This window comes from Myotis daubentonii, chromosome 1, assembly GCF_963259705.1.
Source record: "Myotis daubentonii chromosome 1, mMyoDau2.1, whole genome shotgun sequence".
In the NCBI taxonomy this organism is placed as follows: domain Eukaryota; kingdom Metazoa; phylum Chordata; class Mammalia; order Chiroptera; family Vespertilionidae; genus Myotis; species Myotis daubentonii.
The window spans coordinates 41,912,367-42,056,545 of NC_081840.1; the positions used below are offsets into that span (position 1 = coordinate 41,912,367).

The 144,179-nt window shown below is 40.5% G+C and overlaps 1 protein-coding gene and 1 non-coding gene across 4 annotated transcripts; one reads left to right on the top strand and one right to left on the bottom strand.

The window, feature by feature from the left end:
* Positions 1–4,046: 4,046 nt before the first annotated feature.
* GLCE (glucuronic acid epimerase) lies at positions 4,047–110,955 on the bottom strand. Of its 3 annotated transcripts, XM_059697020.1 has the most exons (5): positions 110,755–110,955; positions 65,678–65,769; positions 15,773–16,368; positions 13,032–13,277; positions 4,047–7,830 (listed from the first exon to the last, which is right to left on the bottom strand). In XM_059697020.1, the coding sequence occupies exons 3-5, from the start codon at positions 16,353–16,355 to the stop codon at positions 6,806–6,808; spliced, it is 1,854 nt and encodes a 617-aa protein (XP_059553003.1). In that variant the 5' UTR covers positions 16,356–16,368; positions 65,678–65,769; positions 110,755–110,955; the 3' UTR covers positions 4,047–6,805. The 3 variants fall into 3 exon arrangements, with proteins under 3 accessions (XP_059553003.1, XP_059553014.1, XP_059553022.1); XM_059697031.1 differs by lacking the exon at positions 65,678–65,769; XM_059697039.1 differs by lacking the exons at positions 65,678–65,769; positions 110,755–110,955 and adding an exon at positions 58,373–58,488.
* LOC132223554 (U6 spliceosomal RNA) lies at positions 97,612–97,718 on the top strand. Its single transcript, XR_009450490.1, has one exon. It is a non-coding gene; the product is annotated as a U6 spliceosomal RNA (small nuclear RNA).
* Positions 110,956–144,179: the final 33,224 nt, after the last annotated feature.

Below are 144,179 nucleotides of genomic sequence, written 5' to 3' on the forward strand. Positions count from 1 at the left end.
CTGGTCTCCGGAGTCGTGCGTGCAAGCGCCCTAGCGGGTTGGGCTCCGTCGTCCTCACCCCCGAGGGACCCCCTGTTCCCACATCACATTTCCAAAATTAGAAAGAGCTCATGTGGAGTCCTTTTGCAAGAGCTTGACCGTGGGCACCCGGCCATATTGCTGTAATAACACCATTGCATGGCCTTTGATTTTGGAAAGGGAAGGCTACCCAAAGCCTACCAGAGGAAGAGCACTCCAGGCTGTGACTGGAGCAAGAAGGGGGTTTTCTCACCTTTTCTGTCTTGTAGGTAGCACGTGACTGGTGCTCAAGAAGTATTTAGTGAAAAGAATTGCATGACCTGGAGCAAGTTACTTAAACAGTGTTTCCATTTCTACCTCCAGAGTCTGGATTCGAGGTGTGAGTTGTAAATGAGATTTAGTTCGGGGAGCGCCTTGTTCCCTCTCCCTATTCCTGAAGAAAGCAGCCCAATCCAGAACCATAGTGTGCTCTACCCAGACACTAAATTCTGAATATTTATTCAAGCTCATAGGAAGTTGCCGGGTGATATCTTGCGGTGGATATCTGCAGATGAAGCGAGTGCCTCTCTGGGTTACCTGCAGGAGTTGAGAAGATACACTCGTCCTGATTACCTTGCCACACCATGGATGGGATTTGAGAATTAGTTTGAGGCCGCCCACTCTATATTCAATTGAAGTGCACAGATTTAATTTCACTGGTGTTGAAAAGGAAAGAGAATAACAGGCATCAACATAAAATCAGGCCCTTTTGCCAAGACTCCCCACCCACCCCACCTCACCCACATTTACTGCCTTCTCTAGTCTCCAGGGACTAACACCCTTTACTAGGTTTTCTAAACGGAAGGGGGCCGGCCATGCTTATCTCGGAGATTTCACTAGGTGCTGAGGAGAACAGCGCAAAGTCCAGGTGGTAACCTTAGCTGCAGTGAACTTGGGGTTGCTTGGTAATATCCAGTCTAAACTACGTTTACCATTGTTCCTGGGCTGCTCCATTTCTGATCCTTCACAGGGCCTTTTTCTGCCCCTTTTGCTGTCTCTTTGCTACTGCTCCTCAATGGTTTGCTTTGCAGTCCTGCCATTTTACAAAATCCTTCTATTCCTGGAAAAGGATAAGCAGAATTACACGGTGTTGCTGCTGCTTACCATTCAGGAAGTGCAGCGCGCACACACACCAGTTACCAATCATGCTTACCAGATGGTAAATGTATCTCATTTCATCAGAAAGTGAGCAGCAAACAATTTCACCACCAATGCAACATCTAAACTCACATCCATTTTCAACCTGGCATCCTTAATGAGTTGGCCTGATGAAAATCAATCTTTTATCCCTCTATTATTAAGTGTCTGTAAGTTACAATAATGCAGACTTGAGACTTTAAAAATTGTCATTAAACAAATCTCACAACTTGCTATTTTTATATGCTTTGTATCTCTCTACATTTTTAACACCTCAAGTTCTCTATTCAGAATGGACTCACGGAAATGGCACATGGTAGGAAGAATAAAAATCTAGTGGCTAATGTTGGTGCTTTTATATAATTTTAACACCACTGCTTAAGTTTAAAGGTTACCTTTTGTCAGTTTATAAAGAAAAGTTTGCCGAGGCCGATTTGGCTCAGTGGATGGAGCGTCGGCCTGCGGACTGAAGGGTCCCAGGTTCGATTCCGGTCAAGGGCATGTACCTGGGTTGCCGGCACATCCCCCATGGGGGGCGTGCAGGAGGCAGCTGATCGATGTTTCTAACTCTCTATCTCCCCTTCCTCTCTGTAAAAAATCAATAAAATATATATATATATATATATACATATATATATATATATATATATATATATATATATATATATATATATATATAAAAAGTTTAAGACCCATTGTTCTCTCCTACTGGACTGTGTGACGAGGCAAGGGAAGCCCATGGAGTGGAGAAAGGTCCTGACGCTACAATGGCAGAGCCAGGGAGCCCTGGCTCCTGAGTCCCAAGTTTATTTTTTATTTTTTAAAAATATATTTCTTTATTGATTTCAGAGAGGAAGGAAGAGGGGGAGATAGAAACATCACTGATGAGAGAGAATCATTGATTGGCTGCCTCCTGCACGCCCCCCACTGGGGATCGAACCTGAAACCCAGGTATGTGCCCTTGGCTGGAATCGAACCTAGGACCCTTCAGTCCGAAGGCTGACACTCTATCCACTGAGCCAAACCGGCTAGGGCCTGAGTCCCGAGTCTAGATCTCTGCCCACCCAATGGTCCCCAAAGAGCTCTGACTTTTGGCCTTAACTGGTTATCAACAAGTTTCTGTGTACTTGAGTGACTAGTGGCTGATGGGCTGAATTGTGTCCCCCCAAATCCATGTTGAAACCCCAACTCCTACGATCTCAGACTGTGACTATATTTAGAGACAGGACCTTTACGAGGTAATGAAGGTAAAATGAGGCCCTACTTCAGTATGACTGATGTCCTTCTAAGAAGAGTTTAGGACAAAGACAACATAGAGAGGACACAGGAAGACGGTGGCCATCTGCAACCCAAGGGAAGAGGCCTCGAAGAAACCAAACCTGCTGACACCTTGATTTTGGACTTTCAGCCTCCGGAATGGTGAGAAAATAAATTTCCATGGCTTAAGCCACCCAGTCTGTGGTATGTTGTTATGGCAGCCCTAGCAAATACAGTGGGTCCAGACTGGAGGAATATATAGAACTTACATTATATTTTTCTCTATAATGGAGACAGTTATTAGTTAGGGTTCATTAGTTATAAACAACAGAAATCCAATCAAGCCAACTTAGCACACAGAGGAATGTGTCCTAAAGGGACAGTATCTCACGGAACCAGAGGAAATGCTGCTGGCCTCTGAAATGCACTGGGCCCAGGGCCTGCAGCACTGCCAAGATTCCCTACTTTTTCACTGTGTATCTTCTTCAGTTATCCATTCCAACTCCGGACTCCTGGGGAAGAGACTCACTGGCCCACCGTGAGTGAGGGACTCACTCGGGTCTAACGGTCATGCCCAGAAGAGGCAGGTCACATAGCACACAGTGGCCACCAGAGCCCCACGGATACGAAGAAGGCGTTCTCAGGAAAGGAGAGCTCAACAGACTGGAATAAGTCCTCCGTGGCACGGAGGGTCTGTCCCCTCTCAAGGGCAATGGGGAGACAAATAAGTGGCGTTCGGGGTGCTACAGAAGAATGGCTAATACATTAACCGTTTAGCTACAAAGAGCAAAATCAAAGCAAGAGCAGCCTGAGACCTCATCCAGACCAAGAACTACTTGCCCCCTTATGACTGTTTCCCAGCTGAGGATGACAGAGAAGGAAGAGAGGCCAAGAATGTGGATTAGCAGCCTGTCAAAATCTGTGCATCCATCAGCTGGAGAAAGTTGACTGGTGATCAATTGGAATTCCATTATATAAATGCAGCGTTTCTAACAAAAAAAGTAATGTGCATTGAAACATAACATGAAGCCAGACTAGTCTATGATTTTGTATGTATTTGGGAGCCTAGATCACTTATTACTCTCTAAGAAGGGAAGGACTAAGTAATGCTTATTGTTCTGCAGGAGGCACAACTACAGAAAACATAGGAAGGGCCAACTTCCCAGTAAATCTAATCAGATAGAAACAGTCATCAGCTGACTTAGCTTGGAAGGGCATCCTCACAGCCAGCATGGCACTCTGGTTTTGATCGTGTGACTCGATCCTCTTCTTCCACCTGGTAGCCGGGCCCTGCTTAGGCTCTATCTCCCCCATAAGGGCCTTTTTTGACTGACCACACAGTTCAGCTTTTTTTTTTCTTTCTCTGAAACTGATTTGTGGATATTGTGTACTCCCTATAGACTAACCCTCCTGGTTAAGGCCCATGTGATATTCTCATCCCCATATTGTCTTAAAGGGCCTGATATACCTTATAATGAGCATTTGCTGCCTGACTAGTTGCCACAGGCTGAACAGAAAATGATGGTCAGAAATCTGCTTGCTGGGATAAAATAATCTTAGAATAATTAGAGATGAAAGAGAAATATCCAGGTACATTCCTTTTAGGATAAAAACTTTATTTTACAATTTTATAAAGCAGCTTTACATTCAGCACAATCCATTTACTTTGTATAGAAACAAAATACCTTTCCATCTGCAAAAAATCAAGTTTTGCTGTATATAAAACTAACATGTGCACATTGTGCTTAAACTGCAAAGTCTGTACAGCTTTACAAAGGACTACCCTTCAGAAGGGCATCCAGTAAACACTTTATTGCATATTTAACACATGGTATATAACCCACATGTACGATGGAGGAAAAACAAGAAAAACAATTACAAGGAGGATGCGGATAGCAGCTTTCAGTGGAAGTTTGTACAGCGACAAAGAAAAAGGACTGCCACATCTCGAGAGTTGTGCTTGTGTGTCGTTTTTGTTGTATTTGCTCACATACACTGGATGGTTTTTGGATGAAGCCTTTATGTACAGTAACTGCTAAAGGGTCAAACTTGACCTTTATCTGAAACTTTTGACTGGTTTCAAAACTGAAGTGGCAATAGATTTAACTTAACATCAAAGCTAACTCAAGATAAGTGTAAACTAAAACCCATAATCTTGAAACAAAGACAAATTTAAAGAAAAATAAAACTTCAAAACACCTTCCCCATTCTCTCTAAGCACAGAGTAAGTAAACATTTTTCATGATTAAAAACCCTAGAAAACTCCATAGGTGTTTAGGAACAAAAGTGCAATGGATGGTCTTGGGCAGTGTTCCTCCACGTATGCCCCCAGATCACCTGCACAGAATCACCTGAATGCTTGTTAAAAATGCAGGTGACCATGGTTCACAGGCAGATTTACTGAATATCTGAATCTGTATTTCAGTGGGTTCCCAGGTGGTTCTGAGACATCGTGAAGTTTGAGAACCAATAGTTTGTACTGATGGTGCTGCTATAGGTTCAACTCACTCTCTTAGAAAATTCTGGGATCACAAGAAAAATCCAGTTGCTGTTGCAATGTGGAAGGCAGTGTGAAACCAACAGCAATGACATAGCAATGCCATTTCTAGATCAAAATGCCTTTCCTTTTTCAGTGGAAAAGGACAGACACATTGTTAAGGCACTGATATTAGTCACAGAAGCAGTACCATACTGTTTTTGTTGATTCCCTTAATCTGAAGTACCAGTATGCAAACACAAGGCAGTCTGGACTGTTCTAATATAATAACAAATACAATGAAGTAAAAAGGGTTCCCGGATTGGAGAGCGTTTATTTTTGAGCACTGAAATTAAAATGAAGGCATCCAGATTTTCGTGCTGAGACATCTAATATAGAAGAACTACAAAGGTCAAAAGCTATGGCGAACCTAGTAACCCACAACTGTTTTGTTGTGGGTAAAACAGAGTTGTGATGTGCATTTAATATAGGTCACCGATAAACTGCACTGTATGTGGTGACCCCTGAAAGTGTGGGGTCTCCTATTCCAATCTGTCTAAGTTACAGTACTGATTCAGTGTACTGTCAGACATTAAACAAAAGACAGAAAAATCAGCCCCCTTTGGTTCTGACCTAATGCTGGAAGCCCTACAGCAGACACTGCCCAGGGTATGCGGGGTAAGAAACCTAAAGGCATATAAGGGTATAGTGAGATATAAAAGCCAAAAAAAGTCTGATTACATGTACAATAAATGCAGTAACATCACGTCTATCCAAGAGCTTAAATAATTTAAAATTAAAATTGCAAAGGAAAAACAATGATGCGCAGTCAATGATTTCAAAAGTTGACCAAGAATGATCTAAGTAGGAAAAACCCCTTCTGTGATTCTTGTATGTAATATCTAATCTAGTATTTTTCCTTAAGAGGGAAAAAAAATCCTAAAGATGTGGACTTATTAGAATTACTAGCTCCTTTCCAAATTTAGGTTTATTTTTAAAATTTCCTAAATAATGACCCCAAAATGTCCCCCCAAATAGAAAAAACTCTTGTGTGTAGTCTGAATTGAAATAGAAAATTCTAGATAACAACAAAAGAAACCAATCAAAATGGAGATTGGGGAGGGATAGTCTGATTATCAAACCTTTACTGATTGTAGATCAAGTTTCATAAAACATAATATTTTTGTAATTTCTTGTGCAGTCAACACGTTTCATTTTAGTTGTGCTTACATTACATAACTGTGAAGCCTGAACACAGACTGTGTTTTAATTTACACATCAAGAAAACCAGAAATTCAAAATATTCTCCATATATAACCAATTGAACACAAGCAACAAATGCTCATTTGCCCCCAAGAAGTTAATCTATAGAAAAAAACACACATCATTTAAAAAAGTTGCACACAGTCCACTATTCAGGCTACAGGTAAATATTCACTGTATTACAGCACATTATTTTTTTAAAGTCTGCTTTCAACATAAACATAAATAATCACATTTTAAAAGCACCCCATACTAAGTTTTCAGGTAAGTGATAGCCAGTTGGCCAGTAACAGCTACTTACCATTCATTTTCCCAAACTAAGAGGGACTGGGCTACCTGTGGAACTGTACAGGGTGATAAGCAAGGCAAGGTTACACATCTCTGTTCAGCCCCCTGACTAAACACTTTCCTGCTCTGAATGCCACCTACAATTCTAAACACCCATCCCATGGAATGCCGTTATCTCAGGAGACTGGTTTTAAGGATCAGGTATCACTTTGATGTCATCCACAGAAACCTAATCTCCGACATTTCCACACGTGCCTCTGCGCTGCTGGCAAGGGCCCGTAGTTTCTGTGTACAGCAGAGACTGAAATAGGCTTTTGGTTGTGAGCTCTAGTTGTGCTTTGCCCTGCTGCCTTTAAGGTAGCTTTTCCACCTCTTGACGAATTCTTTGAAGATTGGGGACTCATCAATGGTGCTGAGGAGCTGCAGCTGATTGATGTGGGTGGTGTGATAGTCCCAGCGGGCCAGGTTGGGGGCGATGCCAAGCATGAAGTGCCGGAGGTCATAGATGGTTCCTGAGCCAGTGTCGTACAAGGGGAGCATGGCTTTCAGGGATTCCATGCCATGCTCATACAGGGACCTCGCTTCTTTCCCGAGTTTTTCTCCTGCAGTTTCTTTTAAGTCATACAGCCCAATTAAAGAATACATAAAGCCATTTAAAACAAAAGAGCTAGGTGTGGTTGGATACTCTTCATACCAGTCATGTTTATTCATAAACACAGCTTTAACTCCATGCTGCTCTGATAGAAACTTGTAAGGGGCTGTTGCCCTTAAAGCTGAATTGAGGAATATATGGTCTTTTGTTAACAGATAGGCCCTGACTAATGTAGAAATGGCTTGCCCTTGGGCCATGGCAGAGTACCACCCTGGCTCTAAAGACTTGAACCCTTCCCCTAACTTCCGGGTTACCATGATTGGCCAGCCACCTTTCTCATCTTGGTTCCTTACCAGCCAGTCACTGGCAGCGAAGAATGCAGCCATGTGGGCTGTGGTAGAGATAGTAATGTTATCAAGGAATCCTTTCCCTTTTGCAATTAACCTGACCACCTTCTTGGGCATTATTTTGGTTGGCTTGACAGCTTTTGTGTTGGAAAGACCCACTCCTTTCCTGAGGTCAGTGACCAGGTCCCTGGTAACTGTGCTCCATGAAGTCCTGGGCCCAATGCCATAGTATATGTCTCTTTCTTTAAAAGCAATCAGCTGGGTATTGGAGACATAATGCACAGTGAAGAGCTGGTTCTTTTCTGTAGTCTCTAGAACCACGGACACACTTCCGTTTGTCAGGAACTTGAGGTCAAATGAAATAATAAAATCTTTTGTGTTCCCCAGTTGCAAAGATACACCTTCACTGGTCTCTGTAGGGAATAAAATATACCAACAAAGACTGATTAGAATGCAACCTCTTTGTGTTTAAAAGTTAACTATAATTCATCCTTGACAACCACTGACCATACAAAACTAATACTTCAATATTTTGTGTCAGATCATCATTATTATTGTTATTGTTATTTTTACTGAATTAATCACAAATGATAGAATTGGTGAGTCCATGATGGCTGTGAGCACCAGGCTAAAATTTTTATCTTTTGGCCTGTGTGGTTAACATTAGATGGTTACATAACATAAGAGCAATGGCTAAGGTACCATTGATCAAACTGCCTTTCAAATACCAGCCGATCAATAATCAGTGAGTATTTCAGTATACCCATTCTGCAAAAAGAAAAACACAGTCAAAAGCTAGCCGAACCCAGGTTGTCTAGTCTGGCTCTCAATTACTAATATCTCATTTGATATTAAAAATGATAGGTTGTTTTCAGATATTTGCTGGAATTGTGAATAAAATTTCTGGTAATTAAGGAAAAATAGGATGATGTAGTCAACAAAAAGTGAGGGAGACTGAGGGAGGTAGAGGGAGAAGCACAGGCTTTGGAGTTAAAACAAACAAACAAACAAAAAAACAGCCTTGTATAAACTCTTATTCTGTCACTTACTAGCTTTGAGATGTTCAATAAATACACCTCTTGGAGTCTTAGTTTCTTCACATGTTAAATAGAGATAATATTACTCTGCAAAGTAATTGTGAGGATTTAAAAAAGATAGTGGCTTGGCCTGCTGGTGCTGCTCAGTGGTTGAGCGTCAACCAATGGACCTGGAAGTCACAGTTCGAGTCCAGGTCAGGGCACATGCCTGGATTGCGGGTTTGATCCCATGTGGGGTGTGCAGGAGGCAGCCATTTGATGATTTTCTCTCATCACTGATGTTTCTAAATCTCTCAACCTCTCCCTTCCTCTCTCTGAAATAAAAAAAAATATATTAAAAAAAAAAAGATATTGGCTTGGACTATAGTAAAAAATGACAGTGATTACTATTATTATTTTGAAGCCACTGGCTTCAGAAACTGATAAATAGTAAAAGCTATTTAATTTGGCATATTGTCAAATAGGAAATTTCTCCTGCATATTTACAGTGCAATGATGGCTGGCTCCCAGAAAGATGACTTTCTGTGTACTGCTGGGCTAGATCTACCAAGCAAAGAAACCGAGCACATTAAATCAGACAGCAGCAGCAGCAAGAACAAGAAAAACAACAACAGAAAATATTGTACAAATTTTATAATATTAAAGATACCAGTAAATGTAAATATCTTGATCTTCATAGAGGTTAAATATTCAAAACACATTCACATGTGTTATCTCATTTGATCCTTACAATAATCTACGGAGGCTGGCATTACTATCTACTGAGCAGGAATTACCATTTTAGAGATGAAGATATGAAGGCTTTGCAAGGTTAAAAGGTTTGCCTAAAACCAAATGCTAAGTAGTGGAGTAGGGACTAGAAACTAGGATTCTTGAACCCAAGTTCAAAAACTGTGAGAAAGAAATGATATTGGAAGTAGCATTCTCATGAGAATAATCAGTGAAAGAGTTATTTCTCATATATATATATAGCCATAGAATCAGATCTGCTGTGAGGAGTCCTTGAGGAAATCTTTAACTGGGAGCAAAAATTAGAAATGTGAGCTGATGACAGTGCATAATGTATACACTGTGATTAGTTTGGTGAGTATTAGCATGTTGAGTTGATCATTAACTCTCCCAACAGTGGACTTTACCAATGTGGATATATTAATCCAAGGCTCTTAATTACTTCATTTGATGGACAATTATGGAAACTGAATTAAGAATGAGAACATCTTGATAGACTTATGCAGGCTTTGAGTGATATTTTTAAAAAGTGATTTCAAAAGTATACTTCTAATACAGTAAAAATCCATTTAATCTGGAAAATGTCAACATGCAATCTCTCTCTTACCTAGCATTTTTCTGCATCAATAGTAAAATGGAATCTGATGCTCAGTATATCCCCGAAGCACTACAGGATTCTGTTGACTTATGAATTACTCAAGGTTAAATTATATTCAGCAAAGCAGACTATCTTGAGTGCTACTTATTTTTTTCATTCTTAGGGTGATGCCTCATTAATCAGACAAGAGTATTAACTATGACATACATTTTCACTATAGTGGGTAACAATGGCCCATCTCTAGAAGTCCAAATGGGAGGAAGCTAACGAAGTACCCATTTTTCTCCCAGAATTATATTCTGATTTTCACTTTATATATAAAATTCCAATGAAATGATATGGTTTAGTCAATCACCTTATGTCTCAATATAACAGATTACTTCAAAGAACTCAGCAATGAATGATGTCATGGGATGCAACCTTTTAAAAAAACCATTACTAACTTTCCTAAAACCTAACACCACCATACAGAGAAGTCACAATCTCTAATTTAAGTCAATTTACCAACAACCATAATCTTCACAATTTTATGAGATAATTTTTAATTTCATTTCATAGATGTACTGAGAAGGATCTGAATGGTAGAAAATGGAACTGACTATGGTGTGGCAACCATAGTGCTTTAAATCTAGTAATAGAAAATTTCCCAATTGCTTGAAATCCACGACTCCTCCTCTCTGAGCAGTTATTCCGAGGAGTCTCTACAAGTGTCTATTTTTAGTATGTGTTTACATGTACTTGGGCAACAAAGAATAATAAACACTTAAGAGTAGTCTTAAATCAGTATTTTCACATAGTACATAAACTGTTATGACTTATTCATTTAATCAACAGGCTTACTATGTGGAATGAGAAGAGGCCTTACTCAAAATCTCCAGGACCACTGAAAGGTAAGGGTCAGGTAGAAGAAGAGAAGCTCACAAGAAGCCTGAGAAAGAATGCTACAGAGAAAGGAAAAATGATACCGTGGAAATGAAATAAAGAGAGTGCTTTGGGAAAGAAAAACTAATTTAATTTAATAGAGCAGGACAGGTATAAAGTTTTAATTCATTCCATCTTAAAATCAGGAATAGGAACAAAATATTATTCAGCAAATAAAACAAGAAAAAATATGCTACAGGTGCATGTGATAATTCTTTCTGCTAGATGATTTTGTTCCCTTCAAGGCAAAAATATTCAAGGCCAAAAAATAAAAAATAAAAGGCCAACAGGATTCAGGCGTTGGTCCCCTAGAGCCTCATCTCACCTAGACATATGCTTTTATGTACAAGTCCCAATTTCTTCTCTTTTTTTTTTTTTTTTAATATATTTTATTGATTTTTTACAGAGAGGAAGGGAGAAGGATAGAGAGTTAGAAACATCGATGAGAGAGAAACATTGACCAGCTGCCTCCTGCACACTCCCTACTGGGGTTGTGCCTGCAACCAAGGTACATGCCCTTGACCGGAATCGAACCCGGGACTCTTCAGTCCACAGGCCGACGCTCTATCCACTGAGCCAAACCGGTTTGGCCCAATTTCTTCTCAACAGTGATTCTGTGAATTTATCTCCCATGAGGTCTATATCCTCTAAAAAGCCTCATCTCCTATACTACTACCTTAATAAACAGACTCACCTCTGGGATTTCTTTCTCCTGCTCTGAGCAACAACCCCCATGTAACTCCACTCACTCTCCCTCCAACGTTTGTATTGAGGGCAACACCAGGCACACCCAGGATATCAAAACAAGCTCTCCATCCCCAGCTAGCACACTCCCACCAACAGGGAGTTCCAACTGTAAGTAGCTTTTGTCCTACTTGCAGAGGTACTGCCCCACACAGAGTTCTCTTTTTCACATGCTTAAAACCACATTAGGAAGTAGTTTTATCTCCAGCTACCGGCTGAAGAAAGAAGGGCTAAAGTGAGGGTTCCTCATTTTGTATGAGGGGACCTATCTTTGTATTATCCAGGGCATCCAAAAGTGGACCATGAAATCTATTGCTCTAAAAAGGATAGAGTTCAAAAGATTGCTCTAGAAACCTTCCAGCACTTGAAGAGATAAAGATGAGGGCTGCTGTTTGCCACCCTAATCCAGACAACATTTTGTAATTAGTGCAAAAATAAGCCCCTTTGGTGCACGCCAAACCAAATATCCTTTTGCTTTGTCCAAGCATTTCCTGCTGCAATAAATTACCTCTTAGGTACCACAAGCTAAATATCCTTAAACATTTCCACATACTTTCTCACCCAGCTAAGCCTGCTGTTTTACAATAAGAAAAGATGTTCTATGTACTGGAATATCACAGAATACCACAGGAGAAAAGAAGTCCTAGTCACAATAAAAACGAAAGGTCACCCATTATTTGTACTGCATTAAGCACTCATAAATCCATTACTTAAGGCCATCCAGAATGAGTAGATTTGTATTGTGGCTTTCAAGGTCTGTGAATTACATAGTCATCAATAAAGGACAAGGAGAGAATACAGAAGAGGGCTTATAACCTTTTCTCTTTCTATTTACTGACTGCAAGGTTGGTGGGAGGGAGGAATGAGTTCTATTTTTGACAACATTTCCCCATAGAGAAGTAAAGCCTGAGGTGCTAACTAAAATTATTTCATTGTCTTTTTAAGTAATGGACTCATTAATTCTCATCGATATTGATTAGTGGAGGAAAATGCATTACATCCTAATTAATGAGACTGTCTTAATAAAAGGGAAAATGTTGCATAAAGTTAATTTGATTTTATAAATGATTTTATTAATGAAATGGTTTTATATGAAATTTGAGACAATTTAGTACATTAACAAAATTCAATATGGGAAGCAGGCCTAGTTGGTAATGCTGTCTTATCTTGAAAAAATTTAATAGCTACTGGTAAAAATATGCAAAGGAAAGGCTGGTTCTTTCTATAAGGGAAAACTTCTACCTGAATGCAAAATAGTTTAAAAATTAAAGACTATTGTACTGAAATACACAAAAAATCTTCATTCTTGTGGGACACAGATCCCTGGAAGGAGATGCACACCATGCAGTAACCTGGATCTTAATATTCAATCTAGGGCTTGGCTCTTCACCCAGAAAATATGCCTTCTATAACCTTGAATTTTTTAGCTGTTCCTTTTTAGGGATTTTACTTGAGTGACACCATGTGTTTCTTTATATATGTAACATGAAAGGTTTGCTAATGTGTGTTTTTTAAAAAATAATTTAAAGAGTATCAGATGCTATAAATCAACATAAAATTAGCAGTCACACAATACATCACTTACCTGGAGCAATGAACTGTTTAACATTGGTGAATCTAGACTTATCAGCCACACTAGCCACAAAGCAGCCCTTTGGCACAGTCCAGTCATTGGGCTTGTTGGCTTTGTCTCTATCTTCTGCTGTTTCATATACTTCTATATGAGGAGGTTTCTCAGTTAGATTCTTGCTATAATGACTTAACCCATACTGAGCAATTTGGATTGGGTAGAAATAGCCTTGAGGTCCCCATTGTGTAGATAAAGGTACACCTATAACATAGAGAAACAAAATAATCATGTCCATACATTTATAAGTTTGTTTGAACACCACTCTTCACTGTTTTACTTCTGGGGATATAAAGTTATCAGCAAAATTTGAGCTTCCTCATATAGTTTTCATACTTACTAAAAAATAGTACCCAATTAACCAGATAGGAAAAACAAAATTAAACATTCATTTACTCGCATTATTTGTTGACAGGCAGCAATATAATGTTGTAGATTATCTTTTAAACTGACTTTTTATGAGTGGTACTTCTGCTCATAACTATAGATGTTATGTTTTATAATCCTGCTTCAAACATTCAAGTTTTGCACAATTTAAGTACATGTAGATAATGTTATCATAGTTTTATTCTAATCTAGAGTGTCAATCCTGAAATTTTCTTAAACATTTATACTTAACAATCAAGTTAATTACGTACTCATCTCTCCTCCAATATCAAGATGGGGTCTCATAAGTATATAATCTGATGGTTAAAGCATTTACTTAAGAACCCAGTTAAGATTAGGCAAGTTAAAAGTATAAACAAGCTTGCGAAGCTTTTTCATATCCTTCATGTCAAAAGGTAATTCTTGAGAACAAGTAGTATTTTTAAAAACGAATTAAAGTGGTATGTTTAAACAGATTCTTGAAATAATTTATTAATAGATTATCCTCTTATAAAGTTCTAAGGAAAAGTTATACATGCTTGGTTTCCGTATTTTATTTATTTTAGTAATTCCCTACATGGGAAATACAATCACACCACATTGCACAGACTATTGTATTGTTGCATGGGGTATGTGTTGAGACATAAAGTCCTATCTGTATGTAGTTCTAGTCCTAGCAGAAACTGGGAACCTATAAAACTGTATGTGCTCTGATATAGTTTCAACACAGTTTAAGAAACTAGGGGCCACAGAGGTGAAGAAACCTAGGCTACAAGTAAGCTTTTTAACTTCTGAATTCCTTCTCCAAGGGGAGATTTTTTTCCCCTAAAATTCCAACAGAATTATTTTCACTTCATAAAAGGAAAGCTTATACAGTCTTATTAAAGATGGTTGATAACTATAATATACAACTGGCATGAAAACTGATAGACTGATCAATGGAATAGTAGGCCAGAAACATACTCTGGTATTCAAAATACTTTAGTATAATGATAAAGCTAGCATCATGAATCAGTGAGGAAAAGAGGAGATTATTTAATACATGTTAGGAAAAAAGTCTAAAGACAGACTACCTTTTACCATTTACCAAAACATTAACCAACTTAGCTGGATTAAAAAAGTTAAATGTAAAAAAACAAAGCCCATAAAACTATTAGAGAAAATACAGAGGAACAGCTGATTATGGTGTGGCAAATGACTTTCTAAGCATAAAAGGAAAAGGTTAAAAAAAAATCCCCAAGTTTAGTAAATAGAACTGAAAATTTCTAAAGTTAATAAATCATAAGTAAATGAAAAGTCAAATTCAATTTCGCTTTTTGATCAATCCTAGGTTTGAAATACAAATTCAAATTGGACACCAATATAATCATAAGGAATCCCCATTGCTCCAAATTTGAAAGACAATATGTAATAGACTATAGGAGTTCAGAATAAGTTCAGAGAACATGGTATCTATGGATTGTCTAGTTATGCGGACTTTAAACCTCCACCCAGAGATGATGCCTGGCTAATCCTAATATATAAAAAGCCAGGGGCTGTCACGACCAAAACAACCAGATGGATGACCGAACAGCAGGCTGTGTGGGGCGACCAGGCTGGCAGGGGGGTTAGTGAGGGACGACCAAATGACTGAACAGCAGGCTGCGTGGGGCAACCAGGCTAGCCAGGGGGGCAGTTGGGGGAGACTAGGCTGGCGGAGGGGGGCGGGATTGGGGGCAACCAGGCTGGTGGCAGAGGTGGGAGGGATGTTAGGGGTGATCAGGTCAGCAGGCAGAGGCAATTAGGGGTGATCAGGCTGGCAGGGGGGGAAGTTAGGAGCGATCAGGCAGGCAGGCAGGTGAGGAGCCAGAGGTCCCAGATTGTGAGAGGGATCCTGGATTGGAGAGGGTGCAGGCTAGGCTGAGGGGACCCCACCCCCATGCACAAATTTCACACACTGGACCTCTAGTCTGGTAATAAGACTGTAACTGGGACATTGATGGCTCCACTGACTGGTCTCTGTTTCTTTCCCATCTCCTCTTATACGAAAAGTAACTATATTTTAACACAAAATTTCTGAAGATCCTGTGCCTTGGCCTTACTGGTGAGAATTTTTGATTCTGAGGCAGACTGATGGAATAATCCTATTTGATCAGGTATGATCTTATTGTAGCTCACACCATCTAGAAAGTTGCCCTAGGTTGAGAATAAATTGTTCTTCCGTGCTAAGTCAGAGTGATGAAAGGTCTCTTGATGGTAAATTATGTATGTACTTGCTATATAATTAACACCTATAGTATCTTATTCCCCAACACAATTAGGATAGAAAAATGCAGTGGAGCAGAGATACCAACCTTCTACCCCACTTATGCACTTGACTCTGTCTCGGACTTCCACGTTGTAGCCTTCAAAGGACATAAACACACCATCAGGGTGATAAGGAGCTCTTTGTGCATAGACTTTGGAATAGCTATGAGAGAATTCAAACCTATCATAGCCATCATACTGAACTACCTTTCCATAAACATCAAAATATTTCTCTATCCAACTGAATGGAAGAAAGATTTCATTCCCCTCTCGTCTCCCTTTAATTGTGTGGTCATCATTTATGAGACAGTCAATTTCTTCATATTTGAGTCCTAACACCTTGCTTCCCCCATTGCTATTGAAGCCCCCAGCAACAGGGGGTGCTTTCTGCTGTTCCTGAAGAAATGCCTCCTCGGACTGTTTGGCCAGATGGTTCACATAGCTGTTACTCTCAGACGCTGCTGCTCTTTTTTCTAATCCATCCACTCTGAAGCCACTACCCAGGTGCCGTGGAAACTGGATGGCTTTGTCGCTGGAACACTTATTCCACAGAAGTACTGTGACCAACGTGAAGAGTGCGCAGATGACAATCAAAGTCTTATAGTTGACCCGAGCTGCCAAGCAACGCATATTCAGACCATACCTATGGAATCAAGAAGAAAAATTCATGCAAAAATGTATTACTACTGATATTTCAAAAGATAAGGCTTTATTGTTTATGCTGAATTACCACATTAAGGAAATTTTATTAATTGCATGTAATCTAATCAGATTTAAAATTACAAACTCAAAGTTTCTGGCATGATAAAGAAAAGGCAAGAGGTGCTTTCCCCTAAAATGCTCACTTGGCACGAGCCTCTAAAGCAGAGGTTCTCAAACTTTCTGTTTATATTTCCATTTGTATCACAGTAATGTTTTCACAGAGCCTCTAGGCCCAAAGAAATATCTAATAGTTCCACTTATTAAGTAGTTGGGCCCAAACAACTTAATACATATTTTTGTCTCAACATCTTAGTAGCTGTTTAAACACATAACAGGTCTTATTAAGGTAAATGCCAACATCCATGTGGCCAAATCCAACAGTGAATTTTTAGTGCTCATCCTACTTGACCTCTTCACAGTATAAAACATTCAATGATTCCTTGGCTTCTAGGGCACCATTCTGTCTTGGTTCTCCTTATACCCCAGTGGCTGCTGCTCCTCAGTCATCTTCAATCATTCCTTCTCATCACCCTGAAACTAAAATGTTGGGAGTGACATAGAGTCCCAGTCCTCAAACATCTTCTTTATCTGACTACCACTTCTAGCTAACATCTCACCCAAATCCCATATCTTAAATACAAATTCATATACTCCAGAACAACCTATCTCAGCCTAAGTCCAATCAACAACTGCACATCTTTACTAGTTCAAGGTCCAACAACTGACATCTTCTTGAGGTCAATAGACTCTAAATAACACCCAAAACTTAACTTCTAATCTTTTCCCTCAATCTGTTCCTCATTTCTTACTGTTCAGACCAGAAATCTTGACTCCTTTGTTGCTCACCCCATATCCAATCAGTCAGGAAATCCTATTGGCTCTACCTTCAAATTATGCCCAGAATCTGACCTCTTTTCTGTTACTACTATTACCACCAAATCAGAACCACTATAACTTTTCATGTGGAATACAGCAATGATGCCCAAACTGGTCTCTGTGCTTCTATCCTTGCTCTACTATTCTACCCCCAAATCTATTTTCAACACAGTGGTCAGAATGATGCTTTTGAATATAAGCCAGATCATGTCATTCCAGTCATGATGGGAGAAGAATTTGATGCTGTTATCCCTGCTGGCCATATAGTGTACCAGCCAGTTGTGTTTATATGTAAGCGGTCCCAGGTTGCCTATTGCTGGGGTCACTGAGAAATATGAAAAATTATGAGTTATTTATGTACAATATATGGAATATTTCAGCCTGCTGAGAGTAAAGGGAATGGTCTCATTGCTGTTTGCTCTGGTAGCTCTGTCATTTATTCTGTGGTATAAATCCATAACTATTTATTTTATTGTTTGCAATCCTCCTTCCCTTTTTCCTCTCAATAAACTCTTTTGGCACCAATGAGATAAAGAAAACCCCAAAAGCCCAAAATGAAAATGTTTAATGAAAAAATACACAATGAATTTCTGTTTTACAAGAAGGTAGATGGTGAATGTGCAATCCATTTACTTCTTGTAATTCCAAGAAAGTTAACTTTGAGTCCTTGCCTGTCTGAAAACAACTTTATTCTGCTCTCACCTGTCATGAATAGTTTGGCAGGATATAGAATCCCTGGTTGCACGGTACTGTATTTTCTTTCCAAATGTTGTAGGCAATATTTTACTGTCTTAAAGCATTAAAGGTTACTGATGAGAGATTTGATTTCAGACTGATACTTGTCACTTTGTACATGACTTTTCTCTGGATCTTTTATCCTAGGAATTGTGCAGGTTCATCTGTTACAGTATTATGTCTGCATCACTATTTCAATACTTGATGTGTCCTTTCAATCTGAAAACTGGTGTCCTCTTATTCTTGTTTAATCAATGTATCTTCTTGTAGCTCTGGGTACATTAGTTTCTCTTTTATAGAGTTATCTCTGGTTGCCTCTATTTTCTCCAGTGGCATTTTTCTGATTATTTTAGTCTCTCTTTCATGCCATAAGTTTTCCTCACATGCCTGGTGATCTCTGGTTACTCATTCATATTTGGGCCTAAATGACTCATTAGCCAACATAAATTTTCTGTTACTGTCAAGATGGTCTGGTTTTTTTTTGTTTTGTTTTTGGCGAAATGGCTCTCCAGAGGGGGCCTCTGTGTGGGCTAGGTATACAGTGTTCCTTTAGGATGTGTAGGTGGGGAGCCAGCAGGCCCTGTAAATGCCAGAATAAAGATGGCTTTTTCTTTTGTTCTGGGGACATAACTTGTACTCAAGAAGCCTTAGTACAATTTCTCTAAAAAAAGATCTGTCCGGTGCTTTGCCTGGGTTCATGCCAGCTATCTGTAGTCCAAGCGCAGGGGTGAGAGAGGTATGGGAGGTGAGATGAGGGATATACTTGTGCCTCCTTGTACTCGAAAAGAGATCCAGAAATCTGTTCAATGGAGAGAGATGGGGAGAACCAAGATGGCGGCATAGGTTAATGCCGGAGTTTGCTGCTTTGAACAACTACTTCAAAAGTGAAACCAAAAAACGGAAGGGACATCACCCAGAACCACAGGAACGCTGGCTGAGTGGAAGTCCTACAACTAGGAGGAAAGAGAAACGCACACGGACACTCAGAGGAGGCGCAGTGCTGAAGTCAAATTCTGAGGTGCGGAGTGCGCGGAGCTGGCTGGCGGCGAAGGGCGCGGTTGGCGTTTTCAATCGGGAGGGAGTCGCAGACTCTGAGCTCCAGATACAGGCGAGTCTTTAGGGACCCAGACTCAAACGGGAGAAGCGGGACTGTCTGGCTTCGGTCAGAGCGAGTGCAGCTTTCTCTCCCAGCTTTGCAGCGGGTGCTGGGACTCAGAGAGGCAGAGCCCCTGGGGACAGGACTGAGAGCCGCCATAACTGCTCTCTCCGGCCCACCCTGTTGATCCTATGCGACCCGCCCCGCCCAAGCCCTGCACAGAGGCATTTGCCGGATAGCCTCAGGCAAAGGCTAGATTAGCACCTCCCTAGAGGACAGAAGTTCTCTCACTGCTGACACAGCTGATTCTCATAGCCACTTGGCCTGGAGGTCAAACCCTCCCTGGAATTAGCTACAACAATCAAGATTTAACTATAAGACTGCGAACAAAGACCACTAGGGGGTGCACCAAGGAAGCATAACAGAATGCGGAGACAAAGAAACAGGACAAAATTGTCAAAGGAAGATATAGAGTTCAGAACCACACTTTTAAGGTCTCTCAAGAACTGTTTAGAAGCTGCCGATAAACTTAATGAGATCTACACGAAAACTAATAAGACCCTCGATCTTATATTGGGGAACCAACTAGAAATTAAGCATACACGGACTGAAATAACGAATATTATACAGACGCCCGACAGCAGACCAGAGGAGCGCAAGAATCAAGTCAATGATTTGAAATGCGAGGAAGCAAAAAACATCCAACCGGAAAAGCAAAATGAAAAAAGAATCCAAAAATGCGAGGATAGTGTAAGGAGCCTCTGGGACAGCTTCAAGCGTACCAACATCAGAATTATAGGGGTGCCAGAAGATGAGAGAGAGCAAGATATTGAAAACCTATTTGAAGAAATAATGACAGAAAACTTCCCCCACCTGGTGAAAGAAATGGACTTACAGGTCCAAGAAGCGCGGAGAACCCCAAACAAAAGGAATCCAAAGAGGACCACACCAAGACACATCATAATTAAAATGCCAAGAGCAAAAGATAAAGAGAGAATCTTAAAAACAGCAAGAGAAAGAAACTCAGTTACCTACAAGGGAATACCCATACGACTGTCAGCTGATTTCTCAACAGAAACTTTGCAGGCCAGAAGGGAGTGGCAAGAAATATTCAAAGTGATGAATACCAAGAACCTACAACCAAGATTACTTTATCCAGCAAAGCTATCATTCAGAATTGAAGGTCAGATAAAGAGCTTCACAGATAAGGAAAAGCTAAAGGAGTTCATCACCACCAAACCAGTATTATATGAAATGCTGAAAGGTATCCTTTAAGAAGAGGAAGAGGAAGAAAAAGGTAAAGATACAAATTATGAACAACAAATATGCATCTATCAACAAGTGAATCTAAGAATCAAGTGAATAAATAATCTGATGAACAGAATGAACTGGTGATCATAATAGAATCAGGGACATAGAAAGGGAATGGACTGACTATTCTTGGGGGGGAAAGGGGTGTGGGAGATGTGGGAAGAGACTGGACAAAAATCGTGCACCTATGGATGAGGACAGTGGGTGGGGAGTGAGGGAGGAGGGTGGGGCGGGAACTGGGAGGAGGGCAGTTATGGAGGGAAAAAAAAAAAGAGGAACAAATGTAATAATCTGAACAATAAAGATTTAATTAAAAAAAAAAAAAAAAAAAAAAAAAAAAAAAACAGAAATCTGTTCAATTATTACTCTTGGGGAGTCTTCCTATTTATTGTTATTGGCTTCTTCACTTCTTATTTCTATACATTTTATTTCATCAGAGCATCAGGAGGAAAAGAAGGCAAAGATATGGCTTTAATCTTGAAAATCATACAGATTTTAAGAGCTAGAATTCAATAACATTTTATCATCTGCATTATTAGTATGAGAAAATGTGTTGAATACTAAAAACAAAACAAAACACAAAAAAGAAAATACAGTGTGGCATAAGCAAACCTTCAGAAGTAATATATTTATACATTGAGAATTTCCTTATATTGTGGTACAGATAAACTGATAATAAATGGTGTTTATTTCAGAAAAAGGTCCTTTATTAAAAACATTTACCTGCCAAAATTTGAATCATTTGTCAGTTATTCCTAAAATGTAGACCAATTAAAACAGAAATATAAAGCTTTTTGTTGCATCTTTGAGAAGTGCCCATTCTCCACGACTCCGGTGAGAGTAGGCTACCATTATGATGAGGCACATGAGGGGAAAGTAAAGAAAAATTGAAGTTAAAAACTTTCAATAACCTTTATGCCCAGATTTTATCTGATACCATTCCTCAATCAAAGCAATCAGGGCTTCTTAGAGAAATGGATGATTCCAGGTCTGGGGCCTTGCCATAACAGAAAACTTTTCAAATATCAGTGGAATCATAATCCAGAAATCAAAAGAAGTAGAAGAGGTCAAATAAAAGATGATTAGAAATATGTTGATAATTACTGAGGCTGAAAGATACCTTGGAGGTTCACTGTATTTTTCTCTATACTTTTATGTTTAAACGTTTCCATAACTTAGAAAACTAGTATCATAGCAAAAAGACACAGGACAGGAATGAGCCTGAAAGGTCCCCTTCCCCACTAGCCAGAGTTGTGAGAATTAAGATGACCAAACCAATAGCCTCATATGTTAAAAAACCTATTTTATAGAAAAATTGTGGCTAATAAAGTAGAAAAAAATTTTAAATAAAAAATTATGGGCTCCCTCATTAAATTACTAATTTAGGCAAATATGAGAGTAAGGTATATGTTTGATAGGGACATAGAGATTCATACTGTGCGAAGTAACACCAATGTATTCTTTTCTAGTTACAAAGAGAAAGATGAAATGCTACAGTGAAGGATCAAATGGTCATTACCCTACTTCAGCGGTCAAATTCAGTCTCATTAATGGCGACTCATCTAGATACTGTGTCTCTTTTTAAAAAAAACTGAATTTATTGAGGTGACATTGGTTAATAAAAGTATACATGTTTCAGGTATACAATTCTACAGAACATCTGTATATTGTATTGCGTGTTCTCCTTCCATCACCATTTATCCCCCTATCCCCACTTCTACCTCCCTCCACCCCTCTTTCCTCTGGCAATCATCATACTGTTGTCTGTGTCCATGAATCTCCCTTTTTTTTCTTTGCTCTTTGCTTAGTACCCTCACCTAACTCACTCAGCCCTCACTCCCCCTGACAGCTGTCAGTCTATTCTCTGCAGATACAGTGTCTCTTGATGAGTTAAAATAAAAAGTACATAACCTATCACATAGCCCAACCAAAAATGTTTAACTTAAATCTCTCGGGCCTTAAGATTTAAATTCTAGTTAGTAGGAAATACAAGGTATAGAGGAACAAGTTAAGTATAGGAGCAACCAGATACATTTAGAAGGTAAAACATCCTGCAGGAGAGCTAGCCCTGTCTCCTCAATAAGTTTAGTGGCATACAAAGAAAAAGGGGACTAGATTCAATGAGAGAGAGAGAGAGAGAGAGAGAGAGAGAGAGAGAGAGAGAGAGAGAGAGAGGGCATATAACAACCAGATGTGAAAATTAGTCCTATACCAGGAAATTTGACTATGGACTTGATAAGGAAAGATGGAAGGACATATGGAGAGATACTGTTAAATTTAAAAAAGAAGGTTATAAAACAGAAATATAGTATGATCTCACTTTAGTAAAAAAAGCGTATTTTCTAATTTTCATGATTGTATTTGTTGTTTTTAACTGTATAAATTGAAAATTAAAAAGGTCAAAGAAATATTGTTAAAATGTTGAAAGAAAGAAGTATAAATTTTAAGTTAAAAATGTGTATAAGTATTTAGCTTTCAAAACAGACACTGACATTTTTGGAGAAGAGGGAGAGATTGGTGAGATAGAAGGAGGATGGAGAGAAAGAAAACCCTGATATCGGCATGCAGTATTAACTACCAAATCAGGCTTATCTAAAGGTAAATGTGAACATCCTATCTAATAAAAGAGAAACATGGTAATTGGCGTACGACCGCTACCCTTCCCATTGGCTAATCAGCGAGATATGCAAATTAACTGCCAGGCAAGATGGCGGCCGGCAGCCAGGCAGCTTGAAACTAACATGAGGCTTGCTTGCTTCAGTGACGGAGGAAACCAACGTTCCCCCGCCTGCCTTGCCGGCCTCTGAGCCTGCAGTTTCAAACATTGTAACAAATATAGAAGCTAAACAAAACCCCAGAAACCTGCTTTCAGCGAGCCGGGATCTCAGAGCTGGAGTTGATACAGAGTTTCGATTATAGAACCTAAACAAACCAGATACCTACTTTCAGCAGCTGAGGCCTCAGAGCTGGAGCCAAGCCTCAGAGCTAAAACTGGCCCAGAATAAAAAAAAGAAAAAAAAGAAAAAAGAGCGGTTGGGAGCTTCAGTCCCAGCCTGAAAACAGCCCTCAGCCCCTCACCCAGACTGGCCAGGCACCCCAGTGGGGACCCCCACCCTGAAGGGTGTGTGACCAGCTGCAAACAGCCATCATCCCCTCATCCAGGCTGGTCAGGCACCCCAGTGGGGACCCCCACCCTGATCCAGGACACCCTTCAGGGCAAACCAGCCAGCCCCACCCACACCAGGCCTCTATTCTATATAGTAAAAGGGTAATATGCCTCCCAGCACCGGGATAAGCAGAGCCGTGAGGCCTCCCAGCACCGGGATCAGTGTGACAGGGGGCAGCGCCCAAACCCCCTGATCGCCCTGGGGCTCTGTGTGTAACAGGGGGTGGGGCCACAACCTCCCTATCGGCCCTGCTCTGTTCCTGACAGGGGAAAGCGCCCCAAGCCCCTGATTGACCCTGCTCTGTGCCTGATAGGGGGGAGCTCCCCAACCCCCTGATCACCCTGCGGCTCTGTGTGTGACAGGGTGCGGCGCCCCAACCCCCCCCCACCCCATGGGCCCTGCTCTGTGTGTGACGGGGTAGAGCCATAACCTCCCCATCGGCCCTGCCCTGAGTGTGAGAGTGGCGGCGCCCCAACTCCCTGATCCGCCCTGCTCTGTGCATGACAGGGGGGAGCTCCCCAACCCCCTGATGGGCCCTGCTCTGTGCGTGACAGGGGCAGCGCCCCAACCCCGATTGGCCCTGCTCTGTGCGTGACAGGGGGTGGCGGCGCAAGCTCCCCATCGACCCTGCCTTGAGTGTGACAGGGGGCGGTGCCCCAATCCCCCAATCGGCCCTACCCTGAGCGTGACTGAGGGTGGCATCGCAACCTCCCAATCCGCCCTGCTCTGTGAATGACAGGGGGCGGCACCCCAACTCCCCAATCGGCCCTGCTCTGAGCCCGACCAGGGGCTGCACCTACGGATTAGGCCTGCCCTCTGCCACCAGGGAGCAGGCCTAAGCCAGCAGGTTGTTATCTCCCGAGGGGTCCCAGACTGCGAGAGGGCACAGGCCGGGCTGAGGGACTCCCAAATTTTTGTGCACCGGGCCTCTAGTTTTATTATAATGTTGCTCAAATTGTAGAAAACTGACCATAGAAACTTTCAAATTTCAAAAAGCAGCCTGCATTGACATTTTGCTAAATATAAATGATAGTAAATTTAAGAGCTAAAATGAGGGTTTTCTGCTGAGTGGTGACAAGTTTCCTACTTAACTTAAAAGCCTTTGCCACATTTATGAACTAGATTAACCTTTCAAGTTACAAAAAAAGTTTAAAAAAACCCATAAATAAAAAACTTTGAAAACTCATCTATTGCTGACCCTAAAGATTTATTTTATTAGAAACATAATGCAATAAAATCTGATTTTAGTAACTGTGGAGATCTAAAACAGAAAATAACATTCAGTAAGATCATAAAGAAACTGGAAAAACTTTACAGAAATAGATAAAAATTAGGGAAAACAAAATATAACTTAGTTTTTCTTTGTTAGAACAAATTGTTCTCTTCTAAAACGATCTGCAATTCAAAGAACTCTTCTGTGATAATTTACTTTTCAAATTCATGTTCTTAACAGAATATTTTAAATAACCACTAGAGTAATTCAATAAACATTAAAACTGTGAATATCACCATGATTTTTTAAAATATGAAGGTCATATTTCAGTTAAGAACAACCTTAAGATAAATTTGTACAAGATTTCATTGAAAGAAATCATTGGCTTTTTCTTTCCTCTGAATAATGTAGACCAAAGCTTGCTTGCTCATTCTTTAATTATTTATATATCTAACAATTTACATTTGTTATAATTCTTTTTGGTACCAAGTAAATAAAAGGAATAGGAGTTGCTCAATAGATAATCAAACTGACTATGTATATAGAAAATGTTATGAGACAAAAACTGTAAAAAAGGTTACATAAATTTGGTATGAAACATAAAGGAGGAAGCCTGTTACTGTCCCTTAACTTTGTAAAGTGTTGAGGAAAGCTTCAAGGTGGAATGAGTAGAAGATTGACAGACAAGTATTTGCACTTGCTGTTCCTTCTGCCTGGTACTGTTTCCCCAAATATCCAGTAGCTTGCTCCCTAACTTCTTCAGGTCCCTGCTTAAGGGGCAACATGTCAAAGAGACCATTTCTGACCACGCTACCAAAAATAGCAGTTCTCACCCCGTCACTCTCCAGCTTTATTTTCCTTCTTAGCATTTATCACCACTTGATACTATATATACATACTTAGATTATTAACCCTCCCTCTCCAATCTAGAATTTAAATCCCACAAGGACTAGGATTTTGTTTCTCCTGGATCCCCAGCGGCTAGAAGTGTGCCTGGTTCACAGGAGGCATTCAATATAGATTTAGTGAATGAACGAACAATGTTAAGTATGCAATTTTAAAAATAACAGACATTTAAAATAGATAACTTTGTTTTCTTTCCCATATTTGGGTATTCTGAAATCATAATCCAAATAAAAATGAACATAATGTAAACAATAGAATATGGATTGTGACGCTGTATACTGGCCAACTCTTTAAAACAGATTTACAATTTAATTACTGCTCTTAGTAATGTTCCATCTGTTTACTGTTTGATAGACCAAGATTTAAATTACACAAATGGTTAAGCATTCTGTGATAGCTCTAACTCAAAGGAGAAGTGCCTAATATTTCTGGTGGTCAGGCCTCTTCCAATAATGTAAACAAGCAGTATTCTCTGGCAATTACAATAAAGGACAAACTGAGAAGGGAATTTTGCTAGTCCCCATTTTTTAGAATAACAAAAGTTAAAGTAATCTTTGATACAAGCGGCCTATAATGCATCAAATAAGATTGTATTTCTAGGTACACATCCCAAAGAAATTGAATAGGGAGTATATGGTAAATTATATTATTTACATTTCAGAAATGAAGAGGCTAAGGTATAATAGTCCACAATAGCTTCACTAAAGAAGAGGATAGGAACAAAGCCAAAATAAATGAGAATTTAAACCTGATTAAAAATTGTATTTCTCCTAATTTATAGATGATAAAACTGAGGCTATGTGATGTTAAGTAATTTACCCTAGGCCACAAGATTACTTGATAGTTCACTTGAGATTTGAATTCAAGTTTGTTTGACTCCAAACCTTGTGTTCTAACTGACATGTCATAGGGTATCTTTGAGCAGATATATATTGTATTTCTGACGCTGAATACTACCTTCCCTAAGGAGATATTTGAATTTATAACAGGTTACCAGTTGTGAATTGAACTCAAACATTTACAGGTCTTATTCCAGACGAAGTTGAATTCTGACCTTGAATTAATAGCTTGCAAAGGTAAAATATGATTTTAGGAAAAGTTATCTAGTATTCTAAAAATTTATTAGTATTTTTGAATTATCTTCAAATTCAACAGTGTAATTGCATGCCATATTAATATAAGAAAACAGTAGAAATGACTCATAATTATGAATATTTAAGTATATACAGTCCAATAAAGCTACCCGGTCTCTAGGTAGATTAGAATAATTAAGCCCTTGAAAATAGGATCCCACTGGCCCCACAAATCCAGCAATAACTTACAAATGCATAACAAAGCTTCGTTTCTGCTGATAATTATCATGATGCTCTGGGGTGGCTTGTTAAAACAAAACCTTTCTCTAGAGACAGAAATGGAGCATAATAACAGTTTCATCAGTCCATGTTAATTTGAGTGTTTGAAAATAATGTGTTGGTGTTCTAAAAATCCCAAGGTGGCAGTATATGTCAGAGTAATTAGCATTAGTATAAAAAGGGAGGCTGTAAAAAGTATAAATCTTAAGGTAAAAATATTTTTATTTCATGATTGTCTTTTAATTAGGCAGGGGCAAAAAAACAAACAAAAAAAAAACCCCACCAAAAAAACCAAAACCAAAACAAAAACAACAAAAAACCACACCCCAAAAAACCAAAACCAAAAACCCCCACAAAACTACAACCCAGGTTAAATGTTTTAACCTTTTTTTCTACTTGGTGTAATTTCTGGCAAGAATGTATAATATTGGATATAGACTGCCTGTAATTACCCTCAGAATGAAAATTATCTGTGGCATCAAAGCTCAAGTTTATCTGCTCAGTTACTCAAAACAAATCTGCTTTGAAACAACTTAACCCAATATTTCAGCTTTCTCTGCTATTCTCATATCCATTGCCATGAAAGGAAAAACAAACAAAACAAAAATGAAAAACTTCAAACTATAGAAATAAAGGAGACCCATCTAATAGAGAATGTTAATGGTATAGCAGCTGGGAAAGGTACACTGTGGTACTGTGCTGTATTTGCAAGGAGAGCTGAGACCACCTGCTGTTTTCTATTACTCGAGTGTGGAAGCTAACTTTCTTTTTTCTCCCCAATTAAAAAGAAAATTGTGGTAAAATACACATAACATAAAATATATTCTCTTAACCACTTTAAGTGTACAATTAAGTGGTATTAAATATTCATAATGTTGTGCTACTATCACTACCATTTATCTCCATAACTCTCTTCATCTTATAAAACTGAAACTCATTAAGCATTAAACATTAACTCCCCATTCTTCTCACCTTACCAACCTATAGTAACAATCAATCTACTTTCTGTGTTTATGCTTTTGACTACATTAAGTATCTGATATCAGTGAAATCATATAATATCTGTCTTAGTGTGATTGGCATATTTCACTTGGTATATTCTTGTTTCATCTATGTTGTAGCACATGCCAGAAATTCCTTCCTTTTTAAGGCTGATTAGTATTCAATTGTACGTATATACCACATTTTGCTTCTTTATTTATCAACTGATGGATACTTAGATTGCTTCCATCTCTTGACAATTGAGAATGATGTTGCAATAAACATGGGTGTACAAATATCTTCTCAAGACCATGTTTTCAATTCTTTCGGGACAAATACCCAGAAGTAGAATTGTTGATCATATGGTAATTCTATTTTTAAGTGTTTCTGATAGCTTTCCTGCTTTCCTGTATGACAAGATATCCAGGTTCATCATGTACACTTCCTGCCAAAGACCTGAAACAGCCATTCTTGAAAGAGTTCTAGTTGCTTTCAGTGGGAATATCTAGATTATTTCTAATAGAAATTCCTTGACATTTCTTTATTTCAGGTATATAAACACCCCTTTTCCATGTTTCAGTGCTGGTGTACTATTTTTAGATATATTAGTCATTTTAATAGTGACTTGGAGGTAGGGTTATAGGGAATCAAATACCTATAGCCAGAACGCTATCAGAATCTGTTAGGATTAGGTTCTGCTATTAGCAGACACCAGAAAAAATATCCTTATGTGTTTAAGCCATTGTTATTTTCACAACAGTAAATTAAACTGTTGACCTTGAGAAGAATATACCTGCTAAAAAGGACTCCTCTTTGTTAATTGAGCTCAAATTCATAATCAGAGTCTAGCAACCATTGTTTGCAGAAGTCTCTCACACATGTTGCATTTCAAGGAAAAGCAACAGACTAGGCTGTCAAACCTCTTAACACTGTGTGCCTGCTCTCTGAGCCAACCCTTATAAGAAAACTCCTAGAATTGTATTTCAATCAATAGGACTGAGACTTTCCCCATCCACAGGGAGCTGCACAACTATATCCTCATTTGTATATTCACCAATCAATCAGAGCAGCTCCATTCTGACCAATTAGGATAGTGCTTTTTGGACCAATCAAACTCAAAGGACTTGAAACCCTCATTTGTATGAGAATGCACCAATCAGAGACTGGGAGTGGGCACTAGCATCTATGTAAGCAAGCTACTTCTGCCTCACTGGAATGTCCTTTAAGTTTCCTTCAAACTGTGTTTCCCCAGGTAGAGATGTGACCTCAGAGCTGGAAATGGAGCAGTCATGCAGGAGTGGAGCAGAGCTGTAACACTGGGGCCTTCTCACCTGAGCTGTCTCACAGCCGTGGTGTTCCAACCATGATATATCACTATTGAGCTGTCACAGCTGAGCTATATCACAACTGAACTATTTGCACTACATAAAGTCTCTCCCCCTTCAATGCACTTCAAATTGGGGGCTCCTGTTGCTGTTGAATTGGCAATAACATCTTTCAGTTGACAAAACTCAGAAGTAGGTAGTCTGGAGCTAATGAACACCTACATCATTAAGGATCTAGGTGCTTTCTATCTTTTTACATCACACTATGGCCCAATAAAAATACTGAAGCCTCAGTCACCACGTTTGTGTTGTGGCCCAAAAAGAAAAGGAAAGAAAGAAGGGCATAAGAGCATATCATCTCTCAGTAGAATGTCTTATCCATTGTAGGTAATCCTCAAATATTAAATTGAAATGTGTTTATTCAGGCATACAGAAGGTATGTATCTAGTCACAGTGTTTATAGTCATGTATAGTTTCAAACTAATCCATTGGCTTGTATTACCTAATATGGCAACCTAGTTTTCCCTAGTCCAGAGCTTTGCTGAAAATCATCCCTAGTACTGCATGGGTAGGCCCACCCAGCTACCCTAATCTACCCTCAAACCTGCATGAGACATATTCGGTTTTTTAAAAACCACATTTGAAGAATAAAAGTGTTTGTTTTGTTTAGTTTTTGAAGGGGTAGGAGGAAAGGTTACAGGGAAAGGAAAAATTTAATGGGTAGTTTTACCATATGCCAGGTGCTGTACATACTTTAGTTATTGAAATCAAACCCTAAGAAGCAGCTCTTATTATCACCAGCATTTAGTAGTTGAGAAAACTGAGTAGTTTTAACTCCGCTGGGAAAAAAATTATTAGCAAGCACATAGTGGGATTCAAACCTAGATTTATCTGGCTGCAAAGTGAAGGTTCTTTACATCTGACCACAATAGCATATTATCTGGCTCCAACTCACCAATTTACTTTCTTACCGACTAGATCAGAGCACAATGACTTGTCCTTGGTTTGTGCAGACATCTTAAACTACTAGTATTATGCAGCAACTTCTGAAACGAAATGTTTCTGAAAACAGCTTCTAAATGTATTCAGCTTAATTCTCTCTCACATTTAAAGCAATAATATAAAGAACTAGGACAGAGAGCAAAGAGCAGCTTTGTATCCAGAAAAGCTAAACAATTATAGTGTAGCTAAAATGTTCTTTGAAGTATTTGTATAGTACTTAACTAAAAAAAGTGTCTGCTTCTTCTAAGCAATGTGTCAAACTAAGCATATGCTATGTAAATAAATCCCATGCTTTTCAAGCTGTGTGAGATTTCTCCCCTCATTAGGAAAGTCCGGAGAAAGAAAACCTAATGATCTGTTTACTCTGCATGGCTCTGGACAGAGGGATTTACAATACAAATTGGTAGAACTAGCTAGCCTAAGAAGTTCTACAAAATAGCTGCTGATAATATTTTATCAAGCTTGGTGCAATCCTGCAAAACAGGAATGACAGAAGGAGAAAAAGGTTCATCAAGCTGGTTACTTATAGTAATTTTAAACAATCATAAGGCATAAAGAGATAGTCTTGGCCATACATGCGGGGAGCCGGTCCATCCTTGCTGTTTCGGGGGACCTGGCATATATGGCATACGGTTCTTAATATGTTTGCTCACCTTCTTGGCGCTGGGTTTTAACCAAGGTCACCTCTCCGAGAAAGGTTGAATCCCCAGGTAGGGATTTTCCCCTGAAGTTAGGGAGGGAATAAAACCCCTCAACTAAGTGCCAGGCAGGTAATTAATCCCTTTAACTACGAACAATCATGCTTAAACTACATAATCTTTTCTCCCTGGAATGGAGATAAGAAACGCCCTAACCTTTGTAATAGAGATTGATAGGATTGAATCAACTGGTATAAATACAGTTGTAACAAGACAGAAACACTCAGAACTCAGAACACAGAATTTAGAACACAGAACTAGAGACAGAAGAACTTCGCTGGAGAGAGCATGCCGGAGGATCCTGGAGAGGGACTGGCCTCAGAGCCTAGAGACAGAGCCTAGCGGGAGAACATGGCAAGGGATCCTGGACTGAACCTGACTACAGAGATTGGCAGGAGAACCTGACTAGAACCTGGTGACTGGACCTGCCTGGAGAACCTGGACAGAACGTGGCTGGAGATCCTATGCAGAACCTCTCTGGAGATCGAGACCAGAACTTGGCTGGAGATCCTGGCCAGGTTGCTGATCAACTGAACACTGTCTCCATGTCATTCCTTCTTCGCCGACTCCGTCCACACCTTTGGGGACCCCTGGACCCGCTGGGGTTGGACCCCGGCACATACAGAAGCTGTATGTGAAGAAATCAGTGCCCACACTGATTCCTAAATGTGAGAAGTGACTGGGCTAATTTTTATCACAGAAATAGTAGAATGCATTTCTGAGCTACTTCACAAAGCAATGCAGAAAGTATCACATTGGGAAAAAAATAACTGAGAGAATGTGCTAACAAGAATTATGTGAGAACAATCTGTCAGGTTGTTAGATTATACTGTGAATTCTATTTGCTAGTTGACTTATTGTTTTTCTAATGTTTATGATAAAAGGAAACATCCGAATATACCAGCTTTCTGCACTACATAATCTTTGCAATTAGAAAAAAAAGATAAGGTTAGCACCCACATGTTAGATTTCTAATAACAGTTAACAGAATAGCTGGGCAGGAAACAGAGGGACCTTTGTTAAAAGGGAAGGAGGGAAAGAGACTATCACATATACTTCTCATATCTACAAAGTGTGTATTATCTCCTTTTCCAGATAGGGAAATGATATGGAGTCATCTGTTCATTCAACCACCTACTTACTAGCTTTGCTACCCCTGCCAGTTACTTCCCTTCTGTGAATCAGTTTTTTCATCAGGGAAATAGAACTACTACTATCTACCTCATCGGTACCTCATAGGGTAGATTTGAGAACTAAATGAAATAATGTATATATCTGAATAATGAAAATTGTGGGCCCTGGTCAGGTGGCTCAGTTGGTTGCAGCATGGTCCCGTACACCAAAAAGATTGCGGGTTCAATTCCCAGTCAGGGCACATACTTAGGTTGTGGGTTCAATGCCCTGATTAATGTTTCTCACATCGATCTCTCTTTCTCTCTAAAATTAAAAAATAAATAAATAAATTCTCAGGTGAGGATTAAAAAGAAAGTGGAAATGTTAGTTTTATTTTGCTCCTTGCAGAGGATTACTAGTTTGTTCAAAGTAAAAATCTGTCCAAAGTCTAATAAGAGAGAGCTGGAAACTGAAACCAGATTAAAGGACTAGAATTCAATTTTTGAACTCTTAGTTCAGTGTTTGCCATTATGCTACATTTTCATTGTACTTCATTTCATATAATTTATCTTTCTACTTTTACAGTATGCGAAATTAAAAAGTATGTCCTAAATGTGGTACCTCCAAATTTTGAAAACAGTCAACATGTTTTTCGTCCCCAATTTCTAAGAGGACTCAGAGCCCTCGGTGACAAGTCTCCTTTTAGATTATCTAAGACTAAGGGATCTCTTAGGACCTCACTCAAGAGAATGCCATACTAACCCAGAAATTCTATAATTAATAGGTTATAAACATAAATGTTTATAGCAGTTTATTTATAATAATACCAACAGGAAAAATCCCAAATGTCTATCAATTGGTAAATTGTGATTCATTCATACAATGAGATACAACTCAGCAATAAACTGATACCTGATACCTATAACAACACAGATGAATCCTAAAATAAAGTTTACTTAACATATGATTCCATTTATGTGACATTCTGGGAAGAGGAAAACTATAGTGATAAAAGTAAGATCAGTAGTTGCAGGAAGGAATTGACTATAAAGGGGCATGAGGGACTTTGCAAGGGTGAGGGGGTGGGGTGGTAATGGAAATGTTCCAGATTTTGATTGTTGTGGTGCAGGTTACATGAATGTATATATATGTCAAAACTCACATAACTGTACACTTTATTATTATTATTATTATTTTAATATATTTCTTTATTGATTTCAGAGAGGAAGGGAGAAGGAGAGAGAGAGAGAGAGAGAGAAACATCAACGATGAGAGAGAATCATTGATTGACTGCCTCCTGCACACCCCCTACTGGGGATTGAGCCCGCAACCCAGGCATGTGCCCTTGGCTGGGATTGAACCTGGGACCCTTCAGTCCACACGCTGACACTCTATCCACTCAGCCAAGCTAGGTAGGGTTAACTGTACACTTTAAAAGAAGTGCATTTTGTTGTTGTTATTAATCCTCACCAAAGGGTATTTTTTCCATTGATTTTTTTTTTTTTTGAGAGAGAGAGAATGGAAGGGAGGGGGAGAGACAGAGAGAGAAACATCGATGTGAGAGATACATCGACTGTTTGCCTCCCACATGACTGGGGCCAGGGATTGAGCCTGCAACCAAGGCACACGCCCTTTACCAGAATCGAATCCAAGAATCTTCAGTCCACAGGCCAATGCTCTAATCAGTGAGCCAAACCAGCCAGGCTAAAAGAAGTGCATTTTATTGAGTGTAAATTATCCTATATAATAAAAGGCTAATATGCAAATTTACCAAACAGCAGAACGACCGGTCACTATGATGTATAGATGCTCAATGCAGGAGCTTCCCCCTGGTGGTCAGGGCACAGGCTGGGCTGAGGGCCAGCTCCCCCCCACCCCCCAGTGCATGAATTTTGTGCACGGGTCCTCTAGTACCTCAATAAACCTAATTGTTAAAACAATGTGTAAAATTTGTCAGGAAAAATGCATTTCTATAGGATTTATTTTGAGTAATAAAGGCTATGAAAATATAGAAGAAACTAATAAATTAGGTAAAATAAAAAGAAGATAGTATATTTTGGAAAAAACCTGAGCTCTTGAGTTTGATAGACCTAAATTTGAATATTGGTAAGCTGGACAATCTTGGACAAGTTAGGTAACCTTTCCAAATCTTGATTTCTCATCTGTAAAGCTGAGATAAGACCTTCTACTTTATCAAGTAGTTGTAAGATTAAATGAACACTTGCTTTGGTTCCCACCATACAGTAGGCAAACAAAGGAAAATGTCTATGGATAAAGTGGTATCTTTTTTTAAATCAATAAAGGAATAATCACCTTCCTACATCAGTTAATTTAAGCAACATGTTTTTTTTGCTATGCATCTATTATATGGTTATGTTAGCACTTTCCAAATAGGCAACCCGAGAGAAGTACACCCCCTTGCCTCTCAAAAGAACACCTTTCTCTAAGCTTCTGTAATCTTTATGTCATAAAAGTTGATAAGAACAACAATCAAGAAACAAATACAATCTGCCTTTCCACAGAATGATGTATTCGTATGGAATATAAATCTTATCAGCAATAAATGTGAATTAAATATGAGTTAAGCTAAGATTTCCCAGATGTACAATTTTCTAAGCAAATAGGAAGGTTACCAAACCGAATTAACTTCAGCATTGTAGGAACTTTCATTTAACTCCTACTTAAGACCTTACTGCTGAGCAAAGGGTATAAATACTTTCTGTTGGTTTTTAAATTTGAGACAACTGGAAATTACAACTCAAATTCCATTTACTTAAATAATAGGTGCCTGAAGTAGAGATAACATTTATCCAAAACAGTATTTCTTAATGTTTAGAAATACATTTCTATATATTTTCTAAGGGTTGAAACTAAGTTTTCATGGACATTTACATAAACAGTTTCAATTCTTGGTACTGGGATTATTTACAAAGGTGAGACCTGAATTACAAGTATTTGGCAAAGAGAAAACTCTATCTTCCCAAATTGAAATTATCTTCTCCATAAATGTATCTGTGTGTATCATGTACATTTCATATATCGAATATACATATATATGTATATATTTTCTTTCTGTGATAAGCCTCACCATATAGCCCACACACTGCTTCATGTTTTTTAAAAACTGCTAGTACAGTGCATAACATTTCTCATCTACAAAATAGAATTTAAAAGTATTATCCACATTTTATAAGCTTTAGGCTTCTAACTGTGGCAAATATTGTTTAAAAAAATGAGAAATTAAGACGATACACAAATCTTCCCTTCTCCATTAAGCGAACTACAAAGCGGCTAGGACCTCCAAGCAACCCAATAGGAATCTAGGTTATTAACTGAGCTTCAGTTAGGCCCTATGTTGTTAGGAGTAAAACTCCATCTCTAGGAATCAGAGCGAATTTAAAAAGGAGCTTAACTTTATGCATTGAATTTGAAGACATAACACCACTGTTTTCTACCCCCTTACTATATTATATGGGGTAGGGAAGGGGAAAGATGTTAAGTATGTTATTGATGTCTATTTCTTGACTGAAGATTAAATTCTTCTAGCAGTTTCTTGGTGTAAATTTACATAGTCTGAATGCAGAAATGAAACAAGGGGATTTTATTCATAAGCTAAAAACAAGCATAAAGTCAATAAAATTTTTTATTTCTTTCTTATTCTCTACTTTAATCACAAGAAGTGATTAAGCAAGTCATAGGGAAGTTGGCGGTTTTAAGACTTTTGGGGGTCATATGGAATCTTTTTACATGTTTTTTATATACTTTAGACCTGACACTCTTGGGGGTTATAGAGCACCCTAATGTTAAATATTCCCAACCTGAACACATTTTTCTGTAAGGAACTCCTTAAGATGACTCAGCAAATTCTAAGCCAGCGGTTCTCAGCCTGTGAGTCGCGACCCCTTTGGCGGTCGAACGACCCTTTCACAGGGGTTGCCTAAGACCATCCTGCGTATCAGATATTTACATTATAATTCATAACAGTAGCAACATTACAGTTATGAAGTAGCAACGAAATAATTTTATGGTTGGGTCACAACATGAGGAACTGTATTAAAGGGCCAGAAGGTTGAGAACCACTGTAAGCCTTTCCAGGAAAATAAGAAATTACCCTAAAATGCCCAAATATGGATATTCTATCATCTTCAGTAATGTCAAATGTTATTTCTTTACTTTACATTATTTCTCATTTGTATATTCTCTGCCTCATTCCTTCTGGTCTGCTGCTCCTCCCCATAAAGCACATCCTCCACTGAAACAGAAACACTCTCAATTAGCCTGATGACTTTAGACTAATCTAAACCTTGCAACTCTCCAAGGATGAATTTCTTATATACCCTTGTTGTTGCATTTATATCAGAAAATAAACACCTTGAGAAGAGAAACCATGTGTGAATGGATCATCCCCTCCCCCGCCCCAAAGTGCCTAGGGCAATGCAGTTTTGTTTTCTTTCCATATAATGGTCTAATTATTCTGGGAATACATCTCAATAAATTCCGATGAATATAATTCTCACCTCAAATTGTACTTTGGTATCCTAAACACTGAGTTACATCTCCCTTATCACCCATTTTGGACTTCTGACTTCCAGAACTGTAAGATAATAAATTTGTTTAATCCACTAAATTGTGGTAATTTGTCACAACAGCAATAGGAAACTAATACACCTCGCAACTAGTAAGCCCCAATATTTACTATTTTTACTGACACCTGACTGTAGGTACTTATGTAGAATCTGCACCTTTAATCAGGCTTGGCAGGCATAATCTTCTGGTTAATGAGAGAACAAATCTTAATTTGAGGGGAAAAATTAAAACTAAAATATAGTTTCCAACTATAGTTGCGCATTTGTCTATTTCTCCCTTCAGTTCTACTAGTTTACCTTCATTTATTTTAAAGTTGTTATTAGATGTCTAGACATTTTGGAGTATCTCATATTTCTTGTTCTGAAATATACATTTCTGATATTAATATAGGAACTCCAGCTTTCTTTCGATTAGTGTTTACTAGTACATTGCATAACATTTCTCATCTGTTACTTTTAAAAAATATTTTTAAATCGATTTTTTAGAGAGGAAGTGAGAGGGAGAGAAACATCAATGTGAGAACAAAACATTGATTGGCTGCCTCCTGCATGCCTGCTACTGGGGATCTGGGCATGTGCCCAGGAATGGAATCAGCAAACTTTTGATGCACAAGACGATGCCCAACCAACTGAGCGACACTGGCCAGGGCTCTCATTTGTTTAATTCCAACTGTATCTTTATATTCAAAGTGTGTTTCTTGTAGACAGTACATAATGAAGTCTTTTTAAAAAACATCTAATCATACAATCTCTTTTAATGAGGGTGTTTAGATCACTTACATTTCATGTGATTATTAATATGGTTGGATTTAAGCCTCTATCTTGTTATTTGTCTATTTATATCACCTTTTTCTTTTTTTCCTATCATCTTTTGGTATTTTTTATAATTCCATTTTATCTCTACTACTGACTTATGAGCTATACCTTTTTATTATTTTACTTCTACTTATGTTATAGACAACACAATATATTTTTATTCTTGTTGTAGACAGTTCTTTTCAAGAGAAAAATATCTTAAGTGAAGGGAAAAAGGCATTTATATCTTCCCACATATTTACTGTTTCCAGTGCTCTTTATTCTCTTTGTAAGATGCAAATTTCTATCTGATACCATTTTCTTTCTGCCTGAAGAACTACTTTTAACATTTCTTGTAATGCAAGTCTGTTGGTGACAAATTCTCTCAGCTTTTTAATCCAAAAGTCTTTATTTTGCCTTCATTTTGGAAAGATCATTTTTGCCAGGTACAGAGTTCTAAGCTGTTTTCTTCTTCTTCTAGTACTTTAAGAATGTCACTTCACTGTTTTCTGACATACATAGTTTCTGACAAGAGGTCTACACTAATTTTTATATATCTGTTCATCTGTTATTTAAGGTGATACTTTTCCCCTCTGGCTGCTTTTAAGATAATTTTTAAGATTTTGTCATTTCATTTCAACAATTTGATTATTTTGCCTGGTTCCTTTGCTTGGAGATTTGTGAACTTCTGTATCCTATGGGTTTATAGTTTTCATCAAACTTGGTAAACATTTGCTTACTATTCTTTAAAATATTTTTTTCTGTCTCCCATCTCCTTCTGAAACTTATTTTGCTTGTGTTAAACTGTGTGATATTGTCCCATGTCTCACTGATGTGTATTTTTTCCAAGTATTTTTTTCTCTTGGTGCTTCATTTTAGATAATTGCTATTGCTGTCTTCAGGTTTTAACTAATCTTGCTCGTCTTCAATGTTGAATCTGCTCATCTCATTTGCTGTATTTTCTTTTTTGTTGTTGTTAATCCTCACCTGAGGATATTTTTTTCGATTGATTTTTGGAGAGAGTGAAAGGGAGCGAGGGAGGAATATCCATGTGAGAGAGACACACTGATTGTTTGCCTTCAACACACGCCCCAACCAGGGGCCAGGGATTGAACCTGAAACCCAGGTACATGCCCTTGGCATGGAATCAAACCTGTGACCCTTAGGTGCAGTGGCTGATGCTGTAACCACTAAACACACTGGCCAGGATGGTATTTTCCATTTCAGATATTGTAGTTTTCATTTCTAGAAGTCCTACTTGGCTCTCCCTTTTTAAAAATAACTTCAATTTCTCTCCTTCACATGCTCATGTTTTTCTCTACCTCCCTGAACATATGGAGTATATTTATAATTGCTGCCTTAATGTCTTTGTCTGCTAATTCGATCTTCCTCTCTTCCTATTGGTTAATTTTTGTTTTGATGATGGGTCATAGTCTCCTGCTTCTTTGCATGTCTGGTAATTTTTCATAGGATGCAAAACATTTAAGAATTTTGCATTGTTGAATATTGGATTGTTTTTTCAGATTTGTTATGAGTATATATTCATCTCTTGTGCTTAATCTTCACTATACAAATATATTGCATATTTTTTTAAAAGTAGAAAATGCTATTAAGATATGAGTCAATAAATGAATGTGTACAATTTATTTGTTTACCCTCAACAAATTTTAAGTGTACAGTCCAGTACTATGAACTACAAGCACAACAGAACTCTAGAACCTTTTCGTCTTGCATACCTGAAACCTTATACCTACTGAACAGCAAATTTCCATTTCTCCCTCCCTCTAGCACCTAGCAACCACTATTCTTTCTGCTTCTGAGTCTATTTTAGAAAACTCATGTAAGTGGAATTATGCAGTATTTGTTCCTTTAATGACGTATTTCATTTATCATAAGGTCCTCAAAGTTCATCTATGTTGTTGCATGACAGTTTTTCTTTTCCATTATATGTATATACCACATTTTCTTTATTCATTCATCCGTCAATGGACATTAATGTGGCTTCCACACCTTGGCAACTGTGAACAATGCTTCAATGAATAGAGAAGTGCAAATACCTCTTCAAGATCCTGATTTTAATTATTCTGAACAAATACCTAGATGTGGGACTGCTCGATCATATGGTATAGATTTTTAAAGTGTTTTTTAGTTTTGTTCTAGGTGTGGTTAAGTTACTTGGCAATTTGATAATTTCAAGGCTTACTTCTAAACTTTGTTAAGTGGGTCCAGGACAGCGACTTTAAACCGGTGTGCTGTGGCACACTGCTGTGCTACAAGAATTTTTAAAACATGCAATACCTGCCACTGCTGCTGCGCTTGCCAGCGGTGAGCAGCACTCTCCCTGTGGGAGCACACTGACCACCAGGGGGCAGCTCCTGCATTGAGCATCTGCCCTCTGGTGGTCGGTGTACATTATAGCAACAGGTCATTCCTCCATATGGTCTATTTGCATACTAGCCTTTTATTATATAAGATAGGATAGGCACATGATTTTTTAAAAAGTCACTTTGGAGCAAAAAGGGTAGGTAATTACTATTATTATTTTTTGCAAATCAGTCAAAATTATACCTATTTTTTTTTTTTTTGGTCGAAAAGTATCTACTTAGATCTTTTGCCCATTTTTGATTGGATCATTTATCTTCCTTTTGTTAAGCTGTATGAGTTCCCTGTAAATTTTGGAGATTAAACCCTTATCAGAGATAACACTGGCAAACATGTTCTCCCATGCAGTGGGCTTTCTTGTTGTTTTGTTGATGGTTTCTCTTGCAATGCAGCTTTTTATTCTTATGTAGTCCCATTCGTTTATTTTCTCCTTAGTTTCCATTGCCTTAGGAGCTGTATCGGTAAAGATATTGCTACAACATATGTCTGATATTTTGCTGCCTAAGATTTTTATGGTTTCCCATCTTACATTTAAGTCCTTTATGCATTCTATTCTGAGTTTATTTTTGTGTATGGTGTAAGTTGGTGGTCTAGTTTCATTTTTTTGCATGTATCTGTCCAATTTTCCCAACACCATTTATTGAAGAGGCTGTCTTGACTCCATTGTATGCTCTTGCCTCCTTTGTCAAATATTAATTGAGCATAATGGCTTGGGTCGATTTCTGGGTTCTTGTTCGGTCCATTGGTCTGTATGTGTATTCTTGTGCCAGTACCAGGCAGTTTTGAGAACAGTGGCTTTGTAATATAGCTTGATATCTGATATTGTGATCCCTGCAACTGTGTTCTTTCTCAGGATTGCTGTGGCTATCCAGGGTCTTTTTTTTTTTTTATTCTATATGAGTTTTTGGAGAGTTTGTTCTAGGTCTGTGAAATATTCCATTGGTATCTTAATGGGGATTGCATTGAATCTATAGATTGCTTTGGGTAGTATGGACATTTTAATAATGTTGATTCTACCAATCCATGAACATGGTATATTCTTCCATTTGTTTATGTCTTCCACTATGTCTTTTTTCAATGTCCTGTAGTTTTCCGAGTACAGGTCTTTTACCTCCTTAGTTAAGTTTATTCCTAGGTATCTTACTTTTTTTGTTGCAATGATAAATGAGATTTTTTAAAAAAAAATTTCTCTTTCTGTGAGTTAATTATTGGTGTATAAAGAAGCCATAGATTTCTGGGTGTTAATTTTGTATCCTGCCACATTGCCAAATTCATTTATTAAGTTTAGTAGTTTTTTTTTTAAAATTATTTTATTGATTTTTTTACAGAGAGGAAGGGAGAGAGAGAGTTAGAAACATCAATGAGAGAGAAACATCGATCAGCTGCCTCCTGCACACCTTCCACTGGGGATGTACCCACAATCAAGGTACATGCTCTTGACTAGAATCGAACCCGGGACCCCTCAGTCTGCAGGCTGATGCTCTATCCACTGAGCCAAACCATTTAGGGCAAGTTTAGTAGTTTTTGATGGAGTCTTTGGGGTTTTCTATGTATAATATCACGTCATCTGTGAATAATGACAGTTTTACTTCTTTTCTAATTTGGATGCCTTTTATTTCTTCTTCTTGTTTGATCGCTATGGCTAGTACTTCCAGTACTATGTTGAACAGGAGTGGTGAAACTGGGCATCCCTGTCTTGTTCCTATTCTTAGGGAAAGTGGTTTTAGTTTTTGCCCATTGAGTATGATGTTGGCTGTAGGTTTGTCATACATGGCCTTTAAAATGGGTGTTGAATTTTTGTCAAATGCTTTTTCTGCATCTATGATATGATCATGCTATTTTTGTCTTTCAATTTGTTTATGTGATATATCACATTTATTAATTTGCGGATATTGTACCAGCCTTGCATCCCTGGAATAAATCCCACTTGATCATGGTGTATGATCTTTTTAATATACTGCTGGATGAGATTTGCTAATATTTTGTTGCAGATTTTAGCATCTATGTCAGGGGTGGGCAAACTTTTTGACTCGAGGGCCACAATGAGTTCTTAAACTGGACCGGAGGGCCGGAACAAAAGCATGGATGGAGTGTTTGTGTGAACTAATATAAATTCAAAGTAAACATCATTACATAAAAGGGTACGGTCTTTTTTTTTTTTTTTTTTTAGTTTTATTCATTTCAAATGGGCCCCGTGGGCCGTAGTTTGCCCACGGCTGATCTATGTTCATCAGGGATATTGGCCTGTAATTCTCTTTTTTGTAGTATCTTTACCTGGTTTTGGAATTAGGATAATGATGGCTTCATAAAAAGAGCTTGGAAGTGTTCCTTCCTCTTGGAATTTTCTGAAATAGTTTGAGGTGTATAGGTGTTATTTCTTCTTTGCATGTTTGGTAAAACTCCTCTGGTGAAGCTGTTCAGACCTGGGCTTTTGTTTGGTGGGAGTTTGTTTTTAAAATTACTGATTCTATTTCATTCAGGTTTTTTATTCTTGCTGACTCAGTCTTGGGAGATTTTTTCCCCCCTAGGAATTTGTCTATTTCATCCACATTGTCCAGCTTGTTGGCATATAGTTATTCATAGTATTTTCTTATAATCCTTTGTATTTCTGTGTTGTCAGTGGTTACTTCTCCACTTCCGTTTCCGATTTTATTTGGGTCCTCTCTTTGTTTCTTGATGAGTCTGGCTAATGGTTTATCAATTTTGTTTATCCTTTCAAAGAACCAACTCCTGGTTTGATTTTTTGTATTGTTTATTTTTAGTCTCTATGTTATTTATTTCTGCTCTGATCTTTATTATTATCTTTCTTCTATTTACTCTGGGCTATTCTTATTGTTCTCTTTCTAGTTCTTGAAGTTGTACAGTAAATAGTTTATTACTGATTTTTCTTTTCTCTCATTTCTTTCGTTCTTTTTATGAGGTATGCCTGTAGTGCTATGAACTTCCCTCTCAGGACTGCTTTTACTGTGTCCCAGAGATTTTGGGTTGTTGTGTGCTCATTTTCATTTATTTCCAGGAAGTTTTTGATTTCTTTCTTGATCTCGGTAACCTATTCATTGTTTAATAACATGCTATTAGCCTCCATGTGTTTGCATGTTTCCAGGTGTTTTTACTGTAGCTGACTTCTAATTTCACTCCACTGTGATCTGAGAAGATGCTTGATAAGATTTCAATCTTCTTGAACTTGTAGACTTGTTTTGTGTCCTAACATGTGGTCTATCTTTGTGAATGATCCATGTGCACTTGAGAAGAATGTATATTCTACTGCTTGGGGGTGAAATCCTATATAATAAAGAGGTAATAACTGACCCTCACTCTGTCACGCCATCACAAGATGACTGCGCCCACAGCAGAGGTAAGGTTCCTGTAACACAAGATGGCTGTGCCCAGAGCGGAGGTGGGGTTCCCGTAACGAGGTGTAACAAGTGATCAGCAGGGACCTGACGCTGCGTGGCGCTGGGGCAGGCAACCCGAGGCCACCCCCCCTGCTCGGTGGGACTTGACAGGGGACCTCAGGCTGTGCCCTCCTGCCCGGCATGGCTTGATGGGAGAACTTAGGCTGCACCCCCCATCCGGTGGGGCTTGATGGGGGACCTCAGGCTGCACCCCCCCCGCCCTGGCACCAGGTGAGGGGACCTCAGGTCGCGCCCCCCACCTGGCGGGGCTTGACGGGGGACCTGAGGCTGTGCCCCCACCTGGCAGGGCTTGATGGGGGTGGGGCCAGCTGGGTCTGGTTCTCACCCAATGGGGGTGGGGGTGGGGCGGCCGGGCCTGGGTCTTGTGAGATTTCAAGGTGCACACTGGTGGGCAGGGACTTGACTCTGGGTCCCACAATGTGCCCCAGACTCTGACAGGAGGAAAATTTTCATACACATTTTACTAATTTTCTTTCATCTCTGACACTTCTATTATAGAGGAAGGGCAAATAGCAATATTAAAATATTTCCTCTAATTCCCTTTTAATGTGCACAAATTTCATGCACCAGGCCACTAGTATTCTATAAATGTCAATTAAATCCATCTGATCTAGTGGGTCCTTTAGAGTCTCTGTTTCCTTGCTAAGTTTTTGTCTGGAAGAGCTATCCAGTGAAGTCAGAGGGATGTTAAAGTCCCCTACTATGAGTGTATTGTGGTCGATCTCTCCGTTAAAGTCCTCTAGAAGTTTTTTTTTTTTTTATATTTAGGTGCTCCTATATTGGATGCTTATGTTTACCAGGGTTATATCCTCTTGTTGGATCAATCCCTTTAGTATTATGTAGTGACCTTTGTTGCCTCTTGTGATGGCCTTCATTTTAAAGTCTATTTTGTTGGACATGACTATTGCTACTCCAGCTTTTTTTTCTTTTCCTTTTGCATGGAAATTGTTTTCCCATCCCTTCACTCTCACCGTGTGTGTGTCTTTTGTTCTGAGTTGGGTCTTTTGTAGACAGCATATAGTTAGGTCATGCTTTTGTATCCATTCAGCTACCCTATGCCTTTTGATTGGAGCATTTAATTCATTTACATTTAGGATTATTATTAAATATTTATTGCCATTTTAATTCTGTATGGCAAGGTTTCTCTCTCTGTTTCTTCTTCTCATTACAGCAATCCTTTAGCATTTCTTGTAATGCTGGCTTGGTGGTGATATACTCCGTTAGCCTTTTTTTTTTTTTTTGTCTGGGAAGCTCTTTGACTGTCTATTTTGAATGACAGCCTTGTTGGATACAGTAATCTTGGTCTCAGATCCTTGCTTTCCATTACCTTGAGTACTTCATGCCATTCTCTTCTGGCCTGTAGGGTTTCTGATGAGAAATCAAGTATCAGCCTTATGGGAACTCCTTTGTAGGTAACAGTTTTCTTCTCTCTTGCTGCCTTCAAGATTTTCTCTTTGTCTTTAATTTTTCGGCATTTTAATTATGATGTGTCTGAGCATGAGCTTGTTTGGGTTCTTCTTGTCTGGGATTTTCTGTGCCTCCTGAACTTTGTGGCATTTTCCTTTACCAGGTTAGGTAAGTTTTCTGCCACTATTTCTTCAAAAACCTTCTCTATGCCTTTCTCCCTCTTCTGGCACACTTGCTATTCTAATATTGTTACATTTCACATTGTCCCATAGCTCCCTTAAGCTGGCCTCCTGTTTTTTAATTGTTTTTTGGTTCTCTGATCGAGTGATATTTTCAACTCTGTCTTCTAATTCACTAATTTTATCCTCAGCTTCCTCTAATCTGCTATGTATTCCTTCCAATGTGTTGTTTGTGTTATGTCATTCTTTATCTCAGACTGTTCTTTGTTCATAGGTACTATATCTTCATGCTGTTGAGCATTTTTACCATCATTACTCTTAACTCTTGTTTCAGATAAATTTCTTATCTCTGCTTCATTTATCTCTTCTGGAAAATTCTCTAGTTCTTTTATTTTGGGGTTGTTTCTTTGTCTCCTCATTTTGGCTTTCTGTTTGGGTTTGTGACTATGTATTAGAAAGATCCTCTACACCTCTCAATCTCTAGTGCAGGACAGTGTTAATTGCAATTTCCAAATTTCATTTTTTGTTTGTTGCTGGTAAAAGGGCCTAAAAATGATTTCTGTATATCAATCATATACATGGCAATCTTGCTAGATTCACTTTTTTTAAAAAAATATATTTTATTGATTTTTTACAGAGAGGAAGGGAGAGGGATAGAGAGTTAGACACAACGATGAGAGAGAAACATCGATCAGCTGCCTCCTGCACATCTCCTACTGGGGATGTGCCTGCAACCCAGATACATGCCCTTGACCGGAATCGAACCTGGGACCCTTTAGTCCGCAGGCCGATGCCCTATCCACTGAGCCAAACTGCTTAGGGCTGCTAGATTCTCTTTTTAATTGTGCTTGCAAATTTTTTGAATTTTCTTTGTAACGATCATGTTACCTGTAAATAACTGCAGTTTTATTCCCCTCTTTCTAATCATTATGCTTCCTCCCTATTGCACTGTTAAATAGAACTTTCTGTGATAATGGGAATGTTCTATATTTATGGTATATGGTAGCCACTAGCCATATGTGCCTATTGAGCACCTGGTGTGTAGTCAGAATAATCTATAGTTTTAAATTTAACCAAATGAAATTTATATTTCCACAAGTGGTATTGGACAGCTCAGATCTAGGATCTCCAGCATAATGTTGAATGCAAGTGGTTTAGCAAGCATCCTTATTTTATTCCTTACCTCAGAATACATGCCTTTACTATTTCATCACTAAATTTGATGCTTGCTGTAGTTTTGGGAGGAGGTAGAGATTGGGGTAGAATTCCATATCAGATGAAGAAAGGTCTGTTCTACTAACAGATTGCTAAAGGCATTTAATAAAATCACAAATAGGTAAATTTTATCAAATACTTCTATTTGATGAAACCTATTGAGATAATGTTATTTTTCTCTTTTTTTGTTAATTTGGTCAGTTACATTGACTGAATTCTGAATGTTAAGCCAAAGTTGTACTTCTATAGTGAATGCAACTTGCTCATGACATCTACCTATGTCTGTCTGTCTGTCTGTCTATCTATATATTTTTTTATCTATCTATATTTGATTTGCTAACATTTTTAAATTTGTTAATCTGTATTCACAAGTGAAATGGTCTTGAAGTTTTCTTTTGTTATAAGGAATGTCCTTACCAGGTTATGCAAATACCAACAAAACAGGTTGGGAAATATGTTCTCTCTTTTTATTATCTGAAAGTGTTTTAGTAATATTTATGTTATTTCTTCTAAAAATTCTTGGAAGAATTTATCTGTGAAACCATCTGGGCCTAAAACTTTATCATGGCAAAGTTCCAAATTACAGATCCAATTTCATTAATAAATATGGAACTATACAGATTTTTACATTCAAATTTGTCTAAATTTTTAATCTATTGACATAAAGTAATTTTAAAACCTTCTTATCTTTTTAAAATGACAGTAGGATCTAAGGTGTCATTTTTTCATTCCTCAAATTAGAAATTTATGTCTTTTTCCTTTTTCCTTCATCAATTCTCCAGGGGGTTTACTACTTTTTTTTTTTTTTAATGTATTTTTATTGATTTTAGAGAGGAAGGACGAGGGAGAGAGAGATAGAAACATCAATGATGAGAGAGAATCACTGATTACTGGGGATCGAGCCCACAACCCAGCATGTTACCTTAACTGGAATCAAACTTGGGACCCTTCAGTCACAGGCCAGTGCTCTACCCACTGAGCCAAACCAGCCAGGGCGGGTTTATTACTTTTATTAAAAGTAATGATTTTGTTGAATCTCTCTTTGTTTATACTTCAATTAATTTTGGCTCTAACTTTTATTTTCTGTTTTCTACATTCTTTGTAGAAGAATGCTCCTTACAGGACTTATGTTATTCTCCCCACCCCCATCCCCAACCCCCTTATAACTGTAATATAAAAAAAATTGATAATTCCTCTTAGTTATGTAACAGTTCATCCTACTGAACTCTGTGTTTTTAAAGCTTCTTCTGACACACTTACTTTAGTATCAGCTATATAATGAGAAGATAATATTCAAGATTAGAGACTGATGCTATAGGGCTTCCCTAATACTGATGTTCTCTCTTCAAAATATCCTTTTATTTAAATAGGGGTCATCTCCAATGATTAATTGGATACCCTTACTGTAAAACATACAAATTAGTCTGGTCAGGATAATCAAGGCCTGAGGCAATAACAAATATTCCCACACTCTTAGTGACTTAGCAAACAAATTTATTTCTTGCTCACATATGGTCCATTGCCTCAAATTCAAATTGCATTTAAACAATTAATCACCACTGATTAGTTAGGCAATAATTTTGTTTCTACTGACTTCTACTCAAGATTATATTACTCAGCAGGCTTATGTGGCTGAAAACATGAAATTTATATTAAAAGTCCTGGTTTACAGATTAGAAATATGCATGTTCTTATAATGTTCCCATACAGCCATGTTGGAATTCATTCTAGTATGAACTTTCCTGGTTGGCCATTTAGTGTTACTCTGAAGATTCCATTATTCCTATGCTGTTTTGCAATAAGCACTATGGACAAAGTAAAAATGCAAAATTTAAAAAGTAATTGACTAGCTATATTATTGCCTCAGATTTTCCTATCTTCTGCATTTGTACATTTGTGAGACAGGCAGGGTTTACACAGACCAGAAAGTTTATGAGAGTTTTATAAAAATACTAGAGGCCTGGTGCACAAATTTGTACACAGGTGGGGGGGGGCCCTCTGGGTGGCTTGCAGGGATCGGGCTGAAACCCACAGTCCAACACCACCTGCAGTTCCTACCTGCTGCTCCCACTCATCGTGACCCTACTGTGCCTGCCGCGGGCTCGCGCCCTATCGGTCTCAATTGGAAGAGGCTCATGCTGCCACAGCAGTGCTTGCCAGCCATGAGCCCTGCATCTGGCGCCCTCCCAAGGGGAGTGCCCTGCGGGATCAGGCTGAAACCGGCTCTCCGACACCCCCCAAGGCGTCCCCAATTGTGAAAAGACACAGACCAGGCTGAGGGACCCCACTGGTGCACAATTGGGCCTGGGAGGGACCATGGGAGGGCTCCAGGGCATGCCTGGCCCATCTCACTCATTCCTGATTGGCTGGACCCATGCAGCAAGCTAACCTACCGGACGGAGTATCTGCCCCCTGGTGGCCAGTGCACATCCTAGCAAATGGTCGACTGCCCTCTGCTGGTCAGTGCACATCATAGTGAGTGGTTGAGCAACCTTAGCATATCATTAGCATATTACACTTTGATTAGCTGTTTAGTTGTTCTGCTGTTTGGTCTATTTGCATATTACCCTTTTATTATATAGGATTTCATTTGCATTGTCTATTTATCTTAATAGAATACTCAGAATTCTATCTAGTTTAATACTTTGGAACTTTGCCTAAATCATGTTTCTTTTTCATGAAGTAGTTCTAAATTGTAAATAATTTGGAACAAAAGTGATATCAAGCAGTTTAGTGACTGCCATGATCATGATAGTCTAATAACTGTAACTAATAACAGGAAATGGAATAGGTGTGTGTGTCGGTCCACACACATGCATGCATTTTCCCACTTAAAGGAGGGTTAGTTTTGATGAATTTAGGGCCTTAGTCCAACAAAAATCTGAAATTCCACACACATAACATTAGGAAGCTATATAGAATAGCAGTTAAAGATGTACTATTCTAACTGTTCCTTCTGGGTTTGAATCCTGGCTCTATCACTTATTATCTCTGTGTCTTTAAAACATTTACTCAACTTGTTTACAACTCTGTTTCTTCATAAAACTATGGGCTTCAAGAATATTTATTTCATATGGTAGGATCAAATGAGTTAATGTATGTAAAGTTGTGCTGCACCAGCACGGCCATGGGTGAACCTGAGCGGGGGCGGTAAAGGATCAGAAAAGACAGACAAGAGAATACAGCTGGGGCTAGGTGGATCTCTAGTGCCTGGATAAGGACACAGAGAGACCCAGCCTGCAAGCCAAAGCTTTATTTTATAGTCAGAGCACACAAAGCAAAACAAGGGAAGTGGTCAACATGTTTACAATGTTCTTGTGAGTTTCACCTTATTTTGGCAGCACTTGCTGCACCTCCCACAGCTCATTAGCTACCTAGGAAGGAACTAGGGAGGACTATAAGGCTAAGCTTAATTATGCTAGGAGGGCTCTGCCCCCCAAGCTGGGAATTGTTTGTGGCCCTGCCACAGGTCAGTCCGAGGCTTGACCCTATAGCCATTCCCTACTTAAAGTGTTTAGTACTTTAGAAAGTACTAAATAATTGTTAGTAAACAGCACCACCACATTTCTAAAATGTGAGAGAAAGAATCTTTAATAATTAAAAATGTAAGTCAAAGTTTAAAATTTTAAATTTAAACATATTTCACAGTAAGTTGTATATACTTTTGAAACTAATGTCTAAGTTTCAAAAACTTTACTACTCTACAAAACAATATTACTCCTTATATATGATGACCCAATCAATACGTGTTTATTGAACACCTACTAGGCACTGCGATATAAAAACAAGAGGTATAACATCTGCCCCTCCAAACCTTATAATCATGCCCTGGCTGGGTAGCTCAGTTAGTTAGAGTATTGTCCCCATATGCCAAAGTTGTGGGTTCAATCCCTGGTCAGGGCACATACAAGAAGCAACCAATGAATAAGTGGATCAACAAAATCGATGTTTCTCTCCCTTCCCCTCTCTCTCTAAAATCAATAAATAAGACATTTTTTAAAAATGCCTTATAATAATTCTTTAAAAAATTATTTAGAATTAAGACCATATATAATTAATGTTGATCTTGATAAAGAACATACATTTTGTCTATAACAACAAGGAATTCCATGAGAGCTGATACAAGGACGTCTAATATATTGCAGTCATTTCCAGAACTAAGGGATGACTCTGTATTATGCCAAGTCTAGAGAATACCAAATAATCTAACCCTTTCCTAACTCCCTCCTGCAAAAAAACACACACACACACAAACAAACAAACAAACAAAAAAGGTAGGGGGAAAGCTTTAAAAAATATTTGGCTAATATTGTAGTCTTTTATTCATTTTGGCAAGAATCATACTTTTCTACATGTACTGTATTAGTGTAGGTATAGTAGTATGTAGTACTATAAGCACTTAAATTCACTAGCATAGTTGTACTGGACTGCCCATTCTAAAAACCAACAAACCTCCAAATCCCCATTTACTGGTTATGAAACAGAGAAGAAAAATAGAACTATACTTTTTATGTTATGTTTAGTACTGACACAATTTCTGGCATAAGAATCATAGAACTGAGAATAATCTTAGAAATCAGTCCAATTATGTTATTTACAAACAAAAAAATTAAAATCTAGAGAAATGTAATGACTTGTACAAAGTCACACAACTAGTATCGACTGCACTAACATTAGACCTGAACTCTAATAATTTCTAAGGCTGTGCTTTCCATTTCAGCTTACTGCCTTTATTGATCTACCTGCAACACCAAAATAAATAAGAAAATAAACAGTCAGGTAATGCTTTGAAATACTGAATTCTGGACTTTTTCCTTACCAAATGCCAACTAATGCTTAGCACTTTTTAAACAAAAAGTTTATGGTTTGCCCAGCTGGTGTGGCTCAGTGGTTGAGCATCAAACCATGAATCAAAGGTTCCTGGTTGGATTCCTGGTCAGGCACATGCCCTGTTTCAGGCTTGATCCCCAGTAGGGAGCATGCAGGAGGCAGCCAATCGATTCTCTCATCATTGATGTTTCTATCTCTTCTCTCCTCCCTTCCTCTCTCTCTAAAATCAATAAAAACATATAAAAAAAATCTATGGTTTGCTTATATATACTAAAATAATTTCCCATACATTTACTTATTTATTGGTTAATCCTCCCCTGAGGATATTTTTTCCATTGATTTTTAGAGAGAGTGGAAGGGAAGGAGAGAGAGACACATCCCTTGGTAGGCTCCTGCATGGGCGCCGACTGGGGCCAGGGGTCAAACCAGCAACCCAGGTACATGCCCTTGAACAGGAATCAAATCCGACATCCTTTGGTGCAAGGACTAATGCTCTAACCATTGAGTCAGACTGGTCTGGGCCATTTTATCATATTTAAAATACTTTTTATATTTAGTCATTTGAGAATTTTAATATGCTAGAAATAAATACTAAATAACTAAGAACTGGCCTATAGATAAATTAAGTGTACAATAAGCACTAATGTACCGAAAATGTTAAGGAAAACTCTTACAACCAACAATTCTACTTGTAGTCATTAATTGTGGCAGTATAACATTACTACAGAATAAAATACCATTAAGATAAAGAAGGTTTAATCACTGTGCAAATGGAATTTATTGATCTACCATAAAATGAGTTTATTGACAAAACAGTTTAAAGCATTATTTACAGTTATACAAGAGTTTATTTTGCAAATGTTATACCAAGTATCATTTCTAGTGTTTAATTAGACTATTACAAAGTTACTGCAAATGTGTTACATTTTTTAGATATTTTCACTGCTAACAGCAATGCAGATGTGTATTATTTCTGAAAATAGATGATTTTATTTTCAAGAAAGCTATTAGTTAAAATATCATTAGAGAATCCTTCCTGAAATATCAATTGGAGACTCATATAATTAACATTAATGAATAGTACTATGCTGGCTGTTCCCTGATATAAAATAGATTTTTTCAAAAGTGACGCCCCTTAAGGATGAAGAAAGCACTACATAAAGTTAAAGATAATCTCAGTCTTATGTAATTATTATTTTCCCTCCCAGGGCTTAAAAGTTTAGAGGTTTTCTAATAATTTTCACTACTTTTCTAGTGAAAAACAGTGTAGTATAATAGATAAATGTGTGGACTTTTAGGTAAGAAAACAGGTTCAAATCCCGACTTGGCCAATACTAGCTGTGTTATCTTGGATAAATTTCCTTTACTCATAAAATGTAAGTAATCGTGCATATCATGTAGGCTAATTGTGACGATTAACATGCAAAACAAAGTACCTGACTTGGAGTTAACCAAAAAACAGTTGCTCAAAAGAAGTTACACTTCATCCTTCCTTAATTCTCAATTTTAGAAATGTTTGTTTCAACAATGTCAGGTAAAACTGATACTGTCAATTGCTTGTAGCTGCCACTTTATTAGTCTCAGGCTCTAAAGAATACTCAATGAAGTTACAAACTTTATCTTCCGAGTCTTCTATAAATAAGGAAGTAGGCTACCATCAAGACCTTAACAGACAAAACCCCACACTTTACTTTTTTATCCCTACTATTCAGGAAAAGGGAAAACAAAATAAAATATATAAATATATACTTCTCCCTGCCCCTTTCACAAAGCTAGGAAAACACTGTCTTATTTATATTTATCTACAAAAAGAGTCTGAGAAGGTAGGGCTCTATTATTAAGTTATATTATGTACAGTGACCAGAGCAGTCACTATAGAAAGGTTTGTACCGTTCAATTTAAAACTTGCTGGCTTAAATTCAAAGATTGTCATTATCATAACTACAACAAACCTGGGTTTAGCCACTACAAATATCAGTGACATAATCACACTTATCAAATAGGATGTTTAAAGTGATATGCTCATGCTGAAGCACACAAGAAAGTCATCTTTCCATTTGTAATGATTTTTAATGCTAACATTTTCAGAATCTGAATATGTAAATAAAACACTGTTTTGGCTTTTCCCTACTGAAATAGGAGATAATGCTAGAATCTGTATCAAGGGTATCAATCATAATTACCCAAGTGATGTCATAGGAATTGCTATCCTTTAAGGCATATCCTATTTTTCCAACTTAAGCATATATTTTATGTAATATATTAAGTTCTCAAAAGGATGTATACAGCAAACAAACAGAAAAGTCTATTTAAATAACATGGTATCCATGCACATATTCTAAAAGATTTAACACAGGTCTTTACCAAACAGAAATAGTAAATATAAAGCTCAAATAGGGTAAAAATCACTCATTAAAACTTCTTTATTTCATTCTGATAAAAGCTAAATATAAGTTAAGAATTCCATTAGTTACTGAATTATACTTTTTTTTGCAGTAGTCTTTGAAATTCAAGAAAGTAGGTAACGAGTATTCCACACATTTTAATTAATTCAATTCAATGAAGCGATATATTAAAGTGTTTTTAACCTGTCAGTCCATTTATATATGTATGCATGTATGTATTCATTTATTAAATGTTATTTATTTATTTATTATTTTAGAGAAAGTGGGAGAGAGAGGGATAAAAACATTGATGAGAGAAACATCATCGATCGGCTGCCTCCTGCACACCTCTACTGAGAATTGAGCCTGCAACCTGGGCATGTGGCCTGATCAGAAATTAAACTGGTGACCTCTTAGTTCCTGGGTCAACGCTGACCCACACCAGCGGGGTTTTGTCAGTCAATTTAAATGTTTATGTAAAGAGGCCAAGTTTAAAACCATTAATTTGTAATATCTTTCACTGAAATTAACTGATTAATTTTAAGGACATACCAAAAGTTGCATGTGTTGACAGATATCTGAAGAAAGTATCTGGTTTTCTTTGTTCATTTGCTAGCTAAAGGAGAAAAAATCTTATTTAAGACCCTAAAATTTCTTTTCCTAAAGTGACATTTGTTAATCCAAAGCCAACGTTTAGCACTAACAGAATTTATTTCATTTTACCTTCTCTTGAATGTCTTTTCAGCCCAAGATGGACTTATAAATAGATTCTTACAAAGAAATCCTGTTTTGGACAGCAATGAAATTATCATTCAAATACTCAGCTATATAAAAAATTATACATTCATTCTACTGCAATAAGCATAGAAAATCAAAACTCATATATGGAAATGTGTATTTTTATTATAAAATATAGCCAAACATTCAGAGATGATGGCAACTAGTTCAATCAAAAATATATTGAAAACAAAAAACACAAACAAAACAAACCAACAACAAACCCTCTATCCACGTGGTTTATCACATAAGGAGAAAATTAGGAGATATAAAAGGGACCAGCTGCCCCTTCACAAACAGATGGATGGCATATCCATACCATTAGTCATTGGGAAAATTAAAACAAGATACTACTACACATATAGCGGAACAGCTATAAGACAAAACAGACAAGTACTGAAGGCCATGCAGAGCAACAGAACTCTCATACACTGGTGGTAGGAATGCAAAATTGTATAGCTACTAGGAAAAAAGTTTGTCAGTTCTTCTAAATTAAATATACAGTTACACTAAGGTACATAATCCCACTCTCAGGTATTTACCCAAATGAAATTAAAGCAAAGACAAAGTAAAACACACACACACACACACACACACACACACAGTACAAAACACCTTTATATAAATGTTTGTAGTAGGTTATTCATAACTGCCCAAAGCTGGAAACAATCCAAATTTCCCTCAACAGGTAAATGGATACACAAACTGTGGTAATACAATGGAATGCTAATCAGCAATAAAAAAGGACAAACTAATGATTTATGCAACAGATGGATGAATTAAATGCATTTTATCAAGTGAAAGAGGCCAGTGATTCCATTTATATGAAATTCTGGAAAAGGCTAACTAAAGGACATGGAAAATACATCAGTGGTTGGTAGGGTTTGGGGTAGGAAGAGGGGCTGACCACAAAGGGGCAACACAAGGGAATTTAGAGGATGATGGAACTGTTGTTGGTAAATACATGACTATGCATTTCTCAAAACCAATACATAGTTTGAATTTTACATGATACAAATTAAACCAAACCAAACCAAACAAACCAGGGTGTCGAGGAAGCCAAAGATGGAATCCAAACTATGACAAATGAATCTAACTGTATTACAAATGAATGACACAGCAGACTGAAGGAGATATGGAAAAAAAAAAAAAAGAGCATTTTGGAAAAGAGCATTTTGGCTGGATACTGTGAGAGTAAAGATAAAGAAGAACTGTACATAAACACTGTATTGTGTTTGGTAAATTTGTTTTTCACAGGAGTATGGGTAGCAATTCTAAAGCTACTATATATATAGCAAATATGTAAATGTAGTTATAAATAAGCAAAAGAGGAATGCTAGAATTATCCCTATGGGTGCTAGATTGGATTTGTAGTTATCAGTATAAACTAATTTATTTTCTGTATATACAGATAGATAGTACATACAGAAATAGCCATAAATAAAAACATATATATATCCCACACTCAAAGGCTGTTAAATCGCATTGTTTACCCATATCTTCAGAAAAAAATCACTTCTACTGTCGTGGTAAACAATCTGCTTCCCTATTTATAATGGTCTGGCCCTCTAGCAACTTCAGCGTGAAATTAGAGCTAATTTGCCTACAAATGTCAGATGGTCATAATAATCTGGCCACTCAGTATATATAGGGTGGGGTAAAAGGTTTACAGATATGAGTACAAGAAACTGTTTATTCTTGTATTGTTATTTATTAATCACTAGAGGTCCCTTGGCCTGCAGGGATCAGGCCAAAACCGGCTCTCTGACATCCTCCAAGGGGTCCCAGATTGTGAGAGGGCGCAGGCCAGGCCGAGGGACCCCACCAGTGCACAACTGGGACCATGGGAGGGCTCTATTGTCCTCTTTTCTTCATCGCCTTGAATCTGACAGTTCCTCATCTTTCCTTGTATTTCATTACCTTCACATTTTCAAAGACTGCTGATAAGGTATTTTGTCCAGCCCATCTCACCAGACCCCATCAGGGCCAACCAGGGCTTTCTCGCCCAGTCCCAATCAGGGCAATTGGAGCCAGCCAGCCAGGGAGGGACTGTGGGAGGTTGGCCGGCTAAGGAGGGACCATGGGAGGGCTCCAGGTTGCATCCGCCCAATCTCACCCAGTCCTGATCAGCCGGACCCCAGCAGCAAGCTAACCTACCGGTCAGAACGTCTTCCCCCTGGTGGTCAGTGCGCATCATAGCGACTGGTCGAACGATCGGACACTTAGCATATTAGGCTTTTATTATATAGGACTGTATTATTTTCTATTCAAACATATGGGTTAGTACATAAGCATACATTTCCTACCTCTGACATCTGAAAGGCCTAGAAGCAGTAACATTTCAGTAGCAATGAGCACATCTAGTACCCAGAAGTTGGTTTCTAAATACTGTTTTCCAATAAGATGGACCTGGGCATCTTGGAGAAGTGGGTAATTCCAGGCCTGGGGCAGGGAAAATACAACATGAGCCTAGAGCAGTGATGGCGAACCTATGACACGCATGTCAGAGGTGACATGCGAACTCATTTTTTGGTTGATTTTTCTTTGTTAAATGGCATTTAAATATATAAAATAAATATCAAAAATATAAGTCTTTGTTTTACTATGGTTGCAAATATCAAAAATTTCTATATGTGACATGGCACCAGAGTTAAGTTAGGGTTTTTCAAAATGCTGACACGCCGAGCTCAAAAGGTTCGCCATCACTGGCCTAGAGCATCTTGTAGAGCCAGAAAGTAAGAAATAACTTAAAACAACAACAACAACAGCAACACATACAAAACATGTTGAAAGGACACAGCAGCACCTTCAAAGGGCTCACAGTGGCCAAAGCTCGAAAAATTTGAGTAACAAAATAAATAACAATAGCACTGATTCTACTACAAAGAATAAAATATCCATGAGTGTGCATGGATATAAATAAATGATTAAATAAAATAAATGTGGGGAGAAACAACACTTTTTTACAGATGAATTATAATTAATAAATGTAGAAGGAAGAAATGAAATAGGAAATCATCATTAGAATTTCAGAGTAATAACTGCTACATGCAAAACCCACAAGTTAATGCTAAAATCAGTGGGCAAAATTTTAAGGAGAAACAGTACTATTTGTGTAACCTCAAAATATCCCCCCCCCCATATTTATTAAAATTAAAAGAAAAAAGTAACTTTACGGTGGAGAAATCTGGCAGACATCACCAAAATCAAGTGATCAAGGTTAATAACATCATCAGTAATGAGTCATATTGACATCATGTAACCCCTGATATCATGCACTGAGAAGGACACATCAACCCTCTGGCATTCTTTCAAAAAATCTGTAAGTTCAATCTAACTATGAGAAAACATCAGAGAAAACCAAATTGATATTCTACAAAATACCTGATCAGCAGTCTTTGAAAATGTGAAGGTAATGAAATACAAGGGAAGATGAGGAACTGTCAGATTAGAGGTGATGAAGAAAATAGGACAATAAATATAATGTGGGATCCTGGAAAAAGGACATTAGTGGAAAAATTGGTGAAATCCTAATAAAGTCTGTACTTTAGTATTCATTGATGATCCTTAGGTTCTGATCATTGTACCAAGGTTATATAAGATGTTAACAATAGGGGAAGCTGAGTGAAGAATACACAAAAGCTCTGTAACTTTAGAACTTAATTGTATATCTAAAATTATTCCAAAATAAATATTTTTAAAAAGGAAGCTTTAAAAAAGTAGCCTTTATTCCTCTTTTTCAAATGTGTAAACTTTCTTGATAGCAAATTCTGTGAATAAAATTATTTTTATTCTAAAAAACATTGTTTTGGTAGAAAATGAAATGACTATGTACAAAGAAAAGCTTTAAAAAATATATTACCTCAAGTTTTTTGTTTTTGTTTTTTAAAGAAAACCCCATAGTGGTCAATCAAATTAAGATGTTTTTACATTATCTCCTGTGAGGATAAACCTTAGAGGTTCATTTCCAAACTAGTTTCTTTATTGACCGAAGGCTGTACAATGACATTGGTCAGGATTACAAAATTAAAAAGTTGACTGCTAAATACTCTTTTGTGTCACCTCAAAAATTCATGTTAAAATCCTAACTCCCAAGGTGATGGTATTTGAAGGTGGGACCTTAGGGAGGTGATTAAGGCCTCTCCTTCATAAATGGGATTAATGCCCTTATAAAAGAGGTCCCAGAGAGCTCCCCTCACCTCTTCCACTATGTGAAGGCACATTGAAAAGACAGTCATCTATGAACCAGAAAGCAGGTCTTCACTAGACATCAAATTTGCTGGCACCTTGATCATGAACTTCCCAGCCTCCAAAACTGTGATAAGTAAATTTCCATTGTTCATAAGCTTCCCAGTTATCCTATCTAATAATAGAGAAACATGGTAATTAATCGTAACTTCACTACCCTTCCCATTGGCTAATCAGCGAGATATGCAAATTAACTGCCAGCCAAGATGGCGGCCGGCAGCCACGCAGCTGAAGTGAACATGAGGCTTGCTTGCTCCAGTGATGGAGGAAGCCAAGGTTCCCCGCCTGCCACAGCCCAGCTCTGAGCTCCGGATGCAACAATGTTGCAATTATAGAAGCTAAACAAACGCAGAAGCCTGCTTTTAGCCGCCAGTGGGCTCAGAGCTTAGAGCGCCAGTGATGGCAACAGAGTTTCAATTATAGAAGCTAAACAAACCCAGATACCTGCTTTCAGCCAGCCACAGCCTCAGAGCTGGAGCCAGCTCTCAGCTCCAGTGACAGTTATAGAAGGTAAATAAATCCCAGAATAAAAAAAAGAGAAAAAAAAAAAAAAGAGGCTGGGAGCTTCAGTCGCCCACCAGCCTGAAAACGACCCTCAGCGCCTCACCCAGACTGGCCAGGCACCCAAGTGGGGACCCCCACCCTGAAGGGGGTGTGACCAGCTGCAAACAGCCATCAGCCCCTCATCCAGGCTGGCCAGGCACCCAAGTGGGACCCCCACCCTGATCCGGATCACCCTTCAGGGCAAACCAGCTGGCCCCCACCCATGCACCAGGCCTCTATCCTATATAGTTAAAGGGTAATATGCAAACTGAACCTAACAGCAGGACTGGGAATGACTGGTCACTATGACACACACTGACCACCAGGGGGCAGAGCTCAATGCAGGAGCTGCTCTCTGATAGTCAGTGTGCTCTCACAGTGGGGAGCTCTGCTCAGCCACAAGCCAGGCTGATGGCTGCCAGTACAGTGGTGGTGGTGGGAGCCTCTCCTGCCTCCTTAGCACCGCTAAGGATGTCCGACTACAGCTTAGGTCTGCTCCCTGCTGGCAAGTGGTCATCCCCTGAGGACTGCCGGGCTGTCAGAGGGATGTCTGATTGCCATCTTAGGCCCAATTCTCTGGGGAGCAGGCCTAAGCCAGCAAGTGGTCACCCCCGAGGGGTCCGAGACTGCGAGAGGGCACAGGCTGGGCTGAGGGACCCCCTACGTCCGAGTGCACAAATTTTTGTGCACCAGGCCTCTAGTTTTGTTATAACAGCCAGACAGACTAAGACATTGACATTATTAATTAGTCTGAAAACCATGAATGATATGAAGAGAAAAAAATCTAAAGTCCACCCAAGTCCTTTCTTATTCAGCCATATAAAAGATAAGCAGCATATTCCATCTACAGAAGAAATTCTGCCCTGTTTTTATACACATATTTAATTTCAATGAGACTGTCAAACTGGCAATGGCTCAATATTTGATCTTTAAAATATTTTATATTGACCTAGAAAAGTAAGATTGTAATAACAGGGGATTATATGGAAGAAAAATACCAAATTGTGAACTTTTCTATAAATTTATTTTTAATTATTTTACTTTTAAGTACCATACTTAAATGTAAATCAGGGAAGATTTTTTTTTTAAATTTAAGAGAGGAAAGAAGAGAGAGAGAGAAACATCAATGATGAGATAGTATCATTGATCAGCTGCCTCCTGCACACACCCCATCTCCCCACTGGAGATGGAGCCTGCAACCTAGTTATGTTCCTGATCCAGAATCAAGCTATGACCTCCTGGTTCATGGGTCGCTGCTTAACAACTGAGCCACACCATCCGCTGGGCAGAGAAGATTTTTTTTAAAAAAGCTGTCTTAACCCCTAGAGTGCCGGGGAGCACGATCGCGTTCCTCCTGTCTTTTGCCAAAAGTGCCGGGAGTGCTATCAAAGCTTCGAAATGGCATCCAGTTCTAAGTCTGCTTTTATTAGTGATGATGATATTGCTAAATATGTCAATGTAATAAAGGTTTCCTTAAGTTTTTGAATAGCTAACTTCATTTACTTGTGATTCATAATTTTTTTCCTAAACTGCTGTAAAATCAGCAAAAATGCCTTGGCAATTTTAGCATAGTTCCTAGGATATTGGTTGGCACTCAAAGGGTTAAGATATGATCTTGATAGAGGCAAAAAGCTTTAGCAGTACCTTCTTATATCATCTATCATTTAAAATGGAATTCTTATGCATGAGTCTCAGTCTATAATCAGATACGTACTTTACAAATGCAATTCAGTTTAGACCACAACTAAATACACACACTACTATTGAGGTCTCATTCACATATTCAAGCTATTCCTATCAATTTTTCTGTAGTTTAATTTTATCATAATTCATATGTGTAAAACCTCTAATTCTAAATCTATACTGATCCTATATAATAAAAGGCCAATATGCAAATTGACCAAATCACGGAACAACCAGTCGCTATGATGTGCACTGACCACCAGGGGGAAGACGCTCAATGCAGGAGCTGCCCCCTGGTGGCCAGTGCACTCCCACAGGGGGAGCACCGCTCAGCGAGAAGGCCGGCTCATGGCTGGTGAGTGCAGCAGTGGTGGTAGGAGCCTCTCCCACATCCACAGCAGCGCTAGGGACCCCTCGGGGGATGTCCAACTGACGGCTTAGGCCTGCTCCCTGCCTAAGCTGGCAGTTGGACATCCCCCGAGGGGTCCTGGACTGCAAGAGGGCGCAGGCCGGGCAATGGGAGCCCCCCTCCGGTGCACGAATGTCATGCACCGAGCCTCTAGTCCTATCTAATAATAGAGAAACATGGTAATTAACCGTAACTTCGCTATCCTTCCCACTGGCTAATCAGTGAGATATGCAAATTAACTGCCAGCCAAGATGGCGGCCGGCAGCCACGCAGCTGAAGTGAACATGAGGCTTGCTTGCTCCAGTGACGGAGGAAGCCAAGGTTCCCCGCCTTCCACAGCCCAGCTCTGAGCTCTGGATGCAACAATGTTGCAATTATAGAAGCTAAACAAACGCAGAAACCTGCTTTCAGCCACCAGTGGGCTCAGAGCTTAGAGCGCCAGTGATGGCAACAGAGTTTCAATTATAGAAGCTAAACAAACCCAGATGCCTGCTTTCAGCCAGCCATGGCCTCAGAGCTGGAGCCGAGCCTTAGAGCTAAAGCCGGCTCTTAGCTCCTGTGACAGCCATAGAAGGTAAATAAATCCCAGAATAGAAAAAAGAAAAAGAAAAAAAGGAGAGGTTGGGAGCTTCAGTCACCTGCCAGCCTGAAAACGGCCCTCAGCCCCTCACCCAGACTGGCCAGGCACCCCAGTGGGGACCCCCACCCTGAAGGGGGTGTGACCAGCTGCAAACAGCCACCAGCCCCTCATCCAGGCTGGCCAGGCACCCCAGTGGAGACCCCCACCCTGAAGGTGGTGTGACCAGCTGCAAACAGCCATCATCCCCTCATCCAGGCTGGCCAGACACCCAAGCGGGACCCCACCCTGATCCGGACACCCTTCAGGGCAAACCAGCCAGCCCCCACCCGTGCACCAGGCCTCTATCCTATATAGCAGGGGTCCTCAAACTACAGGCCATGGGCCACATGCAAATACAAATATTGTATTTGTTCCCGTTTTGTTTTTTTACTTCAAAATAAGATATGTGCAGTGTGCATAAGAATTTGTTTATAGTTTTTTTAAAAACTATAGTCTGGCCCTCCAATGGTCTGAGGGACAGTGAACTGGCCCCCTGTTTAAAATGTTTGAGGACCCCTGCTATATAGTAAAAGGGTAATATGCAAACTGACCCTAACAGCAGAAGGACTGGGAATGACTGGTCACTATGACACACACTTACCACCAGGAGGCAGACGCTCAATGCAGGAGCTACCCTCTGGTGGTCAGGGCGCTCTCACATGGGAGGGGCTCTGCTCAGCCACAAGCCAGGCTGATGGCTGCCAGTACAGCAGTGGTGGTGGGCGCCTCTCCCGCCTCCTCAGCAGCACTAAGGATGTCCAACTGCTCCCCGCTGGCAAGTGGACATCCCCCGAGGGCTGCCAGGCTGCCAGAGGGATGTCTGATTGCCATCTTAGGCCCAATCCCCCCAGGGAGCGGGCCTAAGCCAGCAAGTGGTCATCCCCTGAGGGGTCCCAGACTGCGAGAGAGCACAGGCTGGGCTGAGGGGCTCCCCATCCCCCCGAGTGCACAAATTTTTGTGCACCAGGCCTCTAGTATAAATATAAAATGTATGATGGTATAAAACAATGCAAAGATATTCTTACAGATAAATTACCTTTCCCACTTTTAAAAAGGAAATTTTAAAAAGTTTTAAATTTGCTTTTTAGAACACAAGCAAAGATACCTCACAGAAGTCTGTTAGCAATTCAAATATATCTCAGGTTATGCATGACATAATAGAGGGTGTTTTTCAAATCAAATAGTTCTTAAGAGATGAAGATTTCAGAAACTTATTTTATTTTGTTAAAATTACTTAGAAATTAGCAAAAAAATGTCTTTTAAAGATTTTGGTTTCCAAAACAAATTCAAAACAAGAGAAATATCTTTATCATGCATTTTATTTGATATTGCTTAGAAATTCTAATTTATTTATCATATTGTAAAAATGCAGTTTTTTCTTCAGTCAGGAGATTCCTGAGAAGCTTAGCAAATATTTTATAGGCTCGCTAGGCTCAAATTTTAATCTCTCCTCCTATTTTATGTTTTTTAAACACTCATAATTTTAGGAATCACAAACAGGTATAAGTGATTCAATATAAACCTCAGAGATAAATAAAATTTCAATTTTACCCACTAAACATAGTTTTATATCAGGACGCTTTCATTTAAAACTTCATACACTCTAAACCACTATGTTACTAGGATAGATATTAAAAACACATAATCATTATTCTCAAAATATTACTAATTCTGTTTAAATTTACCAAGAAAGACAAGCTATAAATACATTGGTGTGAAATTTTTTTTAGAGAGGAACAAGCGTGACTTTTATCATATAAACTTTTATTTTTGAAAATCTAAGCAAAATAAAGACTTTTACTTAGAAATAACACTTGGCATTTAGCTGCTCACAGCATTGTCTTATTTGTAAAATCAATTATCTCAGAAAATTAATATCTTTTCTTAAATAATACCAGATTCTTCACTTTTCACCTTTTTTCTCCATTCTCTCAAGCTTAACCTCCTGTGGCAGAGGTAGGGGTAGGAGCACACCTACTCAAATGCATATTCAAATCATCAATTAGTTTTCATACCTGACAACACTTACTGACAACTGAAAATTGGTTAGCTTTCACTTCACATATAATTATACAGCATAGTAAGAAAACCTGATTTAATCACCTAGGCCAAGGGTCAGCAAAATTTTCTTAATGAGCCAGATTTTAGGCTTGCAGGTCACAGAGACACTGTTGCAACTAATAAGCTCTGCCACTGTAATGCTAAGTCAGCCATAGACAACATGTAATTAATGGGTGGATTATGTTCCAATAAACCTTTATTTACCAAAACTGGTGACTAGCCCGTAAGCCATAGCTTACCAACTACTGTACTAGGCAAACAAATCTGATTATCAATATATAACACCTCCAGTAAACATTATAATCATACTAGAGGCCCGGTGCACAAAAATTTGTGCACTCAGGAGGGTTCTTCAGCCCAGCCTGTGCCCTCTCGCAGTCTGGGACCCCTCGGGGAATGACCACCTGCTGCCTTAGGCCTGCTCCCCAGGGCATTGGGCCTAAGCTGGCAGTCAGACATCCCTCTGGCAGCCTGGGAGCCCTCAGGAGATGTCCACTTGCCAGCGGGGAGCAGGCCTAGCTGCAGTCGAACGTCCTTAGCGCTATTGAGGAGGCGGGAGAGGCTCCCAGGACCACCAATGTACTGGCAGCCATCAGCCTGGCTTGTGGCTGAGCAGAGCTCCCCCTGTGGGAGCACACTGACCACCAGGGGGCAGCTCCTGCATTGAGCGTCTGCCCCCTGGTGGTCAGTGTGTGTCATAGTGACCAGTGATTCCCAGTCGCTCTGCTGTTAGGGTCAATTTGCATATTACCCTTTTATTATATAGGATAGAGGCCTGGTACATGGGTGGGGGCCGGCGGGTTTGCTCTGAAGGGTGATCTGGATCAGGGTGGGGGTCCCACTTGGGTGCCTGGCCAGCCTGGGTGAGGGGCTGAGGGCCGTTTTCAGGCTGGCCACACCCCCTTCAGGTTGGGGGGTCCTGCTGGGGTGCCTGGCCAGCCTGGGTGAGGGGCTGATGGCTGTTTGCAGGCTGTCCAAGGCCCCCAGTGGGAACCTCACCCCATGAGGGTGTGGCCATCCTAGGTGAGGGGCTGATGGCTGTTTGCAGGCTGGCCATAGCTCCTTCAGGGTGGCGTCCCCCCTGGGGTGCCTGGCCAGCCTGGGTGAGGGGCTGAGGGTTGTTTTCAGGCTGGCTAAGCCCCCCAGAGGGGACCCTCACCCCATGAGGGTTTGGCCAGCCAGGGTGAGGGGCTAATGGCTGTTTGCAGGCCAGCCACAACCCCCAGCCACCCAAACTCCCAGTGGAGGCTGGCTGGAAGCAGGTATCTGGGATTTATTTAGCTTCTATAATTGAAACTTTGTTGCCATGAGCGGAGGCCTCAGCTGGCTCAGGGCTGGCAGGAAGCTTGGCTTCCTCCATCGCCCGGGCAACCAAGCCTCTGGCTTGCTCCAGCTCCGTGGCTGCCGGCCGCCATCTTGGTTGGGTTAATTTGCATATAGTTGCTCTGATTGGCTGGTGGGCATGGCTTAGGGCATAGCAAAGGTGTGGTCAATTAGCATCTTTGTCTTTTATTAGTGTAGATATTCCCCTCATATCTGGAAATTGCTACATGGAACATTAGCTATTAAAATCATAAAAGAACCATGAAAATATTTTCTTAGGTCAGAATCTCTGGTAGACTGAAAAGTTTTAAGAAAGCACACATTAGAATATAAGTTTGAGTCTGGCCGGTGTGGCTAAGTGGTTGAGTGTCAACCCAGGAACTAAGAGGTCATCATTTCAATTTCTGGTCAGGGCACATGCCCAGGTTGCAGGCTCGATCCCCAGCAGTGGGAGTGCAAGAGGCAATTGGTCAAGGAAGTTTCTCTCTGAGCAATGTTTCTATCTGTCTATCCCTCTCCCTTCCTCTCTCTAAAATTCAATAAAAACATATTTAAAATATACATATATACTGAAAATGTATAGTAAGGATGTGATTAAATCGTATTAAATAATCTTACCTTAATTAAATGAAAGAATCTAAACTCTAGTACATGTCTGGTTTCAAACTCAAAATATTTTTTGATCAAAACTTCAGTTTCTTGTGAAATTCCTGGAGAAACAAAATTGAAAACCTTTGTTAACCAATACTGGATAAAATGGGGTAATCATATTCCAACCTGTCTCTCTGAGTGAATGTAGCTCAAGATCTGGATAGAATACATGGAGCATCTACTTGAGGACTCTGAAAAGTAAACAGTAGCAAGCAGGTTGGGTAAGACCAGAATTTGAAGTATCACTGAAAGAGCATTTTGTTTCCCACTGGTTTCTCCCAGCCTGAACTTAATACAGCTCCACCCAGAAGTAAGCATTAGTGTAGAGAAAGCTTTAGAAGTCTTCCGGTGCTCGCTCTGGGAAAGGGAAAGGGACCTCCTCACACCAAAATGTGTGGGAATACCTCCCCTCTTTTTTCTCCATTCTCTCAAGCTTGGCAATAGAAGTCATCGGGACCCCAAGACTCTGATGGAGGGGAACACCTTCCTCTCTGATCGGAGTAGCTGTGGGCCCAAGAGGATGTGATGAATCCCTATTGCTTTTTTCTCTCCCTCTGTCATCCTGCCACTTGGCCCTAGATAAGGGCACAGTTGTAGATAATGAACATTGAAGAGGGATAAGTAAAGCCCTATCTTTCTGGTCAGATGGAAAAAGGAGAGTTGCAGCAAATCAGAATGCACTGGGAGATTCCAGAGAAGGAGCAGCTTGGGAAAACAACATTTCAAAATTGTTTATGAACCACTGGGCTTACCCTCAAGCAGCACATGTGTGGATTTGACCCAAATAACATAGACTTTGAGACTTGAACTATGAGACAGACCACTACCAAGTTCCAGATTAGCCAATGGGTGGTGCACACGTGGGACAGTGCAAACAGCATGGCAAAGTCCTTGAAAATTGAACTGATGTTGTAACCACTATCCACAAGAACATACAGCCTGAACCTAACTGGGCTGATAGCATACTAAACAAATGCATCAACATTATACATGGGATTTAAATAAGACCTAAAGTTTCGTAACATAAGAGTCAAAATGCCTAGGCTATAATCCAAAATTACTTGACATAAGAACCAGGAAAATCTCAACTTGCATGGGAAAAGATACCCACACCAAGAAAGAACAGATACTGAAATTATCTGAGGAAGATATAAAGAAATATAAATGCAACTATTTAGAATGTTTTACCAAGAGCGAGCAAACATTCTTTACACATGTGGAAAATAAAAAGACTCAGAAAACAAATAGAAGATATAAAGAACAAAATGCAAATCTTAGAATTAGAAAAATATCAATAACCAAAATTAAAAGCTCACTAGATGAGCTCAATAGTAGAATGGAGACTACAAAAGAAAAAGTCAGTGAACTTAGTATAGATGAATAGAAATTATCTAAGGTGAACACTAGAGAAAAAAAAGGCTGAAAAAAAAAAAAAAGAATGCCTTAAATTCAACATTTGTGATACCAAGTATTCCAGCAAGAGAGAACAAAGAGTTCAATGTCATAAAAATATCTTAAAAAAAATATTTTCCAAATGTGTTGGAGGACATAATCTGTAAGATTTAAAATACTCAGCAAACCCTCGACCAGAATAAATACAAAGGAATCCATGGCAAGACATATACTAATTAAACTTTAGAAAACTGAAGACAAAAAATATCTTGAAATGAAGATGAAGATGAAATAAAGACATTCTTAGATGAAGAAAAACAAGAGAATAAGTTGACATCAGAACTGCTTTAAAAGAATTGCTAAAGGAAGTTCTTCCAACAGATGGTAAATGATATCACAAGGAAACTTTGATACACTGGGAATAAAGAGCGAGTAGCATAATTGTTAATTATCTGAGTAAATATAGTAGACTATTCTTATGTTCTTGAGGTCTTTAAAATAAGTTTGATAGTTGAAAGCAAAACAGTATATTGTCTGATGGGGCTTCCAACATATCTCTCTATATATAATAGCCTAAGCGACTGTCCGACCGTCCGACCAGTAGTTATGATGCCCAATGACCACAGTGACTTGGCACCTGCAGTTCTTGGGTGACATACCAGAACCACAGAGGAGGGAGCCCAATTCTGGGGTGTGTCACCCAAGAACCACCCTCTCACAATCCAGGACCCCTTGGGGGATGTCAGAGAGCTGGTTTCAGCCCGATCCCCGCAGGCCAGGCTGAGGGACCCTACCAGGGCACAAATCCGTGCACTGAGCCTCTAGTATGCTATAATCTATAATAATAAAAGGGTAATATGCTAATTAGACCAGACGTTCTTCCGGACATCCTTCCTGATGAAGCTGGGCCTGAGGGAAGCCAGCCCAGGTCCCAGGTGCTGGCCAAAGGAGGGAAGCAGCCCAGGTCTCGGGTGCCTGCCAGTGGCCGGAGGAAGGATGCCGGGGTCCCCGGTGCCAGAGGTAAGCTGGTGCCAGCAGCCAGGGGAAGGAAGGCCTATTCTTGCATGAATTTTCATGCATCGGGCCTCTAGTCCTATCTAATAAAAGAGAAACATGGTCATTGGCGTACGACCACTACCCTTCCCATTGGCTAATCAGCGAGATATGCAAATTAACTGCCAGCCAAGATGGTGGCCGGCAGCCAGGCAGCTTGAAACTAACATGAGGCTTGCTTGCTTCAGTGACGGAGGACTCCAACGTTCTCCGCCTGCTTTGCCAGCCTCTGAGCTTGCAGTTTAAGAAACATTGTGACAAATATAGAAGCTAAACAAAACCCCAGAAACCTGCTTTCAGCGAGCCCAGGATCTCAGAGCTGGAGTTATACATTGTTTCAATTATAGAACACAAACAAATCAGATACTTTCGTTTAGCAGCAGAGGCCTCAGAGCTGGAGCCAGAGCTAAAGCTGGCCCAGAATAAAAAAGAAAAAAGAAAAAAAGGAGCAGTTAGGAGCTTCAGTCCCAGCCTGAAAACTGCCCTCAGCCCCTCACCCAGACTGGCCAGGCACCCCAGTGGGGACCCCCACCCTGAAGGGTGTGTGACCAGCTGCAAACAGCCATCATCCCCTCACCCAGGCTGGCCAGGCACCCCAGTGGGGACCCCCACCCTGATCCGGGACACCCTTCAGGGCAAACCAGCCAGCCCCCACCCATGCACCAGGCCTCTATCCTACATAGTAAAAGGGTAATATGCCTCCCAGCACCAGGATCAGCGGAGCCGCGAGGCCTCCCAGCACCGGGATCAGCGGAGCCGAGAGGCCTCCCGGCACCGGGATCAGCGTGACAGGGGGCAGCGCCCAAACCCCCTGATCACCCTGCGGCTCTGTGTGTGACAGGGGGCGGGGCCACAACCTCCCTATCCGCCCTGCTCTGTTCATGACAGGGGAAGGCGCCCCAACCCCCTGATCAGCCCTGCTCTGTGCCTGATAGGGGGGAGCTCCCCAACCCCCTGATCGCCCTGCGGCTCTGTGTGACAGGGTGCGGCGCCTCAACTCCCCCCCCACCCCCCGCACAGGCCCTACTCTGTGTGTGATGGGGTAGAGTCATAACCTCCCCATCGGCCCTGCCCTGAGTGTGAGAGTGGCGGCGCCCCAACCACCTGATCGGCCCTGCTCTGTGGGTGATAAGAGGGTGGTGCCCCAACACCCCCCCGGCCATGGGCCCTGCTCTGTGTGTGACGGGGTAGAGCCATACCTCCCCATCGGCCCTGCCCTGAGTGTGACAGTGGCGGCGCCCCAACCCCCTGATCGGCCCTACTCTGTGGGTGATAGAAGGCGGCGCCCCAACCCCCTAATCCGCCCTGCCCTGAGTGTGACTGGGGGTGGTGCTCCAACTCCCCTATCAGCCCTACTCTGTGAGTGACCGGGGGGAGCTCCTCAACCCCCTGATCAGCCCTGTTCTGTGCATGACAGGGGAGAGCTCCCCAACCCCCTGATTGACCTTGCTCTGTGCGTGACAGGGTATGGAGCCCCAACCCCCCTGATGGGCCCTGCTCTGTGCGTGACAGGGGGTGGTGCCGCAACCTCCCCATCGACCCTGCCTTGAGTGTGACAGGGGGCGGTGCCCCAACCCCCCAATTGGCCCTACCCTGAGCGTGACTGAGGGTGGCATTGCAACTTCCCAATCTGCCCTGCTCTGTGCATGACAGGGGAAGGCGCCCCAACTCCCTAATCAGCCCTGCTCTGAGCCCGACCAGGGGCTGCACCTAGGGATTGGGCCTGCCCTCTGCCACCCAGGAGCAGGCCTAAGCCAGCAGGTTGTTATCTCCTGAGGGGTCCCAGACTGCGAGAGGGCACAGGCCAGGCTGAGTGTACCCCCCCTCCCCCCTGAGTGCACAAATTTTTGTGCACCGGGCCTCTAGTATGTATATAATACAATATAAAATATAATTACCAAATGCGGGGGGTGGGGGGGGGGGTAAAGGGACTTGTATGGCATTGTAATTCCTACAGCGACCACTAAAAAAACAAACAAACCCATAGGGATATAGTTTAAAACACAATCAATAGCTCTGGCCAGATCCAAAAGGCTACATATTGTATTACTGCATTCATTATGACACACTGAAAAAGGCAAAACTATAGGAAAAGAAAACAAATTGTCAGGGATGGGAGGATAGGGAAATGGTTGACTACAAAGCAGATGCACAGGTGCAATACTGTGATTTATAAGAAATATATATTTGGTCATTCAGATGACCAAATATATATTTTTCATATATAGTTGGTCTTCACCGACAGCTCTCCAAATCCTTGGAATTTCTCAGGTGATAAGAGCAATGGGAGCATACTTTGTTGTCCTCAGTTCTTATAAATAATTCAGAGCCATGAACGTAAAATGGGTGTCTTATTATTCTTAACAAGCTCCTTTCCACCAAATTGGGTTTATGTTAATGAGGTGACTTCTGGAAAGCACCTAAGTGGGCTGGTTACCAGGAGAATCAACTATGTGATTAGAAGGCTGTCACTTTCAGTCTCCTAATCCCATACCTGACATGCAGGTAGGAAAGAGAGGCTGGAGGTGCATCAATCACCAATGGCAAGGGCCAATGATTTATCAATCCCGCCTACACAATAAAGCCTCCATAAAAACCCAATATGAGTGGTTTCAAAGAGCTTCCAGGCTGGTTAGTGAACTCGTGAAAATTTGGTGAGTGGTGGGCTCTGAGAGGGCATGAAAGCTCCATATCCTTTCCCTATACCTGGCCCTATGCATCTCTTTAATCTAGATGTTTATATCCTTTTGTAAACCAGTAATCTAGTAAGTAATGTGTGTCCTTGAGTTCTGTGAGCTACTCTAGCAAATTAATAAAACCCAAAGAGCAGAGGTGGTCACTGAAATAGCCAATCTACAGCTGGTGGATCAGAAGTACAGGTGACAACCTGGACTTAGGATTGGCCTCTGAAGTAGGAGTGGCAGTGGAGAGCAGCCTTATGGGACTGAGCTCTTAACCTGAGGAATCTGATGCCATCTCTGGATAGATAGTGTCAGAGTGGAGCTGAATTGTAGAATACCCAGCTGATGTCCAAGAATTACTTATTGGTGTGGGGACCCCCTGCCATACACACATTGTAACTGTGTTCAGAACCTATTAACAGGAGAATTTTAGAGTGATGAAATTGTCTGTATGGTACAGGGGTAATTGACAATGATCCTGTGTATTTGTTAAAAACGCATATAGAATCACACATCAGAAAGAATCAACTTTAATGTACGCAAATTTTAAAAAATCAACTAATTGGGGGGATTTCAAGATAGAATACAGTCTGTGACAAATGAATCTGACTGTATTATAAATGAATAGCATTACCTCACTGAAGGGGATGGGGGAAATTGAACTGACCCAAGTAAATTTGGGAAATAATGGTTTGAATGGAAACTTTAAGGCTAAATATACTAGTAAAAGAGCCTGCACATAAACACTGTACTCTATGTGGTAAATATATTTCTGGTGGTGGTACTATTCTGAACTTGCTTTACATGCATACTGGGGTGGAACAAGTAAGTAAATGAATGACTGAAGCCAGGTTTCTCACTGTCAGAGAGAAGCCAGGCGGAGAAGGCTAGAATGCACCCTGTGGTACTGGATTGTAGTCACAGACATTGGTATGAACTTAACATATACACTGCTTAATATGTACTATAGATGAATAAACACAGAAATAATTATAGATATGTATACACACATGGATTAACATACATACTAGTATGTATAATTCCTAGTTCTGTTCTCTGAGAAGGCCTAGAAACAGTGATATCTCAATAAGTACATCCAGCACCTAGACATTGGTCTCTAAACACAATTCTCCAATACAAGAGACCAGAGCTCCTTAGAGAAATGACTGATTTTAAGAGTAGGGTGGAGAAAAGACAAGATGAGCCTGGAGTTATCTTGTAGTGCCAGAAATCAGGAACTCAAAAAAGAAAAGGAACAGGAGTTAACATTGGAATTAATTTTAGCAACAAAATAAGTAACATAGTATCGAACTATAAACCAATGTACTACTATAAAGTAAGTATACATATTGATGTAAATGAATGAATGAATGAATCAGTGAAGAATGGAAGAGAAGGGATAAACTTCCTTATGGAAGAATTCCTAATAATATATATATAGAGAGAGATAACCAATCCATAAAATGTAATGCAATCAACCCACCCCCTTGAATGTAGGCAGGAATTAGTGACTCACTTCTAAAGAATAGAGTACAGAAAGACAAAAATAATAACATTAAGGTGGAGGAACCCAGCAAACATTACCTTAACCAAGTGATGCTACCATGTACTTCCGATTGGATGTGATAAAATTCTTCCCTAAAACTCTTAACCTTAGTCTAGTAATAAAAACACCAGACAAACACAAATTAAGGGACATTCTACAAAAAACCTGACTAGTACTCAAAACTATCAAAGTCCCCAAAAACAAAGAAAGACTGAGAAATACCACAGACTACTGGAGACATAAATGCAATGTAGAATCCTGTATGGGACCCTAGGACAGAAAAAGAAGACTAGTGGAAAATCAGCAAAATCCAAGTATAGAATATAGAGTTTGATTAACTTAAGGTACCAATGGTGGTTTCCTGGCTTTGACAAATGTACTTGGTTTCATAAAATGATATTATGGGAAGCTGGGTGAGGGACAAACAGGAACTCTGTATTATCTTTGCAACTTTTCTTTAAAAAAAAAGTATTTTTATTGATTTCAGAGAGGAAGGTAGAGTAAGAGACAGAAACCTCAAGGATGAGAGAGAATCATTGATCGGCTGCCTCCTGCACCCCCAACTGGGGATCAAGTCTGCAACCTGGGCATGTGCCCTTGACCGGAATCAAACCCGGGATCCTTCAGTCGGCAGGCCAAAGCTCTGTCCACTGAGTCAAACTGGCTAGGGCCTTTGCAACTTTCCTATAAATCTATACTAACTCCAAAATAAAAGTTTCTATTATTTTAAAAAAATAGACAAAAGAATTGAACAGACCCTTCACCAAAGAAGATATACATACTAGAGGCCCGATGCACGAAATTTGTGCCAGGGGCTCAGCCCTCGCAGCCACAGTGGCTGCAGCCACCAGCTTTGTCCGGAAGGTCGTCTGGAAGAACGCCCAGAAGGTCGTTTGGCTGTCTGGTCTAATTAGCACATTACGCTTTTATTATTATAGATATACTAATATATCAAAAAAAGCACATGACAATATGTTCAGCATCATTAGCTATTAGGAAAATGCAAATTAAAATCATTAGATATCATTGCAAACCTATTAGAATGGCTAAAATTAAAAAGACTAACCATATCAAGTGCTGACGAGTAGGCAGAACTAGAATTATCATACACTTCTGATGGGAATACAAAGTGGTATAACCACTTTAGAAAAACGTTTGGCAATTTCTTATACAGTTAAATTATATACTTACCATCTGATTCATCAATCCCACTACTATGTATTTACCCAAGAGAAACGAAAACTCACATTCACACAAAAGCCTGTACATGAATGTTTATAGCGTCTCTATTCAAAGTAGCTAAAAGCTTGAACAACTGAAAGTCCTTCAATGAATGAATGGATGGATAAACAAACTCTGATACATCCATACAACTGAATCCTACTCAGCAATTAAAAGTAATCTTAAGGCATTATGCTAACAGTCTCAAATAGCTATGTACTGTATAATTCCATTTAATGATCATTTTTGAAAAAAATAAAACTAAAACGACAGAGTGGTTGTCAAGAGTTACTGATGGGCTGGAGAAGGTGCAACTGCAAAGTGACAGGGATAGCATGAAGTTTTATGAATTAATTGAACTGTCTGGATAATGACTTTGATGGTGGTTAATGAATCTACAGACATGTTAAAATTCATCAATTGTACATAGAAAAAGTCAATTTTACTGCATGTTCATGAAAATTTTTTTTTATGATAATTAAACAAATAACCTTTAGCTCATTAAGGTTTTTCTAGAATATTTAGTTTGGATTTTATAGTCTGTAACAATTCTCTTGTTTATTCTGGCTACTTTTAAGATAGAGCAGTGACAAATATCACCGCTCTGTCCTGACATGTAGAATCACTGTGGGATCAATAATCTAAATGTCAGTTCTTCTAGGTAGTGCATCAGCTGCAAAGGAATCTAATCTGCAAACAATCAAAACCCTACCTAACTGAAGAGTAAATCCTGATAATGACTTAATGGCATCGTAAAAGAACTTCCATTAAAGTTGTCTTTAAAAAATATATATATATTGATTTATAGTCAGAGAATTTCAGGAAGGGAAAAATGTTTTGTGATTAATTCTACTTCAAATGCATAAGAGCATTCTAAAAATAAAAAAAGTAAAAGAATCATTTGTTTCCACCTTTATTATCAGGGAAAAATTAGTTGTTTGAATAAATTGGACAAGGTGAAACAAAAATGTAAATCAGATAATAATATTTCAAAATTAATTCTATTCTGCAGAGTTTATTTATCTTACTAATCCACTAGTACTATAAGCTTCCATTATATATTATATGTACACATGGCACGAAACATTCAAATCCACATACTACAGGAATTAATTTAAATTTAAAAAACAATAAGTACAAATCTGCTACCTGTCCATATTTAATATTTAATCTATTCTATTCCTGTTTATCTTAGGTGTTATTTCTAAAAATTATATTCAGCCAAATACTTGTATTTAAGTGAAACTCAATGATTACTTCTTTTTTGTGTGTGTTTTTTGAATATATATTTTATTGATTTTTTTTACAGAGAGGAAGGGAGAGGGTTAGAGAGTTAGAAACATCGATGAGAGCAAAACATCAATCAGCTGCCTCCTGAACACCTCCTACTGGGGATGTGCCCACAACCAAGGTACATGCCCTTGACTGGAATCGAACCTGGGACCTTTCAGTCCGCAGGCCAACGCTCTATCCACTGAGCCAAACCGGTTAGTGCTGATTACTTGTTTTTTAAGGATACAATTGTTCACAGCTTTGTTAGTAAGTTTATCAACAATTTCACATTGCTACACTTTATTTAAAAGAATAAGATTGTTTTGGTTTTTTTTAAAAAAATGGCCAATCTATAACTGCACTAATTTCAAGTGAAAAACAAAAACTTTTGTAAGAAAACATTTTTTTTTTTTTGCCTTAGGCCTTTTGTTTTCCTAATACTATATTCAATTAGAAGTGAAATGGCCACTTCAAGAAGTTAGGATTATTTTTCCCAGAAACACATTTGGAAAAATATATGGCTTATCCTTTCTAACTGAAGCCATTTGTATGTAATTGCCTAACTGTTACTAAGGCCATTTTAGTTTCAACATTTGTTAAAACTTGCTTATTCCTCCATGTAGTCTTAGTAGATGCTCAATTTACTAAACAAAGACGGCTTTAATAATTCAAATCTGCCTTCTAAAGATGCAATGCACCTGTAAAAATTTTTCAGTAAGACAGTAAATTTCATCTCTCTGCGCAAAGCATATATTTTAGTTACTCCTTTATTTTTTTTTAAATTTATTTTATTGATTTTTTACAGAGAGGAAGGGAGAGGGATAGAGAGTTAGAAACATCGATGAGAGAGAAACATCAATCAGCTGCCTCCTGCACACTCCCCACTGGGGATGTGCCCGCAACCAAGGTACATGCCCTTGACCAGAATTGAACCTGGGACCTTTCAGTCCCCAGGCCGACGCTCTATCCACTGAGCCAAACCGGTCAGGCTATTCCTTTATTTTAATGTCCATAACCACGAAGGGTATTTTCCCTCTCTTTTCAAAAGAATCAAGAGAACCTCAATCATTTTTATTATTGTGCCATTCACTGATATACTTCCAGCTTTCTTCAAGTTTCCACTCAGTAAGAATTTTTGCATATGCACTATATCCAATAGGATGCTACACTTTCTTAGGCACTGAAATATCAAAAAAGTTTACAGAAATCAACACTATCTAGTAACATTTAAAAAATTATAGTACATTAATCCACTTTTAAAAAATAAAAGTAGTTATCACCTTTTTTCACCCAAGTTAGTATTATCCAAACTTAATATGACAATAGCTATCTCTCCATAAGCAAATCAAGTGAATTTTCTATCCACTATTCCAAAAGTTATTTTTTTCAGAAATAAAATCTTTGTATAAATATATTTAGGCTATTTGTTTGGAGACATAAAGAGTCATACTTACTGATAAGAAATTATCCATGAATAATGTTAAATGGCCAAAGAATTATAAAGAAATTTTGGATGGAGAACTTGGTATGTATTAAGGTGCCATAAGAACCCATGTGATTTTTACACTTTGTAGGCCAAAGTTGTGTTGCAAGTATATTTAGTCACTCACTAGTAGTTCTGATTTTTAAAAAGTTCTGTAATGGTCAAGTTTGAAATTAATACCTGGGTAGATTATCTATAAGTCTCATACTTACTTACTAAGCTTATTCCAATTCATCATTATTAAAATTCCCCATTGCTGCTTTGGGAAATTATGTAATACAGAATTGTAACCTTGACCATCTCCAAAAAAATTAAGAATAACTGCCTCTAGAACTTTTTTGAACAATTGATAAGAATCTTGTGGGTTTTCAATAAAGAGTACACTGACACTCAGCACATAGTGAGAGCGCATTAGGGAATTGTATAGGAGAAAGACAGAAGCTGTAATAGTAGTAAAAAACAGATAGTAAATCTCTCACTATTTTAAAAGTCTACCCAAAGAAAAAACATATTGAGGCGTTTATTTTATTTTTTTTTAAATATATATTTTATTGATTTTTTACAGAGAGGAATGGAGAGGGACAGAGAGTTAGAAACATCGATGAGAGAGAAACATTGATCAGCTGCCTCCTACACACTCCCCACTGGGGACGTGCCTGCAACCAAGGTACATGCCCTTGACCATAATCGAACCTGGGACCCTTGAGTCCGCAGGCCAACGCTCTATCCGCTGAGCCAAACCAGTTAGGGCATTGAGGCGTTTATTTTAATGTGCTTCTGGGTTGGCAATTCTTCACTATCTATTGATGAATACTGGTTTAAAGCAATTACTGATTATTTTTTACTTGGGTAAATACTTTCTGGCTATTGAATGCGGGGGGGGGGGGATCAAAAGTGTAGCAAATTATATGATAGCTTTTGTAAAACTGCCTTTAGCACTTTAGAATTCTTATTAAGAAAAATAAAATGGAGTACATGATCATTCTTAAGGCCTTTTAAAAAATTCTTCAGCAGAATCTTAAATTGTCATCTGAATCTGGATAACTGAACTCAAAATTCCTCACTGCTTTTGGAGTAGAACATAGCAGAAAAGAGAGTTAATGCATGTTCCTAACAATACACAAGGAAAAACAAAGTAAGCCTTGTTAACAATATCTGTTGAGCATCTAGTATGTAAAACACTATTGTAGTGGTGTTATCGGAGAAATGCATAGATCGCCTTTCTCCTTTGCTAGTGGGAGTGGGGTTCTTGGGGTACCACTAGAATAAGCATTTTCGGAGGCCCCCACGGGAGGATGAGAAGATGTAGTTGAAAGCTTTATTTTCATGGAATTACATCCCTTCAATAAAGCTAGAAGCAGAGCCAGTGTCCAAAATTTCCATTCCATGTTGGAATTGGATTCGGTACAGCATTAGGCTAGTTGCAGTCCATTAGTCCATTGTGTGGGGTCCACCTGGCTGTGGGCCACGTGGGAAAACGCAGGAGTGTGGGAGCCACGCAAGCCAGGAGTCAACCAAGAGCCAGGAGCCAAGAGCACAAGAGAAAGCAAGAGCACTAACTCCTTTGTTTAGGGGATTAAATATTTCAAATGCTCCTGTGCTTGCAGTGGCCATGCCTACTCTGGCCAATGACCTGTTCCCAGGTGTGACTAACAGGTAGTACCACCCCTAATACACCCAGACTTTATGGGGTATGCGTCTATTCTCCCCCTCTCCAGTCCCTTCCTTCCCCCAGGATCTACAGGGAATAGACCGGTGGCCCCCTGAGGAGTGTTAAACTGCTGTTTCCTGGCAAAGCTGCACAAATAATATACCTATACTATTTGGCCTTCCCGCTGCTCCTTTCCAGTTATTTATAACTAGGTTAAATTATAACAGTATCAGTGGTGGGGTGAGGAAAGGGCCAAAACAAAAAGCACTACACTAGTACTTGCTTTCAAATAACTCACATAAATATAAAACATACAAAGAATCTGTTATAAAGCATGACTATATCTGATTTGCTTGTTTTTTATAAGTATACTGCTATACATATAAGGGCAGGGGCCATGCCTTACCTTGTTTACCACAGTAACCTCAGTGCCTATTGTAATATCCAGTACATAGTAAGTAATCAAAAATTATTTGTTGGATAAATTAAGACTTTCAACAGTTATGTCATAACTGACACCTGGCTTCCTTGACTCCAGGAACCTAGCCCCCTTTGATAGAATAAAGGCTCTCCAAAGATATCCTGCCCCCTTTCCCTAACCTCCAGCCTAGCTTTTCCTACAAGGCAAAAGGGACTTTCAGTTATAATTAAGGTTAAGGACACAGAGATGAAGAGATTATCCTGGATTCTCCCCGTGGTCCCAAATTAATCACATGAGTCCTTTAACGTGGAAGAGAAAAACAGAAGATGGATCAGAGAGATGAGACAGGAGGAGATATTGCAAGTCTTAAAGGGACTTGACCTGTTGTTGCTGGCTTTTTAAAATGTTGGAAGGAAGACTACAGCAAAAAAATGAGGGTAGTCTCCGGGAGCTGGGAAGAGCCCTCATCTAACAGCTAACAAGGCAACTGTGATTTAAGCCCTACAATTTCAAGAAAAAGAATCCAGCCCTACTGCCTCCAGAAAGGAACACCATCATTCCGAAATTTTTATTTTAGCCCTGTGGGACCCCTGAGTTGTCTTACTGACCTGGAGAACAGAAGATAATAAGTTTTTGTTGTTTAAACCACTAGGTTTGTAGTAATGACAGCAATGGAAAACTATTACATCCCCTTTAACCTCTATTCTAGCAACTCAAATATATAGCCTCTCATTATCATCCTGCCACTGCTTCAATAAAAGATCTAAAATTCTTAAATGCTTCAATCTGATCACAATCTCCTATTCTTTCTTTCTGATTAATCCTCATTTGAGGATATTTCTTCCATTGCTCTTCAGAGAGAGTGGAAGGGAGAGAGGGAGGGGAGAGAGAGAAAGAGAGAGAGATACATCGATGTGATAGAAACACATCGACTAGTTGTATCCCACACACACCCAGACTGGGGAGGGGAGCCAACACACAACTCAAGTATGTGCCTTCTAGAATCAAATCTGTGACTCTTTGGTGCTCAGGCTGGCGCTCTAACCACTGAGATGCTGGCCAGGGCACAATCTCCTATTCTTAACTCTTCTTCACTCTTCTCACACGTGCCATTAAGAAGGAAAGATTTCGTTTAAAAGAATGGATATCTTGAAAAAGAATTAGTATTTTCTAGTTACAATGTTTGGTCAGCATTGTGTCAAAAGAGTACATGACAGCTCTGTAGAATGGTTACAACAAACTGCAAATTTCACATCCTTTGCAACATACAGTACCAAGGACATACAAAGAACGTGTTATTAACAATCCAGCATGTCAAACAAATCCTGATTAACTTACTTTCAAAGGAAAGGCCTTTTGTTTTTATATTTGGTACCATTTCTTTGCCTCTTTATATTTATACACTTGCTCTAAAATATTAGAACAACCTCATAAACAGTCTGTTTAACAGTAATTAGAATTTTATCTAGTTAAAACAACAGCAGAGCATGCCACAACACAGATGGCAGAAGACTTTCTCCTTGTCTGATCAGTGTCAAAGAACTGTTCTGCTACTTCATCAGTATGAAGAATCTTGTTGCAGGCTATCTCATTTACAAAATACATACTTATGAGTGAAAGGGCAGCTTTATTAAGAAAGCCTTTGTTCAGCAGCACTCTTGGCTATTTTTCAATGTAAATATTTTTCTTATTGCCCAGAAAAAAAACCTAGCCAAATATATGATTAAGAAATCAGAATGGATGGAAGTCTGTATTATTGATTTTACCCTGGTTCCAAGTCCTTAAGCACAATAATACCTTTATGGAGCAGGTTCCCAAACTTGGATCTTTTAAAAATCCCAATGCTCAAGTTCCACCCCATACCAGTTAAATCAGAACGTCTGGGTAGGGGATAGGAATCAGTATTTTTAAAAATCCCTAAGTGGTTCCAGTTTATTATTAGCAACGTGGTATGGTACAGTGCACTGAACAGAATCAAGTCTAGATCTGGCACTGGCTCTACCACCAGCAAGCCTGAGTATGACACAGGGAGCCATTTCCTCATCTGTAAAAATTTAAGGTTGGATAAGTCATTTCTAGTATCTAACATGTTACAAGTCTAGGATGAGATTCCTTAGTTCTCTTCTAAAGATTAACCTGCCTCAACATTTAAACTATGTAAAAAATTTTTTTAAAAAAATCCATGATCCAATACTTATTCCAGCTTGTTAAAAGTTTGTGTGTGTGTGTTTGTTTTTAAGAAAGATCATCTTATAGTAGAAATTTAGCTATACTTCAATTGCACAGATCTTGATATATCATTATGTCTACCCAGGTCATAAAATGATATGTGTGTTGGGAATGACTGGGAAGCTTGAATCATCTCAAAATATAGTTTGCTATTAGACTATTTCTTGGATTCCCATTAAATTATATACTGCATGTATTCTGATATTCTTAAATAGCATTCCTGGTTTCATTTAGGTCCTAAAGATATAAAATGATTTTGACTTTTTACCAATATTAACTGATTTCATTAAAGCGAATCATTAATGATATCAGGGACATGGTTAAAAGAATCCCTAAATAGCAAGTTATTGTTTTACTGTCTCAAACTGAATCTGTACCTTTGCCCAGCCCTCTTACAAAGACACGCTACCAGTTAGGAGCCTGCATGGGAAAGAGTTAATTCACTCAACAAGTTGTTATTTTATAGCACCAGGGCTTGGGGACTGGGTGGCAGACTTCTATGATGCACTGCCAATGATCTCTGCTCCCGGTATTCACATGCCTGTTCCTCTGAGTGTGGATTGGGCCTAGTGCAGGGGTGGGCAAACTTTTTGACTCGAGGGCCACAATGGGTTCTTAAACTGGACCGGAGGGCCGGAACAAAAGCATGGATGGAGTGTTTGTGTGAACTAATATAAATTCAAAGTAAACATCATTACATAAAAGGGTACAGTCTTTTTTTTTTTTTTTTTTTTTTAGTTTTATTCATTTCAAATGGGCCGGATCCGGCCCGCGGGCCATAGTTTGCCCGCGGCTGGCCTAGTGGCTTCCTTCTAAAGAACAGAATATGGCAAAAGTGATGGGATATCACTTCTTTGATTAGGTTATAAAAGATTATAATGTCCTTCTTGCTGGCACTTTTTCTTGCCCTCTCACTTACTTGCTCTGATCTTGATTGCCTACTTTGAGGGAGATGCTTTATGAAGAGGTCCATGTGGCAAGGAACCAAGGGAGGCTTCTGGCCAATACCAACAAGGAAATGAATCCTGCCAACAGAGCTAGGAAGTGGATCTTTCAACAGCAAGCCTTTAGATGGATGGGCTGCATACCCAGTCAACTCAATGACTGTAGCCTTGTAAGAGACCTAAGCTGTTCCCGCATTCCTGACCTACTGTGAGATAATAAAAACTTTGAGCTTCTAAGTTTTGAGGTAATTTACTGTGTAGCAATAGATAGCTACAGGAACCAAAAGTTGAATAATGAATAGCATCAAGGTATCAACAATCTAGTAATGGCTGAGAGAGACGTAAATACCATAGTAGGTATTGTATTAATATTTGTGTTTTTAAAATATATTTTTAGTATTTTTAGAGAGAGAGGAAGGGAGAAGGAGAGAGACATAAAAACATCAATGATAGAGAGAATCATTGATTGGTTGCCTCCTGCATGGCCTCCACCAGGGATTGAGCCCAAAACCCAGACATGTGTCCTGACTGGGAATCGAACTGTGACCTCCTGGTTCATGGGTCAACATTCATCCACTAAGCCACCTGGCTGGGCTAATATTTGCTTAATGAATGACTGAACCAATCAAGAGGATTCTCTCACTGATCCGTTTTAACATAGTGAAGTAATCTAAAAAATGTCAAAGGTACCAAAGTTTATCTTCATATTTTAATCATTGTGATTTATGTTCTGACATATTTTTCTTAATTATACTCATACTAGAGGCCCGGTGCACAAATTTGTGCATGCATGGGTGGGGTCCCTCAGCCTGGCCGGGGTTGGGGGCTGATCAGGGGCTGATCAGGGCCATGGAGGTTGGCCGGCTGTGGGAGGTTGGCTGTGGGAGCACACTGACCGCCAGGGGCAGCTTCTGCATTGAGCACAGTGACCGGTAGACCAGTTGCTTAGGCTTTAATATATAGAGATTGAGTTTATATTAAATTAGTTTGCATTCCCTTCAATGCATAATTAGGAGGGGAAGAGCAGTCCAGAATCATCCTAGACAACAAGAAACAACCACACTGATTAAAAAAATAATAATTTTTCATAATCCAAAGTGGAAAATCCACATGCACATTTCATAAAATATAACTGTTAAGAATTTTCAAAGCCTAAGAGTAAGGAGAAAAAAAAGATGACTAAAAATTTCAATCACATTTACTAGTATAGAAGCACAAAATATTTCAAGATTTTATAAATTTTTAGAGGTAATTTATAACCTTTGCCTAAGATAATACCATGTGTTTTCCATTCATTTTACAGCCTACATATACTTCATTTCCTTTTTTTACACTATCAGTGATAAAAGAAATAAACTACTTAGATGAATCAATATTTAAAGTTTCTCAAAGATAAGAATACAACTTGATTGAGCTGAGAAAATAATTTTATAAATGTTATTTTTACATTTGTATTTGTATAGTGCTTTACACATTTTCCACGGTGCTATTACATATTCATCTATTATGATCTTCACAATGACATACACAATAAAAAGGCAGATCTAATCACACCCTTCCCCCACCTCCAATATATGTACATATACTTTACAGATGGAAATAATTGAGTAACAAAGAGATTAACTGACTTGCTCAAGGTAAATAAGCTATAAATGGTTCAACCTGGACTATAATAGTTCTTTCAAATCAAAGTCCACTATTTTCTATCATGACATATTAGCTCGTTCAGTGATTAAAGAAAGGTACCACTCTATAAGTGTACAAAGACTTCACTGTAAAGGCATCTTCCTTCAGGATTGGGGTTTTCACATTCCAATCTGTTATAAAAGTGTTTGCAGATGTTACAAATGTGCTAATATTCTTACAGAAAACAAAAGGAAAAAAGCCCAAGAAGTCAATAAAAAACAAATAAAGAAAACTTAGTATCCAAAGAAGTAGTAATATGAGATTAATGGTTATCCTCTGTACAAAAGATCAATGTTTTAGGACCTTTGAACTATTAAACAGATATCACTGCAGCCAGAGAATATATATGAAAGGCTATTCCAGGTAAAAATCACATATTACCACTAGATCTCATACTAGATCCTTATCTGAATAACCCTGGAAATCTGGACTGAATAAGAATGAATTCTTTTTGACCTAGTAGAAATCTGGATTCATCTCTAAACCTGTCAGGCTTATTGGGACTCAAACTACAAATATGGCTGCAAGCCCAGCAGGCAATAGCACACTTAGAATTAACAGAATCTGGCCTAGATAGAGAGGGCCATTCATTTCTAGGGCCAAGTCAAACTAACCTGAAAATAGGTAAGGCTTCAGTACACATGGTTTGGCTTTATGGAACAGTATCTGTTACCTCAGATACTCTTTTCTTTCTTCCATTTTCAGCCAATATTGAGGGACTGACATGTTACATCATACTTCATTATGGAGAGAAGTTAAAACAATTTAACTATGAAGGATCCCTCCAATAAAAAAGACGGGAAAAGACTAAAAAAGCAAAGAACTGATAAAGACAAATACAAAACAAATAGCAAGATGGCAGATATAAGCCCAATTACATCAGTAATCACATTAAATGTAATTAGTCTAAACTCCTGATTAAAAGGAAACTGTCTGATTAGATAAAATGTGGTATACAAGAAATCTACTTTAAGTATACAAACAAAAAGTTTAAAATTAAAAGATGGTAAAGGTATACCAGGCTAACACTAATCAAGAGAGAGCTGGGAAAGGATATTTCACAGCAAAGACTATTATGAAAGATAAATATGGTCATTTCATAATGATAAAGGAACCAATTTAAGAGGATATAAGAGTCCTAAACTAACACCTTCAAAATGCATAAAGCAAAACTGAAAGAACTGCATGAAAGAATAGAAAATCCATGATCATCAGATATTTCAACACTACTCTCCCCAAAATTGATAGAACAAATTAATAATACAGCAGATTGAACAATACTACCAACCACTTTGAATTAACTGACATTTATAGAACATTCCATTCCACTCAATACACATTCTTTCCAAGTACATGTGGAACCATTACCCAAGACAAACTACCTTCTGAGCCATAAAACCATTCTCAAGAAATTTTACAGATTTAAAATTAGACAAAGTATATTCTCTGATTACAATGTAATTAAATTAAAATCAGAACATCTAAAAAAATTCCCCAGAATCTGGAAACCAAAAGACACACTTGTAAATCTTAGAAAAGAAGGTCTGAAATCAATGACCTTAAGAAATTAGAAATAAAAGAGCAAATTAAGCCTATGCAGTAAAACATTCTCTCCTGTAAGCACATTGAAAAAAGAGATAGAGAAAGATATAAACAAGTGGAAGAATATACCATGTTTATGGAATGGTAGAATTAACATCATTAAAATGTCCATATTGCTCAAAGCAATCTACCGATTCAATGCAATCCCTATTATTTACCAACAGCATATTCACAGATCTAGAACATATACTCCAAAAATTTATATGGAACCAAAAAACAAAACAATAAAACCCTGAATAGCTGCAGCAATCTTGAGAAAGTAGAACAAAGTTGGAGGGATCACAATAAAAGATATCAAGTTATACTACAAAGCCACTGTAATCAAAACAGCCTGGTACGGGCACAAGAATAGGCATATAGATAAATGGAACAGAACAGAAAACCCAGAAATCAACCCAAGCCTTTATGCTCAAATAATATCTGACAAAGGAAGCAAGAACATACAATGGAGTCAAGACAGTCTCTTCAATAAATGGTGTTGGTTAAATTGGACAGATATATGCAGAAAAATGAAACCAGACTACCAACGTATACCATACACAAGAATTAAATTCAAAATGGATAAAAGAATTAAATGTGAGTCATGAAACCATAAAAATCCTAGAAAAAACCATAGGCAGCAAAATCTCAGACATCTCTCTTAGCAATATGTTTACAGATACTTCTCCCAGGGCAAAGGAAAGGAAGGAGAAAATAAACAAACGGGACTACATCAAAATAAAAAGCTTCTGCACAGCAAAAGAAACCATCAACAAAATTTAAAGGGAGCCCACTGTATGGGACAACATATTTGGCAATGATACATCTGATAAAGGGTTAATATCCAAAATATATAAGGAACTCATACAACTTAACAAAAGGAAGACAAAAAATCCAATTAAAAAATGGGCAAAGGACCTAAATATACACTTCTCCAAAGAGGACATACAGAAGGCCAAGAGACATACGAAAAAATGCTTAAAGTCACTAATCATCCGAGAGATGCAAATTAAAATGACAATGAGGTATCACCTCACACCTGTCAGAATGGCTACCATCAACAAATCAACAAATGACAAGTGTGCTGGAGAGGATGTGGTGAAAAGGGAACCCTACACTGTTGGTAGGAATGCAGACTGGTGCAGACATTATGGAAAACAGTATGGCGTTCCCTCAAAAAATTAAATATGGAAATGCCATTTGACCCAGTGATCCCATTTCTAGGAATATATCCTCAAAGACCCAAAACACCAATCAGAAAGAATATATGCACCTCTATGTTCATAGCAGCACAATTTACAATAGCTAAGATCTGGAAACAGCCCAAGTGCCCATCAGCAGATGAGTGCATAAAAAAGCTGTGGTACATTTACACCACAGAATACTATGCAGCAGTAAAAAAAAAAAAGAAGACAGCATGAAGAGACCTGGAGAGTATTACGCTAAATGAAATAAGCCAGTCGGAGAAAAACAAGTATCACATGATCTCACTCATATGTGGAATCTAATGAACAAAATAGATCCAGAGACACAGAAGCATAGAACAGACTGTGGAATCTCAGAGGGAAGGCAGAGGTGGGTGGGTCGGAAGAGATCAACCAAAGAACTTGTATGCATATATGCATAACCCATGGACACAGACAATGGGGTGGTGAAGGCCTGGGGCAGGGGGAAGGGGACAGGGGACAGGGGCGGGCTAGAAGGGGTCAATGGGGGGAAATAGGGGGATATATGTCATACTTTTAACAATAAAGATTTAATTTAAAAAAAAAGAAAAAACAGATAACCAGAACATTCTATATCTATTAAAGATATCGGAATTATAGTAAAAAATCTTTCTATAATAAGAACTCTAGGACCAATGGCTTCACTGGTGAATTCTACAAATATTTAAGAAATAAATAATGCCAATTATAAAAAACATCTAGAAAATTGAGTAATAAGGAACACTTTTCAATTCATTGCACAAGGCCAAATCTTACATAAATGTGGATGCAAAAATTCTTAACACTTCTGTAAATCAAGTCCAACAATGAATAAAAAGTATAATATATCATGACTAAGTGGTATGTTTAGAGAAAAGCAAATATATAGTGTGCATATTCTTATTCTTAAACTGTACACTTCTGTTAACTCTTTTCTTCATTTGAAAATAAAAAAGAAGAAACATCTTCCTCAGAGGACTGTAGTAATTACATGAAAGCAGGTATGAAAAATGTAATGACAGTAGGAGAAAGTGAGGGAGAGACAGTGGGATTTCTCCATTAGAGTAATTTTGAGTTACATAATCTCCAAATTTAAATGTTTTCTTTTGTAAAATGAAAGGGACACTAATACTCTCCCATCAGGTTGGAGGAAGAATAAGATGACATAAATATTAGGTACTTGGTATGCTTGTACATAGTAGCAGAGTCAACATGTTAGTTCTTCTTTCCCTTCAATGCCTATATACAGTATCCTATCTAATAAAAGAGAAAAATGGTAATTGGTGTACGACGATACCCTTTTCATTGGCTAATCAGGGCTATATGCAAATTAACTGCCAACTAAGATTGGCAGTTAACTGCCAACATAGGCGCAATGCTGGGAGGCGAAAGGGGAAGGAGGGAAGAAGCTGCCTGCCGCTGACTGCAATCGGAAACCCAGGCGGCAGCCAAGAGCCAGAGAATCGAGCTGCCTTTGCTTGGAGAAGCCAGGCCTCCTTTGCCGGCTTCTGTGATAAGAGAACCTGGCCGCCTTTGCCAGCCCTGGGCCAGTAACGGGAGAAGCTGGGTGGGGCAGGGAAGAGGCGGATGTCTGCCTGGCTTCTCAGATCACTGATCACCAGTGATGGGAGAACACCCAGAGGCAGGGCCAGAGGCCAGGCTGCATAGCTGCCTGGGGACACCATCTGGACCCCAGGGGTGACGCAGCCAGGCCCCAGAAGAGGACCCAGAAGGTGACCCAGGCGCTGGGGCTGCGTTGCCGCTGGGGCAAGCGATCCGGTCCCCCGGGGGCGACTCAGCCAGGCCCCAGAAGGAGACCCAGGGCCTGGGGCTGAGTTGCAGCTGTGGTACGCAATCCAGTGCCTGGGCTGAGGAGACCCAGAAGGAGACCCAGGCGCCTGGGCTGTTTTTGCCGCTGGGGCACGCAATCAGGTGCCCAGGCTAAGGAGACCCAGGGCCCGGGGCTGCGTCGCAGCTGGGGCACGCCATCCGGTCCGGGGGCGATACAGCCAGGCCCCAGAAGGAGACCCAGGCACCAGGGCTGTATCGCTGCTGGGGCACGCAATCCAGTACCTGGGCTGAGGAGACCCAGAAGGAGACCCAGGGGCCTCGCAAGAGGAGAGTCTCCATGGTCAGATGGCGAGGTGTCAGGACAGGAATAAAGACCTGAGGTGACTCAGATGCCTGGCCACAGGGTTAGACCAGCCAGCAGGGCCTTTCAGTTGGGACTGGGGTGGGGGTGGGGCAAGCCGGAAATAGAGAACTACAACTCCCAGGAGGCTTAGCGGCCAGGGTCTGGGTGCCTGGCTGTGAAATCGGATGGGCTGTAGTTTCGCAAGCCACTTTAAACTAGAGGCTTGCAAGGTTGGAAGTTCTGCGTCGGGAGCCAGGGAGAAATGGAGCTGGAGCAGAGAGAGGGGTCCATGGCAGCTGTGGGCTTTGAGGAGTTCTCAGCACCTCCCGGCTGGGAGCTGGCGCTGCCTCCTCTGTTTGGTGGTCACATCCTGGAGAGCGAGCTTGAGACCGAAGTGGAGTTCGTGTCTGGGGGTCTGGGCAGCTCCAGCCTCCAGGAGCAAGACGAAGAGGAGGAGGCAGCCTGAGGCCAGCAAGGGCGGCGCCAACAGGAACTCAATCGCAGGAAGTACCAGGCGCTGGATCGGCGCTGCAGGGAGATTGAGCAGGCGAAGGAGCGGGTCCTGAACAGGCTCCATCAGATATAGAGGATAACATGGAGACTCCAGCAGGAGCGGAGGTTCCTCATGAAGGTGCTGGACTCCTACGGTGACAACTACCGGGCCAGCCAGTTCACCATCTTACTGGAGGACGAGGGCAGCCAGGGCAGAGACGCCCCCAACCCAGGCAACGCTGAGAACGAGCCTCCAGAGAAAGAGGGGCTGTCCCTGCCCAGGAGGACGCCAGCGCCCACAGAAGCCAGCAGCCCGGCCCCTGGCGAGGGGCCCAGCAGTTGGAAGAGGCGGCGAGTGCCATAGGAAGGGCACTGGGCAGGAGTCCCGCTGACTCCGGAGCTGGCCCCCGTGCAGATAAAGGTGGAGGAAGACTTTGGCTTCTAAGCCCTCGAGGCTCTGGACTTAAGTTGGGTTTCTCGGGGGCCAGACAAGCTGCTGCCCTACCCCACCCTAGCCAGCTCCCCCTTTGACTGACCCCCCAATAAATGGACCCGATGCAAAAAAAAAAAAGCTTATAGAGACATGTTTATAGGATCAAATAGTATAAATATAGATGTAACAGGACAATAAACAGAGAACCTGGCTATGATGATAACCTGAACGCTGCCTCTGTGTCATTCCTTCTTTGGGAACCCCTGGACCTGCTGGGGCTGGACCCCAACATTTCTCTTCTTATAAGGACTTCAGTGAGATGGGCTAAGGGTCCCACTCGAACTGCCACAATTTAATGTAATCCCCTCTTTAAAGATCTTATCTCCATATACAGGTACATTCTGAGGTTCTGGGGATTAGGATTTTAACATACATTTTGTTGATTACCCAAATCAGCCCTTAACAACCAGCATGTTTCAGAAAGTAGATTCCTACAGGGTTATTTACCAAACATTCAGAAGTATTTTTAAAAGAGCTAAGCCCCTCGCCCACCGTGTGGGCCCCTCCCAGCGAAGAGCGAAGGCCTGGGTTCCGGGCACCGGAGGAAAACTGGTGCCAGCAGCCAGGGGAAGGGGCCCCCAAGGGGCCCCAGATTGTGAGAGGGCACAGGGTGGGCTGAGGGACCCACCCGAGTGCACAAATTTTTGTGCACCGGGCCTCTAGTCCTATATAATAAAAGCGTAGTATGCAAATTGTACCCTCAACCGGGAGGTCATCCAGGAGTTCGACCAGGGGGCAGGGCTGGTTGGGGGAAGGGAGGGAGGCCCTGACCAGCAGCCAGCAGCCGCTAGGGACTCTACCAATGCACGAATTTCATGCACTGGGCCTTTAGTCTCCAATATAACAGAAAAAGACATACTGTGAGATCGATCTTCTCATTTAGAAAAGGGTAATGCCCCAAATCCAACATGATGGATAACAGCAAGTAGCTCAAAACCAAAAGGTAAATGATAATCAATTCAGGAAGCATATATGCTTTGTTTCACCAATAGTGATAAGACACAGAGAAACACTATACTTAATACTTTATAGTTTATTAACATATTCAGACTGAACATCTACATTAACTGTAGACATGATGAATATATTAAATAGTATTTAAAAAATCAAATTTCTTAGTGTCATCTTAGTTTCATTCAACTCCAAACACAAAGTTTTGCTTTTCAGAGTTCTCAGCAATGAAATGTGGTATCCCATTTGGTGATAACATCCAAACTCCACCCACATTCCTGTGTGAAACCTCAAGATTCTTAAAAGAATAATGTTCCAAGAAAGAAAAGCAAAATGCATATGAGAAAAAAGCAATAACTAAAATAAACAAATAAATGTATCCATTTCCTGCAAACCATATAAAGTGTTATAAATTTACAATTTACTCCATACTTATCTTCAAAAACAGCTTTAACCATAAAACCACAGCAAAAATTAGAAGTAAAAAAATTCTGGGGAATACTTGAAAGGTAGCTTCTATGTTACATTAACTAGAATCAAGCTTTCACATAGATATTTTATAAAATGTCTTTCTTTTAGTCATGAAGCATCTAATTTTAAAAAAGCTGAACACATCTTTATTTTCTACTGATATAGCTTGAGTACTTAGAATCTAAGATCAATTATTTAATTTTTAGAGACAGTATCTCCTGTTTTTTAGGTTTCCTCCTTTTAACTGCCTACTCTTTAATTAGTGTAATATTAAGACAATTTAAAATTGTGTGCTACTTTATACATTTCACACTTCTTTCACACAATTTCACTGAACTCCCATAAACACAATTTGGTGAGAAGATAGGTAGTATTATCTCAGCCTATAGAAAAGACTGTTAAGGTCAGAGTTGAAATGATTTGCCCATGATCACAGTAACTGGAAGACAGTGAAGCTAGAATTAATTAGAAACTTACTCATAACCCAGCTCACTTTCCACTTTATTACATGCTTCAGGCAACTTGAAGAGGGAAAGGAGATACAAATCAAATCACTAGAGCCTCTATGTAAATGGTAGCTAAGTCAATTATCTAGTTGTGAAAGCAGTTAAAAGTTATTGGTTACAAGGAAATAAAAATTCAAATTTGCCAACTATTCCAATCTTTTCACTACTCCAACATTCTTTTTTAAGAAAGGAATGCTTAATAATTGCTGTATTGCTTTACATGACAGAAAGCTCTGAACTGGGCAATTAAACCAAAAAAACATGACTAAGCATATTTTTACTTTTACTCATTATGAAAGTAACAAAAAAAGAATAGAGAAAAAACCTCAGAGCAATAGGACACAACCAATATCCTGCTCCAAAATCCATTCCACAACTGTAAGTGGCAGCAACTTGGAGAACTGACTTGGGCTCAAGGGTGAGACTATCTCTGCCAGAAATTGATTCAGAAATGCGGAATCATGCCAATGAGATATGAAAAGGTTTTCTGGTAGCTTCTGGTTCAGTTTGTCATTTCTGTTAAGAGGAAGCCAGACTTTTTCTTCCTGGCACCCATCATACAACTACAAGGAAAATCCTGCCTTGGTATAAAGCCAGCATTATGGATAATAGAATGAAACAACGCAAAGAATCTGAATCCTTGCTGTCTTTATTAAAGTGCTGACCAACTAATCCGGAAGCCTTGTGCCCGACTTCCACTTATCTTAAGCTAATAAATTTCCTTATTGTGTAATGTAAGGCTGTCCGTCCTAACTGAAACAGGCATGGAGATAATTCACCTAGCTGATGGACTACTAAAGGTGCCCTAGAACCAAAATAAGCTCTTGGATTTTTGAGAAGATTTTCAGAACACTATTATTCTTTCAGTGGGTAATTCTTACAGTAATATAAAATAGATGAAACAAATTCTAGAACAAACTTTTAAAAAGAAATGGAACAAATTTTGCTAATTAATATTTTTCTGATTTGGATATTCCTGAAAGACTTGGAGGGAGGTAGAGTTCATGAGGGAGGAGAGGTGTCATTATTCTGTGCTGCAAGACTTGTACACTGCCCTGGCGGTGTGGCTCAGTTGGTAGAGCATCGTCCTGTGTACCTAAAGGTCACCAGTTCGATTCCCAGTCAGTGCACATATCCAGGTTGTGGGTTTGACCCCCTGGGGTACAGAAAGCTCTGAAATGGGCAATTAAACCAATAAAACATGACCAAGGCAGCTGATTGATGCTTCTTACATTGATGTTCTCTCTCTTTCCTCCCCCCTCTTCCTCTCCCACTCTCTAAAATCAATAAAAACATATCTTTTATTTATTTTTTTTAATTTATTTTTTTTATTGCTTAAAGTATTACAAAGGGTACTACATATGTATCCGTTTTATCCCCCCGCCCTAGACAGTCCCCTAGCCTCCCCTATCCCCCAGAATAAAAACATATCTTTTAAAAAAGACTTGTACACTGAATGTGACAAAAGAAAGCTGAAAGAAATTCAAGAAGATCTAACTAAACAAATGGAAAGGCATCCCGTGTCCATGGGTGGGAAGATTTAAAATTGTTAAAATAGCAATAGCCCCCAAAAGTGATCTACTGACTCAATGTAATCCCTATCGAAATCTCAACAACTAGTTTTGCAGAAATAAAAAAGGTGATCCTAAAATCTATATGGAATTGCAAGGGATCCTAAACAACCCTAAAAATCTTGAAGAAAAAAAAAGGTTGGAGGACTCACACTTCTCTTTCAAAATGTACTAAAAACTACAGTAATCATGCAGTACTAGCATAAAGATAGACATACAGATAAATGGAAAAGAATTGAGAGTTCAGAAATAAACCCATTCATCTATGATGAACTGATTTTGACAAGGATGCCAAGACCATCAATAGGGAAAAAAGTCTTTTCAACAAATGGTGCCAGGATAACTAGATATCCACATAAAAAAGAATTTTCCTATCTCACACCATATAGGAAAGTTAACTCAAAATGGAGCAGACCTAAATATAACACCTGAAACCATAAAACTCCAAGAAGAAAACATGGGGTTAAATCTGCATGATCTTGGATTGGGAATGGTTTCTTATATATGACACCAAAAGTATGAGCTACAAAAGAAAAGCAAACAGATCAATTGGACTTTACTGAAATTAAATTTTGTGCATCAAAAGATACTATGAAGAAAGCAAAAAGAAAACCTTCAGAATAGGAGAAAATATTCGCAAATCATGTATGACAAGAATATAGATCCAGTATATATAAGTAACTCTAATAATTCAACAAAAAGACAACCTATTAAAAATTGGACAAAAGACTTGAATTGATATCTCTCTAAAGATACACAAATGGACAATAAGCACATGAAAAGATGCTCTGCATCCCTAGTTATTAGGTAAAATTCAAATAAAAAACATGATGAAATGCCACTTAATACCCACTAGGATAGCTATAATTTTAAAAAATTAACGTCAAGGATGGAGAGAAAGTGAAACCATCATATATTGCTGCTGGGAATGTAAAATGTTATAGCTGCAATGGAAAACAGTACAGGGGTGTGCAAAAGTAGGTTTACCGTTGTAATGCAAATAAATAATACAATAATGAATAAATAATACAAAAAATAAACTGTGTTTCACAAACAACTGCAAACCTACTTTTGCTCACCCCTGTATAGTAATTCCTTAATAAGTTAATCATATAATTTCTATATTTCTGTATCTATCTAGGTTTTGTTCCTAGATAGATACATTCAAACAGGTGTTTAAACAAAAAATTTTACACTAATGTTCACAGCAGAATTCACTATAGCCAAAAAGCAGACCATCCGAAATGTTCATCAATGAATGAATAAAAGGATCAACAAAATGTGCTATACCTATACAAGTATTATTCAGCCATAAGAAGGAATGTTGCAGTGCTACAGGCTACACCATGGATGAACCTTGAGAACAATATGCTCAGTAAAAGAAGCAAGCCACTAAACAGCACATATTGCTTGATTACATTATATGAAATATCCAGAATTGGCGAATCTACAGAGACAGAAAGAAGATTAATGGTTGCCGAGGGCTGAGGGAAAGGGAGGAATGGGGAATGTTTGTTTAATGGTTACAAGATTTCTTTTTGGGGTGACGAAATGTTCTGAAACTAGATATTGGTGACAGTTATACATCATTAATGTATTAAATGTTCTACTGTAATTTAATTTTGCATAACAATATTTTATTACTAACACTTGATATTATATGAAACTATAAGGTGTTGAGAACAAGTAATATACCTAACAGAAAGTTTTGCTATGGGGAATTATAATCAATGAATTTAAAAAAAAAAAAGGTCAGAGCTGGAAAAGTCCCTAGAGAACTGCTTGATCAAACTCTGATCAGTACATACTTTAATGCCTCAATGACAGAATGTACACTCTATTTTCATTTCAACAGTTAAAAACATCATTATGTATCAGTATTTCCCTTCCTTTTTCATTCACTGTTCCTACTTCTATTCTCTGAGAAAGCAAAAGATATGTTTAATTCTTCTTCCACATGCCATTCCTTCCTGTTTTTCACAGAATTACAGATTTGAGACAGGAAGATCTGAAAGATCATTCAGTTACCCAATTTTAAAAGCATTACCATATATCCCACTAAAGCGTCCTTTTTTCCAGGCTAAAAATCTTAAATGTTTCAATTATTTTGCAAGAATCTCTTTCAAGACATGGGCTTCATACTGATTACTCTCCTCTGAATACATTGTTTATCAATGCCTCCTTAAAATGTGACAAACAGAACTGAGAATACTAAGCTAAATGAAGCATTTTGACAACATGCTTCAAAATAATGTTTTTAGTGGGTGTTGGCCTTTGGGGCAGTTATAACAAATCACTGACTCACCAACTTCAGACAAATAAGAAGATACATCCAGGCTTCATCTGCTTAAAAAACAAACACCTACTGCTGTTAGGTCTCCAAGTCTCCAACTCTGCACCTGTGCAGATTTTTTAAAAATTCAATTACAGAGCTTCGTTTGTCCCTATCCAATACATACACATCAAATATAAAAGTACTGTAACAAATATTTTCTTAGATATAGTCTTGCACTCCAATTATTAAAATTAGGGGGTGGGGTATGGGGAGGATCCTGATTCTGTCACACAACAAACATACTAGCACACCCCCTCACAATTTTAAGAGTAACTGATAAACATCTTAAATACTACATGGGGAATGAGAGCAAATTGAGGCATACCACTAAGAATAAACTGTAGTTTGTTTTTAACATCGGACCATTAATGAATTACAGATCCATCTACCTATGTAATTATTTGGACATTTCTCTTGTCTACAAAGGTATCTTAAAAGGCTGTCAAAGGTATTACTGTATAATCGCAGGGGTCCCTTTCCTTATTTTTAAAAGAGGACTAAATGAGGCAATCTATGTAAAGCATTTAATCAGTGTCTAGCACAAAATTAAAAATCAAATAAATGTAGCTATAATTCTAGATAGACTATGGCTAGAGTATCTCCTGAGGAGCCAACCAGTTCACCTGCCCTGTAAGAAAAAAAGTGAGGCTAGTATGGCATGACTTGTTCTCTGTAAACCCTGCTGGCTCCTAGTGATCACTGTCTTACTTTTTAAGTACCAACAATACATGTGTTCAATAATCTGAGAATTTGTTCTGAGAGAGACTAAGATTGCCAGTTTATTATAATTATCTGCAACCTTTACTTGCTTTCCAATATTGTACATATTTCAGCAGTTAAAACACTCTTTTACACATAGCAGGTGTTCAAAAACAAGGTTTGTTGAATTCTTTTTAAAAATTGAGATGATTTTCTAAGTTTTGATAAACGTATTGTAATTATATAAGATGTTAATATCAGGGGAAGCTGGGTGAAAGGTATATGGGAATTCTCTGTACTATCTTTGCAATTCTCCAATAAATATATAACTATTTCAAAATTAAATATTTAAAAAATCCAAATTGTCTTTTCCCACCTCTGATAAATTATTTCTTAAAACTCCTCAAATATTACCAATCACTAGGTGGATATTCTTTAGCAGTCTTCATAGCCCTTTAATTAATCGACTAGGAGACACAAATTCCAGCAAATAGGAGGTCTTAAATACCATTACTTAACCTGGGCCACAAAGAGAGTTAGTATTCAATAGACAATAGTCATCCAAAATTTTATTTCTGGAAACAAAGGACTTAAAAAATATATCCCAAAACAAATATCTTTGCCATAAAGCATTAAAACTCTATAGAATCCAATTAAAACCTCTGACTCCTATTGCTTCAACTATTTATTTAGTAATGACATTTAAGTCAAGCTCCAAGTTCTTAGGTGAGACAAATTACTACTATACTATTAATATGAATATCTTTATAAAATATATTTTTTAAAATGTTTATGTCATGGCTGATTGGTTTTGAATAAGTAAATATGAATTTAAGAAAATGATGAATTTTATTTGCAATTATTCAAGCTCAAACTTTTACTGTTAAGCAACAAAGTAATTAAAATTCTGCTAAAACTGTAACCATCAAGAAATCATAAAATACCTAAGAATAAAGTATCTTTCCCCTAAATGTTCTCCTAAATACCTTAAAATAGCTTTTGTACTTTAAAGAGTTTCTTTCAGGTACCAACTATCTAATTTTCAAAATCTTGGCTTTCCATTTTGGATCAGTACTAGAAAATAAACAGAAGTGCTATTGTCAAAGAATTGATCCAATAATAAAAAGAGCTAAGGACACTTGTCTTATAGAAAATTAGTGCCAAATACTGTCAGACCCTGCTTTTCTTCCTCCTGGGCCAGTAGCCAGAAACTAATCATTTTTAGACCCTTTCTAATTCTTACTATACAATTTAGTACACAATACCACATCTGAACTAGACAGTATTTTAATAAATGTTCTCCATAATTCACCTAGTGTTTCTCCTCTCTCTCTCCTCTCTCTCTCTCTCTCTCTCTCTCTCTCTCTCTCTCTCTCTCACACACACACACACACACACACACACACACACACACACACACACACCATCTACAATACCTCTGGAACTACACAGAAGGAACTGATAACAGTGATTGCCTCTGGGGCAACTGTTTGGGTTTTTATAATAACTACTATTCAAAAGATTAAATTATCTATTAAAAGGAAAAACTACAACAATAAACCATTAATTCTAGTTAAAATATTTCACCTTAAAAAATAATGTATGAAGCATTATCTTTTTTTAAAAATCCTCACCCGAGGATATTTTTTCCATTGATTTTAGAGAAAGAGAGAAACATCAACGTGAAGAGAGACACATTGATTGGTTGCCTCTCACACACACCCTGATGGGGGTAGAGATCAAACCTTCCACCAAGGTACCTGCCCTTGAGTGGACATCTAACCCAGGACCCTTCAGTCCTCGGGCCGATACTCTAACCACTGAGCAATCAGCCAGGTAAGGCATTCTTTATCTTTTAAAAATATTTTTTAAATATTTTACTCAGTGCTTGCTTCGGCAGCACATATACTAAAATTGGAACGATACAGAGAAGATCAGCATGGTCCCTGCGAAAGGATGACATGCAAATTCGTGAAGTGTTCCATATTTTTTCGTAGCAATATCTTTACAGACACATACATATCCTAGGGCAAGAGAGACTAAGAAGAAAATAAACAAATGGGATTACATCAAAATAAAAAGCTTCTGCACAGCAAAAGAAACCATCAACAAAACAACAAGAAAGCCCACTGCATGGGAGAACATATTTGCCAATGTTATCTCCGATAAGGGTTTAATCTCCAGCATTTACAGGGAACTCAAACAACTCAACAAAAGATAAACAACCCAATCAAAAAATGGGCAAAGGACTTAAATAGACACTTTTCGAAAGAGGACAGAAAGCCAAGAGACATGAAAACATGCTCAAAGTCACTAATCATCTGAGAGATGCAAATCAAAACGACAATGAGGTACCACCTCACACCTGTCAGAATGGCTATCATCAACAAATCAACAAATGACAAGTGTGGAGAGGATGCGGAGAAAAAGGAACACTCCTTCACTGCTGGTGGGAATGCAGACTAGTGCAGCCACTGTGGAAAACAGTATGGCGTTTCCTCAAAAATTTAAAAATGGAACTACCATTTGATCCAGCAATACCACTTCTAGGAATATATCCCAAGAAAACAGAAACACCAATCAGAAAGGATATATAACCCGTATGTTCATAGCAGCACAGTTTACAATAGCCAAGATTTGGAAACAGCTTAAATTCCCATCAACAGATGAGTGGATTAGAAAACTATGGTATATCTTCACAATGGAATACTATGCTGCTGTAAAAAAGAAGGAATTCTTACCATTTGCAGCAGCATGGATGGAACTGGAGAGCATTATTCTAAGCAGTCAGTGAAAGACAAACACCACATGATCTCACTCATTTATGGATAATAAAGAACATTATAACCAGATGAACAAAAAGATAGATACAGAGGCAGAGAAGCATGGAACAGACTGTCAAATTACAGCGGGAAGGCTGGGGAGTGTTGGGGCGGGGGAGGTAAGAGATCAACCAAAGGACAGACTTGTATGCATGCATATAAGCATAACCAATGGACACAAGACACTGGGGGGCGGGGTGAGGGCATGTGCCAGGGGGTAGGGGAGGCCAGGGGAAGGTCAAGGGGGGGGGGGGGGTAAGGAAGGAGACATATGTACTACTATCTGTAATACTTTAAACAATAAAATAAAATAAGAAACCATCGACAAAATGAAAAGCGCCCCCTGTATGGGAGAATATATTTTGCAATGATACATCTGATAAAGGAAGACAAACAATTCAATTAAAAAATGGGCAAAGGACCTAAACAGACACTTCTCCAAAGGGGCATACAGAAGGCCAAGAGACATATGAAAAAAATGCTCATGGTCCTGATCACCAGAGAGATGTAAATTAAAATAACAAGCAGGTATCACCTCACACCTGTCATAATGACTATCAGCAACAAATCAACAAATGACAAGAGTGCTGGAGAGGATGTGGAAAAAAGGGAACCCTACACTGCTGGTGGGAATGCAGACTGGTGCAGCCACTGTGGAAAACAGTATGGAGTTTCCTCAAAAATTAAATATGGAACTCCCATTTGACCCAGTGATCCCATTTCTAGGAATATATCCTAAGAAACCCAAAACAGCAATCAGAAAGAATGTGTGCACCCCTATATTCATAGCAGCACAATTTACAATAGCTAAGATCTGGAAACAGCCCAAGTGCCCATCAGTTGATGAGTGAATACAAAAGCTGTAGTACATTTACACCATGGAATACTATGCAGCAGTAAAAAAGAAGGATCTCTTACCCTTTGAGACAGCATAGAAGGACCTGGAGAGTATTATGCTAAGTGAAATAAGCCAGTAAGAGAAAGACAAGTATCATATAATCTCACTCATATGTGGAATCTAATGAATAAAATAAACTGATTAACAAAACAGATCCAGAGACATAGAATCATGGAACAGACTGTTGACTCTCAGAGGGAAGGCTGGGGTGGGTGGAAAGAGATCAACCAAAGAACTTGTATGCATATATGCATAACCCATGGACACAGACAACAGGGTGGTGAAGGCCAGGGATGGAGGTTGGGGGTGGGCTAGAAAGGGTCAATGGGAGAAAAAGGGGACATATGTAATACTTTCAACAATATATATTTAGAAAGCTAAAAAATATATTTTATATGTGTTTTAAAAATAATTTACAATGCTCACCTTCACTTATCAAAGAAATACAAATTAAAGTAAGATCATTTTGTTTATAAAATTAGGAAAGATTTTTAAAACTAATATTAAATATTGGCATAACCTTTCTAGAAAGCAATGTGTCAATATGTATAATTTTTTAAAGTTCTTACCTTTTGACTGAACATTTTTATTCCCGTCCTAAGACAATAATCAAGTATGGAGACATTTATGCACAAAGATTTTCATCAACATTATCATCAGAGGAGTAAAATGTTCAATAATTATGAATGGTTAAATCAGACATCTACTCAATAGAATATTATGCTGATATTAAAATTAGGTTTTGAAACAATTTTAACAAAGTAAAAATAATCTTCATAATTTATTGCTTGCTGGGGGGGATAAACAGTATACAAATGAATTAATATATTCATGGGAGGAGGAAGAATATATACTATAATGTTAGCAATACTTATATTTGAGTTAAGGCATTAGATTTTTGTCTTTCATGTTTCTCCAAGTTTTTAAAATGAGTTCTTAGAACTTATAAAATCAGGGGGAAAACATTATATACATATGTTTATATATGTATAGACCACACACATATTCTTAAGTTTATAATATTGCAAAACTGATGTGGTATTTAAACAGCTGAAATAAATGAAGTGTAAACTTTTATGGAAGCCAATGACAAAATAGCCCATATACTGTGTATCATTAAGATGATTCCTACCATGCAATAGCACTCCCAGCTGGCTTTATTTTTATTTTATTTTTTAAAATGTTTTTATTGATTTTTTTTTAAAGAGAGAGAAAGGGAGAGGGAGAAAGAAACATCGATGAGAGAGAAACATTCATCAGCTGTCTTGTGCATGACCCCACTGGGGATTGAGCCCACAACCCAGGCATGTACCTCTTGGTGCATGGGTTGATGCTCAGCCACTGAGCAACACTGGCCAGGCAGCTAGCTAGCTTATTTTTAAATCAATACAATAAAATAATAAAATTTCAAATATAATGAAAAACATAAACTGATGAACAAAAATAGAACCAGAGACACAGAAGCGTCGAACAAACTGTCCAACCTATGAGGGAAGGCAGGGGGTAAGGGGGTAAGAGGTCAACCAAAGGACTTGTATGCATGCATATGAGCATAACCAATGGACACAGACAGTAGGGGGGTGAGGGCATGTGCTGGGGGGTAGGAGAGGTCAATGGGGCAAAAAGGAGACTCATGTAATACTTTAAACAATAAAGAATTTAAAATAAATAAATAAATTAACAAAGGAAAGTTTCAGACGATCATATGATAAAATATGAACAAAATTTAAACCCCATCAAACAGGATTAATACTGTTATGAGTTAGATAATTACACTTATTAGGATAAATAATATCCCTGGAAAAAGGAACTGATTAAACTAACATATAACATCCAAATTAATAAATATAACCAAACTTTTCTTTTAAATGGACTGAGTTCACTAGTGGGAAAAACAATACTTATTAATGAATTGGTAAATTATAATTTCTCACACATTAACTAATCTGTATAGTTTCAAATACAGATAGAGTTTTCCCCTAAAGATTATTTCCACCACTAGTTGCCCACTAGGAAATCACAAATCTCACCAAGTCACTATTATGCTTAGCATCCTTCAGTGGGTTACCACTGCCTGAAATGCAGTGTTTACAACCCTTACAAAAGTCTTCATGCCTTGCTTTTACTCCCTCCTCCTTCATTCTCACTTGCTTCCTATGCTTTAGCCCAGTGGTTTGCAAAGTGTGATCCTTGAACCAGCAACATCTCCAACAACTGTGAACATTTTAGAATTACAAATTCATGAGCCCCACTCCTACCAGGAGATTCATATGCACGTTATAGTTTGAAATCCACCCTTCTAGCCCTCCTGAATTGCCTGCAGATCCCCAAATCTGCACTGCTCTCTCTGCAAATGCAGTTCTCTACCTATAGTGTACTGTTACCCATTTCCTATGGGTATCCCATCTACTTCATTTCCTATTCATCTTTCAAGGCTGAAGCTTAAGAATCACTTCAAAGGGGAACTGAAAACTTTTCCAAAAGGAGAAAAATATTTATCAGGATTTTTCCTGTTATTGTAGGGGCTCTCGTTTGCATCTTCACCAACTAAAGCCACTTTTAAAATGACTTAAGGCCATCAAAGAAAGCCTTTCTTTGACATATCCTCAAACATAGGTTATTAACACATCAAAGAAATAAAAAACAGATTCATAGTTCTTCCACCCATTGATTTCAAACTATAAAATAGTAGAAAAATATGATGTATGATAAACCAAACTGTCAGAAAGAATTGGCTTTTATTATGGAAAAAAATATAAGAAAATAGCCAATAAGGTCTGAAATTCACATTTTGAAATTAATTTGATTTTTCTCTTTTATGTGTATATTTCTCCCATCTTCTGGAGGAGGGAGAGCAATTAATAAAGAATATGGGTGGGTGTTTTTAAAGGCAGAGAAGAGAAATGTATAGGGATTGTTCTTCAATATTTTTAATAAGTTTGAGATAATCTCACAGTACATGATTAGTTAATAATTTATCTTTACCCTGGACAGTGTGGCTCAGTTGGTTGGAGTTTTGTCCCATACACCAAAAGGTAGCAGGCTTGATTCCTAGTCAGGGCACATATCCAGGCTGTGGGTTCGATTGCTTGGTTGGGGCACATATGGGAGGCAACTGATTGATATTTCTCTCTCACATAAAAGTTTCTCTCTCCCTCCCTCTTCCTCTCTATTAAAATCATCATCATCTTCAATCAGTTAATGACCTTCTAGCATGTGCTAAGAACCACGTGGGATTAAGGATTATGTGCACCTGTAGGTTAATTCCCAGTTATTTAGCCAAGAAATGAAACCTTATGCCCATCAAAAGACAAGTGCAGCCGAAACCGGTTTGGCTCAGTGGATAGAGCGTCGGCTTGCGGACTGAAAGGTCCCAGGTTCGATTCCGATTCCGGTGAAGAGCATGTACCTGGGTTGCGGGCACATCCCCAGTGGGAGATGTGCAGGAGGCAGCTGATCGATGTTTCTAACTCTCTATCTCTCTCCCTTCCTCTCTGTAAGAAATCAATAAAAAATATATTTTAAAAAAAAAAAAGACAAGTGCAAAGTTATTCATAGAAGCTTTGTTTCTAAGCTAAAACTGGAAATGTCCCAAATATCTATCAAGAGTAGAAGAGAAAAATATATATACTCATAAAATTAAATACTACACAATGAAAAATAATAAACTACTGCTAACTCTAAAAACATGGATGAACCTCACAGAGGAAACCAGATATAAAAGAATGATTTGATTCCCTTTACATGAAGTTCAGGAATAAGCAAAACTAATCTATTGTAATGGAGGTCAAACAGTGGTTACCTTGGGAAGTACTGACTAGGAGAAAGCATGAGAAAGACTTCTAAGATCCTAGAAGTATTCTATATCTTGATCTAGTTGGTGATTACACATTTAGTTTATACATGTAGAAATTCATGGAATTGTTTATGATTTCTGTAATTTACTGTATATAATTTTTTAAAGTCCTATAAAAGTAAAAAAAAAAAAGAAGAAGAAGAAGAAGAAAAAGTTCCTTCTCCTTCATACCAGCCAGAAGTGAGGGGGAGAGAGAGCGAGAGAGGAAGAGAAGGGAGAGAGGGAGAGAGGGAGAGAGGGAGAGAGGGAAGGAGGGAAGGAAGGAAGGAAGGAAGGAAGGAAGGAAGGAAGGAAGGAAGGAAGGAAGGAAGGAAGGAAGGGAGGGAGAGAGGAAGGGAGGGAGGGGGGGAGAGAGGAAGGGAGGGAGGGGGGGAGAGAGGGGAGGTAGATCAAATGATCTTTACATTTCTGCTTTAGAGTTCAATTGTCTTATTCATTCAACAAAAATTTGGCTACCTACACTGAAACAGGTACTGTTCTGGGTACTAGGTATAAAGCATTGAATAAAATGCATAAAAATCCCTGCCATGATGGCCCTTACACTATAGTAGGGGTAAAAAGACAATACAAATATAGAGTATGTTGGGTAGCAAAAAGGCACAATAAAAGAAACAAAGCAGGGAAGAGGAATACAATGAGTATGTGTGAAAGGGATATTGTAATTTTAAACAAGGTAGCCAGTAAAGGCCTCATAGAAGGGGTGATCTTTTAATTAAGATGTGAAGGAAGTAGGGAAGGAGACACATGGATATCTGGAAGAACAAGTTTTAGGCCTTCTGAAACAGCAAGGAGGCCACTGTCACTGAAGGGAAGTGAGCAAGGGTAAAACGTTAAAAAAAAAAGCGAGAGGTTCTTTTCCCCCTTTCATACCACTCCAACTCTTTATTTAAAGACTAACTTAAGCTAAACATTTTTTACACAGAAACTTCTATAACCACTAGCCACTCTATATTTATTTGATCTTTTCTGCTCCTATAGCTGTATCACTCATGGCATTTTTATATACTACCTTGCAATTAAATAATACTGCCTCCCACTCCCAAATAAACCATACCTTTTCAGAACAGTGACTAAATGTTATGCTTTTTTGTATCCCTAGTACTTGGTCCAGTACTTAAATAGTTACTGGTAAGGCCAATGCTAATAATAACTTCATCAGGCATAAGATTAGTAAACTGTGGACAGATTTTTTAAAAATAAAAAGAGGAAGGAAAGAGACCAAGACTAGGGAAGTATGTGAGTAAAGGTACTGAGGCGTTTCCATGTGTCATGATCCAAAGTCAGGATCATCTCTGAGCCATGTCCTTAACACTCTGAGATCCTCAACATCACTTTTCTAAAGGCCACTCTAGGCTTTTTTTTTCCCCTTGGGGTGGGGGGTGCAGGGGGGACCTGGCATCTGATATGGGAGGCAACTGATTGATATTTCTCTCTCACATAAAAGTTTCTCTCTCCCTCCCTCTTCCTCTCTATTAAAATCATCATCATCTTCAATCAGTTAATGACCTTCTAGCATGTGCTAAGAACCACGTGGGATTAAGGATTATGTGCACCTGTAGGTTAATTCCTAGTTATTTAGCCAAGAAATGAAACCTTATGCCCATCAAAAGACAAGTGCAGCCGAAACCGGTTTGGCTCAGTGGATAGAGCGTCGGCTTGCGGACTGAAAGGTCCCAGGTTCGATTCCGATCAAGGGCATGTACCTGGGTTGCGGGTACATGAATTCCCATCTTCAGTGTGCAACTAACCATATGACCATAGGTAATTCCTTAGTCTCTCAGTGCCTCTGTTTCTGTATATATAAAATAATGGTTTTATAATACCATGTTTACAACTAACTTAAAGAAACTCTTAACCAACTAGCTGTGTGATCCTGAGCAAGTCATTCAACTTCTCTTGCTTATGTCACGTTCTCTCATACGCTAAATGAAGGACTTGGATTAAATGGTCTCTAAAGTCCACCCAACCTCAACTTCTCCTTAGATTTTTTGAAAAATCTGAATGGATAAACCTTATAACCTACTTTTTCAATTTATACAATGAGTCAAGTATCTATTAATAATTTAAGATATATTGAATAAACAGTCATATTCAGAAAGTAATGCAGTATTTTGAAAAAACATAGACTCTGAAATAAGACAGACCTGGATCTAGTCATAACCTGCTTTTTAGTAGATAATGACCCTGAGTAAGTTATTAAATTTACAGTACTTGTTTTGAAGATTAATGGCAATGTATGTAAAGCAATTATTAAATGAATATAAAAACCCACACACATTGGCAACAATCATTTCCCATATAAGAAAACAGTCAAGGTAAAATATCTGCCAAATCACTGATATCCAAGATCTGAAATACCCAAACTAGTTCATAATTCTCTTAGCAATTTTAGATATAAGGATACCTCAAAATTCAGACTTTCCTGCAAGTTTAACAAAGTAACCCTTAACTCCTATAGTTGCAGTAGTCTCACATCTTAGTAAGAATCAAATGTCAATTTGAGGCCAGTGAGGCAAGAAAGTAAGATAATTTAGAAAGCCCCAAGTTTTAGAAAAATAGGACAACACTGAGATTTCAGCTTAATTCATCTTAGATATTATGAAGACACTAGAAGCCCAGTGCACGAATTCGTAAGCCAGTGGGGTCCCTTGGCCTGGCTTGCAGGATCAAGCTGAAACCAGCTCTCTGACATCCCCCGAGGGGTCCCAGATTGCAAGAGGGCTCAGGCCCGGCCAAGGGACCCCACCAGGGACCCCACCGGTGCATGATTGGGTCTGGGGAGGCACACGGGAGGTTGGCCAGCTGAGAAGGGACTGCGGGAGGGCTCCAGGGCGTGTTCGGCCCCTCTTGCTCAGTCCCAATCGGCAGGACCCCAGCAGCAAGCTAACCAGTCGGAGCATCTGTCCCCTGGTGGTCAGTGCACTGTCATAGCGGCGGTTGAGCGGCCTTAGCATATCACACTGTGATTGGTTGAAGAGCCGACCAGTCAACCGGACACTTAGCATATTAGGCTTTTATTATATAGTATTAATCGTGGCATTGAGTTCAAACATGTAATGAGAACCAACAGTGTAAAATAAGCAACAGAGACTGAAAAAGTACTAATACAAATATAAACTTGCCTTTGAATCCAGGAGGAGACAGAATAAATAATTATAGCAAACTAAGTAACATCAGAGAATGAACAAGACATAAAGAGTGAATAACCGAGTGGGAAGAGAAGAAGGAGGAAAAAGGACACTGAAGACTTAAAAAGCCGATAGAGCTTGGTTGTAAAATCAGTAGTCTTTGTCTACAAGTTAGGAAAAGGAAACGCATTCTAAGCAATGGGGAAAATATATGAAAAGGCTCTAAATCAGGAAGCAGTATGGCTCTTTCAGCGAACTGATTTTATTAATACAGTTAGAGCTTTAAGTTTATGGTGGGGGAATGGCAAGAGATGAGTCAGATGATGAAGGGCCTTGTAACAATACATAGTTTGGACTAAACACTGTAAGTAAAGGAGTATAGGTTTTAAGAAAGAAGCACTGGACAGATTTGCATTTTAGAAAAATCACCTTGGCATTAGTGTAAAGTATGGATTAAAGGGGGTCAACCACTAGAGACCTCATTCTACAATCAGAGTTAAATAAGGACATTAGATTATCATATAGATATTCTACTATAGAATCAGGGACCAGAAATAAAACCAACAACGCTTTAACAGATAAAGCTAAGTTATCAAAAGGGAATCGTTTACCCTCGTAATGTATATTCTGGAATTAAGTATTTCTCATAAATCTTAAAAAAGAAGAGGCTTCTAAAATTAGGTATGACTTGTAAAAATTATATGAAACTAGTTGTATCCTGAGTACTATCTACTCTTATGGCATCTATCTCTTTTTGTGCATATAATACTGCAGATCTGCAACATAAAAACCAATGCAATAAAACCCTTGGAATTTATATAGATTATTTATAGAGATTTCTCTTGCTTTAATTTTATATATACAGAAACAGAGGCACTGAGAGACTAAGGAATTACCTATGGTCATATGGTTAGTTGCACACTGAAGATGGGAATTCATGTCTTATTATTTCCTTTCTAGAAAGTGATTTAATATATCATATTTATGATTCTAGAATGCTGAATGATAATCCAAAAGACACTCTGCTATTGTAATTTTCAGCAGTGTAATAATGAACTATAGAACTATCTTTACGTTTCATATGCCTCAGAAGAAAAACGTATCTATTAGATTTGCATGTGTTTCATAAAACAAGAACACTTCCTCCTCTGCCATTAAAACACACCCTATTCTTCTGCAGAGAGTCTAAAAACTTCCTTTGTCAAACTTAGGACACAATTAAATTTGAAAAAAGAAAGGCCTAAGATTAACTTATCTTTATATAATTAAATTTCCAACATCTTTAACATGTTTTAACATTTTACTTAAGTTTCAGTCTTTTTCTTATTTTGTCATGCTCCCCACCCCTATAATTTTTAGATCCTTAAAATATATATTTTTCCTTCACTAATACACACAAGTAGATGTGGCAACACTGACAAAAGTCTGATAAATACTGTACTTTTCACAAATTTGCCCAGTGATCAAAATTTTTAATTTTTACACTTCTCTAATTTACACTTAATTAATGTCTACTCATTGAAATAGATTCAAATAATATAAAAACAAAATTAATAAGCTGTCTTATGTCTTTGCAATTTCTCTTGAAAAATCCTCCAAACACTGATAAGTTTTATGTGTGTTCTTACAGACTTTTTTTAATGCTTACATAACAACAGGTGCTAATACTCAAAGAGTCAATATATATTTAATACCCAAACTCTACTGATCATAATGTAATCTTTTCTTTAATAATTCAGAAGGTAGCCAAAACCGGTTTGGCTCAGTGGATAGAGCGTCGGCCTGCGGACTGAAAGGTCCCAGGTTCGATTCCGGTCAAGGGCATGTACCTGGGTTGCGGGCACATCCCCAGTAGGAGATGTGCAGGAGGCAGCTGATCGATGTTTCTCTCTCATCGATGTTTCTAACTCTCTATCTCTCTCCCTTCCTCTCTGTAAAAAATCAATAAAATATATTTTAAAAAAAAAATAATTCAGAAGGTAGATCATTATCTTGCTTGGTTTCTGGTTATCACAACAGACATCAATTATATTATCATTCAGGGGTTATTTAAAAAGTGAGCTAAATCCAAAGTACGCTTTTATTTCTTCCTTATCAGCATCTCAATTATTTTATGTATTTAGTTGTTGTCCTCTCGCTCCATGTACTAGTAGGTTACATGAGAGCTGGAATCATTGTACTTCCAGTGCTTGACACCTAGCAGCTAATCAAATACTTGTTGACTGATTATTATGTTCACTTAGAAATTAGACAAGCTGCTTAAAAAAATAAGTTATTGAAATCTGCTTAATTTGTCATTTGTCTTACAAAAGTGAGGAGAAAAAAAGTTTTCTTACGTTTGGGGGGGTTCTTGTTTGTTTGGGGGGAGTTTGGCTGTAGTTCCAAATATCTGCTAAACTGATAAGTTTTGATAGCTATAAAAGTCAATCAGGTATTTTGGTTTCAATTATAACAGCAACAACAAAGAACAACGTAAGCTCTCCAAAGACTTAAATATTTGTTATGCAGGATTCCATTGTTTTGTTTTTTTAAAAAAATGATTGCAATATTCAAGGATTAAGTACATTTTCCCTAATCTATCTGATTCTAAAACCAAAAGAAAAAGACAAAATTCTTTGCTTTGGCATACTTAAATTTGTCTGTTTACCTAAAATTACAGAATTACTATGAGCTCCACTGCCTGCCACATCAGACTTCATTTACAGGCCTCTATCATACAGTAGCTATCTGACCAGAATAATTGTCAGGCAAACTCACGGACTTTCTGACCCACAGATTTTTTATTTATTTATTTTTTTTGAACCACATTTCACATATATACAGGTCCTTTGAACTGCATCTAAGTCTGGGCTAGTTACCGAGAACTCTAGGTAAGTTTCATGACGGACTGTACCTTTCCAATAAAACTGTTCAGCACGATTCTCTAACAGAGCCCTGTTAGTCACCCGGGCCGGTCTCCAATGACACTGCTGCAGAGTTTTAGCTCTGGAACTTCAAATTCCAGTATGTTACTTGGAGGCTAAACTTGAAGTTCCCCTTATCCACACATGCTTTAGTCTAGAGAAGCCAGAACACACCTTCCCAGCACCACTTGACTTGATCTAATTCAGACAAGACTTGAGTACAGTCTGGGCAAAGCAGATCACCCGGGAAAGGGAAGCCAAAGCCAAAATTACACATGCTTCCCCATCCTCAGCGGCTTCTACGCTGAACCCGAGGACACTCGCCTCCCTAAAAAAACAAACAAACTTATCGTCTACACCCCGCCTCAGGGGCTGCTGCCACTCCTGGTCCCAGAGCAGCAAGGCCAGCACGCCCCCACAGGGACCCTGGGGCAGAGGAAAGAAAACTGCAGAGCGAACCCACTCTTTCTCCAACTCGTCAACAGAACGGATCGACCTTCCAACCAAGCGTCGAGTACATCCTCATCTCGAAAGAAAGACCTGTCCCAGGCGGCTGGCCGACCAGACGGTCCCCTGGGCCGGCTCAGGATGCCCCTCGAAGCCCCCTCGCGCTGCGAGTCGCCCCGGCGCCTGCGGGGCCGCGCCCTCCATTCAAGATCACCCGGGAACCCGCGAACTCGCCCCGTCCCCCCCATAGACTGGAGACCATGCCAAGTTACCGCCCCCCTCTGGGCAAAGCAAAAACCCCAATAAAGACGCCGGTCTCCGCGGTACACCCTTCCGCCCCCAGCAGCACACCACGGCGCCCGGCCGGCCCCAGCCGAGACCTCGCCCTCTAGCCCGGAGACCCCGATTCACAGACCCCTTTCCCCGGAACCCTAATAATCTGCTTCTTCATCCCAGAAATGCGAAACAGACACCCACTCCCGCTCAAAGGACCTCCCCGAGACCTGCCCCTTCAGAGACCTAGCACCTTGCTAAACTGAATCTTCTGCACTCTAAGAGCCTGAGACCCCGGTAAAGGGACCCCTTGTCCCGGAACCCCGCTCGCTACACCACCTCAAGGAACCTCAGGACCCTGGTAACTCTCCCACGATCCCGAAGACCCAGCACCCTACCCTCTACGCCACCACCGCCGCCGCCACCCCCCAAGCCCGAAGAGCCCTAGGACCCTAATAACCGCCCCCTCCCTCACCCCGAGGAGCGCCGGCCACACCGCCCCCGGGCGCCCGCACCCGATCCTGCCACACCGCCTCCTGCACTCCCGAACCCCGCCAAGCTTTGCGCCCATCAGGCAGCGCCGCGCTGCCCCGGGAGCCGCCCCCGGAGCCGCCCCCGTCGGGAGCCCGACTGCCCCGGCGGCTCCGAATCCGCGCTCCTCGAACGCTCCTCGGCGGAGACGCGCTCCGGGCTTCCTTACCTGGGCAGCGTCGGAGGGCGAGCGGATCGGGGAGCCCTGAGGAAGAGGAGGAGGCGGCAGAGAAGGGGCGGCCCAGGCCTGCGGCTGCCGCAGCTCCAACCTCTCCGCGAGGAAGCGCTTGTGTGAGAAGAGCCCTCCCGCTCCGCGCGCAGCCAGGAGACCGAGCCACAGCCGTGCCCGCCGCTCTTCCCGCGAGATCCCAGCCACGGCGAGGGGCGGGAGCGGCGGCTCGAGTGACAGCGCCCTGAGCCTATCGGCGGCGGCGTGGGAGGCGGGACTCAGAGCCTGTTACTACCAATTGTAAAATAGGAAAGGTACTTTGCCCCGCCCACCGCTGCTGCTCCTCCTCCGCCCCTCCTCAATAAACTAGAAGCAAAGGCAGCAGTGACCTTAAGTAGACCGAGGCGGTGGGCGTTCGCGGGGTAGCAACCTGGACCGCGAATTTGGCTTGTGTCGGCACCAGCACAGCCTTCGTGGATACCCCTGGTTCGGGGGAGAAGCCGGTCTTCACACCTGTGCAGGCAGAGGCGCTGTTACCCTTGGTTACAGCGCTGCCGGAATGAAGTTCGCTTCTTCCTAGTTGAAGACGCACCCGCGTTGGTTACCTGGTTCTAAACTACTTTTCCCCCCATCTCGGCTTCTCCTCCCTCTCCACCTCAAACATGGTGCCATTGTTGAGATGCCCGTGTTTTCCAACTCAGGACATCGGGTCTGACAAAGGACTCTTCTGATTCGTGCATTTATTTCTACTTAACGCCTTCTAGAAAAGTAAATCTTACTTGACTCACCAATATAACAAATTACAAGTCGTATCTCTCTAGACCCCAGTGCGTGGCACACGCAGGACACTGAATAAATGTTAAAGGAATGAATGAAGAATGTGATATTTAAATATATGAAATCTGGATCCGCCCCTGAAAATCCCGGCTCTCTTAACATTTCCTCTACAATGACAGCCACTCCCTAAATCCAATCTCTTCATTGTTATGCCTGTCCTGTAGCCTTCATTCATTGTCCCTTCCTCACTGCCTTACCTAGAGCAGCAAGAAGTGTCCTTTCTCCTCATTCAGGTTAACCCCAGCACCTGTGCACTGGAGCTCAGCCATTCCCAGATTTTGTTGAATCTTTTCTTATCAGTTTCCCCTCTCTAATCAAGCTCTTTTCTGCCACAAACATTCTCCATCTTTTGAACAGAATAGAACCACCTACCTTTTCCACCCTCTCAAGCTACTCTATCTCCTCTCTTCTTTCTTTTCAGAATCATACTTCTTGAGAAACATCAAAGTATATTTGCTATCTCTACTTACTCATCTCTGTTTTTCCCCATGACAATGTTGCTTTTGCCCACACAATCTGCTGTTCTCTCAATGGCCACAAAAGACCTCTTTCCTAATGGGCAAATGGTCTGTTTGGGGGAATCTTTCCCAATGACCTCTCTGCAGTCTTTGGTATCTGATTCTCCTGATTGTCTAGCTACTCTTCTGACTTTTTTTTTTTAATCTTCTTTCCTGGTTTGAAAACTGTTGTGTATTGATATCTCCTTATCGTATAGCCATATGTTGCTTGTAATAAGAAATATGACTACATGTGGTTGCACACTTTGAGTGCCAGTAAGTGGCTCAGACAAAAGCTGTTAGAGGAGTGCAGAGGGAGGAGGCACAAGTATGAGCCTGGGTCTTAAAACAGTAGCTTGGCCTATCCAAATGCAGGGCAAAAATGGAGGCCTTTCAGAGAAAAACAGTGTGAACCTGAGCACAGAGAAGACGATGTGAGCGGAACCTGCCTATGAGTAGATCAGTTTGCTGGTTGGAAAATTCCTGCAGAAGAGCCGTGGAGGAGCCAATAGCAAAAAGCCTTAAAAACAACAACAAGGCAAGCTGATTTAGTTTGCTTCTGTATTAAATGGGGAACCAGAACCAACCTAACATTGGTAGGACCCACAAAACCACTACACATCTCACATATCAAATGTCAAAATAAGTAAAACATATAAAACAAGCCAACAACATGTGAAATTAAAAAATTGGAAGACCATGTTTGCACTTAGAATTCTGGGACCTCTCAGAGTTCCCTGCTGGAACGGGGAGAGCTGGTCCCCACAAAGAGCAGTCTTCCCCGTCCTCCCCCACAGCCAGTTCAGCCCCACACTGCAAGGTACTCCCCACTCCCTGGACACTCCAGCCCACATGTCCAAACTCTGTTCCCACCTTTCCCTTTATAAAACAGACATTTTTTGGCCATGCCACGGGTCCAGGACTATTTCAGGACCTAGGGCAGAAGTCCATATGAGCCCTGGATGCAGGCTCAGGACCGTTTGGGCAGGGAATTCTGGCTTCTGGGCACCTAAAACAAGGTCGGAAGGAGTCAAGTCAACTCCAGGCAAACACATTCCTCCCCTCCTTCCCCCTCCCCCCTGCCACCTCCACCCCCATTGATGGTCTCCTGTTCAGTAGGTGGTAGTGCAGCTGGAGAAGGGCCAGACCAGAGCCCCTTAAAGGCAGGCCTCTCCCACCTGCGTCCACAGGTGGCAGCAGGAGAACCACTGAATTTCTTTGGTGGGGTAATGGCATGTATAGTTGATCCGTATCTTGAAGTATAAATCTCTGTTTTCTATGTTTTCCACCTCCTCTGCTGTTGCACTGGTGTCTTAATATCAGGAATGTACTGGAGAGAAAACTATTCTTCACTCTACTTTGTCTTTTTTGTAAAAAATATATCTTATTGATTTTTTACAGAGAGGAAGGGAGAGGGATAGAGAGTTAGAAACATCGATGAGAGAGAAACATCGATCAGCTGCCTCCTGCACACCCCCCACTGGGGATGTGCCCACAACCAAGGTACAGGCCCTTGACCGGAATTGAACCTGGGACCCTTCAGTCCACAGGCTGATGCTCTATCCACTGAGCCAAACCGGTTAGGGCTCTACTTTGTCTTTATATGGTATCTTCTTTTGCCTGGTTTCATAAATTACACCATTCTATGATTCCCTTATTAGTGTATCAGAAATCTGGGTGTCTCTAAATGTGAGAAAAAAGAAAAGCTATGAAGTACTCTTCGCCTGGACTAATGCTTGGAACACTTACATTTGACTTCTAAGCCAAAATGCTTTGGAAGTAGAAGCTCTTGAGGAGGCCCTATGTGAAGGGTACACAAGTAGGATGAGTGCTGAAAAGACAGTAAGCCACCACAGACGGGGGCACCCCTCTCACCATCTGTCTTTATGGCATGATGCTTCACTCTGTGGCCTGACAGTCACGCTCTGTTCTCAAAACCTCTCCATCTGGTACCAAGTGCTCCTTTCCTCACATCCTACGATAAGAGCCAGAACCACCATGGTTTCTGTTTTCTTAATCCAAGCCTAGAATCCCGCCTGCAGATTCTGCACTTCTCTCAGTGGTGCTGCGGATAATTTCAGCAGGAGGCTTTGGCACTTGCATGATCCCAAGAGTTGATTCCACTCATAGCCTCACTCTCACCATCTGTGTCTGGTCTTTGCCAGCCAACAATGGAACAGAACCAGCTAACTCCTTACCAGGTCTTACCATCTGCTGGCTGTATCTGACTTATTAGTCCAGGCAAAAACAACCAAATGCAAACTAATCTATCCCTGCTCAGCAACCATCCTTACTGCTCTCCCATTCTGCACACATGCCCTGGGAAGGGCTACCTCCCGGCCACTGCATATTCATAAGGGACACAAAAAACAGTATTATTGGAAAAGCTGAAAGAAGAAATCTGTCTCTCTCTCAGATCCAACCTCTACTCCATCCTTTTAAAAAAATATATTTTTGCTGACTTCAGAGAGAGGAAGAGAGAGGGAGTGAGACACAGAAACATCAATGATGAGAATCATCGATGGGCTGCGTCCTGCACTCTACCTACTGGGGATCGAGCCTGAAAGCCGGGCATGTGCCTTGACTGGGAATTGAACCGTGACCTCCTGGTTCATGGATTGACACTCAACCACTGAGCCATACTGGCTGGGCTCTATTCCATCCTTTTAGAGTTTTGGTGGAGCACCTCTCCGGTTAGGTTAGAAGGCTGAAATTCTGGATGACTTACCTCAAGATTGAGGGAACAGTATTCACCTGTCCATTTGCTGACCACAAACCTCTGACTTTGTTTGGTTTTTTTTGCAAATACCTTGTAACAAAGGTGAGAAATCAAGAGGGTTGTAGTGGTTTAAAGTGTGTCCACAAATTCTTTCTATACTTCCTTTCATTCAATAGGTAGAGCTTAATTCTCCTCTCCCTGAGTATGGCCTACACTAGGGACTCCTTTTTAATAAAGAGAATATGTCAAAGGTGACAGTGTATGATTCCAGAGACTTGCTTTGTAAGAGGCATAACAGCTTCTTCCTTGTTCTCTCTTTGATCACTCACTCTGGACTGGAGGAAGCCAGCTGCTGCCTTAGGAACATTTAAGCAGAGGCCCACATGGCAAGGAATTTGGGCCTCCAGCCAATTGCTGTGTGAGTGAACCATCTTGGAAAGCCCAGTTCAGCTCCAATTAAGCCTTCAGGTACCTGCAGCTCTAGGCCAACACTTTGATATAACATCATGAGAAGCCCTCAGCCAAAACCACCCACCTAAACCTCTCCCTTATTCTACCCAGAAACTGTGTGAGATAATACATGTCTATTGTTTTAAGCCACTTCATTTTGAAATCATTTGTTATGCAGCCATTGCTAGCTATTACAAGAGCCTTGAGAGTAGTTCAGTCCACTGCTACTCCTGGGAAAAAAATCTAAAAACTTACACCCTACTAATCATCAGGCACTAGCATGACCTAAAGAGCAAAGAACAATAAATTTGTTGCTATAACTTGCTACATCTAAACGCCAAGTGGGGCTACACCAAAAGAAAGTAGAAAAAACATTTCTTGGTGAGAACAAAGATGCCAGTGCTCTACGGACTATTAAGAGCATAGCTTTCAGAGATAATAACAACAACGGGGGAGCCATTTGGAGGCAGTTAATAGTACGCCTTGAGCAGTACAGAAACTTTTCACCCTCAGAAGCGTAGAGTGCTTTCCCAACGTATTACTGTCATCCAATCTTATGGGCAAGCATATGTTTCCATGAAAACAGAGAGGAAAAAACCCTCAAATATCCTCTTATTCATCCATATTACCTAAGAATAAAAGGTTGAAAATTCCATCTATGGGGGCCCTGTCAAAATTAAATTGACATCCTGACAATATTAAGTGCCCATGTGAGAGCACAGTGTGTTTGACAGTAAGAAGATTGAAATTCTTTTTGAATATAAAACTGCATTTCTGAAGTCTTAACATTGTGAATTAAGATTCAGTGGGAGCGCAATTTCCCTATTAAATAAAAAATGAGGAAAAGCCACATAAAAAGGAGACCAGTTAGCCAAGTCACATACATTGCCTGTCTAAATTCATTTAACATATGTAAGTGTGATATAGACGGGCCTTGCATACTGAGTCAAATAATTTACAAGGTGACCAGGAGATAACTTACAGCTGAGAAGATATATTTGAGATTCATTTGCATCTGCATGATTTAAATGACCATCACACAGATGTGGTGATCTTTCATTTCCTTTAACAGTGAGGGCAAAAATTAAATCTTTGAACCATAAGAACCCAGAAAAATCGCTTCTCGGCCTTTTGGCTAAAATCAAGTGTAGAACCCAGAAAAACCAAATTCTACACCCTTCTCTCAACCCTTCACCATCAAATTAAAAAAACAAAAAACACCAACAAATACTTATTGGATGGCTACTAAGTGCATAGCCACAGTTCCTGCCATTAAAAAAATACCCCACAGCCATGCCCTGACCAGGCGGCTCAGTTAGTTGGTGCATCATCTCTTCACCAAAAGATTGAGAGTTCAATTCCTGATCAGGGCACATACCCAAGTTTCGGGTTTGATCCCCAGGTAGGGAATGTGCAGGATGCAACCAATCAATGTTTCTCTCTCACATTGATGTTTCTCTCTCCCTTCCTCTCTCTCTAAAACGTAAAAAACATATCCTTGAGTAAGGATTTTTTAAAAATCCACATGGACTAGATGAAAATCAGGAATATATAGTGCCTTACATGTAGTAAGTTCTCAAAGGCTAGCAGATAAGTTGATGACAAGGCATCCTGGGCAGTCACTCCTGAATACCTAGCCAACAGCAAGAACCTTACCCCCTCATTCCTTCTAGCAGAACCCTGCTTTAGTTCAGCAATGTCCTTGCTCCAGGAATCAACCTTGTTTTAGCTAATCCAATCTCCACTATTCCATTCCCATTGTCAAGTACAATAAGTCCTCACTCAATGTGGATGGGTTCTTGGAAACTGACTTTAAGCAAAAACCAATTTTATATAGGCCAATTGATATCCTATATAATAAAAGGCTAATATGCAAATGGACCGAACAGTGGAACTACTGGTCACTATGATGCACACTGACCACCAGGGGGCAGACGCTCAATGCGGGAGCTGCCCCCTGGTGGTCAGTGTGCTCCCACAGGGGGAGCATGGCTCAGCCAGAAGCCGGGCTCACAAAAACATCGCCAAACTTCTAATATTAAACGTTGAACCAAATGTGAGCTATACAGTACATTTAAGTAAAATTAATGAAAACAAGTAAGAGAATTATTTTCCAAATCACTTATTCTAGTTCAGGGTCACAGGTGGCAGAGCCTCTTCGGGCAGCTCAGGGTGCAAGAGGGGCACCCGCCCTGGACAGGAAGCCCTTCCATCAGAGGGCCACTCACACCCTCCCACACTCACTGAGACCGGGACAATGTAGACAGGCCAGTTTACTTCATGTGCACATCTTTGGGATGTGGAAGGACACTGAAGTCCCCAGACAAAATCCATGCAGACATGGGGAGAACATGCAAATTCCACACAGACAGGGGCCCAAGCTAGAAATTTTTTTTTCTTCTCATCAATGTTACAACGAAATGATGTTGAATGAAACATTATTCGAGGACATGCAGTACATAGTACAAGCTCAACAACTATATTTAGGAAAAAATGGAAGAAGGTAAGAAAGAAATCTTATCATTTACCAAGGCCTGGCATCTATTTCAGGCAAGCAAACTGACTCTTTCCTTCCTGAGCCTGCACATAGGGAAGACTGGAGACAAAGAAAGGGGAGAAGAGAACACAAATTCATTCTCCAGAAGTCCTCAGGGTGCACGGAGCATGACATGTGACCCAGCTGGTTCCAGGATTCACAAGATAAGACAGTGGGCAGGGGTGGAGCCCTGGGAGACTAGTGGGCAGATAATCATGGCAGACACTGCATCCCCGTGCCGGCAGGGTAGAGGCCCAGATCTGGATCGTGGTGACCCTACATCTCTGAGGCCTCACTTACAAAAGCTACTGCCCTTCTTTTGACATTTATTTTTAGTAACACCTGGAACAAACTGTTCATTAGCTACCCCCAGAGGTTTTGCTTAAATAGCCATATTCAATCATTATTACTGACCAAACATGACCCATACCTATAAACTTTTGTACAAATGTCAGGGCAGAAAAATCTGAGAAAAACTGCTTTTGAGTAGCTAAGTATGGCCTTTTCTTTCTTTTTTATTGTCTAAAGTTTTACATATGTCTCCTTTCCCCCTCTGATTAACTCCCCTTCCCCCCCCCCCCCCCCCCCCGCTATTCCCACCCCGGGCAAGCCCCCACTGCTCCAGTGTCTGTGTCCATTGGTTATGCTAATATGCATGCATACAAGCAAGTCCTTTGGTTGCTCTCTAACCTCCCCTCCCCACCTCCCCTACCATTTGTCTCTGGATCTATTTTTGTTCATCAAATTATGTTGATCATTATATCCCACATATGAGTGAGATCATGCGATATTTATCTTTCTCTGACTGGCTTATTTTGCTTAGCATAATGCTCTCCAGTTCCATCCATGCTGTTGCAAATGGTAAACGTCCCTTTTTTTTTTTTTAATAGCAGCATAGAATTCCATTGTGTAGATGTACCAGTTTTTAATCCACCCACCTGCTGATGGGCACTTAGGTTGTTTCCAAATCTTTGCTATTGTAAATTGTGCTGCTATGAACATAGGGGTGCATATATCCTTTCTGATTGGTGTTTCTGGTGTCTTGGGATATATTCCTAGAAGTGGGATCACTGGGTCAAATGGGAGTTCCATTTTTAACTTTTTGAGGAAACTCCATACTGTTTTCCACAGTGGCTGCACCAGTCTGCATTCCCACCAGCAGTGCATGAAGGTTCCTTTTTCTCCACATCCTCGCCAGCACTTGTCTTTTGTTGATTTGTTGACGATAGCCATTCTGATAGGTGTGAGATGGTACCTTATTGTTGTTTTGGGCTTCTTTTTTTTTCTTTCTATGAATTGCAAAAGATAGCCTTCTGCCCTGTGGATTGCTCGATGGTTAGAGCGTTGGCCAGAGGACCCAAGGGTTGTGGATTCAATTCCCAGGCAAGGGCATGTACCTCGGTTAAAAGATCCCCAGCCCTGGTTGGGGTGTGTGCAGGAGACAACCAAATCAGTGTGTCTCTCTTCTCTCTCTCCCCCCCCCCCCAACCTCTTTCCTCGTATCCCTCCTCTCTAGAAATCAATGGAAAAAATATCCTCCAGTGAGGATTTTTTAAAAAGATAAGCCTCCCATTTTCCTTGTGCACATTCCCCCATATTCTTATGAGCCTCTGCTGTCAGAATAAACACTTCTGGAAAGCTTAGTAAACTCGTTGTGTTTAGTGGTAACTTGACCTTTCACAGACTTCAAATTAACCAACAGGGAAATAATAAGTTGACTTAATTAAAGCATTATTTTCATTAAAGATTATTAGCTGGATACGAAAAGGACTCCCTAAAAGCCAGCATGTACTCTCTGACTGTAACAGCCCAGCACTTTGAAAACAGAGTGATTGAAGGATCCAGAATTGAATTTGATGATTAGATAGCTCTGCAAAATATGAACCATGTTAACAATGATTCTTTCTCCCTAGTGTGTTCTAAAGATTGTTTCCATGGCAATCTACATTGTTTTGTCTAAATTATTCTTTATGCCACCTTCCCCTCCATCTAGATATTTGTGAGACACCTATCACTTGAGTATCTCTTTTCTGAACAAGTCCCCAGGAGGGAAAAGAGAATACTTCTTGAAAGAAATGAAGGGCTGACACTTGTCAAAAAGAGCCCAATTTGTGAGATTATGTAGGGCCTGAGGTTCTCTGCAGAGTGCCTTCTGCTCAGGTGGTGGAAAGGAAAAAGCCCTGGTCCACAGCTTTAGCCACTTCTAAGATGTCTTCTCAGGAGCCCTCTAGGCTCTGGACAGAATGATAAACTGAGGCAGGTAAGGTGGGCTGCATTGGGTATAGATCACACTTTGAAAACAGATGCTCCTTAGTGTAGCAGAAACAATGCTATTTGTACAGCAACCATTCCATTTTCTCCCGACACACAGCAAGACTGCATTTTCTAGGTGCAGCCAGGTACTAGTTCTAGTCAGTGATGAGGGCAGAAGCCAGATCCTGAATCACCATGTGGTAGACTCCTCTCTAGAAATCAATGGAAACTGTGTGGGTGAGAAATTAACCTGTTATCTGTTAGGCTACTGAGATTTGGGGTCACAACAGGTGGTCTAATTGATGAGATAGGGCAGGTTTCTGGATAGACCCAGCAACACATGTAGAGACCAGAGATGAGATGGACAGGAAAGGGGTCAGAGTCTAGATCAGGGTCTTCAAGGTGGTGTTAGAGCCATGGCTTGTCATTAACTGAGCATGACAAGGAGGAGTCTTGAGATCCAAGGACTAGACCTCCCCTCCCACTGGACTCCAGCTTCTGAGGGCACAGTTTACACAGTGATGGCAGGACAGGACCCTCGTTCCCAAGGAATGAAATGGAGCATTTAGAAAGGAATTGGTCAGGGCAGGGCTTGGAGTGAAAGGATAAGGTGCGAACCTGGTGAGCAGGATTGCAGGACCAGGCAGAGAATCTGACACAGAACAAGGCCCAGGGACATTTTAGAGGAGCAGAAGCAGCATGGCTGACGTGATGTCAATCTCCGGGTGTAATAATACTCAGAGAAGGATCTTGTAGAGTGGTACTTATGGGAGGGTACAAGTAGCCTTGGCAATCACAGTCGGAGGACAGCAGAACATGGTTAAAAAGCAGTTCCACTGTGGAATGTTAAGAAACTAGAGCTCAGGAGGAGAGACGAGAGTCAGGGTCAGAAGGTGAGAGATGGCAGGAAGAAGAGTTAAAAGAGCAATCTGAGACAAAGCATCACCCAGCTGGAGTGGCTCAGTGGTTGAGCATAGACCTATGAACCAGGAGGTCATGGTTCAATTCCTGGTCAGGGCACATGCTCCGGTTGCCAGCTTGATCCCCAGGTGGGGGCATGCAGAAATCAGCTGATCAATGATTCTCTCTCATCATTGATGTTTCTATCTCTCTCTCTCTCTCTCCCTCTTCCTTTCTCTATGACATCAATATATCTCTCTATATAAAAGGCTAATATACAAAGTGTCCCCTCGGGAGTTTGACCTGGAGTTCGATCACTCACTATGACATGCACTGACCACCAGGGGGCGGTGCAGAACATGGTGGGCGACCAGCAGCGGTGGTGGGGTGCTGAGGGAGTGAGGGAAGAAGGAGGTGGGGAGGCGGGGAGGCAGGGAATCTGATGGGCCCTGATCGCTGGCCAGGCTTAGGGACCCTACCTGTTCACGAATTTCGTGCACTGGGCCTCTAGAGTGTGTGTGTGTGTGTGTGTGTGTGTGTGTATGCAGCAAGAATGGAACTTAATGTTCAGTCAATTGCCTTCTAATACTAGGTCAGGTTGACTTCAAGGGTGGCAACAAGTGGGAGATGAGAAGGGACACTGATGAGTTAGGAGATCAGGATGTACCTGATACCAGTCAACAAGGAAAGGAAACCAATCACCGCGAGGAAATATCCTCATTCCTCCCTTGCAGCACTGTGGGTGAACTGTGCCTATGTGTTGGGGAGGTCTGGCTTTCCCTGCACATCACTATAACCCATGTGTTCTTACAAAGAGAATCAGCACTCGTCTCATTCAGCTAGTAGAAGGTGGAATTATCACTCTAGCTGCAGGCACTGGACATTCGTCTGTTACTTAGACACTCATAAAAGAGTTTTTATAGGCAATGAGCTATGAGATTGTTAACATTTACATTCCATCCCATGCCTAGGACTTTGGCTTGCTGTGTGTGAAGGATAAGAGTTCTGCAGTTGATCATTATGGGGTATACTGTGTTTTGTTGGGAGAAGTAGTTAGCAGCTCTTGAAATAATGAAGCTCTGGCTGAAATTTCATTGGCCATAGACAGGATTTCCACAACACTTTCAAATAAGAGAGACACAGCCTTTTGATTTATAAGCTGAAATCAAATTTCTAATTAAAAAAAACAAAACAACTCTCCAGGAAATAACTCACTAGCTTATAGGCTATAAATAATCTAATTTACACTATGGTGTAAATGACTAACATCAGGCATTTTTCCAGAGTAGATTTTAATTGTAGAGAGGCAGAAAGCAGTGTCTCAGAAGTGGGGGTAAAGTGGGACTATGAGGAAAGTAAAGCTCACAGAAAGGGGGGTAGCTAAGAATGCTACTGATACTTCCTCACAATGTGACCTCAACTTACTGTTCCAGCCTCTTCCCACCTTTCACATCTGCCCCCAGTGCTAACCAGATATCCTCCTTTCTCAAGACACATCATGTCCTCCTATGTCTCTGTGCCTCCCACGTTTCCACACGCTTGGGACTTTTTTCAGCCCATTGTCTGCCTGGACAGCTCTTACTTCTCCCTCCAAGTCCAAATTAAATGTTATCTCCCCTGTACCAGTTGCTGCTTCCTCTGTGTTCATCAATCAGGGCTTTGGTCTGGCTCTCTTTAACACTGGTTATGTTAGATATCTTCTCCTTTAGGCTGTGAAGCCCTCAGTGGCAGGGGCCATTGTTAATTTGTCTCAGGACTCTGTGTCCAATAGAGGATCAGCCATTGCCACTTATCATCCTTGGCTGCCGGATCGGTGAAAACTTTTCTACTTCACATCTTCCCCAGAGGTCAACTCTTTCCTCAGCCTCCACCCTATGTCCTTGGTTCTCTCAGTCTCTCACCTCTTGTTTTTCTCATTGGTAAATTGGAAGTACATTCAGGTGTTATGAAAATGAATGAAGAAAGGAGTGAGCTCCAAGTAGGAAGAATCAAAGCATCAAAGCAACCTGAAAAGGTTGTTTATATGGCCCTGACTTTGGAAAGGATTCAATATCAATTGTTGATTCATTAAAAAACAACAACAAAGCAACCCTTTTCTAAGTACCAATTATGCTCCTAATGCTGGACTAGAAGCCAGCCTTTTAACTTAATTTTAATGAAATTTATATACATTTTCAATTTTCTTTTTTTTTATTTATTGGGGTATAATTGACATGCAACATTATGTTAGTTTCATGTGTACAACGTAATTATTCAATATTTGTATATGTTGCAATAACATTCCAATTTTCTCAGAATAGACGAGACAAAATGTTCCATGCACTAGAAGATATTGGTCTCCTGGACTGGTCATGCACCACCATGGTGAGAATTAAAATTTGAAGGAGTATTTTCATCAAATTATTGGCCAGTCAATTTAGAAAGAAAAAACCAGAGTCAAAAGCAGCATGGTAAAGTAGAAGGAACTCAGATTTGAAGAAAGTGGCTCACACCCCAGCTCTGCCCTCAGTAGATATGTCTTAATTCTTTGTCTTTCTCTTTGTCTTTCAAATAAATAGGGCTTGGCAGACCGTATTTTCCAATCGTGGTCACACACTATCTCCCTCCCACATGCTCTTCTACCTGGTGACAATGATTCTTGCCCCATCGTGTCCTCTTCCTTGATCATGGGTAAAACACTGGGATTGCCTCAATGAATAGAGTATAGCAGAAGAAAGTCTGTGACTTCTGAATCTAGATTATAAAAAAGCCATTTACATCTGCCTTGCTCTGGGAACACCAGCCATTTGAACTCAGTTGCGATTGTGTGAGGAAGCCCAAACTAGCCCCTATGACAAGACCACAGAGAAAGGCCATGTGTATATGTTCCAGTCAATAGATAGACACATGAGTGAAGATACATCCAGATGCGTCTAGCCATTGGCCATTGAGTCATCCTCAGCCTTTGAGTCTTCCCAGCTGAAGTCCCAGACATCATGGATCAGAGAGAGCATTTCCTGCTGTGCTTGTCTGAAATTCTGGCCCAAGGAATCCATGAACATAATAAAATGCTTGTCTCCACAGGACACCTGCTACATAAGACCACCCAACGAAGACTGGGAGTCATGGCAGTTCTATCTAATACATTTCTTGTAGCAATATTTTTTTCTGATATATCTCCTTGGGTAAGAGAAACAAAAGAACAAAACAAACAACTGGGACTACATCAAACTAAAAAGTTCTTGCATAGCAAAGGAAACTGTCAACAGAACGAAAATATAACCCACTGAATGGGAGAACGTATTCACCAATGATACATTAATATGGGGTTAATATCCAAGACTTATAAAGAACTTAAAAAACTTAACACCAAAAAACCCAAACGATCCAATTAAAAAATGGGCAAAGGACCTGAATAGATACTTATCCAAAGAGAAAAATAGAAATACGTAAACACACTCAGTGTCACTAATCATCAGAGAAATACAAATTAAAACCACAATGAGCTCTAACCTCACACTTGTTAGAATGGCTATCAACAATAAATCAACAAATAACAAGTCTTGGAGAGGATATGGTAGAAATGTATATTGGTACAGCCACTGTGGAAAGCAGTAGAGTTACCTTAAAAAGTTAAAAATGGAACTGCCTTATGACCCAGTGATTCCACTTCTGGGACTACACACTAAGTCAAAAGAATATATGTGCAAAAAAAAAGAATATATGCACCCCTATGTTCATTGAGCATTATTTACAATAGCCAAGATTTGGAGGCAGCCCAAGTGTCCATCAGTAGATGAGTGGATACAAAAGCTGTGGTACATTTATAAAATGGAATACTACTCGGCAATAAAAAGAAGGAAATCTTACTCTTTGTGACAGCATGGATGAACCTGGAAAGGATAATGCTAAGTGAAATAAGCCAGTCAGAGGACAAGTACCACATGATTTCACTCATATGTGGAATCTAATGAACAAAATAAACTAACAAACAAAATAAAAACAGACTCATAGGTAGAGAACAGACTGACAGCTGTCAGAGGGGAGGGGGTTTGCAGGGCTGAGTGAAAAGGGTGAATGTACTAAGCAAAAAAATTTATCTATCTACCTATATAAGCCTAATATGCAAATTGTCCCCACAGGAGTGAGACCGGGAGACCAATTGCTAGCTATGACATGCACTGACCACCAGGGGGTGGTGCGGAATGAAGGAAGGCTCCAGCCGGCAGCCAGCAGCCAGGGAAGGAAGGCCCCAGCTGGCAGTTGGAAGGCCCTGATTGGCTCTGATGGCCGGCCAGGCCTAGGGACCCTACCCATGCACGGATTTCATGCACTGGTCCTCTAATAGTTCATAAACACAAACAATAGTATGGTGATTACCAGAAGGAAAGGAGGTGAGAAGGGAGATAAAAGAGGGTAAAGGAGGGCCCTAGCCAGTTTGTCTCAGTGGATAGAGCGTCGACCTGCGGACTAAAGGGTCCCAGGTTTGATTCCAGTCAAGGGCACACAGGTCCAGGTTGCGGGCTCCATCCCCAGTGGGGAGCGTGCAGGAGGCAGCCAATCAACGATTCTTTCTCATTACTGATATTTCTATCTCTTTCTCCCTCTTCCTCTCTAAAATTAAAAAAAATATATATTAAAAAAAAGAGGGTATGGGGGGATAAATGGTGATGGAAGGAGACTTGACTGGGGGTGGTGAACACACAGTACAATATACAGATGATGTATTATAGAATTGTACACCTGAAACCTATATAGTTTTATTAACCAATGTCAGCCCAATAAATTCAATAAAATAAAATAAACCCCCCTGCCCTTGTAGGTTCTGAGGGCCTTGAGACCTTGAGGAACCCAATTTTAAAACCATTGTTCTCATCCAACCCATTCATTCCAAGGAGGAGAAAATATAGGCCCAGAGCGACTTGTCCAAAATCACACAGCTGGCTGTGTGCTTGCTCCAATTTGTCATGCTGCCTGCAAAAAGAGAACTATTGAAGGTAGGGCCATCCTTGTCTGAGAGCCAGAAAGTTGCAAGCAGGGACAAGCAAGATCACTGTGCGATATTTCTTTTCAAGTCTCAAACAGACATTTTGAGCTGTTGCCCAAGCATGCCAAAGACAAGCCTGTTTCATTTCCCTCATCCCCTCCCCTGCACCTCTCCCACTCGGTCCTGGGAGCATAGATCATTTCGCTGGGTAAAACAGAAAGACTGAGCCGAGTGTTCCATCCACATGCAGCTCTGGAGGCTGTCAGCTCAGTGATGAATGGAGAGCTGAGCTAATGTAATGCAGCAGTCCGCCTGGTTTGGGTGAAGCTCTGATCACCCGTCATTGGCATTCACAGAGAGTTCCTAATTGTCACTCCGTGATGGGGTGCTGCACTGTGGTTAAGTGCGTGGGGACCTGTCTCAGTTATTAACCTTTATGTTTCCCCTATCGCAGTGAGGGCAAAGGCAGGCCTGGGATTCTGATCAAGTCATATTTAATGCACTGCCTCTCTTACTCAGCTACTATCCCAACTATTTCAATGAAAGGGGGAGGGGGATAAACCCCCAAACCAAACCAAGCAGGAAGGATAAAGGCGAAAACGATTGACCTGAGTACAGTAATGGCTTTCCATCGGATGTGATGCATTCCTATACCTGGAAAGGTCCTGTGGGTATTGATGAAGGACCCCTGACATCCTAAAAGCCACCGATTCATAAATCATTGAGTTTAAAAAAGGTTTTGGTGCCTGTCCCCTGAAATAAGGGTGTCTTTCCTTTAGGATTTATGGCTTTGGGGAAGGGGATTTATCTAAATGGCTACAGTGAACATTAATGGGAAACGTTAGTGTTTCCAGTCCAGTGAGAGCCACAGAGATGAGAACTTTACATGGGGACCCAGAAATAGCAGGTTTAAATGAACTTTCAGAAAAATCTATGGAAGCAGTCATTACTGAACAATCATGTGGTTGTAATATTAGTATCTGTTATCTTGAGGATGAGATAATGAATTACTTTTAAAGACAAAGCAAGGCATTTATTATAGTGTTTCAAGGCAGAGTGTGGGGATTTTACATTTTACAAAGATTTAAAATAAGCATTTTTATTACTATAAAAGTGCATGTTCACTGAATAAAACTTGGCATATTTAGAAAAGTCTAAAGAGAAAATTAAAGCACTTATATTCCCACTCTGCAATAATAATCACAGTAATATTCCAGGTGTCTTTTCTCCTAGTCTGTTTTTCTGTGTATGTGCATACATACACACACACACACACACACACACACACACGATATTATATGCACATATATAATTTAAAATGAAAAACTTTTTTACGACAGCTTTGCATTCTACTTCTTTTCTTGACATCCTGTGATATCATTTCACATTCTTCAAAGGATGTCTTGTAGAAGCAACATAACATTTAGTCATAGGCATGTACCATAATGTATTCAACAATCCCCCTATTATTAGACATCTAGTTGTTTCCGGTTTCACACTGTCTCTGACATTCTCTTTAGGTAAAATCCTAGAAGTGAGATTCCTGGATGAAATGACACATGTTTATAAGGCACTTGACACAAATTGCCTTTAGAGTTTCCCGGTCACTCTACTTTCTCTTTCTTTCGCAATGGGCATGGGGCCCCAGCTTGACCTGTTACCCCTTGTCCAAAAACGATCCTTGGGTGTGTCCTTCTCTTCTTCTACTCCATAGCCCCACAATTCGGCTGTTTGCCCTTGTGTTGGCTGATCCCATACCTTACCGGTGCATATGCTACCTTTGCCACCTCCCACTCACTGTCCCTTTTTCTTCCCTTCCACAAATCCCACCCATCTTTGGGGTCCAGTTAAATCTCTCCTCCCCCTCAGAGCCTTCCCAGACGACTCTATCCACATGCTACTCTCCTGAACTGCTCCATAATTTATCGTCTTCACACCACTCCTCTCACAATTAATCACCACTTACCAGCTAGATGACCTTCAGTAATCCCAGAAGCTTGTCGTGAGAATTTAATGAGATCAAGCCTATAAAATAAATACCTATCACAGAGTGGGGCTCACACTGCAACTGAGCAATAAACGGAAGCTGTTATTATTATTATGGCCAGTTTGCCTTGTGACATTTCTTCTGTTTGATGTTACATATGCCTTCTCCCACTGCTATTTAACTGTGTGTGACCTGGATTCTGAATTCCCTGAGGGCAGCTGCCCTATGGCAATGAGAGGAGTGTCCTCTCAGATGGTTGAATACTGTTGCTTGTGACCAAGGGATGGGGTCATCCAAGGCTCTCTCCCTTGCTTCCCCAACTAGTTTTACTTCTTAGATATCTTTGGAACCCGAAGCTCTGAACTTTTCTGCCTCTTGAATGGCTGTCTAGGCTGCTGAAGCACATAGCACATTCAGCAGGGTGCAGTGGTTCCCTGACAGTTTTTTAAAAATATGTTTTTATTAATTTGAGAGAGAGAAGAAGAAGGGAGAGGGAGAGATAGAAACATGGATGGGAGAGAAACATCTATCGGCTGCCTCCTGCACGCCCCCTACTAGGGATGGAGCCCGCAACTCCGGCCTGTGCCCTGGCCTTGGTGCAGCTAAGCCATATAAGGCTGGGCTCCTGGCCCAGTTTTGTATTTAATTTGATTGAAGGGAAGAAATATGACCACCTATGTGCATCAGAGTTTCTGAGTTGGGAGCTTAGAGGTCACCTGTCCCTTGTAGGCATTCTCTGGATATGGGGAGATTCCTTAGTGCTGAACTTGGGTTCGTGGCTAGGATAGCTAAGCTCTGGCTCTTCTGTTTATGAAGTTTTGTGTCCTAGACAAGTCACTACCCTGTCTGTTTTTCAGATTATTCATCTATAAAATGAGACGGTTGGACTAACTTTTATGATTCTATGAAACTAAAGCTCAGAGTGGGTAAGAAAATTTTCCTAAATTATGGAGAACTAAGACTAGAATGAAAATCTGACCCAAATTCCAGAGCTTTGTCAATCACTCTAGTCTATTTTGTCAACCAGAAGCATTCATCTAATGCCTTCCATACGTTAGACACCACATGGGGGCCCAGTTCTCACAAAGCTTACAGTCTTGCTGGGAATACAGACAGAAACAGAAAATTACAAACCTGTTAGGTTGTTCCCCAATATCTACTCAATCCTCTCACTCACACAATGTATAGAACTCCCAATTTTAATGGGGCATGTAGACATGCAGAATAACGTTTAGTCTCTTGACCTTTGTTACAGCTAAACATGGCCATATGATTGAGTTCTGGACAGTGAAATGTGATTAGAATTTTTTCTGTATAACTCTTGAGCCACTGCTGTCCCTCACCTCATTTTCCCTTTTCCCACTGCTGCAATGTGAACATGGCGATGAGCCATTTCTGACCACTTGAACGAAGGCAGTACCCTAGAGTTCAGCAACAAGATAGCAGAAGCCTGGGTCCCTGGTGCCCTGGACCCTCCACTGGGCTGCTTATTCTCGCACTGTTAGGGAAGATAGACATGTATCTCTAGGTGGTGAGGGGAAAATGTTATGTTGGGTCTCTGTTATGAGCTACTTGAAGACCAAAGATGTTCATGGAATACAGGGCAGGGGTGGGGGTGGGGGCAGACATTTCTGGAAGCGTTGGTGATCAAGATCCTTATAGTTGAAGTGTGAGCTGAGTTGAAATAATGATGGGTGGAAGTAGAGAAAAGCCAATCTAAATGAAGTCCATGGCATTGAGCAGTCACAGAAAAGATAATTTGGAAAGCGAGTAAAGAGAAGGTTTGTGCAAATTGATGGTTTCCAAACCAACTCATCATCATATCACTTGGGAGGCTCAAAAACAGATTTCTGGGCCCCAGCATCAAGTATATGATCGCAGTAAATCAGGAATGTAAGCCAAGAATCTGTATTTAAAAGGTTCCAGATGATTCTGATGATAGAAAACACTGTGTCTGCAATAAGAAGCAGCTAGAATGGGACCAGATCATGGAGGGAGGGCTTTAAAAACCATGCTAAGAATCTACTGTTCCCCAAGACTGTGCTTGGCACCACCTGAACTTCTTAGATTGTGCTTTTAAAACTTATTGTCATTAACACCTGCAGAGGAGAAAAGTCCAGGCTCCTCACTCTGCCTTTGCTGGTGTGTGTGTGCGTGTGTGTGTGTCCACACTTTTCCTCCCGTTTTGGCTAAAGTAGAGCAGTTATTGTATAAGATTTCTGTCTTGATAGAAGTGTAGGTGAAGTAGGAGAGAAGACAGTTCACTTGAGGAGAGGAGGTCAAAGATCTGAGCAGTTAGGATATTAGAAGCTTCGTCTACATTTACCTTTAAATCTCTAAGAATTCAGAAAACAGTAACTGTAGAGAGAGTGACAGGAGACCAGGAGTAAAAAATCTTTGAGAAATAAGGGAAATTCACTGGTATAATAATCTAATATCATGGGAGTTAAAGCTGAGAGTTTCAGTAAGGAAAGAAGGAGAATGGCATTTTCTTCATGCATTTTTTAAAATCATCTACTGAGGGTATTTTTTCCATTGATTTTTTTTACGGAGAGTGGAAGGGAGAGGAAAGGGTGGGGGGAGAGAGAGAAACATTGATGTGAAAGAGACACATCAATTGGTTGTCTCCCCCACACACTCCAAATAAGGCTGGGAATGGAACCTGCAACCCAGGTATGTGCCCTTGACCAGGAATCAAACCTGTAACTCTTTGGTGCATGGGACATGCTCTATCCACCGAACCATACCAGCCAGGGTTATTCATGGTTTTTTTTAGTGGATAAAACTCTGCTTGGTCATAATGTTTAGTTGTTAAATATTAGTTTTATTGACATTCACAGTTGTTGGATTTAGTTAATATTAATTTAGGATTTTTGTGTTTATTATCATAATGGTATTTATTTCTGAAGCTGCTATTAATCTCCTTTTGATATCAAGTAACCATAAATGGAGTTAGAGATTTTCTTCTTTTTCTTCTTTGCCACACTTTTTTAATGATAAAAAGTATTGTAGCCCAGCGAGTGTGCCTTAGTGGTTGAGTGTTGACCTAAGAACCAAGAGGTCATGGTTGGATTCCCAATCAGGGCACATGCCCAGGTTGCGAGCTCTATCTCCAGTAGGGGGTATGCAGGAGGTAGCCAATCAATGATTCTCTCTCATCATTGATGTTTCTGTGTCTCGCTCCCTCTCCCTTCCTCTCTGAAATCAATAAAAAACAAAACATAAAAAAGTATTGTATATCTAAAAACAAAAACAAAAACAAAACAAACAACTGTCAGGTAAGAGAAATTCCAAGAGAAAGCCCATTGGTATCCTTGAAATAAGTCAGACCTAGGCTCTCATTCTGGCTCTATCCCTTGCCAACTGTGTGACTTGGAGCATGAGCCTCAATTTCTTTACCAGGAAAAATGGAGGAAAAAAAGCATTGCTGTGGAGATGAAATGGGGAAATGTATGTACAAATATCTAGCTCAGCTTAAACACCCAATAATGTCACAGAAATGTTAGCTGCCCTCCAGGCACCACGTTCTTGCTCTGCCTGTTGTGTAGGAGGTGGAATAATTCAGGGGTTGGGGTGGGAGTGGAGCTATGGGGGTGGACGTGGAGGTGGTGACCTAGAGACAAGGATTGCAGACCTGCCTCTGGCATCCATTCACTTTAGACCTTGGAACCCTGGCACTCCGCTAGAAGTGGGCCATGCCATCGTGTGTCACTGGCCCCTGGATAAATAATTCAACCTTGTTATTATTTAGCACTCTGTGGTCACTGCTGGAGACCGGCCAAAGTCAGGCCAGGCCTCCGAGGCACCGAAGGGCTCTCATGGACTCCCCTGCAAGCTCAGCCTTCAGCCTTGATTTCCATTAGTTCAGGATGGAGGAGAAAGGGCACATTCTGGAAGTTCCCAGGGTTCTGCATTGTGACTTAGTGAAAATAAAAGGGCTTAATTACTTTGGGCTAAAGTACACAGGCATTTGACATTTTGAAAAATGATTTTATGACATTTCTTTGATAGGTCTGGACCAAAGGCAGCTGCTTATACTTTAGGGAGGTGACAGAAAGGAGAAGGAAAGCAAGCAAGTGAGGAACCTCAGTATTTTAATCATACTCCCTTATATTTACAGAGTGCTTTATACTTTGCAAAGCGGCTTTACATTCATCTCTAAATTACTTGATATTTACAATCATTCAACAAAAGAGGGCAGGGGGTGAAGAAATTGTGCCATTTACTAACTGAATGCACCCTGGCAAATTAACTTTTGTGACCTCAGTTTTCTGTTCTTTGAAATGGGGATGTTTCCTGCTATGAAGGCTTGTGGTGACAATTAAAATGAAATGCAAATGGTAAACAAAGACCTTGGCATAGCTAATAACACAGAGCCGATGGTCACTAGCTGAGAATTTCCATACTGTCCCGTTATGTACTAGTAGAGAAATAATGTGAGTGCATAAAGTAAAAGGAACCAGTATCTGGGTGATGCCTGGCCCAGGAATTTTTCTCATATAGGCTCTCAGGAAAGGCTGAGTCACAAAATAAAACAAATTCTTCTTATCATGTTTTCCCCTAAATTTCATACTGGGAGTAGGATCTGAAATGGATTTGTGGGGCTCCTAAGAAGCAGGGTGAGAGGCAAATGGGAGAAGAGAAACCCACTGTGGAAGGCAACAGCCAAGCAGATGGATGTGGGGAGAAGGAAGCTCATGGTGAGCCTGGCTTCTGCCAGTGTGTCTTCTCTGCCAAGCTCCCAGTGGAACAACTGGCAGAGCACACAGAACAAAAACCACCCAGAGCTAGAAGAAGTTCCAGCACAAGGCTGGGAGGACCTGCCAAGCAATGCATTGCCAAATCAAGGCCAGAAATGATCTTGACAGATTGAATGAAGTGAATAAGATGAAATCCAAAAGAACTAAACCCAAGGTCATGCATTGAGTTGCAAAACCCTATAGTGCAAAATATTGAATAAGATAAACTAACTTGAAAGCAGAAAATGCGTTCTACTTCCCTTCTGAAATGGCAGCCAATCAAAAGGCAGCTTGATGTAGTAGAAAGAGAACCAGATCAGGAGTTGGGAATCCCTACTCTGTCCCACTCTACAGAAGCTGTGAATCACTCGACTTCTCTGGACCTCAGTTTTCTTTCTTGGAAAATTAGTAGGTTGGTCTCTTCCTTGGCACTGCCTATCGAGGTGGCAGCCATCTCCTACTCAGCACCATGGCTGCCCTCAGACACCTAGAGAAACCCAAGATTGTCAAAAAGAAGACCAAGAAGTTCATCTGGCACCAATCAGACCTAGATGTCAAAATTAAGTGGAACTGGCGGAAACCCAGAGGCATTGACAACAGAGTGTGCAGAAGATTCAATGACCAGATCTTGATGCCCAACATTGGTTATTAGAACAAAAAACACACACAATACACATGCTCCCCAGTAGCGTTCAGAAGTTCCTAGTCCACAGTGTCAAGGAGCTAGAAGTGCAATAAATCTCACTGTACTGAGATTGCTCACAATGTCTCCTCAAAGAACCGCAAAGACATTGTGGAAAGAGCAGCTCAGCTGGCTATCTGAGTCACCGATCTCAAGGCCTGGCTGCACAGTGAAGAAAATGAATAGATGGATTGTGTACACATTGTATTTGTGTTCATAAAACCATAGAATTCTGCCTTGTGGCAAGAAAAAAGGAAGGAAGGAAGGAAGGAAGGAAGGAAGGAAGGAAGGAAGGAAGGAAGGAAGGAAGGAAGGAAATTGGTGGATTGAACTACTAGATAATTCTTTGGTTTATTTTAACCTTAACATACCCTGTTTTAGCCAAGTCAAGAAGACTTGGTAATTTTAGTTGACTGTAAGTTCAGTAAGGGCAAATAGTAATGGATGCAGACTTAGGGTATACAAGTAGGACTACAGTGCTCATTTAAGACAAGGCAATAGTCCAGCTGACCTCAATTTCTGGGAAGACCTCTTTATAGTAGTCATTTAAGGGATAGGGCATATTTTGAGGGGTCTATAGGAAAACTAGAGTCTGTCCAGAGAAAGCTCTTCTGTACTGTGACAGATCGTATTTGAATTTGGAAATGCTGAGAAACTGGAAATATTTACTCTCAAGAAGAAAATCCTGAAAAGAAACATAATAGCAATAATTCCAATATCTGACAGGCTACAGCTCAAAAGATGAATCAGGATTATCCTGAGCTCTAATTTCTGGCAGACAAAGTGGGTTAACTTAAGCCAAACATATGACTCTGCCACAGTAGAGCCAGGAGCCCCGTTACGCAGAGAGGAGAGGCTATTGCCAGCACCCAGGGACCAGCTTGGGGAAGTCATAAGCTGAAACCTGATGCATTCCAAGATCTCTTCTGCTAGTAATTCTGAGATCTGAGGGTTCGAATCAAGGAAGGAGCAGAAGGGACTGAAGATAAATGAGAGGAGCTGGGTAAAGGGAGGTGAAGAGGAGAGAGGGCTTGGCTGCTTCTGGAAATAGCACATTAATTACGTGGCCACTGCAGGCACTGACGTTAGACCAATTAGCAAGTGATCAAGAGGCTACGTGGCCAGTGGACTGCCCCATACAACCTGAATGAGGGGTAACTGATTAGGGTGGGAGGGATGGGTCAGCAGAGATCAGTGGCTTCCAGTTTCTGTTGGTTTTGCTAGATTGTTGGACCCCAGAGAGCGGGGATCTTGTTTAGATCTTTCTGCTTCCCCATCAGTTAGCTCCTGGCACCACTTCAGACACACCACTGGTGCTCAATAAACATCTTGTCAAGTGCTTGCACGAATGGACAAAGGAACAGCTGGGGTTCAATAAACGGTTCTTGACTCAATTAATTAATAAATTAATGGAAAATTGATTTACACTTTCATTCTGATTTCAGGAGGGTGAACCTATGAGAAAGGAAGCTCTCAGCAGAGACAGAGATGGAGGTGATAAAAACTAAGGAAGCAAGAAACATGTTGCAGGGAGGAAAAGAGAGAAATGAGAAGGAAAAACAAAATGCAAATAAAGATCAGTGACAGAGGACCATCAATACTGGCTTCCAGGAATGACACTCCATCCATCCATCCATCCATCCATCCATCCATCCATCCATCCATGAATTCATTCCATTATTCATTTTTTCATTCCTTTGACCAGTCTTTTTCAAGGGCCTACTATCATTCCAGCTTGTTCTAGGGACTGCCTAAGACACCATGAGGCATAAAATCCAACTACTGCTTCTAATGCCTATACCAGAGGCTCATTAAAAAAAACTCAATATAGACAGATATAGATATAGATAGATATATAGATATAGAATGCATGAGGGCTCAGCATCATACACCAACCCTATAGTTTCCTAGGCCACCAGGGGCTGAATTGGAGGGGACCTCTAGGAATACTATTTTTAAAAATATTTCTCTGGCTGCCTCTTATTCATTCTGTGGCACCTCAAATTCTCCCTTTGTAGTTCTGAGAGCTCCCAGTGGGTGATACACTATTTATCGAGGCCTCGAGGTACCTGACAGCAGCCTGCTCATCTGCTCTGCCTTGCTGAGCTCAGGTTTTCAGCCATTGCCTGTGGCATGTGCAGTAGCCACAGAGGGTGCCTGCCAAAGTCTGGTGCACTGGGTACCACCAAGGACCCTGCTGGTGCTGGTGTTCTCCTAAACTTGTGCTGAAGCCACTCATGTCCAACATCTGCCCACGCCCCATACCTGCCCACGCCCCAAACTTGGCACAGGTATCTGGAGAGACACTCCCCCTCTTCCCACTGAGGCAGAAGTTGCTGGTCCTAAAGCAGCAGCTGCCTTAGACCATTGGCAACTACCACCATCATTGCGAAGGTAATCTTTCATATATTTTTTTGCAGCTCTTCCATCAATAAGGGTTCAGACATCAATCCATTGGGGCTGGGCGAAGTCATTCTGAGCCGCAAAATCCATACTCTTACTCCCACACCATGGGCCACTGCCCTTAATTCTAACTCTGTGACTCCCTTCTCTCTTCTCTTGGAATAAATTCTTTCCCAGGGGGTCCCTTGGTTCCTCATGCAAATAGACCTCTACTGTTGGCCTCCGCACGTCCACCAAACTGGAATGGTCCCATTCTCAAGAGACCAAATGAGTTGTAGAGAAAGTGGCCTAGGTTCTAAATGGTGTGCAGCCTGGAACACTGGGTTGAAGATTCTGGGGCCTTGAAGCTTAGCAGGACAGAGCACAGTGCAGTGATTAATTATGGATTAGTTCACATGCATTGGAAGCATAGGGACAACACATGTGCCACATCTACACCCTCCCTGACCTACGTCACTGTTTGCCTTAGAAGAATAATAAGTGGGCAGGAAGGGAAGGGACTTAAGATTTGCTTATATAAATATTTAATAGTGGCTCACTCATTATATCTCACAACAACAGATGAAAATCTAAAACTCAGAAAAGCTAAGTGATTTACTTAAAAACAGACAGCTACTAAATGGCAGAGTCAGGACCTCAGGTTTACTGGACTCCAGAAGCCATGCTTGATCCACCATCCCCCGTGGTCTCCTAGTTCATAGGCTGAAATGGGATAGACCACAGGATCACTGCGGGAGGTGATAAGGACTTGAGTCTTATCCTAGATAGAGCTTTATTCAAGCACCATACATAAGCAGGCATTTCAGTAACGTACCCTGGCAATGATGGCTGATAATGATAAAGACTGTGGGGATGTGGCCCAGGTCCCCTTCCTCATAAAGGGTTGGACTTCACAGCAGGGGAGAAAGGGTTAGTTGCCCCCAAAGGTATTTTTATATGTGATAGATTACAGGCTGACTCCTGATCATTTCAAAATGCACATATTCATCAGCATTATCCAAGCCCCACAGGAGCACTCGGCCAGGAGATTCACCCAAATGCTTTTCTTAAATGCAGACTCTGTCTTTGTTCTCCTTGCTGACACCAACCACAGAGGGCTGGTCACCTTTGACTTCCAGCTGCCCCTGACCGTCAAGGGCTGGATTGTATGCCTACAGCTTCCCCGTGGCATTTTCCAGTTTAATAAAATATGACACACATAGGCTGCAGTTCCACATTTATGTACATCCAAATATAGGCGCTCCAATTAAGGAGTGTTAAGTTTCCATGGGAGGTGGTAGAGTCCGCTCCTGTGTCTGCCCAACTCCATGACACACCCTAGCAATCCCCCCTTCCCTGTTCCACATTCCTCTAAGTGCAGGAAGTGGAGTTCCAACCAGGCTGGCTACTTCCTTTGACCAACAATGGATCATCGCTGATGTACTGAGCCCTGAGCCCGGTGCTGATCACTGTGGAGAAGACATGAAAAGGTGGCATTCACAGGCCTGGTGTATTGGGCCCTGCTCTGCTTGGGATCTCTGGGACTTTGCTGAAACCACTTATTTCCAAGGCCTGCTTATGCTCCTCATAGGTTCTCTGCTGCCCTCTAAGAGATGAGGAGACCACCCAGGCACAACCACACCGAGTAGCATTTTCAGGGGAAAGAGGGAGGGGGTGGGGGTGGGAAAAAAATTGAAAAGTCAGAGGTAAATGTAGACCTGCATTTTCAGGGAAGGCTTCATGAAAGGTGTCAGGGGCGGGAGTACTTTGGTAAGTCCCACTGCAGTCAGTTACCATGGTAAGTCCCTGAAGTTGACTCTGCCCTACTGTCCAGGCCAGCCGTGGGCAAACTACGGCCCGTGGGCCGAATCCGGCCCGTTTGAAATGAATAAAACTAAAATAAAAAAAGACCGTACCCTTTTATGTAATGATGTTTACTTTGAATTTATATTAGTTCACACAAACACTCCATCCATGCTTTTGTTCCGGCCCTCCGGTCCAGTTTAAGAACCCATTGTGGCCCTCGAGTCAAAAAGTTTGCCCACCCCTGATCCCAGGCCTTCTGATACCTGTGAGCAGGGCAGAGGGCCAGTGAGCTGCTTTGGATCCTGACCTAATGAATCCTCATGCAATGAAATGAAAATGCCAACTCAAAAATCAAAAGTGATGAGAAGTATGAAACCAAGGCTCAGTGTTTTTTGTCTGCAAAGGCCATTTGGCCGACTGGCTGAGCTGCAGGCTGCGTGCTGCCAGCAAGGAAAGGCCACGGCCACAGTGAGCTGAGGGTGGCAGATGACAGCCACCCAGGGCCTGGGGACAGGAGCCTCTCTGCTCACCATCTGCCACGCTCCTTCCCGCTCCTCAGTCAGATGGGGAAGAGCCTTGCCTTTTGGCCAGGAACCACAGGGTGCCACCTCCTCCCCAGTTTCACACTAAGAAGCAGGAAAGCAATGACAGACGCTCACTGAAGGCTCTGGGGTGGGGGGAGGTGGGAGGGCGGAGATTGGATGGAAGCCACAAGTCTGTGCCTGCTAGGAGAGGGGCAGCTGGGGCAGGAGCAGAGCAGCCAGCCTGGACCCAGGAGGCCAATGGAAAGAGGCCTGGGGCAGTACAGGAATCCTAGAGCCTCAGCAGAAAGGAGCTTTAACAATGCTGTCCTTCAATCCCTGCTCCCACTTTACAGGTGAGGGGACCAAGGCCGAACAACACATGCTTGTAAGCAGCAAAGTGGGATCTACAAGCTGTGTGCTCTGATTCTCAGCCCGGGCCTCTTTCCACCAACAAATGCACGTCTTACATAAAAGGCTTTTGTCCACGGGGAATGTGTCAATCAGTAAAAATGGATGTAATAGTAGTCCCTATGCCAGGGGTTGTTTTGAAAGTTAAATGAATAACTACAGAAGCAGCTTTCCCAGAAGTGGGTTTCATCACTTGGGCCATCCTGTTGCTCTTCTGTGTTGGTTCAGACTGACTAATTGATTTTTTCATGGATGAAAGAGTGCTCTGACTGGCCATTGATCGGCTCAGCATAAAGACCTCTGCCTTTGTATCCGCCAAGAGAAAAGGGATTATATGTGGCTGACTATACGTATCCATCCTCCATCTATATCACCCTCTTTCTATAGCCTCCATCTTCTTTTCATATGTATAAGACCTTATCCTGCAGACAAGCTCAGAAACAAACAAAACAGGCACCTTCCAATGTCTTTCCCTCCATCCCCAAGAACAGGGAGAGTGGGGGGCAGGGGGCCCGGAAAGCCATCTCAGGGGCCTGCTCTCTGTGCCCTTGGTCTCAGGAGCTGCAGGAGACATCGCCAATTGCCTGGTGGCTGCCTCCACCTCAATGCCACAGGTCCCAACCTGAAAGCATCGTTTTCCACACATACTGGCTCCCTTTCTCGATTATATTGATAGCGACAGGATCACATAGTGACTAAGAATTCAGGGAATGGGAGCCAGAATACTTGGTTCACGTTTCAACTCTGTCATTTACTTGTAGGTGACATTGGGCTGGTTACTTAGTATCTCTAGACCTCAGTTTCTCTGACTGTAAAATGGGGAAAAAATGACACCTGCCTTAGAGGATTGTGGGGAGAATTCACCAGTTAATGTACTATGTCTACCTCTTAAGCCCCACCATACAGGTGTGAGCTACTAGCATTCCATGCCCACAGGTACCACCCTTACTTTTCCTAAGCCCACAGTGCGGAGCAGGCCTGGCCCCAGTCAGGCTGGGCCAGAACTCTGTGCCCCACACATGCATTATGGTTCCAACTTTACCTTTGCTTATGCCACAGCCTCCACCTTCCTCTCCACCCCACTTCCCTCCGGCCCCTGCTGACCTCTGCTGAGAATGGGCGCACCAACTCCACCTTTCTCGGGGCCACCTTCTGGTTTTTGTAATGAGGAAGAAATTGCTTTCCAAAACGTTTTTTTCCTCAGAACCCTGGAATTTAACTGTCGACCATGGAGTCAACTCTCCTAATAGCGTCAGTCAACGCAGACAGCCAGACTCTCTTCCTCTTTCCTTCCCCTAATGTGTAAAGTCACTAGTCAGCTTTCAAGAATCACTCACTATTTAAAGTGAATGACAAGCCTGGCTGGTGTGGCTCAGTGGCTGAGCAGCAACCCAGGAACCAAGAGGTTGTCAGTTCCATTCCCAGTTAGGGCACATGCCCGGGTTGTGAGCTTGATCCCCAGGAGGGGTGTGTATAGGAGGCATCTGATTAATATTTCTTTCTTTCTATCCCTCTGCCTTCCCCTCTCTCTAAAAATCAATAAAAACATTTTATTTCTAAAAAAAAAAAGTGAATGACAACATTTTCTCCCTAGCAAAGGCCCAAGGCACCGGCCAAGCGTCTCAGTTTGGTGGCATTTTCCAGGATACATTGAGAATTGTTCAATAAAGACAGACCTATCGGTCAGTTGCTCAGCTGGGTGACTGACAGCCCTTCCAATGAGCTGGGCACAAGGCCCTGCGGCCAGCTCACAGGTGCGAGGCCTCCCGCACCCAGAGAACGCGAATCTCAGCTTCTTTGATCCCTCCGCCCTAGTTTCTTGGATCTGCCTTCAGTTTCCCCTCTTCGTGGGCACACTTAAACCCAAACTGGCTCCTGCAAAGAGCACGCTGGGGTCCTGCTTCCTCGGGGCTGGAAAACCAGCTCTCGCGAGTGCCGGTGCAGCCTTGATGGATTCTGCCTGGCAGGGGCACCGTGGCCCAGCTCCCCAATCGATACTGCTCAGTGGAGGCCTTTTCAGCCAAAGGAAAATAGAAAGCGTTGTTTGCTTAGTAAATGAATCTTTGCTGGATGGGGACTGTATTTCCTTCTTCTTCTCTTAGTTACCTGTCAGCTACTCTCACTTCTCTTTCCTCCTCCCACCTTCCCTTTCTTCTCTCGCAACATAGCAAAGGTATTGTACGTTCTACAGTAACAAAATAATTTTGGGAAGATGTAGACAATAAATAAGTGAGTAAATGGATGGATGGGCGGATGGATGGATGAGTGGGTCACCGCAAACCAAGCATATGGTGCTTGAGCTTGTCTGCCCCTTTTCTGAGGGACTCTTTCTTCACCTGGTTTCCTAACGTCACTAGGACAAGGCACATATTACAGGTCGATCACCTTCCTGACAATGCCCTTTCCTTTAAATTGGGAGTTTCCTCAGTCACACTTGGGGGTTGGGTTTGATGGGGTATTGGAGCCTTCCTTGGTGATTTATTTGTAATCTAGCTGTGCTGTCACCAGGGAGCAGGTCCGTTTTGCCCCTTTGCAGCCTGATATCCAAACAAAAAGGGTTCATCTCTTTTCACCGTATTGGATCTGAAATCAACTCACAAAGGAGTTAGACATAAAACTACATGGAGACCTAAGAGTAATTTAAAAAAACAACATATAAACAAGGCACCCTTGTCAATGTCTCAGCTCTCCATGGAGGAAACGAGGGGTGGTGCGAAGGCATGAATAAGGATAATTTTCAGCTGGGCGTTGACTGAGGAAAACAAACTTGAGAGGCCCCATGCCGTGAAGTAGAAGGATTATAAAAATCACCATTTCTCTGGTGTCCCAGCAACCTAATGTGCTGGGAGTGGCAGGTACATTATCGTGCATTGCCACAGCCAAGAGTAACACTAAAATATGTAACAACCTGGAAGGCTCGGACACCAGTCTTTCAGAACTGAGTCTGGACACAGCTCTGGAACCCGGTCAGCAGTCTCCTGCTGGGTCTGACAGGAACGGATGTCTGGGGCTTCCACAGGGGGTGGCTAGAGTGTTTGGAGGTGAGGGAAATCCAGGGGCTTGGGGCAGTGGCTTTTCACCTACCGCTATGGGCGCATTTGAACATGCTAATAACCGGAACACTTCCACTGATGTGTACTAGCCGAGTAACAGCCTTGCGAGGTAGGTGCTGATATCCCCATTTTATAAATCAGGGTGCCAAAGCCCAAGGGGTGAGCAGATTTCCGGAGGGCCTGGCTAGTAAGTGGACTATTTCCTTGGGAAGGAAAGGATGTCAGAGTTGCTGGGAGGATGTGGGAGTGTCTGGGCCGCAGCTTTGGAGTGAGTAAAGGATTTCAGCTAGGAAATCTCCCCTGACAAGTTTCATCCGAGGAGCTTAGAGAAAAGCAGCCACTCATCAGATAGCTTACAAGGGGGATCTCAGGGCAGCTTCTTCCTCCCCAGGGAGCCCCGAGTCTCTGTTAAATACGATGAAAACTCATCAGCCCTGCCTGGCCAGAGGCCTCCCTCCCGGCGAGGGACTGAGGGACCGGCCGCATCACAGCCGCCCAGCTTGGCAGCCGCGTGCAAGGCGCAGAGTGGAATGGAATGTCCAGATACGGCCGGGCGGAGAGCCATGGAACAGAGCATTCGACGTGGCGGCAGGGAAGGCCTGGCAATCAGACAGAATGGCCGACCACGAGTATTTATGAAATTGCTTGGCATGTGGAGCATTCCCCGGTGTAAGAGGTCAGCTGGGAGTTCTTTCACTGGGTTTCAGACCATGCCTGCAGCCAGTGAGGAGCAGGGGAGGTGAGTGTCCACCCCTGCTTCCGCCACGGCACCGCTTTCATTTGGTTTATACAATTAGGGTGCTGATCCCAATGGCACAAAATGGTTCCACTGCTAACACTTTTTTTTTTAAGCTGGTAAACAACTGACCTCACTCACCGCCACATTTTACAGATGAGGAAACTGAGGCACAGCGTTGGCGTGCCTGGCTGCCAGTGGGAGTGTTCAATACCCTGTCCACTTGGCCTCCCACCTCCTTACAGTGTGCCCAGCGCTCTGCTAGGAAGAGGGGTGAGGAAGGAAAGGCAAAGAATGCTTGTCCTCACAGCTGTGGGCAAACTTCATTGCGGAGAAAGGATCAAAACACCCGGCTGCCATCCCTGGATGAATTAAGTTTGGAGAGCTCAGTGAGAGAGTAGCCAGTTGTTCTGTAATGTTGGTGATGAGGGGCTGACTTGAGCTGGGCCCTGAAGAATGAGTGGGACTTGGAGGAGCAAAGGAGCCGTCCTCCTCCACACTGGGGGGGACTCTATGAGAAAAGGGTGTGTGGGTGGGGGGTGGGGGAGTGGAAAGACTCAGACTCGAGGATACCTGGGACATTAGCATTGCCTCTATGCCAATAAGTTACTATCTCAGAGCACAGTTGTTCTTCAACCATATAACGGAGAGTTAGGTCTGAGCAGTGGTTCCCAAATTCTACTGGCCAATCAGAGTCATTTGGAAGCTTTTTAATAACACAGAGCCCTGGGTTCTGCCAGTTCTGAGGTAGGTGGGTCAAGTACTCTGAAGTTCTGTAACTTTTGGTGCTTCTACTGGCTTTAAGGTCTGTCCTCACAAAATGCAGAAAGTAAGCTATCCTCCCTCTCCTACAGAGAGCAGGTCCTTGGCAGATGTGTGGCTGACCGGAGCCTCCAGGAGCAAGAGTTGCATCTTCCAAGGAAGGAACTGAGTGTTGTCTTCCGATCCCTCCAGGGTCTGCAAATCCCCAGGCACATGTGTCCTTAAAGGATGCTGCTGTTTTTGCTCCTGTTTATCCAAAGCAGGACGACCACTGTTGGATGCTGTCCATGCCTGGGGCTTCTCCTTGATTCCAACTATTCCTTCTCACTGACAAAACCCCACAGCCTCTCGATTTTATCCCATCTTCATGGTGTGCACATACCCTGAAGAGCTGGCTGGTACTTTAGGCTCAGCACCAGGACATACCTTGTTTCAAATTGAAAAGTTATTTTTATTGGATATTTAATCTAAGCTCATTGGAAGAAAATTAGAAATTTTATATCAGAAAAATAGAAAGAAGAGAACTCACCCCAAATTTCATTTTAATGATATCTACTATTAAAATTCTGAGATATAGTTTTCCAAACTTTTTCTGTCTGAACGAAATTCTACCATCTTCCTCCCTCCCTCCCTTCTTTCTTTCTTTCCTCACCCAAGGAGATTTTTCCACTGAACTTTAGGAAGAATTAAAGGGAGAAGGAGAGACAGAGAGAGAAACATCGATGTGAGAGAGACACATGGATTGGTTGCCTCCTGCACACACCCCGACCAGGGCCAGGGATCGAACCCAGGACCCTGCAGTCTGCGGGCAGATGCTCTATCTACTGAGGCAAGCCAGCTAGGGCCTACCATATTTCTTTATTAAATTCACTTTCCCACACTTCTCGCCTCATATTTCTTCTATTCTGAGAGAATTAAAGCCCTTAGACATGAACTCTCTTATCTTCTCACCACCAGGCCTATGAACTTACCTCTACAGTCAAACCTCGGTTCTTGAACATTTCCCATCTCAAACATTTTGATTCTTGACCAAGTTGTTCACAGTAAAAATGTCTCGGTTGTCTACCAAAACTTCAGTTTTTGACCTGACAACCCTTTCACGCTGATACCTCAGCATGACAAAAAGCGTCTCTCAGGCAACAAACAATGGAGAGAATGCTTTTGTTGCTGGTGAAATTGAGGATTAGT

Coding starts and splice junctions, on each gene's coding strand:
- GLCE (XM_059697031.1), bottom strand. CDS start 16,355: ATGCGTTGCTTGGCAGCTCGGGTCAACTATAAGACTTTGATTGTCATC. Junction 13,278..15,772: donor GTGCATAAGTGGGGTAGAAG/GTTGGTATCTCT, acceptor TCTATGTTATAG/GTGTACCTTTATCTACACAA. Junction 7,831..13,031: donor TAAACAGTTCATTGCTCCAG/GTAAGTGATGTA, acceptor TATTCCCTACAG/AGACCAGTGAAGGTGTATCT.